Raw genomic sequence first — 144179 nt, 5'->3', positions numbered from 1 at the left:
TATATATATATATATATAGATCATGATCATAGATCATGCAGCTTCCCCCAGGGAAACGTGTCTAGGTTATTACAAGGGGCATCGGTTTTCTTTTAAGCCACGTCAATTCGGGCAGGAGCAAAGTTAAAGAAATCAGCCAAAGTTCTGCTGTCAAGAATTCCGTTTTAAACTACGATCCAATATTCTCCTAACCTTCTCAAGCGATTTCTCAAGTTGACATTAACAAGGTGATGCCATTCCATTCTAAACAATGTTTCGGGAGTCACTTTTAATTTAATCGGCGCGTGAGTACCACTTTAAGGGAGAGTATAACGCGCAGTCTTTATTGCCAAATAGACGTGATGATTTAACTTTGATAAGCCAGATTTAACTTAGATTGATGTCAGTTCCGCTGCTGGACACTACAGCTCTGTCCCGGTCTACTTCTGACACATCATAATATTACGATAAAATCACCCATTCTTTTCAGTATATATTTTAAGACAAAATTCAGCCCCAATGGTTTTCTAATAAGATGTATTTCCAAGTTGCCATGCTTTTCGCTTTTAATCACAATACATCTTAATGCTTCAGAAAGTCTTCCTTAAAATTCGTTCAAACTCCGAGAATGCAAAATTACCTTCAATGAGAGCATGAGGGAAATACGGTTAGCTTCAGCAAGGGTTGGGTTGTTGACCGCTTAGCAGCAGTTGAATTGCAAAGAGACAGCCGATTTCGCATGCGGGTTTTCAGCTCATCTCTTGCAAAACTCTACGACGTATTTAAGTAGCGCATTCGGTATTATATCTCGTTATAATTCATTTCCCCTTGCAGTCTGCAGTTTCCCAGATGACGATTGAGTGTTTTGTATATTTTCAGTGGAATTTTACCGGTTTTTGAATCGGTAACCTCCAGTCTCTAAGTCTCGCACTCACTGGACTGAAAAGCACCGGGCACCTTCACATCGGTTCTAAGTTTCCACAAATCTTGTTAGCTTTGGAGAATGGAAATATTACAAAATATGGCCCTCAAAAAAGTGGTTGAAGTTGCAATATTTTACTTAACAGATAAGACACAGAATGGAGGCAGTGGTCGGCCGCGCTTCGTTGACGGCAGAGATAGGGTAGGCGTTTGAGTGTGTACGTCAAACCACCACCGAGGGTGAGAGTTCACAGCACACTTTAATTCCAAGGAAAAATATGTCACTCTTGAGAATCAAAAGCCACATTTCCACGAAATATCAAAAACTCACACGCACAACCCTGAGCAACGTAAAGGTCCACTTTCATTGCGACAGGTTTTGTTAAGCAACTACCATCAAAGTTATCCTTTTTCTCATTAGCGATTCGTTGATAATTTTCGTTTGACACTCATTTTGACTTTAAATTAAACCACTTGGCTTTTCCACATAAAAAACTTTTATTTACGACCTAGGTTTTGTTATGTTACCATAACAAAACCTAGGTCGTAAATAATAGTTATTTGTTACCATAACAAAACCTAGGTCGTAAATAAAAGTTTTTTATGTTACCATAACAAAACCTAGGTCGTAAATAAAAGTTTTTTACGTGGAAAAGCCAAGTGGTTTAATTTTACGGTCGATATGAAGAACTTCCACCAAGTGACGCCAGAAACTGTTTTATTTGCCACTCATTTATTATTATTTAAATGAAAGGTAAACTTTTACGGAAAAGGAATTGAAATTTAAAACTTTCAATGAATTTCAAACATACATCCACAAAATGTTCATCCTTGCGTTGTATTTTATCTTCCTTTAAGTTAATACGCAAGTTGTCAACCTTTAAAGCCATGGTGAAGTACTTTAATGCTTGCGCCATTGTAATTGAATTTCATACAATCCTATATTTCACCGTGAATATTCGATCAGAATTGGCCATGCTTAATTTAAAGTCAAATTTACTGTAAAGATTAAATAATTTTAAAAATATCATACACTCATTAATCACGAGGAAATAATACCACAATAATAAGGTAGTGAGAAGAGTAACGACGGACAAATCGATAGTAGTTTATTGATACGGGGGATCGCTGTGGTGGGGGGGCTAACATACAGGCTTCCCACCGAGAGGGCCCCCGTACCCGGGCCCCGAGAGGGCCCGGGTTCAAATCCAAGAGACAACAAATATTTTTCAGTGGTATCTCGATCCCTCCTTGAGGTGCTTTGTGGAGGGCACTCTGAGCGAGTACACCGTCCATCGGATGGTACGTTAAATGGCGAACCCCTTGGCGCCTTTAGACAAGAGTAGGCTAATACCGACGCTGGGTTTCTCTCTCCACCCTTACTTTCTCATCCATCCCTAACCGTGCAAATTGACAAATGACCTTAGCTGTCAGTCGCCTCTCATAAAAACTATTACTACTACGTGGCAATATAAGTACAACATGAAAAGTCTGTAAATTTCATTACATAAGCATGAAACTGAGGCCAGAGACTTTTGGGTCGCGAGACGAAAGTTTTCTAAATGGGCACGAAAACCAAAACATCGGAACTGTCGAATACTTTTAGCAAAATACGATCCTTGAATCGAGACATATTTTTGACTCCACAATTAATACGAAAGATCAATATATTTTGTTGGCGAGTGCATTTTTTACACTCACATCATATTTGTCGGTAACCCATAAAACAGAAGACTTTCCTCGCTTTCGATCATATCACCTTCTCCTAGCAGTCATCTATACCTCACGCAAGAAGCTACGACATTCATGCCGGAAACAAATGGACAAATGATGTGATTAAAGTTCAAACTAAAATGCTACTATTAGTTTGCATGTGCTGATGGAGACACATATGCCGTAAAAAATCAGTTACGTCAACGCGAAACGCACACAATTAAGTAAGAATAAAACATCAAAACAGCCAGATGATGGAACACTGTTAAATAACATACCTTGAATCGTGAGAACCTCTCTTGAGCGTGTTTCTTCGATAAGGTACGTCGCTGTGAATCGAATCCTCAAATACAATGTACACGACCGTCCAATCGCTCTCGAGGAGGTTTTTACGGCAGCACTTGTGGATACTTGATAGAAGAGCTCTGTCATATCCTCCTGCCTATTCCATCATCAACTTTTAATCAAAAGAATTTGTACAGTAAACTCTATGACCTTGTTTTAGTAGGCCAAAGGTGAAGAATCTTTTCATTCCAGTTGGCCAACGTTGAAATTGCACGAGATCACAAGGGCCAACATTTTCAAATAACTTAAAAAACAGGGAATCACATTCAATCACGTTGACGAATCGATGGAAAGTCCAGTTGCACAATAAGTTCTACATAACTAGCGTTCCTCTACACCACGCCTTCTGAGATTATCCTGATTCTTCTGGGAAAGAAACGTCACGGGCTTCCCTCGCATTGGAGGCCAACCAACTAGGGTGGGTGGCTCTATTCATGCATACACTCCCAGCACTCTGCACGGTGTCAAGGCCAGCTGCAGTATTTCACGTCAAATTGAGGATTGACTTGTCAAACGCGGTCACTTGCACTCGTCCCAACCAAAATGAGTCACTTCACATGACGTATATAGTTAACCCCTCCCTCTCGCACTCATTTCCCCTCTCGAATCTCGTCATCGGTCAGCTTTTCACGAGCGGACAGAGTACTATCAATGTCTCCGAGCTATAGAATGGACCTTAGAAAAAAAAATAGCCTTAAAGTTCTCACCGTTGCCATTTGAACTCAAAAATATCTTTTCTCAAGTACTCTCACTTTCGAGAAAAGGCGAGAAGTGGTTATTCATTCATGGCTCAGAATGCGGGAGACTGCGATTGGAATCTTATCGGAAGAAATTGATTCTTCTGAAGCATAAACGTATTTCCATGCGTGTAAAAATGTTAACCACTACATTACTTCCTATACGAACTGGATTTTGTTGCTGCATCACTCTAAAATTTTCCACAAGTGACCGTTTTAAATACGCAAAGGCATTACTCTTTTAAGCCAAGGTAGTCTGATGAATGAGGGACCGACCGAATTAATACGAGAAAACGTTGTCCATGAATAGTGGCATCTATTTCATAAGACCGCAATAATAGGTTTTGGCTTAATAATTAAGGGTAGAGCTCACTAAGAATCAAAATCTACGGCATACGAAATTAATGAATTCATTGTTAAGCAGGAAGCCAGTTACTTCCATCTTACTACCAGCTGTTCCCTGTAGTTCCCTTGCTCCCAGAAAATCACACAAATTGAGCTGAAGTTGGGAATACCCATCATCTGAATTTGTACAATGGGTTCATCGACAGGACAACACCCAGTAGACGAGTACCCTTTCTTCATACAATAACTTTATTTATTGATGTCATACAATAATTGAGAAATACTCCTGAAAATATAAAATTAATTCATTATTACCATCAATATAGTATTTCAATCCTAAGATTGAATTACTTCAACCCTCCATTCTTGTCTATTCAGTGTAAATTCCCTCCCCAAATAGCTTCTCTGTTTTAAGCTCTTCTTAATTTGTCCAATTTAACTTTCCTTTGGTCTTCCTCATGGGATCTTCCCTTCAATTTTCACTTCTGATTTCACTAATTAATTGTGCTTCAAGATGTGTCTACTCCATCTAGCTCTTTCTTTCCGTAGAGTTCTCCATATGGTACTTCTCGTATACTACCTCATTCCTCATTTTTCCATCCATTCAATCTTCAACATTCACCTCCAGCACGATTTTCCAAAGGCATCTATTCTTTCCTGGTTTTTTTCCAGTCTTCTATATCCCTGATCCACAGAGCACCATGCTCCTAATGAATGTTTTTATCAACTGCTTCCTTGGATGCAAACTTAGGTTGTTTGAACACATTAGTCACCTCTTCTTCACAAATACTTCCTTAGGTATTAGGCCAAACTAAATACAATGAATGAATTGAAAACATGAGTGGGAAACATTTATTAAGAAAATAATTCCTAGCTATTGAGAAAATACTTTTTTTTAAATTGCTGGCAATATGCCCTGAAGAAAATGCACATCGTAAATTGTTGAATTATTTTTGCCAACAGCTAATCATAAGGTAAAATGAGAAGTCATCAATGTCTGTTGAAGTATAAAAAAAGATTACCATCAATTACCAAAAACAATAACCAAGAGTAGCTTTATGGAAAATCTTTTATAATTTTTATTTCAATGGTCATAGATGTGTTCTTTGCTTACAAAGTTATAGCATCCTAGTCATTGGAACATAATACTATGCATATGCACTAATGGGTAATAATTTTTTGTATTTTACCAGCCATTAGTGTTAAGCCATTACATTATCTTTTCCAGAGCTTAAATGGAGATGGTTTGTGTGGGCTGCTTACACACATTACCAATAATTGGGTCATTGAGGATTGAATTCCTTTGAATTTTTCAATTTCAACATTTTTTCCAGCAAATTCATTGGTACAGTACTGAATTGAGGTAATTATACAGTAATGGGATACAAATAATAGATAAGTAAAGAGGAGAAATTTATGCCTGACAATTTTTGAAGATGTTATTAGTACATGAAGTAAGATAAAAAAAGGCATCTAATGATATGGAAAGTTGATACTTAAATGTTACACAATTGATAAGAAAAGAAGAGGAAACTTCTAGCAAGTTCCTTAACTTTACTTAATTACTCTGATTAACTGAATTTGTTCTCATTTTTTACTGTGGCACATCCCCTGAAACATTCATAAATTAAATAAGCACTGCTACAAATTCCTTCCATTAGTATTGTCATATTAATGGAAACAAGAATATATTTTTGCTCTTCATTTTTGCCAGGGAAAGTTTTAGGGAAATTGTGGGTCAGCTTAATTCTTAGGTTATGGATATTAATTGAAAAGTATTCTTTAAAATATTTTTATTAATTTACTTAAAAGTCAATGAACAATGAATGGTTATTTACAATGATGAGCACATTAAATTAAAATGAATGAATTATGGATATCACAGTGTTGATTCAACACTAAATTATGTACATTAATGACTATTTTCACATCAAATTGCTTCAAGTTCTTATTGATTATAATTATTTATAGGCACTTTTAAGAGTCTCAAGGTTCAAAAACAAGCACCATCCCCTCATTAGGTTCCATTACAACAGCATGAATATCCCTATAAAAAATAGAAAAGTAAAATGAAAATTTTTTCCATTTTCTTACAGCATATTGTTTATGTTACATTAAACGTGAATCATAAAATTTTATGTGCAAGAGGTTTTTAAATCAAGAGCAAAAAAAATTTTTTTAGGCATTTTATTTTATAGCAAATAAGCCTCATATCCAAGTAGATGCCCACCTATTTCAGTAACATATTGACATTTTTTCTTATGTTAGCATTTACTTCACAAAATATAAATATATATTGCACATGATAAAAAATACCATGCTTAGGTAGCAGTATAAAAAAGATTCCCGTGTATAATTCATAAAGAATAATACATATTTAATGCAAGCAAATTTGTTTGTGAGAGATAATTTTCAGCTATAGTGGATGACATACTTTTTTAAATTTGACCTGTTTCTAAAAGATATAATACAGTCCAAAAGTAACAGTGTGCTTTATTCTTTTCCATCTAGTTCCAAATGTTCAATGTTTTGTAATAAAACCATTCAAGAGAACTAAGTGTATACTATGCATTCAATGTAATTTTCCATTTTTTTCATAATACTCTCATTTTCACAAATAAATATTATTTATGCATGAAGTAAGAGTAATTATATTGGGCATAGCTATTCCAACTCCCCCCAGAAAGGAAATTTTTGTAAAAATATTTTAGAAAGAGATTGCGAATACACATTTGTGATTTTAGTATTTCAATCATAAAATGTTGCAACATGAAAATAGTTTGGATCTTAGCATTTAATTTTTTTGAGGTATTCATCATTTCTTAATAGGCTGACTAAGAGATGCCATTATTTTTTATTTTAAATTCACATAAAATCCCATGCATGATTACAAATATTTTACCACTATTCAAATAGAATAAATTCTGATCAATTTTTTCGCTAAACTAAAGATCCTAAAACGGAACTCCAGTGATGTAGATTTATCTCATTGACCCAAACAATCTTGTTTAGTCGATTCCTATGTAAATGACACTAAATTCTATGGTTTTTGGCACAACTTGATGGAACGTCATTTAGAAAAGTGAATAATAACAACTTTGTAAGTTCCACTGATATTTATTTGAAAAAAATTTGAAAAATAAAAATCAGTGGAACTTTAAAAGTTGTTATTATTCACTTTTCTAAATGAAAGAATATTGTGCATTATAAAGTGACAGAACTGCAACCACCACCACTACTATTAACCTGAAGGTTTGTTTGATAGGCGAGGGTAGAGCCCACCCAATACTCAGCCTAACATTGCGTGAAATGCATGCATCAGGATTTGGATGCCAGTTAGCTGTTAGGGGTGCAGCTTGTGTTAAGTCGAGAGGCATCACCTGGAATTGAACCTGGACCTTCCAGTCAGTAGTCCAGTGTTCCACTCACTGGACTACCATGCCCTAATACTGCAACATAAGCAGGTTTATATCCCACCCTTCTGGAGGACTTTAGTCAAACCTCTGACAACTGGGAAAATAAAATGAAAGTATATTTTGGCACTGAAACAACTATGAAAAGCTGATCTAGTGCCAAAGTACAGGCTCCATGTTGCTATCTCATGGCTCCATAAAATCTTATCATCATTGAGCCTTCGACTTTACACTTATAGTATATAACTCAATGTAGTCAGTTTTGAACAACATTTCTAGAATGAATATATCCTATCTCCAGGATAGAAGTGTAAGAATCTGGACTATAACTAATATAAAATGTTTTAATATGTTCTCTTTGGGAAATAAATCCAAGTTCATAGAAATCAAAAGTAAAACTCTTTATATGTTTTCAATGAAATAGGCACTACTTACTTAACATCTGGATCTCTTCTAGGTGATTCAGAACTCTGTACATACACCCTGGCTCTTTCACTAACATCAAATACTCCAAAATCCACCTGCACCTTTTCCTCACTCCAGTTCACAGCTACCAAATACTGAGGGAATCCTGGTTCATACCTATACAGATGGTTTTAGTTGAATGAAAATTTATTTAAGAACATTAATCAATTGATTCATACCATATCATTATCATGTATTAAATGCCAAATTAGATATTAGAGCTTCTCTGGGTATTTTGTGTCCTGTAAAATGATTTGAGATAATACTAAGCAAAACTATAGTATCATAATTGTTTGAGGTTAAATGGGTCAATAAAATAGAGTTGGCTTATTGTTTGATTAATGGTACTGTGCTTAACTAAGGTTTAGAGCAGCGTAAGTAATGGTTCCACTCCAATTTGTTCAATGATTTAAAAAATAAAAGAACATTGATTTAATACAGGAGACGAAACTTGATCCATTTCCAGAGAAATAATTATTGTAATTGAGCTTTTAGTGCATAGGGTAGTTTTGGTGCATGTATTTACATTCTAAACTCTGAATACTCATACATTTTTAGCAGTATCTAGACATTTTCAAGAACATGAGGATGCAATGATTTGATAAAAAATACATTGTGGTTGTTAATCGGTATAAATCACCTTTTCTGTGGCAGTGAAAACCAAACATGCATCTGAACTATTTGAATTGATAATTAATAGATATTTATCAGGGTTTGTTATAAATTATATGACGTTTAACTTATTCAAATATATTTTATTCTGAGTAAAAATATACTAATGGACCGATTGTGATACCTACAGTCCTTGTATGAATGAAAATCAAGTTTTCAGGGACCAAACCACTCAAGTTAATATCTACCATTCCCAAGGGAAATTCAATTTCACTATCTTTGACATATCACACAATTGTAGTCTAATCTGGATACATATAGTATATGCTACACATTGAAATTGATTCTTTACTGCATCATGATTGAAAATTGTTCCCAGAAGTTGAAGGAATAACATTTTATAGCTTACCTTGTAAAAGCAAAGACAGAACCATTGAGTACTTTCGTTTCCAGATTGCCAAATTTTATTGCTGGCTCTTCCCTAGCCTTAGATAATTGCTTGTATACATTCAGATGGCCATCCCCAATTTCTTGAGTTTTGAGAATCTTTGAGGGGTAGTTTTTACTATCTGGAAATTTTGTTGCATCAGAATGATATCCTACAGGGATAATGAAGAGTCAGATAATCTCAATTGGATAATATGCATGTATATGGAGTTATATTTTCAAATAAACAATTTACCATTATGAAATTCCAAGAAAATAAAACCTGCTACTGGAATATTCTTATTTTAAAAATAATATTGCAAACTAAATAAATTTTTCATTCATCGCTATAAAAGGCATCCAATTATTTTTTCTTGATTAAATTTTATCTTTTAAACCTGGTGAATTAACAAAAATCACCAGAAACATGATCTTTTGGTGGTTTACCAACCAGTGTGTTGATGTAAACATCCTGTATTTGTCAGGTTCTCAACTACGTAACTATGAAAAAAAATAATACTGCTACTGAACTAGTTGTATAGATAACATATGCATACCAATATCTTCACCATAATATGTAATAACTGTTCCAGGGAGTAATAGTGCTATCATATTCATTCCATCCACCATATTGGAACCAAGTCTGTCGGCAATTCTCTTCTGACCATAATTTCCAATCTGCAAATGAAGAGGATCAGTAAATGAAATTATATCTCACCTTGTGTGGAGTCATAAAAATCCATTTTCTTTAAATACAAAAAACTAAATTGATGTGTCTAATCATGAAGAATGCCATGTGTCAATATGAAGGTGAGATTCTTACCACCCAGTTGGCTTTTATTCCATGAGGAATGTTGTTTATCCACATGGAGATGGCACTCATTACATCATTTGCAGAAGATGATGAGTTTATACGTGTGATCAGTGGGAAATTATAAAGCAAATCTACCAAAGGCTTGGATCCATTGCTATTGTATTTTGCTGCATATTTCACAGTATCATGGATGCCAGTCATTAGAATCCTGAAAATTACAATACATGTATTCCCATTAGTGTACAGTTCAATTCAGTACACAGCATTTACATAGTCAAAATCAGTGCTAATGCATATTTTTACCAAACCATTTAGCTTAAGCAGATATACACAGATTATTTAGATTAAACATTTTTTTTTAAGGAGAGGATGAATATTCACTAACCTGGGTATTCCATCTGACTTCTTTGAGTAGTCCTCCACATAATTCCTTAAGGCTTGTAAAAGTTTCAAATTTTCTGGCAGTTCATTTGTATTGATATGATTGATCGAATTTTGTGAATCATTAATGGTTTCTAAATGATGGTTAGAACCTATTAATAGCTCATCCCTTAGAGGCAGAACTTCGTGAAGATGTGGAGCTGCATCCAGAGAGAAACCAGCCACGCCAAGGTCTAGCCAAAATGTGAATATATTCTGTAATGGGTATGGGTTGCATTAATTGATGAGCACGTACAAAGAAATTTAAAAATCAACACGATAGATATTAAAATTCTTGGAACTCATTGAATAAACAGATAAAGTTCTTTCCTAAATAATTTTAACAGCATCATGCAAATAATAGATTATCGTGGTAAAGAGAAAACTGGAATGTAGTAAAGAAACTTACAATACGAGTAAAATCAATATATGCTAAGCCATCCCAACATGTCCAATAATAGTAAAAAAAAAATAGTTACACTAAAATAGATATGAAAACTGAGAAAAATTTCTCCCTCGCTATATTTAAAAAATACTCTGCCAAATATCTCTATTTGTTAAATGGGTAACTATATTCTACATTGGAATCCTGACTCCACTGGTTCAAAATTTGTAGAGCTTTAGATTTAGGAATCAATATCACCTTTATTGTGACAAGATTTCTAGGTACTGTTGGATTTTGGGATCCTTCAAATTATACCTTGTCATGGATCAACAGCCTTGAAAATATGCACTCTAATAAAAATAGCTATATTTTCCCACTGAAATGTCCATATGTCCTTAAAGGACATATGGGCATCTCTGGAAGGTTGCATGATTATAACTAATTTATGATCTTTGTAAATCGGTGGCTCCAAATACATATGGAGTGCATCACGTCCTAAACTTTATATAATCAGGGATAAGGCTTCCAACTTTTTACTTATTTAGAAATTTTCAAGTTAAAACTCTAATACACTCCAATATGAAATAGACTTGATTCTAATCAAATACCAATATTAAATTAATAAATGGTAATCAACACTGCTATTTCAACAAATTGTACAAGCTTCAGCTAATTTGATTATAAAGGTAAGGAAAGAGATGTTTCAAATTTTGATCTTTTAGTGTTCCATTTGAAAATTAAAAAAATTCTACATTACAATTGGGGAAATAATATTTCCATTTGATCTGATGTTTCAAGAGTTTCAGTAATAGCTTAGCATAAATTTTCTGCTTTTGACTAAACAAATGCAATTTGTAAGGCTTCTACAAAAAGCGTAACTTACCAGCATTTCCTCAAGAACTTTCTCATTGTGGAAATTTAAATCAGCCTGTCCTTTGGAAAATTGATGCAGGTAAAACTCCTTCCTTTTTTCATTATATTCCCAAGCAGAACCACCAGTTCTGCTTACCTGTTAGAAAAAAATTCAACTCAATTTTAGTGAAGAAATGCATTGATTAATTATGCATGACGTTTTATGATTGGACATCCATATCCACATCTGTTAACTGTCACTCTTAATATGTTAATGCCAATTTTGAATATTTTAATGCAATTTTTCCCTTAAATTCCTACTGGGTGCGAATGTATAGGTAATTTAATTGCATTTGATTATTTTGGTAAGACCATATTCAAGCTCAAGTTTAGCACTGTGCGTGAATTGTGTTAAGCCCATGGCATATTCATCAATCAAACTACTATAGGTAGCCACAATTATGGTTATGATATATACTAATAGAGATACCATCTACCAACAGGAACTTCAACTCAAGGTGAAGGCATGATTCATCAGTAAAAAGCTCTATTGTATGTGAAATTCATATTTTAACAGGATAATGAAGGAGGTCAGTTTCTTCCCCAGAGCTGCCAATGATATCACAGATAAACCCACAGCTTGAATTTACATGGGGGTTCCCAAAAGGATCATCTGGATTTGGCCAATATTAACACAGATTGGGCCAATATTAGCAGACAAAGGTGTTTCATTGTGGATATGGGGAAGAGAATGGCATTATGGGATAACTTTTAACTTATTCAACTAGAGGGAGGAAGACATGTACTCACTTAAGTGAGTAAAATGGTTGCTCATGGTGAAGCTTCAATCTTTTTTAATGAAAGTACTTCAAGAGTTGACTGCATGAAGAATGTGCTGTTATGTGTGTTTATGGGAGGTCGGTTGCTCTTGATAGTAAAAGTAATAATATCTCACCCAATTATTTGGAGGAATTGGATTTCCTTCACCATCAAATTTGTAAGGAGGCTCCCAGATGTAATAATTCGTGTAAGGGTCAATGCGATCAATAGATTTCTGGAACCAGATGTGCTTGCTGCTGGTATGATTAGGCACCAAGTCAATCACCAGTTTCAGGTCTGAAATTAAGTTTTTTAAATACCATCATTATTTTCCGTCATTCACTGAGGTCATTTGATAGCATGCAAGTTATGATCACGTAATTCAAAAAAATTCATAAATAAGATTCAGTTTTAAGGTGCATATATTTCCTTTTTTCATGAAAACATATATTACATTGATGAAAATGAAAATTTTAACATTTAGTTTAATCATAAAGTATTACCTCTCTTCTTCATTTCAGAAACTAATTCCTTGAAAATTTCCAATGTTCCCAAGTCTGGATCCACTGTCTGGAAGTCCTCAACACCAAGTCCAAAATTTTTATTAGGAGATTTGTGTACTGATGACAACCATACAATGTTCACGCCAAGCTCAACAAGGTAGTTAAGTTTCGTAATCAGCCCTGAAAAGAAAACAAAGTGAAGGGATATTTCCTTGGCAGTTGGGCATTTTGATCACTTATTTTTGACTCCTTCAGCAGCCATGACTCAAAATATACATAGACTGAATTCATTATTTTGTTGCTCTATGAAAAATGGAATATTCCTTCATCCAGAGTGAATAGGATGGACCATAAAAAATCCCGTGCTATGATAATTAATTAATCTCACCTTCTCTAAGGTAAAACTTGATTTCACTTAGGATGGGCTAACTTGCCACAGTAATTCTACTTAAAATGTTTTAATGAGCATAGTATGAAACCATTAACGATTAATATATTCCAAATAAAAGTGCTTTTCCAATAAAATGTATCAATTATTCATAGAAAACAATGAAATTTTAGGGTGGTAATTGATTTAGAAGATGGCGTTGAAAGAAATATTTCCAATGTCAAGCATGAATATACATATTTCTCATCAATGGAATATGGCAAAAGTCGATAGTATCAAGTGAATTACTGTAAATTATGCCACCGAATATATTTTCTATCAAATACCTCTTTCTTCTATAATTTAAAGAATTCGGATTACGTGTGCTCTTTGATTAACTTGTTCGGGTGGTGATCTCCTTATTAGATCTCGCTGTGGTCGGTTAAGAGGGAGTCTGCCATTCTAATGTACACCGATTGATTAACTGCATAAAGATACAAAATAACCTCCAAAATCTTGGAAATATACGATATCCCGTCTAACGATAGATGTGAGACACGATCGTGATGAGTCAATCTGGCAATGTCTTACCACTCTAGGTCACGGTCAGTCGAGAAATTTCTTCACGCTTCCTTTTGCGGAAGGTCAAGTTGCACAAACTGGCCGAGTGAGTATAAGAAATCAACTGTATCCAATGTGTCCTTGAGGGTCACATTGTATACAGTTCCAAGGGGAAGGGAAAATCGGGGAAATGAATCGACTGGTGACCTCCGCTGAACTTAGCAAGGGGAGGCGCACCAAACGTTGAGTTCGCGAGGTCGTTAATTCCACGTCTGATGAATGCGAAAACAAAAGGCCTATCGTTGTATGCAAACCAAATGTAAACAAGTCCTGGAGGCGACGCCATTTCACGAATTCAATCTTGAACTAATTTCTGAAATGCCACACGAGAAGAGTGGGATTTGCGTTGCTTTTTCGCTTAAGCAAATTAACCAAGCGGATAAATTGTATTTAAATGATATTTTCTCGATTCGCGAGAGCTCGAAGGACGTTTTATTTACTCCGAAGAAATCGTAGCAATGAAATTTGTATTTCGCAGATGGGATGAATTTGTTTCCACGACTATTTTTGAGTCGTCGCATGTCGAATCCTTCGTAAATATAGCAACATAGTTAGTTAGGGCAAGGTAACTTGTGAATTAGAATTTTGGAAACCACTGCCACGTTTTCCAAATAATTGAATTTAAATTCAAAACATTAGGAATAGGCGCTTAAAATAATTCTTCAATTTTGCATTTCAAGGAAAGAGAATATTTATTTCTAACACAATTTTGTATAGCGTTAACAGATGCCGCAAAATGCGTCTTCAGATTATGCCACTTCCCTCTCATCTATCAAATACTTGAAAGTAGTGAATATAGTACCACCATAAGAAAATAGTCCCATTTTAGTTCTTTGCAACCTGACCCTAACAGCTAACTTCTCTTTTCCCCCACCCATTAAAATCCGAAATTATAATCCTTGTAATGGATGGGGAAAAAAGAGAAGTTATCTTTAGTTTTGACCTCAGTGAAAGAAAATAATATATTTTAGCCGAAAGGTGTTAAAAAAGTCCATTAATATCAATTATGTGAACTCAGAATTAATTCAAAAGGAAATGCTTAAGTCAACATAACAGAAATATTTTAACCCCATGAAAACTCTTAGAAAACACTTGTTCAGTTCCTTAAGGGAAAAAAGAATCATTATAATAGCTAATGAGCAATTAACTTTCTCTAAATGGGATAGAAATTACTAGTTTGAAGCCTTCTTGCTCTCTTTCTCTTTTTGTCTCATAGGTACCAATCAATAATTATTCTTATGAGGACTTTGGTCTGACGGATTGAACTGTTATCATGCCACATTTTTCGTTTATTTCTTTCTAATAAAATAAATGTGTTAGGTTAAAAAAATGACGGGAGAATTATGTAACGAATAAAATTAATAATTAGTCACAACGTTATTACTATTAAATTAACTTCTTTATTTAATGTTTTACCCGTTAATATCCAAGTCTGGTAAAGAAGTACTTATGTACGCTTTACACTTTTAGACTTCACTTCGTGGAATTGTTTGATGTCCATATTAAATAGTTACCAATTCCTTATATAACCCACCCTTATAAAAATGACAATATCTCTTCACTTATTTTTTTTAATGCTTGAAATAATAAAAACCCGTCATAATATGTACAATGTGTATGAAACACATTTGCAGATTACTATCAAATAAAACCCATGAGAAAAGGAAAATATTGGTTGAGGCGATCAGGATTGAGAATATTCGATCAATGCGTACCCACTTCTTTTCCCACCAATAGAATGTCATTGAACCGCAATACTAGCCCGTTGGGCAATTGTGCCCTTTGGCCATTTTTTTCTAGTGAAACGACAGGGCTTAGTCAACAACCGAGGATAGCAGCACCGATGAGAAAATGACGGTTATTTTTGTCTAGGAAAGACTTGAGGAGAAGGGGAAGGATGAATTTCAATTCTAGTCACTCTTAAAGAAGAGTTTGGAAGGTCATTAAACGGCTAAGCTCATTCTGTCAACAGTGTTCTATCCCAAAAACTTTGTTCGGCTACTTGGAATTGCAGGTGTACTAAATAGAGATCGGATAGACACTGTAAAAATTCTGGTATGCCCAAGAATCCAGGGTGTACTTTCAAAGAACTACGAAGTCTTACCCAGCCATTTTCCCTTCATTTCTGTACAGATAAAAGGGTGTCTTGTACCATGAATGATACAATACACATATCTCCATGGTGTAATACACGAATGGTAACATATGTACTTTGGCATTACGCAGGATCGCACATTTAAAGATTGGAGTTTAGGAATCAATGATTCTTGAGCCAACAACAGGGAATTTTCACAGCATAAAAATTACAAAATTAATTAAACATTTATGTAAATGAATGAGAAAACACATTTTTGCTAAGTGCCCCATACATCCACCAGTGTAACTGGTAGGTTTATCTCTTATTTTCCATTTTCCTTTTTTTTTGAGCCATATTAACTGTGCAGATCGTAAGGCATCCGATGAATTGTATGCGTTCTCCATAACTCCTAAGATGAATTTTACCGACACTATAACCTCCACGGAATGTGAATTGTAAACGTCCATGCTAAGGAAGGCGTTTTTTTTTGTCCCGCACCCATTGTGGGTTACCTAAACTAACAAGTTCTCATATCTGGACAGTTTCATAGGTAAGTCTTGCCTCGATTCATCGTAATATTTCTATTGATAAATCTTTTGATGAATCAAATGACAAATAAATCAATTAACTGGTAACCCTCTAAATTAAATGTAGGTTTTAGACGATCCCTGGCAACAAATATATAGGTACTAGTAGCTCGTATTCCTCCAATCGTTTTACCTGCAATATGTCCTCTTTAGTTTAATAACCATCATGAATACGGTTGCATATAAATACTTAGCCATGATTGTCTATACCTTTAATGTAAACTGACTGCCAACGGTCACCACTCCATATCCCCTTTCCTCTCTTCTCCCTCAAATCCGTACCCTCAGTCTCTGACTCTTACTCTGGAGGTGCCATTCAAATATTCAAGATTTCAAAATAGTTTTTGTGGTCATTATTACATTCATCTCCATTACAATTTCTGTAATTGAGTAGTAGTAGTAGTTTTTAGGGGAGCCGACCGACAGCTAAGGTCATTTGCGCCATAGGGGATGGACAGGAAAGGGTGAAGGGTGGAGAGAAACCCGGCGTCGGCATTAGCCTACTCTTTACGAAAGGCGCCAAGGGGTCCGCAGCTTAACGTCCCATCCAACGGACGGCGTACTCACTCTAAGTGCCCTCCACAAAGCACCTCAAGTAGGGATCGAGATACCTCTGAAAAATATTCAACACCGCCGGGATTTGAACCCGCGCCCTCAGGGTGGGAAGCCAGTACAATAGCCCCCGCACCATCTCGATCCCCCATCTGCAATTGAATATGTTATCTTGGATATGATCACAAAGTGGAACGTGAATATGGTCACAGGCGTGAACATGGAACATGACACGATAATAAATCACAGTGAAAGACTAGGTCTATACTTCCAAATGGCAACGATATCCCGATAGAGGCGTATTCTCGATTCGATTTTTTCTCTAAAATATCGTCCACTCGTGCGTACAACATAGGCCACTCACCTCTCAAGTCTCCCTTGCCGGAGTCGCCGCAGCAGAAGGCTCCCGCCTCCACCCTGTAAACCAGCCCGTCGACCCCGGCGCTTCGTCTGGCCCTCATGTAGTTACCGCAGGGCTTCCTGGCAGCCCCCACGGCGGCCACCGCCAGCAGGCTCACCCAGAGTGCGAACAGGGAGAGGAGGATGACAGTCCGGACGCGCTTCCAGAAGGGGTCCGAAGCGTACGCCCTGACGCCCTCCACATTGAGCGGCTGCCGCGAGGGGCACGGGATCAGCGGCGAACCGGCCTCCGCGTCCGTATCGGTCATCTCCAACCAGTGAGGTTAGGGGATCTACGTAGGGTGCGGAGGGCGAGAGAAGCGATAGAAGCTGCGAAGCCTTCGACGGCCTGGTGTGCTTGTGGCGATCTCGATGGGGATCCCGGGTGGCCATTAAAATCCTCTTCTCCCCCTTCCCCCTCCTCTCGTCCCCTCTCCACTTCCGAGCGCCGTCCCCTACGCACACACGCACTCGCGGTCGCTGATAAGGGTGGCCTCGTAAGGATTGAATAGATGGGAGGAAGGCTCCCTCGGCGAGCTCGGAGGGAGGTCGTTTCTCTCCAGGGTTGCCCTGGTCTACGGCAAGGGTGAAGAGGGAAGAGTGGTGGTGCATCTCCCGACACGATATGGGTCAGTTATCTTCTAAAAACAACGGTGAAGAGTTACGGAAATCTACTAGTTTCGAAGGCGAATAGCGCCGGAAGAGGCGGAGCGGGCGAGCGCCAAGGGTTTCGGTAGCATCTCTCTCTTCTCCCCTGCGACTCAAGGAACTGGTCACTTATCCAAACAACGGTGATAAATCCGAATCCAAACCCGTTGGAGCTAGTGAGGGTAGAGATCACCTCGTAACTAAGACCTGCCAAAACAAGTCAGAGCAAACAACCCGAATGCTAGTTTTAATTTTTTATATATACCCAGCAAGCCACTGCCAGGGTGTGTGGCAGAGGCAGGTACGTAATAGGTACGCAGAAGTGTAGTTTGGGCAAGTACAAGTAAACTTCTCCTGGTTTCATCCTTACCTAACCATAGAAATCAGCATTGGGTCACCCAATGCGAACTAAGACCTATTAAACCAATCGGAAGTTTATTTCTTTGTGTCACTATTCGCTTTTCTAGGAAGAACTGGGACCCTACAAAACCACACAGGTTTGGAGAAGCTGGTTTGAGAAGCATCAACCGGAATCGATCCTGCGGCCTCCGTTCAGCGACAGAACATTCCACCCACTGGGTGACCACTCCGAAAGAGGTCGAAAATCTGTAAGTTATCACCAAAAGAAAAAAATTCTACTTGTTAAGTGCGCCATTTTGTTATATTTTCTTAATCAACACTCGAACTTACATGCTTGGAATTGCATGTATAATAGAGTTACAAGAAATGCCACGACCTTGGCAAATCCATTGACTGAAAAATCACTGTCCACTACGCAAAGATCTTATTGGAGACGCTATGACGAATTCCCTCGGGTGGGTATTTCCATCAGTTTGCGCACGTCACGCATCATTTTATTAAAGGAAATTCCCTCGCAACACGAGAGAAAAACACAAAGAAGCGGAGTGGCTTTGCAAAAAAGCTGGATAATGGGATTCCAGTATGATCTTCTTTCTCTTTATTAGTCCCTTTTTACCATCCAAGGTCCAATATTTCGTCAAAAACATTAGCAGTCACCCCAACAGTGGCCGACAATTAATTAGACAGTGTATGTCTCCTTATGTCCGCAACTTTACGTCTTAGCCATAAATTTCGGTAATTAATGTTCTTCGGAATTGATGTGGTAAGTAGTATAAATTGAATTTCGGACATCCCTGCTGAAACATACATTTTAAAAAAAGTTACGCCAGCTTCCAAGCACAAGTTCCATTCATACGCATTCAATAAAGAGGACACGAGCTATAGCAAAAATTCAAAGAGCGTACACACGAAATTAAACAAAATATCTGACCTTGAAGTTTTTAGCTCCTACCAAGTCATCTTGAACTCACATGAGGCCTTCAAATAAATTTATTTTTTGATCTCATGAATAAATATAACTATAAGTGTTTTAATATAATACCAAATTAAAATACGAATAGGCCGAGGGACATTGTTCCATTCATTTTGGTCGGCAAGACAGTCGAAAAATCTGATTTTCGGCGACTCATAGGGTTGACCTATTTCTTTTATAAGCATATTTTCAGTGTAAGTTACGCCGCAAGATATAAATTAATTTATTTCTAAGGTTATAAATCTCAAATATTGTTTCTGGCACAAACTACATATTGATTTTATGGGATTTGTGATTGAGGTTATCCCTTCAATGGCACATATAAACCTGGAATTTGAAGCAGATAGCTAATTGGTCTTTTGACCAAACCGTAGTAATGTTCAAGATTTTAATGCTTAATTTTACTGCAATAATAATTATTATTTAACTCATTGATCGCATTAATCTGAGCAAACTACTTAGTCGTCAACACGACTTAAATAAACAGTTTGGTATCAAATGGTACCATATTAAATATGTAATATATATCTGCTCCTTGGGCCTTTCAATAAATCCTTAGAAAATCCAAAATAAACGTTTAAACGTCGCCGTACATCCTTAAATGATGAACATCGTTCAGGACGTCAAGTTGAAGTGACTTCCTCCGAAATAATTGATAAAATACACGAGATAGTTTCAAGTGATCGACGAATCAAAGTTCGAAAAATAGCTCAGACCACAGGCATAACACAAGGTACAGTGTTTTCAATTTTGCACGAAAAATGGGTGTGAAATATGTCATTATTTAGATATATTATAATTTTCAGTACATAGTGTCAAAGGGGAGAAAATATGAAAAGAGGGAATGTGCAACAGAAAATAAGCTAAATTGTAGTTTAAGAGTAAATAGAAAAAGTAATAAAAATTAATCAAACATAAAAATGCATTACCAAACTATCAAAATCCCCCAGAATGTATAGTTATTCATATTCTGACTCACGGGGAGTCAGAAAGTAAAATGCAATGTCCGCGTGCTGACCCCTTTCATCCTTTGGAATTCGTTTTTCACGCCCGCAGTCACCCTCTTCAGTTCTCCACAAGTTTTTTTCTAAAACTGGAGCCTTCGTGCTTAAACTGTGGCGCCTGCCAAAGTACTTACACTAAGTTACACAATGAACAGAAACGACGGCGTTTGAAATATGGTGGCGTAGAAGAGAGTAAGTTGCTAGGCAAAACCTTAAGAAGGCGAATAAGTGGGCGGACGACATATTGAGATGGAGTAAAATGTTGAAAGCCGCGATCATGTTTAGTAAGAAAGGTAAAGTATGTAAGAGAATAGGCTTTTAAAACATCATGAAGGTAGGTACGCACGTATAGACCGTATAGGGAACGATGCTGGACGAACAATAGAAAGTTCATGCGATCTTAATGTTAGTAAATAATTGTTGCTAGGGACTGTCCAATCTGACTTCACCTTTCATCGATCGATCGATAGTTATAACATCGACAGTAACATTCTATTATTTGTTCCCACATGCGAGTTCAGAAATGTTGACTCGCACCAAGTAGTGATTCCTTTCTTATTAGCTTCTCGTGCGACGTGAAACAATAGGCGTGAGTGTGTGGCGTTGGGTTGAGTAAGAAAGTATTAGTTTTTACGACATTCACGCGGTACGTAAACGACGAGAGAGAGAGAAAGTACCGTATCGTAGATTACCAAATCAGAGACACAGCTAAAAGTCCGCAGGGGAAGCGGAGAGAACCGGAACTCGCCGACTTAACGTACGTCATTTGGGTTGGGCTGCACTGACATCCTCGTCACACTATGCAGCGAAAGGTCCTCTCAACTCACGTCCTCTCTGTTTCTATCTTCGTTCTTTATCTCCTCTTTATTACCAAACTCCTGCGTCTATTTTTCCCTAATTTCTCAAGGAAAGAAAACGAATTGGAAGAAACTTGCGATGGGGGTACCAAAGCGGAGAATTAAAAAAAAAAAAAAAAGTGGAAGGACCAGAGCTAAAAATAAAGTTTTAAATCTTTGGAAGTTTTAAGTAGCTCACTCAGTGTTACCATTTTCAAAGCCTTACATTTAGCAAAAATGAAATGGCCAATATTAATTATTTATCATTATAGTACCATAAATAATTTCACTACTTTTCATTGTAAAAATAGCTTTAAGTCAAATGCAAGACTGGCTAATAATATCATTAAACAGGCTCATATTCCAAAACGATAAAAACGAAACATAATTTTTAAATATTAAGAACTATCAAATGTTATATATTTTGGACAATTAAGATTTTCATATTCTTTATTTTTCGGGGATCGAGACGGTGCGGGGCTAACGTACTGGCTTCCCACCCAGAGGGCCCGGGTTCAAATCCCGGCGTTGTTGAATATTTTTCAGAGGTATCTCGATCCCTACTTGAGGTGCTTCGTGGAGGGCACTTTGAGTGCGTACGCCGTCTGTCGGATGGGACGTTAAGCTGCGGACCCCTTGGCGCCTTTCGTAAAGAGTACCAACGCCGAGTTTCTCTCCACCCTTCACCCTTTCCTGTCCATCCCCTATGGCGCAAATGACCTCAGTTGTCGGTCGCCTTCCCTCAAAACTACTACTACTACTAATCATTATTTTTCGTCCATTAAGTTTTTCATCCATTTCGTCCCTTACATTATTCCTCACGTACCCAGTTCCGTGTGTTTCATTATATTCAAATTTATCATACAAGGGGCTAAATAATATATCAAAATCATTGCCGTGATTAATAGTTTTGATTTTTAGTGACGTATATTTTTTTAAGCTGAGCACCAATATACGGCGAATACACTTGGTTCATCAAACAAATCTCAGAGCAATAAATTCTTTTTGACGAGAGTTCAAAGCAATTTACTCCCGTATCCATCTATTTATTTAACACAACTTGGAGAGCTGCGATACAATGTTGAAATACGTCGCAGTAAACTGGGGCGTCATTATGCTGAACGTAATTTAATCGGGAATGGATTTCACTGAATCTCGCTGGTTATGATTAATTTCAATTAATTCCTCACAAATTTTCAAATATCATGTTTAGAACATGGTTTTTTGATGTCATTTGCAAACATTACAGCATTTTCATTGAAATTTTCATTGTGAGAAAAGTAAATTTCGAAATTTTTATTATATTTTAGGGGTAGATTAGATATTTTCATGAAGATTTTCGTGCTCTCTGGGGTATTTTTCGATTACTTTTGTTGATTGACATGAAACCAGACGTCTTGCGTATTTGAGACGATGAGAAAATATTCCTGAGAATTTCCACAAAGCAAATATGACCAGCATTTGAATTGCGTCGTTCGGATATTACAGCGCCCTACAGAGCAACCTTGGTCCAAACGTTCATTTGCTCCAGTTAAAGCGGAGTTAAATAGCACATTGCCATGTCTGGAAGATAATTATATCGACAAAAAAGTCGTTGGATCTTTGTATTGTTTCATTTAATACATTTATCGAGGAAGTAATGTCCAGCTATTAAAGTGGAATGGAATTAATTAGAGCAGTCAGAACAGCTAAGGTGTTTAGACAATATTTTTGGACGGAAATGGACATTGGAATAAAGAACAAAGAAGTTTATTGCAAAGCTAAAATTACCTACGATAAGGGGAACTAATAAACAACGCTTTGAGGAGTAAAGGGAAGAAAATTTCAAGCAAATATTTAATATAGAAGAGTGAATCTTGGTCGTTGAGGCAAAAGGATGCGAGCAGATTTTGAGACATTATCATTATCACTACCAATGTTACAAGATCGGTTTGTTCCACGAGGTAACATACGTGTTAATTTAACATACCAACGAACAATTTATATACATAGTTCATTTATACATATCGCACTACCAATTTAAAATGAATATATATGAAACAAAAGGAAAAGGTAAACAAAAAAAATATTTTATTGATTTAAATTTGCAAAATATCTTGCGAGAGTGTTTTAAAACTTTTCTCGAAAATATTTAAATAATTTGTAAAGGTTTCAAATAGCTCTGAAGATAGACTGTTCCACTGTACATTGTGGTGTGACAATTTTTCTTATATTATTTCTTCATGACTGGCATTTCTCTTTGTGTTAACGTGACCCGAATTTCGTCTTGTGTTGATGCTCAACACTCCCCGCTGATTGTGGTACTTCCACATCTTCCTTGGAACATCCTGCGCTATTTTCTCCAAGTCAGTAAATATACTCAGCCTATATTACTAGTAACATATCTTATACACTCTAAACCCTCCTATGTCTACCCAATGCATATCTGGCCGCATTTCGTCGTACTTTCTCCTTTATTGTAATATGGCCCTCTCTACGTGAGCGTCTCACGCTATCGGTGAATGCACTTCAATTGCTCTAACCAGAATCAGTCATTTCCTTCGTGGTCACACTGCTCTCCTTCGGGTTTTTTCGCCACCCAATACAGTGTTTCGGAAGCTTTATTAGCCACTTTCACCGCCCACCCTAAATCCTCACCCTAATACTTACAAATTTAGGCATGAGATTACTTGGGAAATTGAATTCCTTTTTAGCCTTTGCCATTGAGGAGGGATAGGCTAAGATGAAAGTAATTACGAGAGGATTAGAAGAGGTGTTTAGTAGCGTTGGGCAGAGTGGACTTGGTGGGGGAAAGAAAGAAGTCAGAAAATGTGGAAAGAAGAGATATTGAGATGACGTGAAGATGCTCTAATATTAGGGGAGATGTTGGGTCATCATAATCTTAGGTTATTAAACCGAAGATCCGTTTTCAGCAGCCCTTCAGAGTGTTTTTTGCAGGAATAGATTGTTGCGCATTGTTGACAACTTCTACCAACCGACTCCCGTGATTAGAATAAGTAATAGATAAGCTAGAGTTTGGTTTCTATACCGTCCAATATCCCCATTTATTATCCCTAAAATCTATGGTGAGGACGAGAATAGGTGTTTTTAGGACATTAATAGTAATTACTATGCATAGTGAGTACATAATAAACAATTTATTTCCTGCGAAATCTTTGTACTAGCATTTGCACTCTAAAGAGACCGGTGTGAGACGATAAGAGTGAGGAAAAATTATAATATTTGCTTGCTTTCATAGTAAAAGTAGATTTTGTACCGTAAAAGGAAATAAACGTGCATCCTTTGGGAATTTGATATGCTTATAAATAATACGAATAACCCTTTCCCAGTAATGCTGTCTTCCTTGTTTCCTCTGAGTTCTGCTCCTGTTCATGCCGACAAAACATTGCCAACCGAAGTGGCCACCCAAACCATGCCATCTAAAATGCTTATTATCTTCCTTACCATCCCAAGTCATATTATTATTCTAACCATCCAAAACGTCTATCATTGCCCTTTCTATCCGAAACGCCTGGGATAGTTTTCGCCATTCTAAGTGTCTACTATTTTTCTAATCATCCGAAATGGACCATACTATTATCTTCACTATCCAAAATGCTCATTATTTTTCTATTTATCCGAAGTTCCTTTTATTGTCGTCGCCATCCGAAATGGCTATTATTATTCTTACCACCCAAAATACCTATCAATATCATTACCATCGTGGCTACTATTTTCCTCACTAACCAAAATACCTTTTATTGTCCTAACTATGTATAATAAGGTCAATACGTCAAATCATTGCCCTTATTACGAACAGGAAGAATTAATTGCCAACCCCGGTGGTGTTGGGGTAACGTCCTCGTCTGCCAACCAACCTAGAGGTCGCGGGTTCGATTCCCGCCTAGGTGGTTTTCCCTCCACCAAGGGCTTGGGTGTATGTAATTGTCAAATTGTTATACCAATGTTTAAATTACCATTTCGAAGCCGAAATGCTGTTTTTGGACTAATGCAAAATAAATAAATAAGCAATAGTAGGCATTTAAGATGGCATGAAGGCTGAACCTTCGGTTTTCATTGGTTTTTCGGCATGAACAGAAGTATTCAAAATACAACCGAGGGATGCAAGAGTATAGGTCAAAGGGTTATTTGAGTTGTAAATAAGCATCTCAAATTCCCGAAGGGTGTACGTTCATTTCCTCACATCGCCCAAAAGCTACTTCTACTTTGAGAACAAACAAAGATGATAATTTTTTCAGTCGCCTATCGCCCCAAGTGGGTCTCTTCGCATTGTACATAGTAGCAGAGAAAGAAAATCTTTGCCTATAAGCTCACGTGAAAATTATCCTCCAAGTGACTTAAGACGAAGACAACAGATAATGCATTTAAATAGTGTGGCATTCCTTCAACCGCTGCCATGAGGCTCACGTAACCTTGCCCCTCCCTCTTCCCCCTTATTTCAACCCGCCGAAGATAAAGTCCACATTTCTGTTGCAACTTAGCAATACTAAACTTAAATCACTGCGGTGAATTGACAGCCAAGGACCTCGAGTAAATGCTGTGAACAGCGACGAACAAAACATTTGTTGGTACTTTGGGTATTTCAATATGACCATGCTCGATAGAATATTATAAAAATATACTTTTTTTAAATAAGAAACATGATTGGATAAGCAAGAGATATCCACGGGATATTATGTAAATCATGTCGACTAGTGTCACAAGAAAAGTGGACCTAGTCCATTCAAAATGAGTTTAAGCAATAAAACATTAACGGTGTCACTGTATTTGTTAAATGCATTTAATTACTCGTAATAGCTGTTCACTCAATTAATTCAATTGAAAATTGTACCCCCCAACAATTTAATAAACTCCTACATGCTTAAAATTTTTAAATTTTACTTCAACAAAATTGAATTGAGCATGCTGGAATCCACTGTTCTTGCGAATCATTTTAATAACACATAGTCGCATGATAATACCTATTTTTGTATCAAACACCGGCTACCATTAAGCAGACAAATGTTATTCCATAATAGAACTATAGAGATATGATACAAAGATAATAGAATGCACGACAAGGATGCCTATTGAATTATGTTAATTCAGGCAGATTGTGAAGATAATTTAGACACAGAGTCATTGGCCCGCACACTCTCCTGGAAGTGAGTCATATCATAACATACTGGATACGATATAAAGCTCGAAAATCAATTTGGTTCATAAAAGGGAAGTAGGACGCGAAAATGGGATGTTTAAGTTTCGATTGCTGAATAAGACAGCAATGTCAAGTATCGCCGAAGAAAATCCTGAAGTAAGTACTGGAGAAAAATTGGCAATAACTAAGAAAATGATACAGAATGAGCAGCATAGGAAATATTTGGGCTTACAAATTCGAAAAGAATCAAACAAGGATTGACGAGGGGGCTAAAGGGGAAGAATCGCGTGAAGCTGGCGGAGGGTGGGATAATGGAGGAACCTGAACGCGGAGTTGTTGAGGAGAGCTTGCAGTTAACGAAAAATTGAGCTAAGGCGAGAAACCAAAAGGGCAAATTAAACGCGACAAAAAGAGGGATGGATGGTGAAATACGATGACATTGAAAGAAGGAAGAATAGGAAGGATTTATGAAAAAAATGAGAAAGAAATGACAGGGAGTTAAAAAGTAAAATTATGCCAACTAAAAGAGATAGGATATACTACCATGTAAAAACCAAACCTAAAATAATTCAAGGAAGTAATAAATCATACGTTGAAGAAGTATTAAGGCATGAGGCTAAGACTTATTTATATATATAGAAATATATATATATATATAGAAATATATATATATATATATATATATACATACATATATGTATAATATAATGTAATGTGAATATATATAATAAATAAATAATATATAAATAAATGTATATAATATAATAATGTAAATTTATATATAATATATATATTTAAAATACTCGAAATACTTATATAGCCAAAAATACTCATTTATATAGACACAGATATCATATCTGTTTCTATATAAATGAGTATACTGTGTTTAAATATATATATATATATTAATTTATATATATATTAATATATATATATATTAATTTACACACATATATATATATATATATATTAATTTATATATATATATATTTATATATATATATATATTAATTTACACACATATATATATATATATATATATATATATATATATATATATATATATATATATATAAATTATATAAACACGTCGACACGACGGCAACATAGAACACAAAATAAAATAGATAACACGTAAACGGACACTCACATTGTAGATTGTTTGAGCTTTCGGCCTTCCACGGCCGGAAGGCCGAAGCCCGAAGGCCGACAGCTCTAACATTCTACAATGTGAGTGTCCTTATACTTGTTATCAATTTTATTTTATGTTCTATTTTGCCGTCCAAATATTATAATATTTATACATATTATTATATTTTATATTAATATAAATTATTAACAAAGTTGTATACATATAATAATTCAAGGTAAAGGAGCTGGCAATAAGACAGTTCCTTCTTTCTCCTGAGAAAGGTGGTTTGCCACCGAAAATTCAGCCTACGAATGAGTTTCATTTGTGTGTGTTTCTCGGTGTTTTTGTTCGCTAGTGCTATCTTGGTGTATATAATATAATATATATATATATATATATATATATATATATATATAATATTTCAATATGGCACGAGTATATACATAGTATATCCTGATATACTATAACGCAAGATAGAGAAACCACAAGATAAAATTAAGTTAACCAATACATGTCCAACATATAACATCATCACAGTGGTTCCCGACAGTTTAAGATTTTTTTAAGAAAATAATTAAGGAAATTCTTTGTGGGAATTTGCATAAAAAGGGAGAAATATCAATGCATCAGAACTAGAATCGGAAATATAAGATTGCGTAATTTAAGAGAAAACTTGAGAGTCTAAATCAAAACATTTCTTATCTTGGACTTAGCCTAACCTATACTGCTAAAGTATGAGCATTAGATGGAGGATCGGGATGGGCAGTGACAGGCAGAATGGAAGTAGGACAGGGTTATCTGCTACTGCTAGCCATTGAATAGTTATACCCTGAGGTAATGTTTAAGCCTATCATCCTTCTCCACACTGCCTCTTGAATTCTCCCAACAATCCCCTCTCCTCCCCCACCATTCCTAGCACTTCGTCGTTTGTTTTCCTTTCTATCCATTTCACAGATAATTTTCACTTGAAAAGCGTCTTGTCTAAGCCTATCATCTAACCTCAATTACCAGTTTTCGGCACTGCACAAACACACACTTCATATTAAAGTTTCAATGATACTTTTCTTAACATTCTAACTCAATATCCCCATCATCAATTCCCTCTTACTTGAAATAGCTTCTTTTTCTAGCGAAATTCTTCTCCTTACGTCCATATTACTTTCTTGGTCATTTGATCCTTTCAAATTTTGTGGTCACCCGCCAATAAAAACACGGACACCATATTATTAACTCATTTTATGTTGAAATAAAAAACCCTTTGTGACAGAGACCTTTTGTGTGTACCCCATCTTCCCTGTGTGAAAGAATACAGCAGAAGTCATCGCTTCTGTTTTTCTCAAGTATTTTCCTGAATCTTGTCTTCCTGACGAGCTTGTGAACCAGGGATCAGGCAAACGCAATATGCGAATTGTGTGAATAGCTGTCATGATTATATTCCGTAAACAATCCTGGCCCGTATGGAGATTTTGCAGATGAAAGCGAGATCGGATATCAAGGAATCGCTACCGTGTTGATGTTCCTCTATGGTTTCCAATTTTGCCAGGCAATATTTATTCCCATCAGGAGTTACATTCTGCCCAAATAGCCCGAGTCCCCTTATCGCGGGATGGGTAAATCAAAGGAAGGCCAAGAAAAACCCCGACTGGTCCCGATATCTCAAACGTGATGAATTGGGTCCACTAAAGCCTTGGTTTCCTTGCCCATGCTCCCGATTGCATCATCCTGTTTACGATGCACTTTGTTGGATTCGCGTAATTTCAAGAACACCATTTTTTTGTATTATGCACTCGCAATGTCGTCGAAGACGATATTCGAGCGGAGCGATTTCAAATTAATATATTTAGCGATGGGTAATGATCGTACAACCCGATCACTACTCCCAGCAAAATGAATCATTGGCAGTATCATATTTTTATCAAAGCGACGACAAATAGGGCGATCCATCACATTCCGCTGCTCTTTATGGTGCCAGCAATGAATTTTATTACGAGAAATAAGGAGGGAAAATTATGTTTAAATATAATATACTGCTTGTTTCCGAACTAATATGTTATATTTATTTATTTAAGACACTGACAGCGATAACCGTGCACATCTCTATAATAGATATTATATATTAATAACAATATTTTTAAATTAATATAATAAATTTCATCATAGCAGTGAAAACATAAAACTTCAGCGTTAAAAATACCCCACCAAATGCTGTTCTGTAGGTCCTACTGAATCCGACAATTAATGAGGAAATTAGAACTTCTTAATGTTCAAGAAACAACCCTCCATTTATTTATAGAATTAATAATCAAAAAGAAATGTAACAATATGTAGCAAAATATTTCGTCAGTTAAAGGTTCAATTCGATTATTTAATGAAAATAAACCTCTTGTACATCCTTAATTAAACACAAAAAATAAACTAACTTATCATCGAATTCTGCAATCATTCTAATCTCTGGCATTCTGTCGTTTTTGGCACGTTACGTCGAAGCAAAGACATCAATCTCTTTCGAGATCGCAACGGCGTTGTTTGTCATTCAAACAGACACCACAAACACACGATGCAACAGTCTCAAGTGGAATTGAATCATCTTCGACGGCGTCCTTGTCAAATGCCGGAGGAATGGCTTACTCAAAATCCCTAGAGAATTTCATCATTGTTATCGAAGAGCGTACTAGAAAATTTACTTGATTGTCAAGAAGAAATACTACGAGATAATGCTTCCACTTGGGCAGGTTCGTTCACATTTTATTCCTCAAATAACCCGGTTCAATGAAAATAAGTGACTTCTTGCAGTAATTCTTACTTGCGTTGCTCCTTTCAAGGAAACCTCCATGTCTTATTCACTCCTTGCCTGTATAACAGACACTCAGGAAATTTAACGCGTGTTTTTTCAATATTCCTCAATTTCATTTGCGAATAGATTAAGAGTCCTTAGGAACTGATACAAATAATTCTTGGAAGAGGCTTAAATTTAGGAGTTAAAATTTCGATTGGTTAGATAACGAAAATAATAGTTTTCTAAATTATTTGGTAGTCCAATGAAAAAATTAAAGTCGGGGAGAATAGATTGGATCAGGTGGAACAGTTAACATATTTTGGTGAATAATATGCACTGGCGTACGGAATGTGTCAGAATTACATCAGCGGAATGAGCATTTGGAAAGAGGGAGGACATGACGAGAGGTACGCTGAGTAAAGATTTTAAGAGAATAGAAGTAATAAACTTAATCTGAAGCATTACGGAAATCATGGTATTTGCAGGAAATGCATGCTGGTGCACTTAATCACCATGCCCGAGACCCCAGGTTAGAATCGAGGGAGCGGGAACCATCTACATCCCTTCAGGTAGAAAATTTCGGTTGACGTCCACGGAGTCGAAGTTCTTCAGAAACGATGGATATGACTTCCATTTTATGGAAAACTAATGCCGAGTCTGAAATGGATCTCGTTGGAGGTAGCTCGGTAGATTATACAGGAATTTTAAAGCCACCTCGGGTATCCCGTCATCATTGGGTGATCTACCCCTCGGGGACAGGTTTTGAACAGTTCTTAACAACTATCACTCATTACGTAAAATTATTCAGATATAATGCCTCTTGTTTCCCTGTATATTACCTCCTCCAAGTTTTCAGAATTTTTAATAGCCTTCATCATGTGCGAGAAAGCCTTTCTCGTCCGTAAAATCAAGAATTCGCGATGATAAATTGATGCATTCATTAAATAGTTGTCTAAAGAGTTATTATTCGGAGTTGATCATTCAACTTTAATTTTCTATACATACTTCCTGGCTTTGATTCCAGATATAAACGCACCAACTATTGCTCTTGCAAGTGCTTTTGTTAAAAACACTTGCCATTCGTATTGGAACCATACGTCTTAATTTTTGAAGTATGTACAGTTCCCTGTTTCAAAGGATCGTCCAAGGTTGTTTTCTCCAGCCAGTTTAAAAGAATGTTACCACAAACATCACCAGAAAAATAATAGAGAAAGCCAGTCTGAGTAAATGTGGATCAGGAGATTAACGGGCTTTCTTGAATTATCTCAGGAAATAATGACATCAGGAGCTCAAGAGAATGTGAAAAGCCTCTAATGAAACTTACAGCTACCAAATTCCCATCCAGCTTAGTTTAATCTCACTATTTGGTTGAAAATGGCCAAACATGACCTCCCTCTTTGAGGCTAGAAAATGTGGTCCACCGTGAGTGAAACTTCACTTTCAATTCTAGCTCTGACCACTAAAGACCTATGGAAATAGTGACTCAACTTGCCAACAATTACCAAGCCGGAGCTTAGTTAGTCACCCCACTCGTGGTTCCTAGATTGGTCAATGGTTACGACCGTCACATCAAAGAGATTTAGTATCTGCGTCAATAGTATGAGGCTTTTGAGTGTCCTTTGGTCCTTAGGTGAGGAGCCTATCAGGGCCCAGGGGCAGATACAGATAGGAGGCCTCTGAAGAAAGGAAGGGAAAATATTTTGGAAAAAGGATACATTTACATTAGGTATAATTTCTTTACTATTTTGAAATTTTCATTTAACTTTTTCGGGAAGACATTTCTTATCTGTTTATTATTTCCGGTAGACCTGCTTTCATAATCTCAAACTGTTATAAAAATAATTTGTTTTGCTTATATACTGTACCTAACGGTGCCTTATCATTATTTCTATTTTACTCACTTGCTAATATTGAGGTTTTATTAAGGTGATATTATTTATTTAGGGAAAATTACTAAGGTAATCAACAGAAAATATTTAGTCAAAATAAAAGATGACAAATTATTATTAAAAGGGTATTTGGGTGTGAGTAAGGATAATCACGTCGCAAAAATCCTGTATCCGCTACTCACAGAATCGCTGATTTCGTCCCATGCATAAGACTTAGGCAGTTAAAAAGTCGTGACGGCAAGTGTTTAAAACGTTTTATCCCCTCTTTTCCACATTTCAATTCGGGACCTTGCCTCGTATAACCTCGACATGCGCTTGCAAATCTAATGATCAGTCTGCAAGGCGCATCATACTGCACATAAACACACACTCCTTCCTTCAAGTGCAGCCGCCGTTGACAATGTCAGTTTCCATACTTCCCATTTTTTAGGAGGAAGTAACATTGGCGGGGGACGAATCCTTGAACCGAGCTACTGGGGCGTGCGAGCCTCAACCTTACTGATTGCGACATTCGCCACAAGTTGGCCTCCGTTCCGTTTATCGTGAAAATTTGCGGTGACGCGAAAAATATGATCAATCTCTGGACCATTTTTTGGGCTATTGCTTGACCCGCTCCTTCTCGCGCGTGCTCACAGGCGCCGTCGCCTCCAGGGGCCGCTCGGCGCCCCTGGGAAACGGGACGGAAGGCCGCGGGGTGTGGTGTCGATTAGATTTGATCCGACACTCTCGCAGATCGATTTCCTTCCCTCGATCTAATATCGATTGACTAAAACATGATCGATCTCTCACGTGAATCGATTCCGATTTCCATGCATCTGAGTTAAAAAAAAGATACTTATATTGAATCTACCTAGGCTCAAATTTCCGTAGACAAACTAGCGGAGGGCTCAAAAATGGACCTAGAACTTTGTATTGGAGATTGAAGAGTAATCTCGTTTTTCGTACTCGCCTATGGAGAAAATTCCAAGGATGTTCATTTACCCACTTCTTTACCCATTGTCTAGTAAAGACAAGTGTTCCTTTCATATCACCCAAATCCTGCTTCTGCTGCGACTTTAAGTTGCGTTTATTTTCCGGACTTTACATTTAAAAAATTGAAACAATGACTCAAAGGAATTAAATAGATTTAAAATCAACGGTTAAAAATTGATTTCTCTTCCGTTTTCACGCATTGTAACATAACAGGATAAATCCTCAGAGGTCTTCAAATTTTAACTAACATTAATGCAGATTATTCTTATATCATAAAGAATATGCGCCATAAATATGCTTCTCCGTACTTAAAATATAATATGCAGTGACAAATGCTTTCCAAATAAAGGTTGTATGAGCAGTGAATATGATACTTTATTTTAGAAAAAAACTATTGCAGGCAGATCAGCAATAGGCAAACTTTTCTCGTGTTCTGGGCAAAACATATTTTCCTAGCAGGTTATTTTAATGTAAAAATATGTAAAGAATATATTTCATCATTAATATCTAGTTTTTAACGTATGCATTTCATTCTTTTATTAAATAAATCGTTCATCTAAGCGGAATCAATTCGTTAAAGACAACATTGGAATTAGTGTAATCACCATTTTGACTTTTACTATACAAGGAAATATGGATTGCATGGCTCGGTTGCAAATAAATATTGATTAGATCAGATTGAAAAATTAACAGACATAAGTATTGATATGTAGAAAAACTTCGCTAAAAATTATAAAATTACGTGGGAAATAAAATCTTAAGAACGGCCCAAAATATTGGAACTGATTGCGTCGAAATTTGAGAATATTATCTACAGACCAAGTAATCTGCAGCTTTATGATTCTGCATTAAGATATATCTCTTTATTTTAATCCGCAGTAAGGTATTCCGCACTAGATAGCATTTACCCCTTTTACACTAATTGCACGCTATTATCTCAAATTGTTGGTGCACAAGGCTCAGAAAAGATATTTCAATATTTCATTTTGTCCCTAAACCTCATTATAAATATTGAAAATATTGCATCACTACTGTCAATAAATAAAAATTGTATTTCACGTTTTCAAATGCAATTTAAATAAATAATTCTTACGTTACCGTTGATTTTTTATAAACCGCTATTAGTATCTATATATTTTTCTTTTAGGAATTCCTCGACTCCTTGGTTGTAGTCAGAGTGACCCTCAGCTTAGCCAGTACTCGGGTTTAACTCAATGGAAAAGCTATCAAAAGGGTAATAAATGAATAATAAATCTATAAATGTGTGCGATAAAAAACATAAGCATGTGGCGTATTCTTAAATAGATGAAAATTATCGCTTAAGCCTTCAATGGAATAAATAATAAGTGGCTCTTATTGGAGTCGCGTAGTCTCTACGTTCCCGCCCACGTTTTTGAAAGAGAGTGAGTAAATTATGGGACAATTACAGTTGGGGGTAGAGGGAATCGCGAAGAGAAATCCGGCGTCAGTATTGGGTAACGAACAAAAGATTATTCAGTTTAACACAGCATCTCACGAAGGTCAATTCATCAACCACTTGAGAACACTCTTGAAAGTGCAAAGTGAAAGGAATATGTCGCGGATTATACTGTGAAGATTGTTCTTTTATTTCCTTAAAGGGTCTGATGGCTTATGTAATTTTTCATTTCGAGGGCAGTTTTTCGTTTCATCATCAAAAGTTAACTTCAAGTCTGTCTATGGCCGGATTCAAGTTCACCGCCGCTAATTTACCCATGAAGTTAGGTTACCCAAGAACTCCGCCCTCAACAAGTACCACGCCAAAACTGCCCGCGCCAAATTCTTAATGCTATATGAATAAAATCAGGATATTGCTTTTTTTGGATAATGCAAGGTGGAAATGGGACTATGGGCAGGATGAAATTGAACAAGTGTCATTTGCGTAAGTTGGATTATCAGTTTTGAAGAATTAGGTAGCATATAAAGAAAGCAATTCTCCATGAAAAGAGGAAAAATTGGTGCTTAGCGTAAGAACTCAAGCTTGTAAGTAGGTAAACTGTGACTGTGATACTCAAGCGTTAAACGTAAATACGTTTAAAAAAGTTACTTAAGTTCAATCGAATAAGTTTACCTCTTTAATTCCGTGTAACTCTTAGTTTTTTAACTTTGTGCGTTCATTTTATCAGAAAAATTATACATTGACTTTAAAAGTTACCTCGTCAAAAATATTGATCCACATAAGATTAACTTTAGGTTGGTACTATTTTAAGAAGAATAAATGAACTTCGAAAATACGCATCTAATATATTTAATTAATTGTAACTGTTGGCCAGCTTATATGACTAATCCTTTTTTCTCCGAGAAAATGACAATTTTTTAAAAGCATGTAATTTGGGAGTACAAATATTTCTGTCAACTTTTCTTGAGGTTGAACTAAAAAGTTATTTCAAATTTAGTTTAAATGGTCTGTAATAATTTTATATGGTTTCAACTTTTAACTTGACTCGTTTAAAAGTATATTACATTTAGCTGAACTGGGCTAACTTTTAAAGTCAATTTCCCAAAGACTGCGATCATCACACATTAACGCTCGTAGTAGTAGTAGTTTTTATGGGAGGCGACCGACATCTAAGGTCATTTGCGCCATTAGGGATGGATGGGAAAGGAAGGGTGGAGAGAAACCCGGCATCGGCATTAGCTTACTCTTGTCGAAAGGCGTCAAGGGGTCCGCAGTTTAACGTCCCATCCGACGGACGATGTACTCGGCACAAAGCACCTCAAGTAGGGATCGGGATACCGCTGAAAAATAATTGTTGTCTCCAGGAACCCAGGCCTTCACAGTGGGAAGCCTGTACGTTAGCCACCGCACCATCTTGATTATTACTTTTCAGCCTACCCTCGTATTTCTGATTTCTACGGCATTTGCACATTTCAAAAGCATCCAAAATACGCCCATCCTCTTCCCTAAAATACCAGAATACGTCTTTGTTCTGGAAAATGTGTGTGAGTACGGTGACACACTCCATTTAAGCCGTTACCTGTTTTAGGGAGGTTGGATCGTGACTGCGCGAGTCAATGAATCACCGCAGTTCGTGTATTAATGACAAACGATGGAGTTATTGTAACGCCTATTCATTCATATTTCTTAAATAAATGTAATGTGAATACGTATACAGTTTTAACGCACCCTTAAAGAGTGTCTTATGGATTCGTTAATTCTATTCTGAATATAATATGAACTAAACGTCAATTTTTTAAACTATGCGATTCAGACTGTCTTTCCTCAAGAATTCATTAATCATCATATAAAAAAGCACAATAGGAGCTGTTGCGTTAATACTATTGAAACTCACATAAGGACGGGCATATTATTAGCTTTTCGTGAGAAAAATATATATTTCCACACCAATAATAATACATAACTCTTTTAGTGAATGCAGAAATTTCAAAGTGTAAAAATCATTCGCCTTGACCGCGAAAACACTCTACTACCAAAAGAGGGTGTGTAAAATCTTGGATTCTCGTTATCAATTCAAATGAAAAGTGGACGTGGTAGTTCAGTGAGGATGGTGTTGGGCTACTGACCGGAGAACCCGGGTTCAGTGCCTGGGCACGCCTCTGGGCACCCTCAGCTTCACTCAAGCTTTGTGATTTTCCCGGGACTAAATCTTCCTTGGAAACCTAAGACGTCACCGGGAATACGGAACTGGCCCTTATGTGTGAATTTTGCGTACCGTTGGGCTCGATTCTAGATGAGATCTACCGTCATCTTCAGGTTGTTAACTGGAGTTATTTTCCATTAAAACTAGTATTGAAAGTCCCTGTCTAATCATCGTCAGTTGATAGAGTGCATGCATTTAGCTACAGATAGGGGAAATTTTATCAAAATGACATACCTGATAGCTCAATGCAACCTCCTCAACGTCTTCACTGAGGGTAACTGTCATCAATTCCCTTATCCTTTCAAATTCTCTATTGGCCGACTCAATTTTTGTCCCGATGTACCTACCACTGTGCCCATTTCCTAAATAATTCAATTGAATTACGTGAGATGCTCCTTTAGATTCTACTTTAATGTTCAAATTTCCTTCCTGCATCTTAAGAATCATACAAATTTCGATTCATTTTGGTTAATCTTAATGCCACACTTTTTGTACCACTCCTACATCAATAACTGCAATACCTTGACTGTCTGAGTAGTTCTTTATTGCTTGGTCAAATGCAATAAAAACTCACACCTACTAAACAAACCACGATGGCCACTTTAAATCTTAGCTCAAACTATTCCCACGCTACCCTTGCACTTAACAGCATATGAATTGAAAAGCACTGGAGATAATGAACCAAGCTTCTATTATTACCCTTACCATTGCTATCCATCCTGAATATCCATCCACTCTCGCCCTTACTCTACTAAGCACACCAAGGAATCCTTATAATACTCTAGAGTGTTCCCGTTAATGTATTCATCGTTGAATGACATCACGTGTTCCTCCTCCCTTTTCAAATCCGAACTATTCTTCTCCCTGGTATTGATTTACGTTATGATTCAACTTCTATTAATGATTCTAAGTGCTAGCTTTGCTGCACTTAAAATTAAACTTGTGAGCCAACACTCCTCACATTCTGCGCTCAACACATTTTCCGAGTAGGACTGAAAATTTATGTAATTAAGTCTTCTGGCCAAATCCTTTTCTCATAAATGCTAGCCGCTCTTTATAAGCCAAAGAAACTCTCCTACTTCCATGTTTCCCTAAACTCGAGTAATTTGTGGAGACGGTATCTATTCCGACTGCTTCGATCGACTCCTCTTAGCATTTCTTCCGTTTCGCTCTTTAGACTCCTGAACCCGAGAAATCCTCGTTTGCATCATTTCATCTTTCTATTTCCAAACTGGCTGGCCTAATCTCTTTTCCATGAAGTTCTAAGTATTCTTTTCCCCTTCCCTAAATCACTTCCGGCTCCAATAATAACTTTCCAGTCTTATCTCACAAATTCGGTATAGTTTTTCTCTTTACTTCTATATCCTCAATATTCTCTTACCTTCTTGTCTAGCACTTCTACACATCCCCTTCCATGGAAATTTTCTATGTTCTCATATTGCTCTTTCCAACACTGGTCATATTGATTGTATTTCTCGATGTCTTGAAGTCTATTCAGTTCTCTGTACGAACAGAGTCTGTCAGTTTGTCTTCTATCAATCTCCGCTCTACCATTTCATTCTCTCTTCCACCCTCCTAATCATATCTCCTGTGATTCATGGCTTCTTAATTATTTTGGATTCATAACCGTTCCTATTCCTCTGTAGCTATCCCATTTTTTACGTCTACCCACTTTTCTCATTCCCTTCCAACAGTTTCCATTCCTTCATCCTCACATATTTAATTATAAAATTTTCTAGGTGTTACCTTTGTTTCCATTTTACCTCGGTTAATGTTTCAAAATTCCAATTCCGCATTCTTCTACCAATCTTAACCCTTTCGATCTCAAATCTCCTTGGTGATTTTACATACTAACTCATTAGCACATATAATCAATAATTATTTTGAAAATTATTAGTGAAATTACAACATACATTTCCCAGAAATAAATATTTATTAAGCCTAGAAGAGAGAATTTTCTTAGGTGGCTTATTTTGTGGAATCTCCACCCTTTAACCAGGGAGTAAACATATGCTTATTTTATGGTATCTCCTAAAAATGTAAAGGCATCAGTGTATGATCTCATATCCGTAGATGGGGCTGCGGTACCACGGCAAAATAATTTGGAGCCAAGTGTAGGAGATTCAACGAAATACTTAACTGCTTAAACAGGGTGCCGATTCATTTTCCGGATTCCCATTCCCAACTTTTCCCCAAATAAAACGTCTTTATCTCGATTTATTTCGCGAGGGTTTGAACAACGATCACGGAGTTATTTTTGATGCAATCCTCCCTCACCGCTGCGCGCGACACTTAGACTTCTAGAAAGGTGTATGAGTAGTGTGTGGGTACCTTTTAACGACACAGAGGCAAACATGTCAGTTTCAGAGTTAACTAGGTGGAATTATTTCACGATGAGGGTAGAGAGGTAGTTATTATGGAGCTAAATTATTCGCACCGTCATAGATAGATTCAAGTGCCAACGCGTTCTTCCCCCACACGATACATAATCATTACAAAATCGAACATGAGCCATCCAAATATATTTCCTTAAATATCAAAATTTTATGATTTTATTCAAACAAACTAATTTTTTGAACATTAAACATATTGGCAATCGTATGTACTCAAGTGTTTTGGATATTAGTTTTCATATATATGATCACCAAGCCCAGCAGCGTGTGAAATTCACACATTTGGGAAGGGGGGCCAGATCCTTTCCCTATGCCGGCTATAGTTTCCCAAGAAGACCTGATATCCCAAAAATCAAGCAACAAGGTGAAGCTGAGGATTCCCGGGGAGGCGTGCCCGAAAATCGAACCCGGACCCTAGGTTCAGTAGTTCAACTTAGTGGTGTACTGACCGGAGGGCCTGGGTTCGATTCCTGGGCATGCCTCTCTGAGCGCCCTCAGCTTCACTCGAGCTGTGATTTTTCGGGTACCAGAACCACCGCGAAAACAGGGAAGAAAGGATCTGGCCCTCCTACCCTGATGCGTGAATTTCACACGCCGCTTGGATTGGTATTGGTTCAACTCAACCATCACCTACCAAAGCGACCTTCGGATTGATTCCTATGTTTACAGTAGATTACGGGGCGAAAAAAGAAATTTGAATACGTGCTCCTAGGCAGGTCATCAAAGTTCGAGGAAGTCGGATGGCAGGATAACATCTGATAAAGAGATGACGGTGCGTGCGCGACGTCACGAATGCCGAAACGCCCTTGCTAAAAACTCTCTCAAACCCCTCACGAAAACTCTTGCAAGTGCAAGAGTGTTTCGTGAATTAGGTAATATATGATCAAATGATTGTATGAACATTTCTTCGTGCATACCAGGTGTCCTAACCCCTACCTTCCCAGTCTTTGCGATGACTTTCAAGGTATTCTGTAGATGTATTTAGCTTCAACTCCCCTGCTAAGCTTAAAAAAATATTTTTTAAGAGTAGACTGTCAAATAATTGCCTTCGGATACATCGTTTCTTTTTTTATGTCCATAAATTATCTTTTCCTCTTTATAGGAATTGTGCGCAAGAGAATTTTTTTCAATCATTATTTTTGCCAAATTACCATTGATATCCGATCACTTCACTTTCCCCCAAGTCTAATTCAAAAATAAATGTTACGGGTAATACTGATTCTCGAGTAGTTTGCCACTATCTGCATCCGCCTCAGCTGGTACAAATGCATGCCACGAAGTCATATCATTTCCTTCACCATTCATATTTGTCACACACTTTTGTAATACTTTTTCCCATTTCATCAGTCCTTCAATGTTTGTATCCTCCTACTTCAATTTCTACATTTGTATAAAGTCCGTTGGTTTCCTCATTACTGTAAAAAACCTACCGAACATATCGTAAGCCGTGCTGCCATAAAAGCGAGGCGTAAAAATAGTAAAGTAAGTTGATTTGAGTGGATAGGGTATTGTATGTGAAGGATTTGGAATAAAGCACGTTGAGAAATAAGCATAAGTTATGTAAACTTCGACGTTCTATGTGCTCATGGAGAAATGTGTGACGTGCATGGATGCCGGGAGGATAAAATGTTCCCTTACATACGAGTGTGTAAGGCTACGATATGCATGTATTTCTGTTGTCTAACAGCCCACAAATTTTACACGGAGCCTGGATGTCAGGTAAGAGTGAATTTTAGGGTAAATACGTCCCAAACAGGAGTTTATAAAAAATATTGACGTTTGCTTGGGGCTGCGAAAATAGCCATGTACTCCTTTCTCCATTATTCTATAGAAGTCAACTTGGGAAGGCTAGGATTAGCATGAATGTCGAATAAATGTGGTAGGTACTTCATGTGTACTTGCAGTCAGCAGAGATTTTGCGAGAAATTCGTCGGCTGAGAAAGAAACGGATTGGAAGTCAGTAATAGACTCAAAGCCGAATAATAGAACTGAAATATAAAAGTGGGTTGAGAGGAGGGGAAGGTCGATTGAGTTAATGGTGAAGGCTATATTAAGATAATATTGAGAGTATCAACTATAAGATTATTTTTAAACCAGGCTCACTTTACTTTGCCAACCCCGAAAGGCAGCGGCGTGAAGAGCATGTACTACCTTGATCAAAAAGTTCCCGGAATAACCACCGTGTGGCGCTCCCATCGTTCCGATTTGAGTTCTGTTTTTTTTGTTAAATTGGTACATCTGTTGTTGATATTCCCTTTAAATCTTAGTGTCATAACTTGACATTTGCAAAAGTTACGGTCGGTTTTCGGTATGTCCATCAGTGCTTCCTGCGATTTTTCCATTACTTCCTCTCGGCTGCTAAAACGCGTTCCCCGTAATGGTTTTTTAACTCGATTGAACAGAAAGAAGTCACAGGGAGCCAAATCAGGTGAATTCGGTGGCTGTTGGATGGTATTTGTTGCATTTTTCGTCAAAAAATTACGAATAATGATAGCACTGTGCGACGGTGCGTTATCATGGTGCAAAATCCACGAGTTTTCTGCCCACATTTCTGGTCTCTTTCGGCGAATTGCTTCACGCAAACGTCTCATAACGCCCAAATAATACTCTTTGTTTACTGTCTGGCCTTCTGGCAAAAATTCATGATGCACTACACCGTTGTAATCCATGAAAACCGTCAGCATTGCCTTCTTTTTTGACTGAAAACGACGTGGTTTTTTTGGTCTCGGCTCATTTGGTGAACGCCATTCACTTGCCTGATGTCTGGATTGCGTGTCGTACTCATAAACCCACGTCTCGTCTCCAGTAATGATCCTTTTGATGAATGTGGGATCGGATTCAGCCTCGCAAATCATGTCTTTTGCGACGTCAACACGGTCTCTTTTTTGCATGAAATTGAGGTCTTTTGGCACCAACTTTGCTGCTACACAACGGAAACCCAAATCATTAACCACAATGTCTTGGGCGGATCCATAGGCAATGTTCAAGTCCTCCGCTATTTCTCTGATGGTTAATTTGCGGTTATTGACCAACATTTCTTTTACCTTATCAATTTTTTCACCGACTTTCGATGTCGATGGTCTGCCACTGCGTTCATCATCTTCGATTGACTCACGACCACTTCTGAATCGCTCGTGCCACTGGTAAACGACCGTTTTTTTTAGAGAATCGTTGCCGAAACACTTTTCCAACATTTCCAACGTCCGTGCGCCACTAAATCCGTTTTTTACGCAAAATTTAATACAAGTTCGTTGTTGCAAATTTAAATTCATTTCTGCAATTGTAAAAAATCGCCAACACACAGAGATAGATGTACTCTTGGCTACGTAACTTTTGCAAATGTCAAGTTATGACACTAAGATTTAAAGGGAATATCAACAACAGATGTACCAATTTAACAAAAAAAACAGAACTCAAATCGGAACGATGGGAGCGCCACACGGTGGTTATTCCGGGAACTTTTTGATCAAGGTAGTATATGCTACCTTCCTCATTTATCCTTTCACGAAAACCAATATCCGGAGTCTTAATTCTCCATGCGATATCAAGTAGCATCCCGACGTTCCAAACGACACTACGTCCTAATCATCAAGACCTGAATCGTGATAACCGATTTCTAATACTGGCACCACATTTAGCGGCTTCGAGTCCTCTAAACACATTTTTGAAGAATCTAAGAAAGGGGATAGAGACGAATACGTAAATCACCCCGGACTGTGTTCGAATGATTTTGTGTCAGCAATTTTCTTTCCCCTTCATTCCGCCTGGCATTCGCCAACATTTACACGACTCTGTTCTTTCACCAAATGGGCATTGGATTGCCGAAATTATGTTTCATTGAATGAACCCTGCGACGTGTTTGCTGTTTCGAGGTTTCTTCAATTTCGAAATTACACCGGAGAATTGATGATATCTAAGTACATGGATTTTGTTAAGCTTTTATTACCCGTACGAGATTTGAGAGAGAATAAGTCAAGTCGTCAGCAACTTCCCAATCGTGTTACCATGTCATTTATCGCAACAGACTTAAAATAGCAACAAAAATATCGCTACAGTCAGTTACCACTTTTGTATTTAAACATCTATTATTATTGATGGCAGAAAAAATCAACTCGTAACACGTGCAAAAAATAAATAACCCCGCGTCGTGACCGAGCTGTGAAAGCGCGCTGGTCAAAGCAAGTGTAAACAGATGAACTGCCTCCAATGAACCTCGACAAGTCTGCCTTCATTGAACCTAGATGAAAGTTCTCCCTATCAACGCCCAAATTCATAACCCTTCTATTCTCTTCCGCCAGCAATGGAGGAACAAACTAGGCAAAGCTCCAAGGACAAGAAATATGTAAAAAAGCATCCAGCTTTGTTAAGTATTCAACTACAGTTTGTATATTCACGTAAAAAAGAACCATACGACCGCAAGTGAGCAGAGTACCATAGGGGTCAGTGAATATAAGAAGGCAGTATTGAATATGACACCACTTATAGCAATGCTCATGGAAGAGAGCCATGCCCTTCACACTAAATAGCAAAGCTTAATCCTTGACCTTCGCTTCCAAGTACTCAGGGATGAGCTTGCACTACTACACACACAGCGGCCAACTTTGAAGCCATCAATGGAGACAGAAATGGGAGCCAAAAATACTTCCCTATGACAGATAGATGAAGGAAGACATGGGTGAACTTGATTCATAGGACTCAATGTGATGAATATTATACTACCTTGATCAAAAATTTCCCGGAATTTATTCAGAAAATTAAAAATACAAGTTTATTCATCTAAATCTATATTGTCCCCTTCAAAGTAATCCCCATCGACTGCAACACACTTATGCCAGCGCTTGATCCAATCCTCGAAACATTTTTTATATTCGGTTTTCGGTATGTCCATCAGTGCTTCCTGCGATTTTTCCATTACTTCCTCTCGGCTCGGTTCCCCGTAATGGTTTTTTAACTCGATTGAACAGAAAGAAGTCACAGGGAGCCAAATCAGGTGAATTCGGTGGCTGTTGGATGGTATTTGTTGCATTTTTCGTCAAAAAATTACGAATAATGATAGCACTGTGCGACGGTGCGTTATCATGGTGCAAAATCCACGAGTTTTCTGCCCACATTTCTGGTCTCTTTCGGCGAATTGCTTCACGCAAACGTCTCATAACGCCCAAATAATACTCTTTGTTTACTGTCTGGCCTTCTGGCAAAAATTCATGATGCACTACACCGTTGTAATCCATGAAAACCGTCAGCATTGCCTTCTTTTTTGACTGAAAACGACGTGGTTTTTTTGGTCTCGGCTCATTTGGTGAACGCCATTCACTTGCCTGATGTCTGGATTGCGTGTCGTACTCATAAACCCACGTCTCGTCTCCAGTAATGATCCTTTTGATGAATGTGGGATCGGATTCAGCCTCGCAAATCATGTCTTTTGCGACGTCAACACGGTCTCTTTTTTGCATGAAATTGAGGTCTTTTGGCACCAACTTTGCTGCTACACGACGGAAACCCAAATCATTAACCACAATGTCTTCGGCGGATCCATAGGCAATGTTCAAGTCCTCCGCTATTTCTCTGATGGTTAATTTGCGGTTATTGACCAACATTTCTTTTACCTTATCAATTTTTTCACCGACTTTCGATGTCGATGGTCTGCCACTGCGTTCATCATCTTCGATTGACTCACGACCACTTCTGAATCGCTCGTGCCACTGGTAAACGACCGTTTTTTTTAGAGAATCGTTGCCGAAACACTTTTCCAACATTTCCAACGTCCGTGCGCCACTAAATCCGTTTTTTACGCAAAATTTAATACAAGTTCGTTGTTGCAAATTTAAATCCATTTCTGAAATTGTAAAAAATCGCCAACACACACAGAGATAGATGTACTCTTGGCTACGTAACTTTTGCAAATGTCAAGTTATGACACTAAGATTTAAAAGGAATATCAACAACAGATGTACCAATTTAACAAAAAAATCAGAACTCAAATCGGAACGATGGGAGCGCCACACGGTGGTTATTCCGGGAACTTTTTGATCAAGGTAGTAAGTCTGAATTTATGTAAGTCTCAGAAGCAGAAGAGCATGTAGGCAAGTGACTTGAGGCATGACAGAGGCAGAGGAAGTATGTATGTACGTACTGATGAAATTAGTACTAGAGAGATGGTTACCACACCACATTCCTTCGAAAGGATCCATGCTGCATTGTATTCACACCCTTATAGTGTGCAACATTAAAACCACCAATCACAAAGGGCATAAACAGGAACCATAGATTTAAGCAACACAAATCTGCTTTGAAAAACAAAACAAAAAAACGAATCCAAATGAATTTGCAAAACAAATTCAAAAACTACTTCACTGCTGATCAATCATAGTTTGAGAAGTGACCGAAGGCCAACTAAAAAAACATTTTCAATTAAGGAGAGAAGGGAGATGAGGTGGTGGGGAGGGCGGTGTTGGTCAAAATTATGTCGTTTCCTTTCCAGGAAAATGCACCTAGCTGATACATTTCAATGCTCCCAAAACATTTCTTTCTTCCTTCCTTTTGAAAGGTTACATCATCTACACGTACAAATTTTTTATCTAATTTCATTAAAAAATTAGTGTGCTGGATTAATTAACATTTTTCTGTATTCATCTTGCTTCATTAGTTTAACTACTCTTCCAATAACAAAGAAGTGTTGGCAAGATTTGATTCAAACACCTGCTGGTAACCTGATCCTGTGACATGTGAGCCTGTTAATAGTCCTGACCCTGGAATAATGGCCTAGGTTAATTATTTACAATACCAAATCAAGTGTTCTTTCATAGATGATTCATCAAATGGGGATAGTTACACATTGGTACTGTGGTGAGGGCTCTGTTCTCGCCGTTGTAAGCTTTTGGGGCATGACCAGACAATGCCTGTGATAGGCGACGGACTCTTTGACGTCACGGGAAAGAACCCTAGCGGTTTCTTGGGCACCGCCAAAGGGCCTCGGGGGCAATGATCCTTCCTACGCCTCCAGGGAGGGAATCCCAGGTGGGAGGAGGGGCTACCGGGCCAGTGACCAACGTCACGGGGAAGGCCCTAGGGAGGGGTGCCGCCGCGCGCGGACCAGCTTGGGTCGGAGTGTGGTGCGGGGTCGGAGAAAGAGAGGACCAGGGAGGCGATCCGGACCGACGCGATAGAGGGTCAGTCTACTGATAAAACCTGCTGCCGAGACCCTGTGTTCGCCCGTTGGTCGCCGCCGCATCGGAGTATCCGAGGGACTCCCCGCTAGACCACCGACATCGGACTCCCCGCTAGGCCACCGCCATCGACGAAGCCCCGCGTTCATCAGTCGGCTGCCAGCACGTCTGCGGATGATTCCCGCCCGAATACTTCCTTTCCCCTGTAAGTTCCCTGCCTTACCCGTTCCGGTGCTTGATCGAGTCAACATTACCAATCTGACCCCTCTAATAAACGGCTGAGGATCGCAGAGTGTCTTGCTGGCTTCACTCTTACCCAAAGTCGGGTCGTCCTTCCCATGTCTTTACGACAGTACCATATGTATCAACTAAGCAAATTTACTTATTTACTGCCATTCCTAACGCAAGTCCTGAAATCTTAACTCTTAATAACATTTAAAGTTTAAAATTTAAGACAATATTCATATAGAGACCTACCTGGACTACCAGTGAAGGTTTCTGGCCTAAAATGTAGGTTCATCATAGTTTATTCAGCCTGGAAATGGAGAGAACACTGAAAACGAGTCTAAATATGGTTCTGAAGATGAATTTAGCAATACCCTACACACTGAGCCAAACCTACTTCATTATTTCAAATTCGTTCATATCTGAAAATACAGTTACCTTAACCCAGAATTATACACAAGGATAAACATTTATATACTGGTGCCACCATATGAAATGCAAAAATTTTAGGAACAGCAAAACGAATCTAATTCTTGCAATCAGTCAGTTTTTAGTAAAGCTCCCAATAAACTATGAACTTCCCGATTTTGGAATTTGCTACAGTATTTATTTATTAAAGACTTTAATGGGGCGAGATTGAGACTTGATAATTCCTTCTTCCACCTAACCCTTGTACATTACATTGAAGACAACTAAAAACACTCAAAACCCTTGGTGCTGGAAAACCCACCCAAGTGGGAATCTAACGCCAGACCTCAAGGTTAGCAGGCGAGGACGTTACCCTGCCACCACCTGGGCCAGCAAATATTTTATGTAGATGTAGAAAAACACATCATGCGTTGTTTACTTCAAGAATGTTCTATTAGCTATGTCTTAGCTATGAATGTCTATTAGCTATGAATTATCTAAAAGAAATGATTAAATGGAGGCACGATGTTATTTGCCAAATATTGAACCCTGAATGCTCTCAAAATGTTTTGAAACAGAATTAAGATAAGCAGTGCAGTATAATTTAGTTACATATTTATAATCAGCTACTCGTGTATGCACCTGGTCATAGCATCATCCAGGGTGACATGGGAAGAATCATTGTCTCTCACACAGCCAACCATCAGAACACCCTCACGATGGAATTGTGTATTGCAAATACTGATAAAACCGACAGAATAGTTCACAAAAGGTATTAGCACCATCATAGCACAAGGTACTGAACAGTAAATATTCTAGATTTTTTAAAATATTAAATTGACATGTACAAACGAAATTTTAAATAGCGTGGTACCAATTTAAGACTTGGGGAACCTAAAAAAATTAACGCTAAATTTAATTACACAAGCAAACCATACCATTCTGAAAACAAAATCTGCAAACCACAATTTATTGCACAGTTAACCATACATATTTAAACACACTGTTGATTATTTACAGCTAATTGTGGAAATGTTGGTTACAAAACAATGCACCAGATGACTGACCATGTAATAAGTTACATGAAGCAACCTTTTGTTTAAACATTAGCAAGACAGCCGGCTGAATTTAAATTTTCGAAAGATAAAACAATATTGGCCAATTCTTAGGGATATGTATTCAGCAATCAAAGTCCTAATGAAAATTGAACCCAACCCAAAATTTTCTTCATTATAGCTGTCAGGCCACGATCGTGTATCTATTTAACTAATACACAATTACCTCAATGGGTATGAAGTATTTATCATTACAATACTCTTTCACAAAACAAAGAGACCTGGCAATGTTTATCTCTATGCACTATGGCCTGGCACCAATTGGATATTTACAATATCAGGCATCACCATGCATAGACAAATATTCCCTTCCTGCCCCTTCCACTATTACTCAGCCTCATGCATACAGAAATAATTATTATAAAAAAAGTTTTAGTAACGCTAAGTAATAAGTGGATAAATACTTACAAAAATAGTTTTCACAAACCTTGGTATTAATCCTTAATATATAATGTACTTATTTGTATTTTCAAATCCCTAAAAAACCAAAACTATTTCAAATACCATTATGTGATGTCAATATTTGGAGAGGTTCCTTGGAGAGACTCAAAAATTGTTTTTAAGTAGCCATTGGCATTAAATTATGGTCAGAATCCCAAAAAGACTAGTGCTAGAGGTGGAATGAATCTTCCAAGAGGAAAATTCAAGAACACACTCTTGAATGTACATCAGCAGTGACATGACCTTCATTTATTAATTAAGATTTGTATCCTTCATTCTATTAAATACCATGCACACAAAAACACCCATTCCTAAGACCTCTCTCCAATGTATTCACAGTTACACACATCCCAAATGATCATTTTGTCACCTTAAATTGCACACAAAGAGCACACTAGCATAAAATGCCTTTAAAAAAAATCCTTTAAATACCTGCCTCACAGACTATCTACACGTAAAACAGTTCACTCCCCATTTGCACAGCATAGTTTCACACAATCATGCCCGAAGGCTTCTGTTGGCTGTCTCAGTTTTATTATATACATTTTACAACCAAATTTGAAAGCTAAACCATTCATATTTTTCACACAGGGGAAACAAACAACTTCAATTCTGCAATAATTCAACCCCACCTTTTCATTGTACCATTTAAAAAATTGATTGCAATTGGGTGCTTATTCTACAAGGAATAATAAATACAAAATTATTGCAAAAATGACTAACAGACAGTTAATCCCAAAGTGTGCGGAACTAATTTTTTTTCCAAATCTCCTATCACTAATAACAAATAGTCCCATATGTCAGTGTAAGACTGAGGCTAAATACTTTAGACATACCTCAAAAATGCTGCTTTCAAATGTAAAACTTCAAAGTAGCACAGTAAATACAAGTACTAGATTATCAAAATATCAACTGCAGAGCACAGCATGCCAACAACATCCAAGAATTGCTTGCCAGTATCGGAACATTTTCAATTATTCTTTCGCAGGCCATCTTCTCTTCTCCTAAATTTCAACTCCCAAATACAACAGTCAATCATTTGTTCACATTGACCAAAGAAAGGCGAAAACATAAATATGACCAAAATTACTCAGGATGCAACTAATCATGAGTCAGACGAGCATGTAAAATCACCCTACAACACATGCCATAACACATTTCCATACTCTTCATCCCTGGAGAGGATTCCCAAGCACAACATAAAACAGTAGGCATGAATAATTGCTTTACAGATGAATCAATTGTAAGAGGGAGAGAACCACAGCTGCTGAGGACACAGTGCCGCCACTTGAGTCCCTTGGCACAGTCTTTATAATATAATCTCGCACATTTTCAATTCTCTCGACCCCAGTTCGCTCCCCTGCCCTTTCCCCACAACGTTGCCTCCTTTGCCTCAATCTTCCCCACCTGAGGATTCTCCCCCAATCATGAGGCATACATCCTGTTGATTTCTGTCTGATATCTCTCTTGGATGTCCTTCCTCTTCAGCTTAAAAGCTGCCGTCACCAAGCCCATGTCTGGCGACCATACCTCCGTGCAAAGCTTTACGGCAGCAGGAATTTCAAACTTTTCCAATTTACCTAGAAGTAGGAATGTAAAAGATTTTAGTCAATTAACTCACACCCGTTTGTTATGCGAGATACCAATGCCTCAACATTCTGCAATCAAACTCGTTCATATGACTTTAATCATTTCAACCCCAACTGAAAATTTCCAGTGGAACAGAATGATTACTTTTTGAAATTCCCAACTCTACCTGACAATATAACATCCTTATCTGTATACAACACTTTCAATCTTTGACACTGCTCTATCAAACAACTCATATTGTCTAATGCTACATGTCTGCTAGCTGCTTACACTGGTACTAATGACATTTCAATGATGATATCTATATAGTTGTACATTTCATAATAAATTCATGGTTTTACATATTTTATTTAAACCAAAATATTTTACACTATTGGCTGCACTATTGACTTTTTCTTTGTTGAGTCTTACTAAAAAAAATCACTTGATATGCTTGCAAGATATAATTAATGGAATCCAGCACTTGTCTAGGTTTGCAGCCTCTCAAAGAAATTCTGATATTTGATCTTCGATGTTGAGAGGGTATTATTGCTTCAAAATTAAACTTCCTTAGAGAATGATTTTCTCATTTGTGACTTCTTGCAGATACAAGCAATACCATGCTCAAAAAACTGAAGGGCATATACCAGAAGAACCAGCATTCTCAATTAGTACTAGTCTGATTTTAGTCTCCATTCTTAGAACCAACAACATACACAAAGCTAGGAAACTGTGCAATCTGCTGAATGTGACAACTAAGATTATGGGTTTATGACCTTAAATGGTGCACTTGATAGTTCAAAACAAACAAATAAAAATAATCAACAGAAAATTGAAGAGAAACATTCTTATATTTTAGCAAAGTGTGGCAATTTTGATTCATCAGCAGTCCCAGACAGCATCTATTATTCTTCAGCAGTAACAAAGTATTTTCACTTCTTTGTGACCCTACAGGACATAACCAAAGGTGGCATATGATCAGAATTAAGGATTTCGCCCAAAAGATCTCTTTATCTTCCAGTTTTCTAAATAAAACAGTTTCTGGTGTCACTTGGTGGAAGTTCTTCATATTGAAATTAAATTTGAAACACTTCGCTTTTCCAGATAAAAAACTTTTATTTACAACCTGGTTTTCGTTATGGTATAACATCATCAGGTCAGGACATTATGATATAACATCATCAGACCTGATGATGTTATGCCATAACGAAACCTAGGTCATAAATAACAGTTTTTTATGTAGAAAAGCGAAGTGTTTTAAATTTAATTTCAATTCCAGTTTTCTGATTAAAATTCAAGGGTTAAGAGTTTCTTTTTAACAGTAACATGACTGTTTGACAAACTGAAGTTTTACATTGAAGTTTCTATGATTAATGAACTTTTTGAACACCAGATTGACTATCTTTAAATTCAGTCTTCAGAATCTTTACAAGCAAAGTCACGTGCTTTCACTTGAATAACCTCAGGACTACCTTTTAGATTCCGCAAAAATTCTCTCCTTGTTTCAGAGCAGAAACCTCATTTGATTCATGTTTCCAGCATTTTTCAATACATTTGAAAATCCCTTACACCCTTCAAACCTGAGAATTTACACAAATTTTTACAAATAATATCACTGCTGTATCCTCTGCTGTGGCAATAATATCAAGTATTTGTTTTGGTCTGAATTTACTTTAACTTCACACAAGAAAATATGGAAGCTTTGTTGTTGCCTTGAATCTGATGACACACAACGTTCAATGTAAGCTACTCCAACAGTGCCGATCCATCATTTTATATCAAAATTAGGTAGATTGTAATAGATCAGGCTTGTCACAAGCAATGGCAAGGTTGCAGAAACTAACGCAAGTGTATGTTCTCCATCTAGCAGTGAGCCAAGTCCAAGTGATGCACAGGCGCACATTGCTGTGATCTGAATCAAATCTCTCATAGCTAATTAAATTTACAAATCCACCTAAGTCTTCAATTTACTATACTTCAGTTTGAATACTGCTTAACATGGGCATGTAATAACTACTCCACCTTCTATTACTGTTGGCAGACTGCATGTGTGTATGAAATACAAGCACTTGTAAAGGGACTTAATTAGGAGAAATTAGCCCCTGTATGTTCAATTCCCAGGCACAATCTGATAAAAATTGTACGTGTTTAGACAATTTGAATTACTTAAGCTCATATGGCCTCTCTCACCAGAAAGACATGCATCTATACTGGGACACATTTGTAACATATTTCAGAAAGAAGAGATGAAAGTTCAATTTAGAAGGTTATCCTATACACTTATGATACATAAACTGCAACCTAAGTTATACATAAGTTAACCACTGTGACAATTCTCATAAGGTTTCATTCAACAGTTTTCCATTTAAGAATTGTATACTACCTTGATCAAAAATTTCCCGGAATTTATTCAGAAAATTAAAAATACAAGTTTATTCATCTAAATCTATATTGTCCCCTTCAAAGTAATCCCCATCGACTGCAACACACTTATGCCAGCGCTTGATCCAATCCTCGAAACATTTTTTATATTCGGTTTTCGGTATGTCCATCAGTGCTTCCTGCGATTTTTCCATTACTTCCTCTCGGCTGCTAAAACGCCTTCCCCGTAATGGTTTTTTAACTCGATTGAACAGAAAGAAGTCACAGGGAGCCAAATCAGGTGAATTCGGTGGCTGTTGGATGGTATTTGTTGCATTTTTCGTCAAAAAATTACGAATAATGATAGCACTGTGCGACGGTGCGTTATCATGGTGCAAAATCCACGAGTTTTCTGCCCACATTTCTGGTCTCTTTCGGCGAATTGCTTCACGCAAACGTCTCATAACGCCCAAATAATACTCTTTGTTTACTGTCTGGCCTTCTGGCAAAAATTCATGATGCACTACACCGTTGTAATCCATGAAAACCGTCAGCATTGCCTTCTTTTTTGACTGAAAACGACGTGGTTTTTTTGGTCTCGGCTCATTTGGTGAACGCCATTCACTTGCCTGATGTCTGGATTGCGTGTCGTACTCATAAACCCACGTCTCGTCTCCAGTAATGATCCTTTTGATGAATGTGGGATCGGATTCAGCCTCGCAAATCATGTCTTTTGCGACGTCAACACGGTCTCTTTTTTGCATGAAATTGAGGTCTTTTGGAACCAACTTTGCTGCTACACGACGGAAACCCAAATCATTAACCACAATGTCTTCGGCGGATCCATAGGCAATGTTCAAGTCCTCCGCTATTTCTCTGATGGTTAATTTGCGGTTATTGACCAACATTTCTTTTACCTTATCAATTTTTTCACCGACTTTCGATGTCGATGGTCTGCCACTGCGTTCATCATCTTCGATTGACTCACGACCACTTCTGAATCGCTCGTGCCACTGGTAAACGACCGTTTTTTTTAGAGAATCGTTGCCGAAACACTTTTCCAACATTTCCAACATCCGTGCGCCACTAAATCCGTTTTTTACGCAAAATTTAATACAAGTTCGTTGTTGCAAATTTAAATCCATTTCTGAAATTGTAAAAAATCGCCAACACACACAGAGATAGATGTACTCTTGGCTACGTAACTTTTGCAAATGTCAAGTTATGACACTAAGATTTAAAAGGAATATCAACAACAGATGTACCAATTTAACAAAAAAATCAGAACTCAAATCGGAACGATGGGAGCGCCACACGGTGGTTATTCCGAGAACTTTTTGATCAAGGTAGTATTTTGACCACAGCAAAAATTGGCAGCGAACTTTTCATGTATAGTCCCACCATTTAACACACATGAAGTTCTCAATTTTAAATCTACATATAACACTGCACGTATATTAAGCACAGAAGAAACTTTTATGCTGTATTTTTATTTTTTCTCCAAAATGGATAAGAAGTCACCTTAGATTAATCTAAAAATGGTAGTCCTCTTACATTTTTTCGGAAAATATTAATGGAATAGGCTGGGGATCCATTTTTGCAATCAAAGTTGACACAAAAAAATTTGTCATCAGAAAGAGATAGATACTCAGGGGAAGGATTACAAGGGACCTAATAAAATAATATTAAAATCTAATGAAATCAAGTTTAATTCTGATCTGAGCAAACTTACATTTCTTTCCGTGGGCTTCCAATTCTTTCTGGACAGCACGCTCAACTTCTATCTTCTCACACAGCTGCTCGAAGGATAGATGACCCAGACCAAGGCGCTGGCTGAGCTGAGTAAGGTGTGGTTGGGACGGAACCACTAGGGCCACCGTGTAATGTTTAGATGGGTCTCCATAGATGCACACATTCTCAACCAGTGGACATGTTTTCAATTCAGCTTCAACTTTTCCAAGTGACACGTATTCACCCAACTGTAGCTTCACAAGATCTTTCTTGCGATCTGAAATAATCGATTTCATTCAATACCATACCGACATATTAGGCCTACATTACCCAGTTTTTCATGCTGCTTTATATATTAGCATTAATAAAATTTTGAAGATACATCTCATACCCAAATTACATTCCTAGGTGGTAACTATCAAGTTTTTACTGGGTAAAAATGCTATAGGCGAGACCTATCACTTAAAAAGTAAAAGTGATTTCAAAACTAAGATTTTTTGCATACTTTCCACATGAAAACTATGAAAACATATAATTAAATTTAATATTCCACATCTCATAATAGTTTTAAGGAATACACAGTAACTGTCCTCACTAAGTATCAATAGTTTCACGTTATATGGTTAAATTTTAAGCAGTGAAAGGGAAACATTAAATGCCTAAATGAAAAAATTTTCTAGTGTTTGTATTATGAGGGTGAAAAAGAAACTTTAAACTTCTACAATAAAGATTTAATATAATAATGACCATGGTTTCAATGCTGCACAACATCATCAGGTAATTTTCATCAACTTTTGTTCAACTTGTATGGACTGGCTCCAAGAGAGGAGTAGGGTGGGGGGAATAAGGGAGAGGGGGAAAGTTGAGAGCAAGTGTAGCAACTTATTAGTGGGCTAGGGGAGGGGTAGGGTATGTATTGGAAGGTTACTGGCTCAAATTTGTGAAAGTTTGCGTAAATTAAACGACCATTAAATGAAGAACACAAGGTAACACTCCACCGTTCTTAGAAATTGCAACGGAAAAAAACATTAAGCTCTACATTTAATTAGGAGGGTTTGTATTAACTTAATTTAAATACAAATTCTTAAGATTAAAAACCTGGAGCTCAGTTGCAATAATTACAGCAGAAACAACCAGATGAACTAGCTACTATAAAATAAACTTCTCAGATAAGCCCTCTTTGCATCCTTATACCAATAAGTGTTGATATAAGGATAACAGCGTCAATTTACAAGGGGAATACTGACTTACATCGTCTCTTGCTGTTGTAATTCATATTGTCACAAAATGAAGTATAAAAATTTAAATGAAAACAAATTTAGCTAAACTGATAATTTATATCAAAATATTTATCCATGTAAACCAATCTCACTGCTGGTAGGTAAATTACTAGAACAACTATTATGCCTTATGGCAAACAGGTGATCCCAAAATGTCCCTTTCCAGGTCTGCAACCAGGCTGACTCATTGCATGCTCTTTGCCCATTCTTCATTTCCAGAGTCCCTAAACCAGAGTTGCCTACTTGGACTGTCATGTGGAGTAGGGTCACTTCCTCTCTTTGCTATCCCCTACCCTCACTACCTCCCCTCGCACTCTCCTCCACTGATTGCTGTACGAAAAAAGTCTCTGTCCTTTTGGTTGCCTCTTTGAGTACTTTCCTGATGATTTCTATCTTCTGTTGAATGCTAAAGCAATATGCCACTTGTAGTTTAATAAATTATTTTTGTCAGCAGATTCAGTCAGTCTTTTCCAGGCATTCCAGCTCATCATATTAAAAAAAAATTACTCTAGAATGCTGAACATTGCTATGCTTCTCAAGTGCATCCAATATTTCCATCGGATAAAAATATTTTATGGTGCAATCAGAGCAGAATGCTGGTAGGTCTTCCTATCAATTTAGAAATAGGAGCAACCATTTCAATCTTCAGCGTAAAAAGCAGCCTTCAATGATAACCTTTGTTTCTAGGTAATTATTTTGCCTCTTACAACATAACTCAAAATTTTACCAACCATTTACTCATGTGTAAAAAGCAGAGTGAAACAAGGTGAGAGCCCTCCGTAATAATTTATACACCATTATTGTGTCATTGAAGGCAGTATAGGGTATTAATAGTTGATATTCTTCCCTAACCTTAATTGTTACTATTGCTAATTTATTCTCTGTCCAAGAAACAAATTATCTTCATTTAAAAAATTTAATGCCAAGCAATGTATTAAGATGCTAATTTCTAAGTTTAAAAAAAAGGTGGTGAAATATAATTTTCCGTGAATAATAACTTGGACAATTTTTATGGAAAATAAAAAAATTCCTAGTTAATCCCCTCACAATTAACTGGAAGTTGACGACCATAACATGTCATTAGAAATTAAAAACATATCCACGGACATCATCATATAGTTTAAATCCACTATTATGAAATTTGGATTTTTCCAATGATGAGCATCACAATAAGTTTTCAACTATTAAAACTTGGGAAACTTATGAGTGGAGGAAGAACATTAATGATATTTATCTTACCAATTATCTTAATTACTCCATCGGCATGGGCTTCTCCAATGTCCCCAGTTCTGAACCAACGCCGCCCATCAGCTTCGAAGAAGTCCTCCTTGGTTTTACTTGGGTTCTTGTAGTAACCAGATGACACTGTTTCTCCACCAATAATAATCTCACCCCTAGGATGTGGCTTATCAGTCACCCTATAGTTGCCTTCTTCCCAATCCACTAGCCTTATGTCACAAACTGTAGTCGGCCCACCTACACGCCCTGTGCTCATGTCATTCCCTAGAAAAAAATCAAATAGTAATATTAGCAGGGCCTTGAATTACACACTTCATAAGCAAACTAATAACTTAATGGATGCAAATGAAATGACTAAACATTACTGGCCCAAAAACTGCTCCAATTATTGATGAGCATTTCATAACATGAGGGAGGTAAAACAATAGGATTCTTGCATGCAAAAAATGAGGTTTCGGAAAAATAACATTTGCAAACGTGGAAATACTTTTACAGATTGCATTAACTTAAAAAATTAAATGTTGAGTGATAATGGCCACATCATAAATAATGTTAACTTCATCAACTATTGACTAAGTTGCAACTATCACCTGTTGATTTAGATTCAAACATCAGTTACAGCGTTGAGATCATATTTTTCACAGTTTCTGGTCCTAAGATAAAACCACAGGAATGGAGTAAGTCAAACGAATCCAATAATTAAATTTAAAGACTGCATTACTATTGGTAATCTACTGATTAAGGTATATTTCAGATGGACACAAGCTATCAAATGTTATAGCAACAATTTCCTCGTCTCTCCCAACAAAACATGACATTCAGTATCACAATACGCCACACTTCAATTCTGAATACTTACTCCCTTTTTGCCCAACATTACTTAATATCTCTCCTATCCCACCATCCCTAGCACTTCCTTATTTGTTTCCATTTTGGTCTATTTCACAATTTCAATCCTACTGTACTAACATTTCATAAACCTTCAATCTATGCCCATCATTCTGCTTCAATGACCCATGTTTCAGCACCATACCAAACCATGCCCATGTCAAAGTATTGACGAGTATTTTCACAACACCCTTACTTAGCATCCCTATTACCAATTCCCACCTCCTTGTAAAAGTTTCTTCGCCTAATGCAATTAATCTTATATCCTTAAAGCTTGGACCATTTTGTTCCTGTACGCTTCCAAGATAGGTTAACTATTGTATCTATCCAATTTTATCAACTATTTTTTTTATTTATTATTATAGCTTTCCATTTCTCGTAAACTGCATAAACTTTTGTTTTATTCATACTTATTGTCATTCCATACAGTGACTTTCCAACGTAGTCAGCAATGCTTGGAACCCCTTTGCTGACTGACAAACTAAAGCATGGTCATTAGCAAACATAAAATTTTATGAATTCCCCGCCGACTTTCATTCCTACCTCTTTAATCAATTCTTCCACACACAAATTGAACAGCCCTGGTGATAATGGACAACCCTGCTTTACACTTCTTCCTAGCACTGCCCATTCGGGCTCTCCGTTCCCCACTCACACCTGGGCAGTCACATGCACAGGTAGCGTATTAGCCTCCTGTCTTTCCAGCCTATTACTATTTTCTGCAATATTATCAGTTTCCCAATTCACTCTATCGAGCGCCTATTCAAAATCTATATATTAAGCAAATACATCACCAATGTATTTTCTATTCCTCTCAATTAGTGATCTCATTACTACGATGGCATTGCACATTGCCTCTCCCCTTCCTAAACACAAACTGATCATCCCTTAAGTAATCATTTGCCTTGCTCTCCATTCTCTTGTTAATGATCCTGAGAACCACCTGAGCTGCATGTGAAATAACATTGTTCGGTAGTCCTCGCATGATGTAGCCTTTACCTTTTTCAGAATTAGAACACTGATCTCAATAAGTCTTCAGACCAGATTCCTTCCTCATAAATGCTCAAAATTAATCCATAAAAACTCTTCCTCTCACCTATTCTTAAATCTTTGATCAGTGTTGCGGGAATATTTTCTACCGTCATGGCCTTATTTGAATTCATCTCCTTTAATGCCCTTTCTATCTCACCATCAAGTATGTCTGGATCCGAGCTATCTACATCCAAGTCATATTGCTTTCAAGTACTTTACCATATATATTCTTACCATGCATGAGTTCTACAAAACTTCCACCTTTTGAATTTTCAATGACTGTTTGATGGCATGTATTCATGAAAATTGACTAAGTTTGTTAATTTTGCATTTACGTCGACTAATATCATCCTATCAATCACATTTGCTCTATGTTTACTAAGCTGCTTCTTACCTTTTTATTTAACATCATGACACTATCCCTCACTGGCTTTCGTCCCATCTGCTATAGAATATACTTCTCTAACTATCACCCAGGTAATCCACATTGTCCATATATATCACCTCAACAGCTGTAATACATGCATTTCTCTTCTCTCTCTTGCTTCATATTCATTAATTTTCCTGCCCTTAACATTGTCCTAAAATTCCAAGTCCTGATTCTAACTATTTCGGTCCTCTCCCGTGCTGCTACTCACTTTTGCTTAGCAAGATTTCATGTAGATGACGACCGTAGAAGCCTTGCCTTCACCGCTGACAAGCATGCTACACATCAGGTGAGAACTACAGAACAATAAGTTTGATTTCGCATGTAGCTTAAGTGGTTCTCAGGATCATCAATTATCACTGCCCCTGCCAGCATAGCTCTAGGGGTCATCAGAACATACAAGCCCTTCTATAGCATCAAGGCTTCAGTCCATGGGGAGGAAAACATTGCATTTTGGCAAAAATAGTTGGATAAAAAAGTTCACTTTAGTGTAACCATATATAGCTAAAATCTCCAATGCATTCCATTTTTATCTCACTTTCACAAATATATTGTTCACAAGGCAATAGAATCCTTGTTTATCAACAGCCATTTAATGTGTGAGCAAGTGCAAACTATTAGACAACAGCAAGTATTTCCATTAATGGACGAATGCATTTTCAAATGACCATTAGAAACGATACTCACTGTCCATGACCGTAGCACAGGAACATGTTTCAGTCAAGCCATAGCCTTGGATAACCTGGACACAGAGGCACACCTTGATGAGCTCATGTGTGTCAGGAGACAGTGGTGCACCACCAGACAACACAAGTCGCAATCGCCCACCCATCAGTTGCCTTGTTGCTCCAAAAATAACCCTAGAAAAATGATAAACAATGAAATTAATAAAAAAATCCCTCTTTTTTGTGGAAACAATTAACTACCATTGAAACTTTCCTGCAAATTTAATATAACCTGAGTTTCAATTCTCAAGCTCCTCATTAAATGAATAATGCAGGTGAGTTTGAATCCCTGCACAACTTTAAGAAATAGATAGGATAATTTTTGGCAGAGCAAGTATGAATAGACATGATTCAACATAGATAATACTCCCCATCAAAAGTTTCCTTATCTGATATAATTAGTGGAACACTGCTAGTATAATTAATATGAATACATATTTTATTGAGTTAAAATTGGAGACGCAGTATGCAATTTAAGTAATCTCATCTTAACTATAAATAAGTTTCACATTATCAAGTGCTACTTGATATTCTATAATGTACTTTGAATTATATTTTGTGCACTTTTGATGGTCCCATTTCCCCTATCTCTGCCGGAGATTTTTCCATTCAAGTGTAGTTTTGTCACCTTTACAAAGCAATTACTTGCAAAAATGCTGAACAATGATTATCAGTAAATACAAACTTAAGCCACTGAAAAATTGAAAAGATAATCTTAAGTTTAGTATGAATTTCTTATGCAAAGTGATTTAGGTTCAAAAAATCCCCTCCATTTCTCTTTAAATAACTCCCAAAAGTTTCAGAATGTACCCTGCTGCTCATGAGCCACAGCCATTTGTAGATTTATATAAATTTACAGGCACATTACCTGTTGAGAAGCGGAGTATCAAATCCTCTTTTGCTCCATTTGTGTTTGTAGGCATATGCAAAGTCAAACAGGGCTCTTTTAAGGGCACCACCATTGGCAACTTTGTCGTTAACACCCTTGTAAATACGGTCCAAAATTAAGGGTACAGCAGTCATGCAGGTAGGACGAAGCACTGATGCATCTCCTTTGGTCCCACGCTTAATCTTACTTGAAGAGTCGATCATGGTCAATGGTGTTGAGTATCCGATCTGCACTCCCAGCAGCAGGCACACGGATTCTGCAGAAATATTTAGTATTAATAATAGATATATACCCAAGAGTAAGATATTACTGCATAAACATGTAATCCTAAACATGATGTAGAGAAAATTAAAGAGCTGATGAGAAAAGAGCGGTATGTCTATAGAATCAAGTTGCCTCTTACTGTATGCCAATGAAATTAAAGTTATCAGCATTTATTTACAGCTTGCCTTTGCATGAGAATTAACACTAGAAATGCAGTAATCATTCTCTTCAGCTATTAGATATAATATAATCCAAAACAAACTAACTAAACTAGTCTAGGTGCATAAAACCAAGACATACGAAAAATATCCATTTAAGAGACTTTTTAAAAATATAATAACTTAGTATCCTTAAATGTTGGACATTGGCATGACGCTTGGATTTTTCATGGTTAATTGCTAGGACTACTAGTTTTTGCTTTCAGAATTATTTTTCATTTGTGTAGACCAAATCTCTGTCTGCTGTTTAAAAATATTTTTATGCTAGAGAAAAATATATTACCTGCAAGCAGCTCAAATACATGAGCCAGAGGTAGATATCCAAGAAAAACATCATCATCGACTATTTGAACGGCATCTGAGAAAGCTTTAATTGTTCCCAAAATATTTCTATGACTGAGCAGCACACCCTTAGGAACACCAGTGGACCCACTGGTGTACATTATGATTGCAGTATCATCAGGGGTTGGCGGCGTATTTGCTGTGAAAGGAGAATAATGAATACAGACTATAAGAAAGCAGTTGGGTCCCAAAAGAGGAACTTAATAAATTTACCTGATAGACAGTGGTCAATTACAAATTAGGACTAATTAAGAAGTTAAAATAAATGATTACATGATGCACGAGGTTCCTGGAATGGGACCATGTTCATTTCAGCCAAAACCCAACAAAAACTCAGTATCACCTCCCATTAAATACCCAGAGGTTTTTTACAATCCATCTTATGTCTAAGTTTCCATTGATCATTAACTTAGCAAGACACTAATATTACTAATGCCATTTATAATCCTGACAACACAAAATCCAATAGTCACGACAAAATAAGAGTTAACTTTAACTAATCTGGACTGCTGGGCCCGGAATAGCCAAGATTAGGTGAAACTGTGACTATCCACGGAATTAATCACAGAGCCTCCCGGGAAACTTTAACCCTAATATGCTTGTGAGCCGTTGATGACATTTCTAATGACTCCAGATGACATATTAGAGCCCTAAAAAGTACGAAGATCCCATAGTAATGTAATAAGATTTTCAGTTTATACGTACACACAACAAAGCACTTGTATTCCAAAACAGATGACAATTACTGGAATTTTGGGATTAGTTGAGTACAAATTACTATGGTTTTACTGCAATGATCTGAAGTTCAACTAACCAAACGTGATCATAAAATTTTATACGAAATTTATAATGACTTTAATATTTATCAGATTGTAATGACATGAAATTAAAATGGATGAACCAAAACATAATTAAGAACAAAATTCTAAATTGAATCAAAAACTCACGAATTTCAGAAGCAACAGCACCATCCTTCACAACCTTCGAGAATGGTACGAGTTTCACTTTCTTCTCTAAACCTTCAGTCTCAGTTTCCTTCAGTTGGTCCTCCATGTAAATGATGAGATTCACCCTTGGAGTCTTTTCCAGAACGTTATGGAATTTGGGCAGGAGATCATGGGTTGTGATCACAGTGGTAACCTCTGTTTCGTTTATGCCATGGGCAATGGCATCATCACCAAGTGTTGCATATATGGTCACCACTAAAGATTACAAGAAAAACAATGGGTGAAAACATTGAAACATCCAAGTCACCATTAACCCTGTTGAGTGCCCACCATAACTGCTTTCTTTTGTGCAAAAATTGCCAGGCCATTTCAAAGGTAAATAGTTGAAATTTATGAAAAATGTCTAAAAACATTACTTTTAATAATTTTTAAAAACTAATCAAACTCTTATAACGAGGTACATTAAAAAAGAGTATAAAAAGGAATTATTCAAATATTATTTTCCTCATCAAGAAAAGAGTCACCAAGAGCAACAGTGCCATTTTTTTTTTGAAAATTCATCAAGAGTCATTCACAGTGACTTGAGCAGTTAAAAAGGGGTAAATCACAGAAAAATAATAGTGCAGAACATTATTCCAATATGATATCACCTTGCTCACGTTCATGGTTTCTTAACTATTCCAAACGTTTCACATGTTTGAATGCAGATGGGAGGGTTTTTCCCCTCTTCATGAAAAATAAGTATGTACATTTTATGTACATCAAACAACAAATGATGTCCATTACCAATGGCATGGCACTTGGATGAGAGTATTATCACACTTTCCTGAACACAGGTATGCTTCGAGTTGCTAGTATTCTTGCTTCCAAGAGCCGCTTTTGTAAAAGAAATATTTCCCATGCTACCTTCTTCATCCATATTTCAAAAAACAATTTTAGACAGACTCTACTTGAAGTTATAAATCAAAAGTCTATAAAAGATTACAATATTTTTGCTGAAAGTAAACTTTGTAGTCAATTGTTCAGTCAGTACTTGCAATTTCTACTGAGCCAAATTTTAAGAATATGTGCATGAAGTACATTGATTCAACAATTAATGATGAGATTATGTAACAGCATATACTTGACAGCCTAGTTTTACTTAGGAGGTTAGGTCCTAAATGTTGAACCAGTGCAAAACAAACATCAGTGTCATTCATTTTCCAATGACCACATCTATTATTCTTGGCTAGCGACAAAAACATTTCTGACTGACTTTTCTTTAGGTCTCTAAAATCATTCCCTGGCTCTTTAGATTGTTAATACTTTGCCCAAGAAAAAAAATGTCTTGCATATTCATAATTACACACATGTACATGTATCCATACAATTAAAAAGGAATTTTTACCTGGAAGTGACTGCTTAAAGCATCCATGGGCTGCTATCAACCACTCTGCTCTCGTCTCGGCAAATATGACTACATTCTGTTGTGACTTTAAACCCAGGGTTATTAAACCTCTGCCAAAACTGGCAGCTATCCTATCAACTTCACTGAAGGTCTTCCACTGGTAATCCCCCATTACATACTGTGGAGAGAGAAATTGGCATATGAATTATACACAATACAAGACTCTTAAAAGAGTCAGCATGTCCCTTAACTGGACACCCAATTCCACTTTAACTCCTAACTAAATGTAAAATGCTAGGGATCAAAGCTCATGTCAACTATCATTAACGAATGCCAAGTGAGACATTCATTGAAGTCTGCTCAATTAGCCAAGATTTACACAATTGGTACCAAAAAAAAGGAGACTGGACTTTGTAGATACGAATCCAGGGTGATGAAGTTAGGCAGGTCAATTATAGTAAATTTTAGATCATGATAGCTGGAAGTCCGAGGGAAATTTGGAGCCCCTAATATTAGAAATATAATGAAATTCGTCATTTTCTTGTACGAATTGACACTTTATACATCAGACTGCCATCAGGACTTCAGTGTAAATCTTATTGATAATCGGAGATTGGGTCTTGTTTCGAAACCGTCATGGGTAAGTTCGAAACATTGACAACATATTGGACTCTAAATCTTCCATGCCAATGCAATTCCTGATACAATAGTAGCGCGGCACATCATGGGAATTGAACAATACCTTTTTGAAGACGCGGCCATTGGGCTGCATCTCGTCCTCCTCCGCCAGTATCTGTCGCGTGCCCAGGCACGGGCGAGAACCGTAGTTCTCCACCGTGAAACGCATCACCTTCTCCATGGTGTCCACGCGATCCCTCAGGAGTCTGACGTGCAGCGGGCCCGGGTCATCCACGGAGCGGAATGTCACGGAGGTTCGGTCATCGCCATACGCCACAGGCTTCGCCTAGAATGGATAGAGAGAGAGGAGACCATTGAATAAGCGATTCTTAGGCTCCTAAGATTGATGTTAGATGAAATGCAATCCTCAAAAACGGCGTGAGCCCACGATTGGAAACTTACGAAAATGCGAGACCCATGCGTCAAATCAGAAAAGTTTGACGATGTCACTGTCTCCCCGTGGAACTCAATTTCTGGTGACTGCTTGAGCAAATTCACCGTGTACTTCCAGGCACAAGTTAAATCACGACACGCTTGAGACGCATAGTGGAACAGTTTGCAAAAGACAACTGTCAATAAGATTCCGCCGTCCAATAATTTTAGGATGATTCCACGGTATAAAACTGACAGCGATTCCATTTTGGGAAAGGAAAGAAAAATAAACTATTAATTGAAAAAAATGCGTAACTAGTGGAAACAGGCGAGTAGCCCTATTGTTGTGCCCGGCGCCTGGCAACGGCCTGATGCCTCGCCGCTTCCCGGTGAACAGCAGGATTGGACTGAGTGCTCGTATCAACGTGGTACTTCGATAATCGCGTTGCTTGACTGAGTGAAACGGACGGGGTGGGTCCCAGAGCAAGGGTGAGAATGTGAAGGGGACTGGTTAGGAGACGGGTTTGAGATAAAAAGCCCCGGCTTTGGGAAATGAGAAGGGGAGGGGGGTGGGAGATAAATGGAAACGAGTGAAAATAAAATCAAGCTGAGACCACTTGAGATATGCCTTAGAGAAAGAAATGCGCCCTTCGAAAAGGGCCATCTTTAATGGAAATGGTGGAATATGCCCCCGTCCGAGCTAGGTCAAATGTGAAGCCCCATAAAGAAAGGGGAGAGTACATGAGGCCGGAGAGGAAGGAGAACGGATGGTTGGGACGAAAAAAAATAAAGAGAGGTAGCCACCGACGCCATTCAACACCCACATCTCCACGTAAAACCGGACAAGAGCTCTTCTTCAAGAAGCACCCAAGGTCGTCTCGGTTTTCCTAATCGCCCCGTTCCCACGAAGACGCTGGAGGTTAGATCAACAAGGGTGAATTAGTGTCGCCACAGCTAACCTATTTACGAATGAGGTGCAACGCGAACGGATTGCAGATATTGGAAGTTCGGCGCTTACCGGGATAAAATTAACACTATACACACTGGACAATGCTCCGAGCGAAAAAAAATATATTACTTTTACATACCTAGTAGGCTTCAGAAAGCCTTATCTCTTCGAAAGGAGATCAGTTACACAATTCACGCGAAAGAATATACACTTATCTAAGACGGGAGGACGTAATTCGAGAACGAGACGAGAGCGCCTTGCACAACGACATAGGAACTTTGGTCGCCACGCGACAAGAGGACCTGCCATCACTGTTTATATCACTATTGCGTTGAAGCACCAGATTTATGAGCGCTCACGAAACTACAATTCTTCAGAATTCCGAATGGTACAGTCGTCGCAGCGGACAGTAAGAAAGGGAATGTTTTGACATACCGTTTCAGGAACTTTCTCTAAACTTCGGTCGTAACACGAAAAGGCTTAGAAGGAGATAAAGACAAATTAAAATGGCAACTTTGCAACAATTATGAACGAATATTCATCTAAGGAGGACAGAAAGATGAATTAATATTCTAAAATCAATCAATAAACGAAAATTAACTTTCAGTAACAATTAATTTTTTTTATTATCCAGGGAAAATCTGAGTCCAGCGTTGTGATACGTGGGTCATTGAGAACAAAAACGAAGTTTATAGTACTGGCGCGAGGTCCGTGACTAATGCTTCATTTGGTTGCCCACAAAGGAGTATTATATTAGTAGCAGTATTCTACCGGGTTAGGCTAGGTTTTTCGATGGGCCTTGACAGTACACACTACTACTGTTCTCCCCCAATCCCAATTTAGAGGGCGCAATATACCCGCGTAACTTGATATACTTTCTTTCTCCCTTAACTTGATCCAAAATGCGTACCTTTTCATCCTCCTACCTAGCTTTCGCAGCGTACCACAAAATATCACAGTGTTCACCACCTCATTGCCTCCCGGTTTCTCCCGAATCCACTATTCCTACCTCCATCGAAATTTCCCAAAAAAAACATTCTTACTTCCCATAATTTGCCCAGGCCTTCCAACGCTTGTTTCCCTTTCCGTGCATTTATTTTCTCCATTCTTTCCCCCACCCACATCTGTAAAGCCTACCCAAATCTACGCTTATCCTCCTGCCTCAATGACCAAGTTTCCGAGCCATAAAAAAACGTTCCATATATAAGTTTTATTTCTCTATGGAGCGTAGTCTTCTTTTCTTTTAATCTTTACTGAAGGCCCACGCCATCAAAACCTGCATCTTTTTAAACGCTTCTTTATCTAAATCAATTCTTTCTTATGTCCTCACTATTCTGATAACTTCCATCCACAATTTCCAAATAGGTCAACAGCAGTTATCTGTTCTAGCAAGTGCCCCCCAACTTTAATGTTTAAACTAGCCTGCTTATTTCTTGAGAATCTCATTACCTTCGTTTTCTTATGATTAACTTAGCTAGATTACATGTGTGCATATCACAAACTTAAGCTCGGTTAAACACCTGTCACGATTACTCTGCAAGGTGACATGTAAAGATAGTAGCCCGTTCGCTGACTGGCTAACCAACTCCTAATGATCCACATATTTACTGATTAGAAGAATTCCACAGCTACATTCACTCCAGCCTCCATTATCTCCCATGCTTCCCTTCCTATTTCTTCCGTATAAATGTATACTGAAAATGAGTAATGGATATCCCTGTATTAACTCCCGGCCCATTCCCAATATCTATTTCCTATCCTCAACTGTGCAGTCCGAGGTATGCGCAGGTTCTGGATAAGTCATATCTCTCCAAACTAATCCCTAACTTCTACGAAACACTGATTGATTTTGCCCAGTTTACTTCGTAGAACGCCATCTCGAAGTCCATGAGGCATACAGATATATCCAGGTTGTACCCCATGCTCCATGATACTATCATTAAAAAAAAATTCCTCTCGTCATTTAGCCTAGAGATTCAAACTATCGTCTGAAAATTACTTATGGTGATGAACGGATAATTTTTTAAAGTTCAATTTTCTTATTTTCGTGGGCCTTTTGAAATTATCTATTAATAAGATTCCGTAAAACTCGCCAATCTGAAAAAATATTCCATTTACGACTCTCATACCTGAGAGCCAGGCGAAATTACATCAACCGGGCAATGGCGAGCTATATTGGAAGAGGCGGCTGCAAAAAACTTTTGAAATTGGTCAGCGACTGTGTCCCTCCAGAGAGTCCCCCCACACGAGAATAATTAATTCTCTTTCAATGAGACTCGCCTATTCTTCGTAAATTACATGGAATAAACTACGGACCAATTTTTTTAATATAAAAGATCTTATAGTCCTGTCTCAGATCAGCAAAGCGTTCCCACAGGGTGAGGAAGGAAGAATCTGTGAGGCGAGTGGGAGGATCCTGCCAAACTTTGAGTCTAACGGGATAGACTCATTACTATGGATGAAATTTTTGGCAGCTGCGGCTAACTGCCCTAACCGAGGATGGCGACGACTAAATACGCGATTCCGCTTCCTACGCTTTCATTTTTCGGTATCGTCTGCCAATTATATCCCAGGGTTTTACTACATGGACGATGAATAATCAACAAGAATAATAATAAAAAAATCCACGAAAGATCGTCTCACAAGGAAAAAACTTTCGTCGTCGTTAAATTGAAGGATTACGTACCGGCAGAGGCGACAAAAAACAGTTGGAAAAAAAGCACCGATACCTAATTTAGTGAATATAATATTGAAATGAATAAACTATCCCGAACGAGAACAGCAGCTTGGATGATAAATCAGAACGGAATTCTGGACAATGTGCATACCACGCCCAAAGCATTCAAAATTTCACTCTCACCTTTATCCTCTTAGACAGGGATTTCTTCTCCCACGGCTTCTGCAGCACTAAGTACACAGGGTAGGTTATTATGTCGCACACGAAAGCTATTGCTTTAATGGTGCCGATGGCACCATTCACCCAGATATTGTCCATGGCCGGTGATCTGAAAAGGACACAAGTCGAAGAAATACATTGAGAAAACTACACAAAACAAGCTCCTAGGTTAAAACTCTCGACCATTACAATTCGCTATCACCAAAATTGGATGCAGTGGTCTAATAAATGCAAGGTAACTTTTATAAGTACTAATCTCCATAAGACAGTCTCCTCTCAACCTTTTACGTACATCAACTGAATTTTCATCATTTATCCCTCGACTGCACTTCAATCTCAAGGATTATCACTTTTGCCGTCACCCAAAAACGAGACTATTCCAAATTTTTCAACAACGATCATTTTTGGCGGAAAATGAACTGGTGTTAAGGAACCAAGGAGTTAAATGCACTCATTAGAGACGTGCATAATACCAAAGCGTACCGCATTTTTCTTTGATTGATGACTTATTCTAAGAAATTAATTCGTCCACCACCGCATTATTTTCAATCATTAGACTCTAATACCCATTTTGCCGATACAACTTGCAATTACTCCAAAAGCCAAATACTTTAATTTATCTACTTTCACCTTTCGGTCCCATTAACTTTTTTATGAATTTTTCATCCGTTCGAATCCTTCAATTTCATTTATATTCCATCCTTAATTCGATAATTCCGATTAACTATTGTTTTTATATATTTTTAAACTCTTCAAAATGAATTTGCGAATATTAGTTATGATGAAGCATCCTGACACACTAAGGTGGAAAGTTAACCCTTTTTGGAATGCTTCAAATCAGTAAATGAAATATCTATGTACAGCAACCGTCAGGCAGAAATGTATGCATTTCCAAGATGACGCTAGGTCATCCCTGGATAAGAAATTTTCGATTCCTGGAGATTAAAGGCAGTCATCAGGAAAAGGGCTCCTTTGGGCCCGAGGGAAGTTCTGCAGGTCACCATAAATTTTCTTCAGTTCCAAATACCATATATGTACAGAAACTACAGCCAAAGACTTAACCACCAAACACTAACTACCACATTGAACTACAATACTACAAATTTCGAAGGGCAGAATACTTTCGTCCCGTGGAAAAAACCAGAGAGGAGACTGGCGCCAGCAGCTGACCCCAAGGTCTCTAACCGGAATTCTCCGCAGAGAGAGGAAGCATTTATTCTTTATTATACTTTCCCCGAAGCATTAATGCAAAATATTATAAACCCCCATGCTTTCACAAATAGTTCAGAGAGACTGCCTCACGACAGATAGCATGCCGATCTGGATACGGGAGGCAAGATGCAATCATGAAACGCACAAGTAGGAGCAAAAAAAAGATGGCAGTTAAAGATAAAAGAGGCGATCAAATAGCAATCTTAATTTGAGAAAATGTCATTAATTAATGGAAATTATTATTACTGGTATTCTGTCGGTTAAGGTGGGTTTTGGATGGGCACAGACCATAACATGGTATAACGAGACATTTCCTTCTCTCTCCTCACAAAACAACCTGATATCTTCACTTCAATGGGCACTTCTTCATTTCCGCATACTTCCTCCGTCTTAATTCCATCTAACACTCATCCTATCCATGCCAGTTCTACGCTTGCCTGACGTTCACACCCCACTAACACGGTCTTCAACATCCAATTGCCAAACATCTCAGGGTTTCTTCCCTCAACGCTCTGCATCCATTTTTCCTGCCTCCTCTTTTGTTTCTCCCAACAACCATCCATCCTCCTCACAATGTATATGGATCTGGATACGGGAGGCAAGATGCAATCATGAAACGCACAAGTAGGAGCAAAAAAAAGATGGCAGTTAAAGATAAAAGAGGCGATCAAATAGCAATCTTAATTTGAGAAAATGTCATTAATTAATGGAAATTATTATTACTGGTATTCTGTCGGTTAAGGTGGGTTTTGGATGGGCACAGACCATAACATGGTATAACGAGACATTTCCTTCTCTCTCCTCACAAAACAACCTGATATCTTCACTTCAATGGGCACTTCTTCATTTCCGCATACTTCCTCCGTCTTAATTCCATCTAACACTCATCCTATCCATGCCAGTTCTACGCTTGCCTGACGTTCACACCCCACTAACACGGTCTTCAACATCCAATTGCCAAACATCTCAGGGTTTCTTCCCTCAACGCTCTGCATCCATTTTTCCTGCCTCCTCTTTTGTTTCTCCCAACAACCATCCATCCTCCTCACAATGTACTAATACATTGTACTAGTACTTGCTGATTTGTTTTCCTTTAAGTCCTTTTTCACCTCTCTCGTCCTTCGCTACACTGACATCTCAAAAGACTACAATTTAAGTCGATCACATTGCTTCAACGACAATCTTTCCGCGTCTCACAAAACCATGCTCCGCATCCAAGTTTTAACGAGCCATTTCTAATACTTACAGAAAGTTCCTGTTATCAATTCCCTCCTCCTGAAAGCTCATTTGTCCGACAAAATCATCCTCATTATATCCCTACTACTTGGATAATTTCTGTCCAAATCACTTCCGCGATATGTGCTAACTTTTCCGCCCACACTGTTTTATCAACTCCAATTTAAATATCTCACTTAGCCTCCCCCCTTCCTTGAAACCCTCACAATCTTTGTTTATTTAACTGATTCTCATCCCATACTGATCGCACCGTCTTTCTAATAAGCTCAGCAATGCTTGCAATCCCTTGGCTGATTGGCCAACTAAAGCTACATCATCCGCAAATCCAAATAATTTAATAAATTCTCTGAGTTTCATTCCCTTCTCAGTTCTTCCCGTACCTTTTGAACCATGTCCTCCACGTATAGATTCAAAAGAACAGGTAAAAATGAACTCTCGGGCCTTACCCCTCTTCCTCACACTGACCAGTTAGAAACCAGTCAATCGTATACGCACAGTTTGCGGTCGCCTATCTCTCCAATCAACTCCTATTTTCTGCAAAACATTCATCAATTCTACCCTATATTTTCTGCCTCTCCACTTCTGAAACCAAACTGATCATCCCCTAAGTAACCATTTGCCCTACTCGCCATCCACTAATTGATGACCCTGAGTACCACTTCAGCGGTGTGAAAAATCAAACTTATTGTTCTGCAGTCCTTACATATGACTGACTTTCCCTTTTATGAAACAGGAACTGATATTATTCTGAAAAAATCTCCCTCAAATGCTACGAATTAGTCCATTAAAACTTTCACTTCCACCTTTTCTTTAACTTTTAAATAATGTCATTGCGATGGAATTTTGTGCATTTCCAAGGCCTCATTCGATTTCATTTCCGTCAACGCCCTTTTTCTACCTCACTATCAAGTATGTCTGCACCTAAGCTAACCTCATCTACGTCATATTCTCTTTCTACGTCTAAGCTTCCTAGCCTAAGGTCTTTACCAAATAATTCCTCCACATATTCCTTAAAACTCTCTTGATTAATGGAAATGGCATTAGGAAATTCAGGCGAAAACTTAACTCCCCCCCCCCGGCCCCCATGCGGGTAAGAAATGGCACTGAAAAACAGGAGAGAATGCGCCAAGATATGCATTAACATAACAGAATAATAAGAATGAGCAATCCACATGCAAGAAGATTCATTTTTTACATCTTACATCAGGCGGAATGAGAAATACAAAATAGCTCTAATCCACCCCAAAAGCATGGCTCGAAACGAGGAACTTTGAAACTGAAAAAAAAGATTCACATAAGAAAAATTACCGACTGAATGCGATAAAGTCTATGTACGCACACACAACTCAATTGTAGACATAAATAAATGAACATGTGGATGCAACACTGAAAAAAAATATTAGATTGAAAAACAGCAAAGCTAGAGTGAAAAGAAAAGATGGAAGAAGAAAGAGTAAGAGAGAAAATTTGAAGGAAAACTGCATGCACAATCGCCGTTGTCATAGCAACTTCAAGCTCCACCTCGCAAAACTGCATAAGCAACCCCGGCCTATCGAAAGAAAATATCAATGCAAGTTACTCACGGCTTTGAGTCCGACGAGTTGAGCGGCATCTGAAACCAAAGCAGAAAATGTGTACAACTTATTTCACAAAGAAAATACGATGAAAATTGCAAAAAAAAACATATGTTCGTCTTTTTAAAGCCTCTCACTTGTGGCTAGCCCCGAACGGGACGAATAATCCCGCGTACTACTTGGAACGTCAACTCATCACAATCCTAGAGAAAGTCAACGCAACGCTATTGAGCAACATAAAGCAAAAGGTTACGGCGATCTTACCGACAAGAAAAACGAAAAGTCATTTAGCCCAAGGATGATAAGCGAATGTTTTGCATTGCAAGGGAGCAGTTTATCTCAACAGGTTTAACGCTGAAAAAAACGAACCCCACAGAGCGCCTCCCTCCTGCCGACATTTTGGGTCTAACGCACCGCAATTTTTCTCTATGTCGACGGCGGTGTGCTTAGGTTGCCCGGTGGGCGGACCGGAAGACGCACGCAGCTTCCATTCCGGGTGACGCCTATGACCTCAAACTCGCATTCACCAAGTCGAGTGATTTTCACGGGTACCAGATCATCGAGAAACTGCAGTTGTCTCAGAAAACTAACTGCCACCATTTCTTTTACCCATTGTGGGAATTTCACACGACGAATGGCGCTTGGTACGAGGCGCGCCGGCCTCACCTACAAAATCAACCTTCCGGTTCATCACTGTATTTTTTTTATTTTCTCTACGGGGCGTGAATACGTATTAAAAAAGCCTCCGATGCACAACTAGGCTTGCTTGAAGGGGCGGCGGGTGAGCCAACGCAAAAATAAGAAGCTTCGGGTGTTATTGAATTTATTCGCAATCTGTTAGAATGACGCCTTGCGCGCCACACGGGAGAGAATGGGTATACCCAGAGGCATGGGAAGGATGGCGGAAAGAATGGGGGAAATCGGGAGGAGGAGTGGAATGGTAGGGAGAGTTAGGAGCGGGGGACATGTGTTCTCTCTCTCACTCACTACCACCGCCCTCTCTCCCTCACGCCGCGGAGCGCACATGATGGGGGCGGGGCGGAAGAAGGGAGGGTAGAGGGGGCACGGGCAAGGGAGAAAGGGACTGGAGGAGGAGGTCACGTGGTCTAAAGCGGCATCACGCCACACACTACGTGGAATGAGGTTTTATCTACATATACCTGACAGGATGGGCGCGGGAAGGATCGCGGGTAATCTTCGGACGTCGGGGCGGAGACGTCAATGAGTTAGGGGGAGGGGAGCCCGTCCGATAGTAGCGTGGAATTGCCTGACGGAGCGCATGGCGATAAAGACGGCCGGCGATGCGCATAAAACTGAGCGATTCTCACCCGCACGTCAGACTACACTTAAGACCCACGCGCACCCAAATCTCACCCATCCCGTGAGACGGGTCCCACACACAGACCTGACTACTCCACTCGACATTATCAGATGAATATGGAACCGCCAACGACTTCGGACGATGGCAGGCTTCCATAACACCTCAACATTTACTCCCGCCCGTTTTGAGTCGTAAAGCACCCACTGTCCATTTTCTCACCTCGTGCTCTACTGCAGAACAAATACAACAATGGGCGCCATTTCACTCCATACCAGTGCGACGAAGATTTCCGCGATTGGGCGATTGAACACGTCAACCGACTCATTTGACGACATTCTCCTTTTCAAGCGCTCGTATCATTACAGCTATTCCCGTCGAAAGTACGACCTGGTTCGATATCCGCGTGGAGTATTCACTGATCTAATCGTAATCCTCTGAAGGACTTCGATTATTTTGGTCCAATCGAAGGGATCGACAGACGAGCGTAAATAGCTCTCGTTGTTTGTTTCGAAAGTTAAATAATTTATTTCAATTACACAGCTGGTTTCAGATTTTCTATCACACTTTCACACTGATGGTAGTTTTAATCGTAGAGACAATGTCTTCCAAGCATGAGACGAGGTGGTATTGGACTCTATGAACATCGATCAGTCACGACTCATTTCCGACGTGTGTCAGGGGTCGGTCAGACACCCAGGACCACTCTCCTCAGAGCAAAACTCGTCGGCAAGTTGTTCATTTCCTTTTAGTGCCTTCGGATTACCAAATTATCCCGAAACAATTACGCCCAAAATTTATGCATTTAGGATAGTTACTGAGGGACTCATAATTTGACATTTCAGAAACGCCCCTGGCTGCCAGAAACCACGTCGAGTCAAGTACAGCACAGATTATATATATATATATATATATATATATATATATATATATATATATATATATATATATATATATATATATATACCCCTTACCGCGACCTTTATATATATATATATATAAAGATCGCGTATATATACCGCGACCCTTATATATATATATATATATATAAGGGTCGCGGTAGTCCAGTGGGTGGAGCGTTGGACTGCTGACTGGAGGGTCCCGGGTTCGATTCCTGGGCAAGTCTCTGGGCACCAGCAGCTCCACCCAAGCTATGTGATTTTTCGGGTACCAGATCTTCCTGGGAAACCATAACCGGCACAGGGAAAGGAACTGGCCCCCCTACCCTGATGTGTGAATTTTCATATATATATATATATATATATATATATATATATATATATATATATATATATGGGTAGGGGGGCCAGTTCCTTTCCCTGTAGAATATATATATATATATATATATTTTTTTTTTTTTAAGGTAATCTACCGGTTAAGGTAGGTTTTTCGATGGACACAACTACCAAACAAATATTTTGTGACTACTAACAAAACACAACCCTAAATTCTACTCTACACCAGGTCCCTCTTCATCTCTGAGTACTTTCTTCCGCCCTTCATCCCGTCCAACATCCCTATCCTGTTCCTTCCCTTTCCTCTTTTGCCCAACATTCTACCCTCTATCACAGTCTTCAACATCCCACTGCCGGTCAACACCCCCTTCATCCACTTTTCCTGCCTCCATAGGATTGCTCCCAACAAACTCCTCTCTTCGCCCACCATACCAAGTACTTCCTCATTTGTTTTCTTCTCTGTCCATTTCACCTTCTCCATTCTTCTCCACACCCACATTTCAAAAGCCTCCAGTCTACGTCTATCCTCCTGCTTCAATGACCACGTTTCCGCGCCGTACATAGCTACGCTCCATATCAAAGTTTTTACGAGTCTTTTCTTAACATCCTTACTCAAAGTCCCCGTCATCAACTCCCTCCTCCTCGTGAAAGCCTCTTTGCCTAGCGCAATTCTTCTCCTTACGTCCCTACTACTTTGACCGTGTTGGTCCAAAACACTACCGAGATACGTAAACTGTTCTACCTGCTCTAGTTTTTGCCCTCCTATTTTAATGTTAAGCTTGCCCTTTTTCTTTCTAGAAAATCGCATAAATATATATATATTTGTCAATCAACAAATTTTTTTCACTTAAATTAGAAATCACAGAACTGGTGAATCGAAAACAAAATAAAATCATCAGAGGGAAATAGGAATCAATTTCATTCCTCTTAAATACAATTACAAAACTAATTTCTTTCCTCAATGAAACTGAGAAAACTAACGGAAAACTCTTGAGTCATTCGGCATAATGAGGCATTTACGTCGGCTGTCATGTGCAAAATGAGTCAAGCTTGAGGCAATAAGTTTCCTCTTTCCCTTAATCGTCACTAGAGGAAACGCAGACAACCCGTTTCGAAAACTTTTTAAAAAGATGGATTTTCGTTTCGGTTGATAAAAGTCTCTCCAATTCCATTTCCGTATCCTGATACTGTAATAAACGCTTCGTATCGAGAAGGTACATGGGCGAAATTTAAAACAAACTTATCTAGTTCAAGGCGAAAAACAATGAACGAGCAAGTATTTGGAGAAGACGCTCGGTCGGTAGCTGTCAATGGAATGGTTTAAGACTAACGTATAGCATATGTCCATATATTGTTTCTTCTTTTTGCAGTAATTTATCTCGTCACGAAAGGACAAAGGCAAAAAAATTATCACTGAATTGAATTATGGTGGTCCAACAGAATTCATTTCCAAGTACCTTAACGCCAAATACATTTCATCACTAACCAGAGTGTAAAGACGGTGGAACGAGTAGGTACACAAACTCAAGGCGTTGTCACCCAACTGCCTTTTTTTTCCTCCTCTTCGTGGCCATTATCCTCTGGGTGTTTCCTCTTAAAAGAGAGGAGAGCATCGTATTTCCTGAACATTTTCTGCGAGCTCTCGCTCCTTGGGACATGTATTCAAGCGATATTTCAACCTTCAAGGTTTTCATTAATTAGTAATGTAAAGTAAGTTATCCCCAATACCTGACGCAGCCGAACTCTTCAAGCGGGTACAGCCATCAGGGTGGAGTAGCCCACAAAGGACAATTCGCGGCGGGAGGACTGCCACGAAAGATCGTAACATCCATCAGAAAGTGTTCCAATCAGAGAAAGATATTGTGTGAAGATATTTTTGGTATATTAAATTACGCGACCGTAAAAAATTCTAGGGCAAAGACTTCTATGATGAGAAATACTAAAATAAATTAATGAAAGTTCGTCAATGTTATTCCATCCTCGGCGAGATTATAACAAAGGTTGTTCCCGAGGATCAAGCGGCTTGAAGATGAGTTTCGATAACTGCGTTACATAAGCGTATATCCCAAATGCTTTACTACAAATTTACGGACATTTGAACCTCAATTTTTAAACCACAGCATTTTGTTGACAAAATTCTAATAATCTGTCCCTTGACGACCACACAATTGTTCTCTCATGAACACACTCGGCGGGTCAACTATGAAATAGTGGAGAATGAACATCAGATGCCATTCAATGTTTGGCCAAGTTTCCCACAGGTGATAGGAGTTGAATCAAGTTCCACCGCGGATCAAGAATCCGAGAATACATGTCAAACCGCAAAATGAAACGCTGGAACGCACTGCCACAGAAAACGATACAACTTTACTTGAGCTAGTATACGAAGACTGGGGGATATACTATATACACAAAGGTAACAACTCGTTTCGCCGAACCTAATCAAACAACTTTCCCATCGGGGACTTCTTCGAGGAAAGGTCTCTAAGCCTAGGGCTGGCGACATCCACGTCCCGTGCGGCGATACGAGCCGCACTCCGCCTCCGCTACTCCCCCAACACCTGTGATACAAAACTACACCCTCGAATAAAACTTGAAAGGCGATTGCAGTTGAAACTACGTAACCGCTGTAATTATGTCTCATCCTCTGTCCCTAGAACATGAAACTACACTCATCATTTTATTCTGCCGCACTGAAATTAAGGAAGCAAAGCAGGACTTACGACTTACCATAAAAAAAAGCCAGCAATCAACCAGACGGATTGTGCTGAAAGGTGAAGTCGAGATCACTCTATACTCAAGTCTCACGACGAAAGTAAATCACACAATAGCAGGCCGATAAGCGAAGGACTAATTACCTCCCTTACTCCGGTTACTCGCGAAGATCCGATATCCGAAAAAAGCACACAGCTCTGGAGACACTGGAGCTCCGGAGGGTGCGATAAATCGTCACCAGGGATTTGAACCCGAGCCCTCCGGTCAATAAACCCAGCTCTTTACATAACGGGCTACCACCCGTTTTTCTTGCCTTCGGAAATATCGGAGTAGCCTATTAGGAGTGAAGTCTAAGAAAAACTTCATAAAGTACGCCAAAATTCTAGCTACCTATTTAAAAGTTCACGCGTCAGTTCGCTGACTCCTGCGGCTTGGCGATCTTCGCGATGCGGCTTCTGACGTCATGCGGGTAACTCGCTCGATTCACGTCACAAGTGCTGTCGCTGAAGTACATTTTGGCACATTTCAAAACTGATTTTTAGCAGCGAATGTTAAAAACGAATCCGACGTTCCGCAGAAACTTAATATAAAACAATTCAACGCATTTCGATAAGCTATTTACGACGAAACGTTTCCTTATAATTAGCACCTCCCACATGCCTCGTAAGGCAACACACTCGCAGAATATATTATACGGGAAATAATATGCTGGATGTCATTTCCACGGATTCAAATTTACGAAGAAATTCATCACCACAATATGTTCTATCTAATCGCTTCAAGTAGGGTCGGAAATGACACTAATAGGAAGTTGTAATATCTTTCTCCGTAGGCAGAGACTTGCATCTGCAAGACAAAATAACAAGGAGTATTACCGACCAGATTACAATACATAAGACCAGGATTTGGTGGCTTATCATGACGGTAATAATGAATGCAACAATTTTACAATTCCATTTAGTAGCCTTTAAAGATGAAAGCTCTTATTGATGCTCAAATTCAGGACAACTACACCTTAAACCGGCAGGCAAGAAAAGGTTCGATGTAAAGGTCTGTAACATCACCGATCTGGTGAGGAAAGTAGAGTTCCTTGGGGGGGGGGGGGGGAGAATCTGTAGAGACGCATTCAAATAACCAGCACAGATGTACCCTCGGAAAGAGCTCTTAAAATATGGAGGCGGACCGTGAGTTCGACGATTGACTGGACGTAACTAACGATACAAGCGAAAGTGAAATCAAAATTATTCATCGGGGGAATAAAATTGCTGTTTGGGCAGAAATATGGAAACATGCGATGAAAGAAGCAAGCGGGAAATAGAAATAGGGGTAGGAATGGTGAATAAGGCCTGAACATCGGAAGAATCAAATACTGCCAAAATGTATTTATCCTAGGCATTAAAGATGCGGCCCTTCAGAACTAATATTTACAAAACTTATGCTGTAGACTTTACTTTTATTAGGCTGTAAAACAAGAGCTATGAAAACAGAAGTAAACAAGAATATTCCAATAGAAAATAAGTTCCAAAGCGATGGAAATGCGGTGCTATATTTATGTCAATGGATGGATAGACGAACCAAGACATGTTCACATCGAAGAGCGGACCAAGAGAGAAGAAAACGTTAGGACTTCCACTAAAAGAGGTGAAACTAAATTGGGCAGTAAAAGCCCAAAGAAGCAAGAAGGAACGTTAAGAACGCCGAACCAGTCCTTAAATGTCTATAAGAACTCCTTTTTTAATTATAAGATAGTCTCTTCTATTCGTTCTCTTGAAGTAATTCGTTTTTTTTATAAAACACAATTGTTTAGCAAATACTATCATTCCCTTTCATAAACAAGATATACGTGTACATATCTAGCTAGAAATGAAGTTACGAGTGTTTTGATATTGACGTAACCGTCGATCCATCCAAATCAAAAGCTACGACTAGGCAAATTAATAGGGAACAGGATGTAGCTTGGTGAGCTACTACACCCAACCCTTGGATTGATAACCCATTACGACGATGATGAAGCACAGGCGGGAACGGACTGCCAATTCTGACGCAAATGCGCACTCCGTTCTCCCGCACCAACGTTCGCTGTCGCATCCACTGCACTCCCTCTCTCCATTTCGCTTTCTCTTGAGCACCCACGGTGCTTCTCGTACCCCTCTGCGGGAAATTCATGATCGAAGTTGTCCTCGCACTTTATCTCGTTGGAAGGAAAACCACGAATATCGCCGTAAAAATCCATTACGTCACTCCAGACTTGAAAGAGTATTGGGAGGGGAAGAGGAAAGAAAAAACGATCTCCAGAAAGTTGCGAGAGAATTTCGCGCCTGAAACGGCTTGGCAAGAGAGAAATTAAAAAGTAATAATCAAACTCCTCTTGTGTAAAAACGCATGATCAACCGTACATTAAATTTATTGATTAAGCTTTGAGAAACTTTAGAATGGGAAATCATGACGGGCGTGACGTAATGTTGTGTGCGAGTGAATGATTGGGTACTTTTTTTAATACCATGAAATGGGAGAAAGGGTCAGCAGACCAAAAAAAATGACGATTGCGTGTAAAGCCACCAACAAAAAGCATTTCGGGTACATCAAGAGGCCATTACCCACAACTGTAAGGAGCACATATTGAGAACTTCTATTACGTCAGTTTTTTTAGCAATATGATCGCAAAAAAGTGCTACCTAATCTCTTTATTCTGCAAAAACAGTTTTAACGACATTATCTTAACATAATTAAATGAAGAATACAATGTATCTTTCCACTGTCCTTAAAATAATAAATATAATAAAGGACAGTAGAAAGATACATTGTATTATTAATTTAATTAACATGAATTTCCACAAAGTTGAGCCGGGAACAATTGATTATCTTAACATATTCGCAGCGCAACATGGTACGGCTGCACATGTTAGACAGCATCGTGGCACCGTCAAAATATTCAGCGAACACCATATTAATTTAATTCAATAATGATAACTGCATATCACATGATATATTCACAAGTTATTCCACATGCCCAAGTACTACATGAATAAAACTCCATATGAACTCAAATCTTACCACGAAGGAGACGAACTGCGCATATTCGTATTTCTGGTTTGAAGCCAGAACTATTTCAAGAATGAATTCTGACCATTAAAAAAAATATCAAAGCAGACTCTAAAGAGACATCACTATAAAATCTCACACATCGGAAGGACGAGGTCGGGGTCCCCCAAGGCCATTCTAGCATCAAGGGAGGCTGATCGACAGTCTTTCTCCAAGAGAAGAGACTGAACTCGTGGGCCCCACCGCCATGCGTAAAAAGATCCTCGCGACATACGCGGAATCCAGAGGGTCAAAAACAAACAATAGGAATACGCAGTTGCACCAGTTGAATTTCCTTCCACCGCCTTGTGTATTTATTACCACTGAAATTCTCAATTTGAACCTATCTGCAATTTTATCTTAATCACTAATATGTAATATAACATCCATACATAAAGATTCTGGAGGAGTCACGATAAACAAGCCAGACCAATGCTTCAGAAAAAAACAGGCGAATCAGAAAGCAGCTTTTTTGTTTCCGAGAGCACACATTTGATAACGATCATTTCAAATGAGTGCAGTTTTTCTTACTTGGCGCCTGATAACGTGAGAAGCAAACGGCAGACTAATCATAAATAAGTGATCATGGTTATTGCCTCCTGTTGACGAAATCCATGGACCTCACACGCCTCCGCCATTTATTTCATTGTTTGAGGAACACTCTATCCAAGTCCCTGAATGCATTTCAAACAATTACAAACGGGTAGAGGTAACAAACGGTTCTTAAACATTATAATCTTGGGTAAAAGGCTGAGCAAATCTTTCTCAAAATGTCAAACAAAAATGAAGGAAACTGGTATACAAAATTATTAAGCCACTATTCAATGGGGGGGGGGAATTAGGATGGTGAGGTGGCGAATGCCCTGGCTTCCCATCCAGAGGGCCCGGGTTCGAATCCTGGAGGGCGGCATATCTTTTACAGGAGTATCCCGATTCCTACTTATAGGTGCTTTGTGGAGAGCACTTTCAGGAAGTATGCCGTCCGTCGGATGAGACAGTTAATGACCCCAGCTGTCGGTCGCCTCCCCTACAGCTACAACTATTACTATCCGAGGGCATTTAATATTCCTCTTAAGTTTCACCACATATTCGTTATAACTATTCTCCAATCCCATAAATCGGGGACTAATGGGGCTTAACTTCTTAACTATGGACCACATTTTACAAATGGAAAACTTCCAACGGCCTTATAAATCGATAGCTTCAGTACACTGATGACACTGATCTGGTCGAGTTTTTCAGTGTCATTTAACGTGCATGTTGCACTACCTACCCTGACCTCCCTCCACATTTTTTTGCCTGCGCGGGTGGTGCAATCATACTTGTATTGTTGTCAACGGGAGGATGAAAGAATAGAGATAATCGTCACATACAGATGCATAAGCCGCCTCTCTCCACTGCAGCGTGAACTTGTGCAGCGCGTAGACGGACGCCGCACACAGCTCTGCAAATAACGAGTTTCAGAGGACACGGAAGGCGAACGGCCGCGATAAGTGGGTCAGTCGGAAGGTGGGTTGGGGGCGGGGCCCCTTTCTTTCTTTCCCCTTTGCAAGATCTAGCTGCTTCCTCGTTCAGTCCTGCATTCCATCGCATCCTATCGCAGAGGCCAGCCGAACAGTGAACAACTTCACCCCCTTCCCTCTCGCCCAAACCCGATTGGCATTCGCTACGGATCACCTTAATGAGGCAATGCCACAACATAAATTGACAGAGGGGGGGGGAGTACAGTCGAGGGCACCGATGTAAGGCCTGAACGAATGCTCAAAATAGTTTCGTTGCTCGAAAGAACTTATCACACAGATCCACGGAGTAAACTGAAAGATGAGGCTGGACCAAACAGTGCCGGGTTTATTTATTTATTTATTTATTTATTCAGTATAAATCCGAAAACAGCACATTTTGGCCTTTACATCGAACTATTAACAACGATAACAATGGTCACATTTACAAACACCCAAGCCCTAGATGGAGCGAAACTCACCCAGGCGGGAATCGAACCCGCGACCCTTGGAATGGCAGACGAGGACGTTACCCCGCCGCCACCGGAGCCGATTTTTTTCGCAGTTTTGCACGAGTTTTTAAGCTATTAATAAATACCGGAAGGGTGTAGACCACAAACGTCCTCAAAAGCTAGTCAGGTTTACGAGTTAAATATAAATTTTCTTGGCGGTGTTTCCCAGCGGGGGAGCACATGACGAAAAGAGATTCAATTTTAATACTTGGGGGGGGGGGGCAATCAGAAAATGGCAGCTTTCTTCACCTTAATCACTGATTAAATACAAATAATCATGGTAGGTAATATTTATATTCTACGAAGAAAGTGGAAGTAAAAACTTTTGCACATATTTTCCTTTTTTATTAAATTTCCGTTTATACTATACCAAAACTTGGTTGCGGGCGAAATCTGGCATCAGTACCTTGGACAAGGAGCATGATACAAAAAGTTGGGGAAAACATTTACCTTTTCACGCAGTTGTTCCCCCTTATTATCAATCTATATCCGCGGGAAAGTTCAAACAGAAATATTCAACGCACAAAAAATTATCCTCCCCGTACGACCCACACACCTTATGCTTTAAGCTAGCCATTTGCCACGATATAATCAGCAAGAAATAATATAACAACCCCGCAATAAAACGTCCCATTTACGGCCATTCGCGGACGTAGTTATTTCCCTTCCGGACATCCGCAACTGGAAATCAGCAGAATGAATAACTAGATGAAAGCATTACTGGAGGTTAACAAGAGAATCGATTCAAAAATTGGATTTGCCCAATTTGTCACGATATTAATCTAGAAATATTATCATATCCCCAGCAAGTAAAATAAATAAAAACGCTTAATTTTGCGAACACAGTTGCCGGTATTTTGGGAGTTGGAAAATGTCTTCTGCGAGCTTTTACGTCGGGACAGGGTACTATTTTCCTCTTAGGTCCGTTGTTCATGATCATCGGGCGGACAACTCTCCAAGTCATTATATTAATCCTCTGCGAACAGTAGATACAAAGCAGTAATTTGAACATAAAACCTGATTCATTACATCCTGCAAAATATAGGCGCTTAATTTTGCGAACACATTTGCCGGTATTTCGAGGTTAGATAGGTAGTTTTAGAATAATATTGATGTTTTTATGCCTTCATTGTGGAATCTACAGCATAAATAAGGGTGGAAAACTTCAAAATGTAGGTACTTTCATTACAAATTGCGAAACAGGATTTTTCAAATTTAAGAACCGGATGGCCACGCCACAAACGAAAGATGTTGCATATGAACTAATATTGTAGTGAAGTGTCACTAATATTATTTCTTGCAATGATGTGGAGTGTTATGACGCTACGAAATAAGACTAGTTCTCTAATACCTGTGATTTGAAGGTGAGAAGTCCAGAAGATTCTGATCGAGACCTTAGCGGAAGTGGTGTGTATGCATAGGCCAAGGCACGGCTAAGAGCCTCTAAACCCCACTTTTAACTCAATTTCCCTCTAACTATCAGTGTTACCGTAAAAGGGGTCAAAGGCGACCAGTGAAGAGCGAAGGTAAAAAAAAATCATACTCGTATGGTCGTCCTCGCTAACTTTTCAACTTGTTCGCCTCCTATCGCGGAGTCCGCTGAACTGCCGAGCTTCATTATCACACAGCCGTGAATTGGCTGGGCAGTCAGAACCAATGGCATCCTTGGTCGACGCCATAAAACAGTAATGCAATAAAAAACCGCGATGGTAGTAATAAGCGGAATAAACCTCCCAATACTCATACTAATTATTTCCCTAAACACCTACGAAAAAGATTTAGAAGACGTTTTACGGCATAGAGATAACTACGCGGAAATTTTACCTCGTGAACATCTCCAATCAGTTTTTAAAACATTTATTTCGGTAAAGTTTGAACACATATCTAACGATTTACAGCAAAATAACTCCGTGCGAAAGTCACCGTTGACGAAACGAAAGAAGGAATGGAGATAACCCCCTCTCATTTTATTTCACACTAAGAACTTTGTTTTAATTCAATACAATTTATACCTCACCGTACTCCTGGGATAGCAAATAATTCTTGGCGACGGACAAATTTGACTAGAATGTGCTCTCTATGAAGTGCTGACAATATGCAGCTAGTCCATTCTCGATGGTTTGCGAATCCCAAGGAAGTAATAACAATCGGGCAAAAAAAACAAAGAACACCCTGTCACTAACAAAGGAAAGATACATGAAATTTGTGTCGCCTCCGAGCATCGAAAAATGAACTCGAGAATTCTTGCAGAGAGTGCTAACTTTTTGCCAGTTGAATTCCTCACGAATCATGTTTCAAATTGCACCAATGAGATTTTATCTGCATACTTACCACCTCAAAGTTTCCATTTTTGCGACAACGTGAGGAACGATGTTGAGTTGATTCGTTTCAACGTCTTTACACACAAAATAACTAAGGTTTTCCGCTTTTTAGTTAGTTAAGGACGTTACATTCACGCAAAAACGTTTCCGTTTCATGAGTTTCATAATTCGAATCATTTACGATAATTGTCAGAAGTTAAATCAATCATCCGCCTGCACCTCACTATGGGCATGTCAAGGCTTTTTTTATTCCGAATAATGATAACCTCCGGATACGACTTGCACTCTTGCTCGAAACAGTTCAATTCCTGGTTCACAACGCTGAACTATGATCGACGCGAGGCCTAGCGTATTCCGACTCAATGTTAGGTCAAGGAGCACGGTCACGTAAGCGCCGCGTGATACGCCGGAGCAAATAATCAAGTGCAGTGCACGAAGGCCAAAAAAAAGAAAATCCAGGCGTACGGTGGATGGAGAGCGAATACCGCATCCGAAACCCTCTCACCCCGCCTCTCAGATTTATCTCGCTTCCCAACCGGCCTCCTTTCGAAACGACCCTCCACCCAGTCGACCCTCCGACCAAGGTGACCGCAACACCAGAGACGCACGCTCCGAAGGAGCGTCCGTACAACACCCCCGAACGAACGGCTGTCTTCTGCGAGCTTATACGTCGGGACGGGGTACTCTCGACCTCTTGGGTCCGTTGCCGATGGCCATCGGGCGGACAACTCTCTAAGTCAAAGACAATATAATAATCCTCTGCGAACAGTAGATACAAAGAATTAATTTTAACATAAAACCGGATTCATCACATTCTGCGAAACATAGACGAGGGAGAAGTGCCACTAGATTTTTTGTAATCGCACAGTTGAGTGGGCGAACTAAAATGACAATCTTTGAGTCGAAGATCACGCCTTCAGTGTTTCGCCTAAAATTTGGCCTGGCGAAATTATAACCGTTACCCGTGTAGAACTAAGCACGCAGCACTCAACTCGGCAAATATTAATATCAGACTGAAATAAGACAATGGGCAAACTAACTTCAAGGACAAGGTTACCGAATCGGGATATAGATATTCTGAATGATAGCGGTTATATCTAAACAATATCAATTAAGATAAAATATTCCATCAACATCCTTCAGTACCAAAATTAACTTAAACGGCACTTATTAGGGCACCCTGTACCAACACCCAATTGTGGCCATCGGTCACCGTGAATAAACATGATTACTGAACCGATCCACTTCACAACTTCGTGCATCACCAAAGAATAATTCTAGCGCCTTATTCACCAATGGTGAAAGGAACGTTTCGCGCCAATGAGCACCATCTCCGTCTGCTCATTCTTCAGTGGCACAATCAAATTCGCACGGATCGGTACGGGGAATTCCGCGGCAACCCTTCTGACACACGGGAAGTTATCGGAGCGGTTTTGGAACGAGAGGCATTTCATCGCGATAAAGCACTCTCACAGCGCACCACCGTTATGAAACTGAAGAGATCTTTGATCCAAGAGATGATTTGATTGCGGAACGTATCGCGCTGACGCAAGATAATAAACCAAAATAAGCAACGAACGTACCGTGGAAAGAGTCCCACAGCCCACAACGCGGTCAATTTATATAGTAAGTGCGTGTGTCAGGGGTCTCTCGAGTATTCTTGATAAAATGAAATGTTGATTTCAATCTTTTCTATCAATACGCGAGAGATACAGGAGGAGGCAGGAATGATGGATGCAGAGCATTTTGATTGGCAATGGGATGTTGAGGACTACGGGGGAGGGGGGATGTTAGGCAAGAGAGGAAGGGATACGAAGTGGATAGTCATGCTGGACGGAATGAAGGGATGTAATTCTTGTATATGATGCCAGGTTGATGTTGGGAGGCGCCAGAAAATGCATTGTTGTTCAGTTTTAGCCAATTCACAACCTACCTCAAACGATAAAATATGAATAATAATAAATATCAATAGGCGGTCATTTTTCTAGCATTGCGAGGGCTTTTAATTTCAAGGTTATATTAAAAATTCAACAGACTCGCGACTTAGGAAATTTTGCACCGTTCAAAATTGCTATATTAAAATATAGGGAGCCACTCAGCAAGGATTTTGGCCGTGCGTTGGCGTTCACTGCAAGAAAGATCAATTGACGCACCACTCATTCTTTTTAATTAAAAGAGGAAGAGTTCGCCACTGCAGTAAATTCAATTATTCGAAGCCTATCTTCGTGATCCATTAATTTGCCCTTATACATACATGGGAATAAGATTGTCGAACGAAGTAATGAAAAAAATAGATAAAAAATAAAAAAGTTGCGAGAGAAGTTCCGCTTGGCTTAAAAATTACTACAAACCGACTAAATACCACGCCACTAAGTAATCCACCCTCTCTCACACAGTTGCCTGAATGCTCGTACCCTCAGTCTAACACCGTTTGATGGATCGTATGGATGCATATGTAATACATACGGAAGAACGGAATCAAAGTCTTTAAGTCCCAATTCTTGAACTTAGAAATGGAAAACTACCCTTCCTCCCTGAGAAGTGTTAGCAAAAGACAGTTTCGATCAACATTTTAGACTTGCAGGGCATTGGTTTCGTTTCGATCGGAAATCTTGAATAACGAGCAGTTAAACTATCGAAACCTGCTCCATGTGTTTTTTCTTAGAAATGTATGTACTCCGTAGTGACTAGATATTGAGGGAGGACGATGAGGGTTATCTTGATAGAATTAGAGACTCGGCAACTCACCGATACCCGAGTACCGGTTTGTAATGGTACCTGCCGATGTCTAGGTAAACCTGCAACTGATAACGGTAAAGAAAACTAAATGCCGTCTCTCATGCTTGCAACAGCTTGTTTGGGGTCACGTACGTCCACTCTCCCGTCTACTTGCGTGACCATATATTTCAGTTATTATCCATTCAAGTTTAGAATCGTTAGATTTCGGAGTAACGACGACGTATTCCCACGAATCGACCAACATGACAACTCAGGGATTCAGTAGATCCTTTCAGGAACGCGCCCTGCCGCAAGTGATGTATGGAACTACATGTTGCAAAAAATACCGTTTGAATTTAGTCAGTCTAACATTTCTAGCAACAACACCCCAGCACACTAGAAAGGGTGCATTTTCACACCTAAAAATCTTGAAAAACAAATAATGATTACATTTTCCTCAGAAAAAATATAAGTATTTATATATATCGCTGTGCACAGATTTTCTCCAGGCCCAACTGGTAGGTACTCTCTAGGGAGGGTTCAATCCCTTATTTTATAATAGAGGGGAAGAGAGTTCTAACAGTCAGCAACACCAGATACCTTCGTGAATGGATGGATTTCCACCCTAGTTTCTGCAATAACTAGTCACACTTTCTACCTCTTAAATTCTCTCGAAAACAGCCAACTGGGGCGAAGATTCTTCGACATATTTTAGCTCACTCAAAATTTTCTTATATGAGGCCCATTGACTTCCTGCATCCACTAAACATAGCCCAATTAAGATGATAGATTTCCTTTTCTGTAAATTTCTTCATGATTGCCTAATGCCCTTCTAATGAAGCTGAGTTAATTCGAGACGCCAAGCAAATAAACTCGATGGATGCGTCATACGAAATGTTTTGGGTAAGAGTATCTTCTCAAGACAAATAGTTCTTCAACTGATCGTAGTAGTAGTAGTAGTTTTGAGGGGAGGCGACCGACAGCTGAGGTCATTTGCGCCATAGGGGATGGACAGGAAAGGATGAAGGGTGGAGAGAAACCCGGCGTCGGCATTAGCCTACTCTTTACGAAAGGCGCCAAGGGGTCCGCAGTTTAACGTCCCATCCGACGGACGGCGTACTCACTCAAAGTGCCCTCCACAAAGCACCTCAAGTAGGGATCGAGATACCTCTGAAAAATATTCAACACCGCCGGGATTTGAACCCGCGCCCTCACGGTGGGAAGCCAGTACGTTAGCCCCCGCACCATCTCGATCCCCTTCAACTGATCGTGAATTATATAATTTTTAATTCACGTCTGGTATTTTTTGTCATCTTATGGCTGCTCTTGACTCTTCCGTTGTAAAATTTAATTTATTAACCTCTCGATTATACCAAGCAAGATTAGATGATACAATTTTTGTTATCTTTGTTTCGGATTTTTGGGTTTGCAAAACAAATCTAATTCATTTTTTTTCATTTTATGCAAACAATTCATTTAAAGAAAATAGGTACTCGCCGCATTACTTCGGCCTCTCTCGTTTTATTCCCACAAAATTAGATCAACGAAGCAAGAAGTACATACAAATCAGTAGCGACCACGAATGTACTGCTACGAGTTAAGACATGACAGTTTTGCGGTAAAAGAGAAGGCTGGGAGTCAGCAAAACGAATAATAGTTTAATGATGGACACATAAGATTAACTAAAGGAGTGCGCTTTCTCGATTTTACATAAGATATACGTACTCTACACGCCATCCTCACAGCCCAACCCTTCCGTTCTCTTATGTCATCCTTCCAATCCTTATTCTCTCCCTCCCATTCGGAAAGATATGAACAAAATCTTTCACTAAACAACACACATTCCCAGAATGATCAATGGATTCATGAAGTAATAACAGAAAAGGTATAAGGCAAGGGTGTACACAAAGGTACTGATAGGATCGTACAAAATGGAGAGAGCTGCAAACACGAAATAGAAAAAAGCTCGGGGATAGTATGACGGATTACGGAGGAAAACAATGGAGCTTGACATTGGGAGGGGGGGGGGGTCTGATGATGGTGTGCTTCTTCCTGTTTAAGGTAAGACAAAAGTGGGCGATTGACCAATTCCGATTCGGGAATTTATGTTGAGATCCAGGAGAACTCATTCGTTCCACACGAGGAGATTCTAATTACTTTGGAATACAAGAAAAATCAATCGGAAGCCATTTCGCAATCGGTAATACGGGTGATTATTTTATAGAAACGACCGAGAGAATACTGTTATTCTTCCTCCTACAACACATACCGTTTCCCGTTTGTTTTTTGCCTCTCAATCAAAATATTTTGTCATCCAAGGCAACGTGGTAAAAATAAGCCACCCACTAGCGGGCCAGACACAACCGGTTTTCTGGCTTAAGATAATTGATAAGAAACCGCTTCCATTAACGATACGTCTTAACGTATCGTTAATCGTATCGTGTAAGTCCAAACATGTTAGAAAACACAAATGGGGAGGCATGTGTTAAAAGCACAGATAAAAGAGGTTATCCAGTCACTGTATTAAAAAAGTCTTACTTTATCGGCTAAGGAAATTAAAGCCCTAGACATCTGAAGCACTTAATTCCTCACGACCGGAATTGAACTAGTTTCGATTAGGCTCCTGCGTTCATTTCACGACAGGTTTCTGAACTTATTTATGAAGGAAGTGACCGATATCATAATCATTTAATGACACCACCCTTAAAATGCAAAACTCTGCTCGAAATAGAAGCACACCGCAGCTCACACACGTCACTTGCACCTAATGCGCAGTCCGACGAAGAAGAGACGTTAAAAATCGCACACCCGGAGCGTGCGGACCATTCGGTCAGAAAAACCCTCCTGCATACACGGCACTTCGAAAATCGACCCTTTCCCCGACTGATTCAATCTTTTGGCAGCGTTATAAAATAGAAGGTATCGTCCGCTCCTCGCTTCTACGGGTCGCAGAACTCGCGCCGAGTTTAATGGACCATCCGAATCAGGATAGGCATATTGAAGAGGGGGCAAAGCACAAAATAGGACAGCCGAAGGACCAGGATTACGCAATGGGATGCGCAAGGGTGGGAGGGAGAGGGGTTGTTGGGGGGGGGGGGAAGTCGAGGGCCACGCGTTAGGTAAGAAGGAAGTGGGTGTGGGGGAGGGATGGGGGTGCGATGAATAAAACCGCGAGAGCGACAGCGAGAGCCAATTAACTAGCCACAAGCCCTAAGTTCATTGCACTAGGACAGAGGGGTCAAAGTACTTCTGTCCACTCCCCCATCGATACCCTCCGAACCTAATGGCGACAATAATTATGTAACCGGTAGTGACCGGAAGGTGTTTCCATCGTGAAAATTACACGGAAACACCTGAATTACCCCGATGAGCCCACAGAAACATCAATAAAATTATGTGAATCCTTCGCCATCGCGATTCGCACGACATTTCTTGATAAACAAGTTGCATTTATTCATAATTCACAATAACCATATAAGTGCAGATAATTGAAGAAAATTTAGACAAGCAGACGTTCGTAAGGGTAAGGATTAAAATATGCTTGTGGTACCCTGCTCGACAATAGTCGCCTCAATATTGGGAGGAATGGGACCAGAATCCTCCGGTAAAAATAGATAGTGAAATTTCTACGTCTACGAATTTGATATTGAAACTATTTCCATTATCAAAGACTAAAACGGTTCTGCGCGCAACCAAGAAGTAAAACCACCATAGCTGTCGTCGCACCCTTGAGGACTAAGAACAAACCAACCACGAATGTGATGGCAACCAAGACACTCCTCACATATTCACGTAGAATAGACCGCACCAAATAAGCATGTCGAGACGACAATCATTTGGAGAAATATCTATTACGATGCATTCAGTCAAAATGTACCACCTACTTTTAAAGCATAAAAAATTAAGTGCCTCGAAGATGTAAACTTAAGTTTAAGTTTTTAAGTTAACTTCAAGCTTTCTAACTAAACTTGTTAACAGAGAACCCTTCGGTTCCAAATGTCAGCAACAATGAATAACATTTCTCTCGATAATGTGGCGACTAGGATTACAGGCATGTGGTTCCTTTAATGAGAAGGTTAACCATTGCACATCGGGAAACTTTTTCCGCCCATTTCGGTTTATTCCGAGGGTAATTTTAAGGCCTTAGGACAATGGCAAATGAAATCTAGCTCCTAAATCAAACACGAGGTAGACTAGTACGACAAAACGGGACGACAATGACATAAAAAGGAAGAGATTGGCAAAATGAATCTAGAGTCCTCCGCCGATGAACCTTGAAGAGAAAACTGAAGAAACGGTACACACGCCACGGGAAAACGAATAAACAACTTAAAAAGAGTGATGAGAATGAAACGACTGAGAATTGAGTTGACGTCCCGCGGGGTAACTCACATTTCACAACACAAGTCCAATATTAAACGTAAGCCGTCCGGGGAAGACTGACTGGCCGCTGGGGCCAATTCCCTCCGACACAGATATCTTCGCTCCGGTCATAGCCGTAATTGTAACTCATCAAATAAATCAGTGAGCTACCATGCGATGAGAAGGGCACGGCTAAATGAGACTCTACCACGCGGCTCAAATATTTTGACACGTCAGTTCATGAAGCTTCACAGAATTCCCTCGACCAGCAACGGAAAATATTCTTTCACCGAGGGACATTTACTATTATCGTGAAGAGAAACCATTCCCGATCTCAGAGCGTAAAATATTTCGAGTCCGGCATGCAGGCTCTCCAACATCATCCCGTTCCATCGCGGATCTTTGAGCCTTTCCCCATTCCCCTCACTAACAGAATAATTTCACTGTATGTGTGTCACGCCGGGCGTAAGTGAGCTCATTAAACCCCGTTCACATAAGTAGCAGGGGGTTGGAGAGTGATGACGCGATCTTGGTCGAGCGTTTTCTAACGCACAAAGGTGGGTAAATCCCGGCCTGAGTTTATCGAGCTTTAAAGTCTCCGGGTAGCCATGAAAACAAACCAGTCTTCGCGTACCGTTCTGTCAAGTTTGGTTAGAATTGGTACATCCGGGCGGGAGGAAAGGCACGAATAAGGCGGGAAGTGGGAGACTGGGAATAGAGGAGGACCGAAGTCCGTCACGCGAATTAATTACTTCGTCAGCGCCTTACGGTGACTGGTCACGCTTTCTTCATTCCGCCAGAGTAATATGGCGAATGACCAAGTTCCCGAGATTCTTAAAACATCGAAATGAACAATCATATTTATTTCTATCAATATTAATTAATATATATTTTATTATTTTGACCCAAAAGAGAATAGGTCAGAAGCACATGAGCAATGTGTCCAACAACTTCAGGAAACTTTTTAAGTAACCATCTTCATGTTTTCCGACTACAAATTTAATGAAATGACCACCGAGACATTATCAAACATTATGTAGGAAACATAAGTGCAGCGGTTTGTACTTCAGCTACTAAAGACTCATCAGCGTATTTATAATGTTTCCGTGTTCGAGGACTAACATGAATACTAAATAAAAAACGTTGCTCTACTTAGGCTTGCGGGCATCAATATATTTAAAATCGGCCCACGGCAAATAACCCGCAAAATGATGCAGAATGGACTCCCTTGTAAAAAGTTATATGCCATTAGAATACCTTAGGCATAATTGAATAGTTGAAGAGCAACCATATTCATGAGAAATAACTTTCTGCGAAACCATAATCCAGATAGTGGATTGATGTATCTATCAATTCATCACCCGAGCCACCATACATCACCACAATAGGGTCATCGAACAGCTCAACGAAGGTAATTCGATTGACTACAACTAATTGGAAAAACCTCTGAAATGAAACCACATTACGTGGTCTGCCGATGAAACTTTTTTTCCTGACACCTTGATAAATCAATCCACGCCGCTCTTACGCGCGAGGAATCATTTTTAAAGTCGATTCTAATTACGAACGGTGCAGGGCGCTGCACAAACCGAGACCTACTTTCTGCGGCTTCGCCGACCACCCACGATTGTGCAACGAGCAACGACGCTCAAAGAGCACGTGCACCTGCTCACACGAGGGAAGCGCGGCCTGCATGAGGCACGAATTTCCGCGATGCGGATGGCTCGTACGGGAGACGGTGGCCGCGAACAGACGACGAGCGTCACTTACCAGAGTCCTTCCCCTATCGCATCTGACAGTATCGCCTTGCTTGCCCGATCATTAGGTTCGAAGGTTGACATCCGAGAACTTTGGATACGCTTTGTTCCTTGCAACACACAATTATCAAAGTTCATTAATACTCTTACGAAACATCATGACCTAAAGAAAAGATTCCAACAGTTAAACTGAAACATTTCCCTTCGGGAAACCCCGTGCGGTAAAAAAAGTGCCCATACACCGACCGGAAATTGAATAAAAGAACCGTCAACAGTGGACACGATGTACATTTCCATTAGTGACACTTGAGGGCTATTTTAGATTTTTCAAATCACTGCGCGCTAATGAGCGTTTCCGCATACAAGTAATGCCGCGAAACATCGTTTCAAATGAAACATTCCTCCATAAAAACCGACCGACCGCCTCATCCTTGACCTACTGGTCTCCACATCTCGAGGCCAAAGCTTCCTGACACTCACCCAACGAAAGGAAACGAGATCAAAACAGATGCCTCCGAAAGTACTACGCTAAAGATAGGAAAACCTACAGTCCAACATGCTGCGCAGAAAACTAAAAAGGGTGAACACGGCAGGTGACGTTCCGGTCCTAACCGCGACGTTACGAATCACCTCGTACCAACCGAAACCATCAAATTTCGCGAGGTCAAGGCATTTCGACCGTATTAAGGACATTCCTTCGGACGCAAATCAACTATGAAATGGGTGAAGAAAGGCAGGAGCAATGCACCAATGCATGGAGATATTTGAGGACAAAATTCTTTAAAATTATAATGGCTACCCAATCTCCGTCAAAAAACTCCTCCCGTCATGAGTATTTATTTCATTCCAAAGACAATTTGACCACGACCTTTCATTCCTCTGTCGCCCTTGTAGCGCTTCTAACCCTTCCTCTTTACCTGGCCTACTAATATGCATTAAAGGAACCCAATCCTGATCATTCCCCGAACACTAAATGGTCGCCCAAAGTTTGGCGAAGAGACAATTCTCAAGAGTCTCTCTCGTAAACGCAGAAATGAACTCCGGGAATTGGCGTCAGGGAAGCGGTCGTTATTGTTCGATTTCTGTTCTTCCGTGACCTTCGATCAACCAAATCCTTTCCCTCCAAGATTGGGAAACACCGCTCCGTCCACCTGTTTTGTAACCTTCAAGGTGAAGACGCTAAGCAGTCGACCCAAAAGGGCGTATTGCACAAAAATATCTGTGCTCTTCCGTAAAAAGTGCCAGTTTATCAGCTACTCGAGGAGGGGCACTTGAGGTAGCTTATCCGGTGGAGATGGAGAGAGGGGGCGGGTAACAACAACCCACCGACGTCAGCGACTAATAGTCCGACAAGAAGAATACGAAGTCGGCGCGACACGGTAATCTCCTCAAAATTGAGAAAATATTAATACTTGAGCAAAAAATGGCATTTCCGACCGCGAAAAGTTAACATGAAATATATTCCCCCATACATTTTGGGTACGTGGGCCGAAATGAAAAATCACACCACCTCCCTATAGTTTTTATGGAGCTTAGCTTATAAGGGGGGTAAAAATACGGGAAGAGGTATAAATTCTCTTATTTTTCCAAAAAAAAATATTTTAATGCTTTAAAAAGGGCACGGTGATTCGTAACGAGAACGTTTTCAGTCCATGTCATGGTAATGGTAAAAATTTGAATCGCCCGACACAATTCATCGCGAGTGATACTTAACCATCAAAATGCTCTCTCGCCCTTAAAATTTTATCAGAAACATTAACCCATTTGGTTCGCTACGCAACGCTTAATACTCCTGTGTGGAAGCCAATAACCATGACTGATAATGTCACTGAACAAATCTAATCTTTACCACCACTCCATGTCATAGTACAGCCATGGCGAAACGAGGTTCTTAATCTATCAATCCAAACGGGTGGTTCACAACTCAAAAGAAAACTACCCTTGGACCGACAATACCACGTATTTATCTTAGGAATGATTATTTCTTAATGTAACGGATCTATTAAAAGCTCAGCCTGCTCTTTTTTAAATTCCGATACCTCACACCTAAATTGAACTTGGAACTAACTTTTATTCACCGAACAAATGACCGATGGGCCTGCGAAAGCAGAGTATGGGAAATGTATGTCCTTCATTAATTTCATACTGCCTGTCGTTATGTCGCCTGTGTCCCGAAGAATACTAATCGTAACAATTTGAGAAGTCTGGTAGGGAAAATTTTTATCCGTAAATGGACAAGATTGACGCAACTACTTCGAGCAGGATGGTATCGCAAAGAAATCTCTAGTGCATGTTAATAACACCAGAAATAGACGCAGCCTTTTTGCTTTTAATGATAACACGACCCTCCTGCTAATCTACATACCTGGTAATCGCCATGAGTTAAAACCTGAACTTCCCATACTTAAAACCTTACTACTTTTCTTCCTAATGGTACAAAACTTTTTAAAAAATAAGCAAATAAAATGTATCTTACACCTTCTTTGGATGAACTTCGCGTCACCTTAATCGTCTGGGACATCAGATTCATTACTAGTTAAAGTCAATCGATTCACGAGATTAAGACGGCTTTTTACATGTGGTTCGCAAAGAAATCTGTGGAGACAGCGTCAGCCTAATAAGCGCCCCCACGTTTAAATTTTCATCTCTGTAATGAACTTTATCCAAATCCACAGAGCGTGATGATTTGGAATATTTCAAACGCTGTGAAAAGGCAATTTGTTTTCCAGAAATCAATTCAAATATAATTATTGAACGAATAGGATAGAGAAACTAAAAGAAACTCCAACGCCAAAATAATCCTCTGAAGAGACAACCTTAGAATCCCGACTTTTCTAATCCCCTCTGAATATACGATCTAGTGAATTTTGAAAACAAAAAAGAACCAAGGTTTACCACAATTAGCTATCCCAGGGAAAACAAGTGAGAACTTTAAATCCATGAGTATCTTTTTATATAATTAACTACAGAATAGAAATTAACGTGTGAGCAAACGATACCTCAACTTGTGTATGCTACATGAAAAATTATGTACACAACATGAGCCTCGATTTTAAGTAAATGTAAGTTTAAAATGCAAATTTGAACGCGAAATGTAGCTTTTCAACCCCCCCAATGACGTGCATCCCTTCTGAACTAGTCCAACCCAAGCATCCCAGGAAGCTTTTTAATCATAGCAAATACAGCTATAATGATAAAATTGTCGAGAGGACACCCAACTATAGTAACCAGCCTATAGTCATCTAACGATTAAAGTGTACACAATCAAAAATGACGAGAAAACAGGCTCCCCGCACTCATTTGAAACTCTTTTCGAGGGGACGATAATCCCCCCCTGATCCCTTAGTTACCATTAGTTTAAGAACATCATACACACGGGTTGAATATTTAGTCATGGAAGACATGGTACCGTTTATTTCGTGAATGAGGGCATCAAAATTAAAAGAACTGAGGGAGATTCCGCGAAATTTACTTTAACGGAGTCATTAATGTGCACCGAAAAGCAAGACTTTTACAGAATAGCAATCTTTCACCTTGACCGGAATCCCAAGATTCTTGTTTTCAGTCAAGGGAAATGATTTTGACGCCGCCAAACTCGTGCGTTTTAGGGCATCAACACACTTAAAGAGAGTCATATGGACGTCAATTATCGAATTCTCTTTAGCTGATGGAACCATTCGCTTATCAAAACCTGACCTACATTCGTTCCCATAGCGTATGATTCTACGCAATATGAAACAAATTAATACGTAAATCGCAGCAAAAATCCCCTATCGATACCGCCCCACCAGTAGACTATCCACACTTCGGGATTGAGGGCGTACTTGGAACTTTGTACTTTGCATAAAGAGGATGAACTATGCGAATTAACTGCTGGGTGATGGCATTTATTGAAAATGTTTCCGACAGGCGAGATTTAGATGTGCAAGTGCCTTCATCAGTTGAATCGAATTCAATCAACGCCATCCATAGGACTAAGAATTTGATGCACCCAATTTCGTACATGAAATAAAAGAGGCATCTCCCTTCACCCCTAGGGTATTCACAACTTGTGCGTGTGACGATGTCTTCTTAAGCTAATTTTGATTCGCAAATCGCCGATGGCGCAAAATCGGGTCTCACAGCTCTCCGGGGCGCATCTCATTTCGGCTGGGAGAGGAAGGAGACAGGAGACAACGTGCAGGGGCGGGCGACGCCGACCTCCGCCCCCTCTTTTGGCAGAGAGCACGCATACCCCGATCGCCAAGCGTGAGATGACGGCCGACACGAGAAACAAAAAAAAAGATTCCAGATGGAGAGAGAGAGGGAGAGCCATTTACGAGGGCTGAAAGGAGAGAAGCCACAGGCGAGGCATCGGTCACTTGCGGGTTTCCCGTTCACCCACGGCCGGCGGATCATTAAAGCCACGATGCCACGGGCGATTCAAGGGATTAAAGACGTCGCGTCCCCCCCCCAAGAAACTGGAGGCCTCCGAACAGGGCGACTGCCGTCCCCCTTCCCGCCTTTAACCGGACCCCTACACTACCCCACTCCCGACTAGTGCAGAAACACAAGAAAAAGATCCGTTATTTGAAAATAGGGCGAGTACGCCGCCAAGATTACGTTGTTTCGCGAAAATGGTCCGTGCATTTACGTGGAAATCGCTCGCGAAAATTGGTCATCAATACGCGAACGACACCGTAAAATCCACATTTATCATTACTAGGGCACGAGACACTTTCACGGAAGCTGCGCGACGCTGTATGAAAGAAGTTCAACGATCATCGAGGACAGTGGCATCTAAAGCCACGAAGGCGTACATAATGAGAAGACAACTGGGCTCATTGAAGACACGATTACAAACAAGTAGTAGTACGTGGAAATATTCGCGTGGGACTATGAATCAGAGACATGAACATTTTGAAAGACTTAGCAGGGAATGGAAACCTTGGGAGAATGGATTCTGAAATAAAAAATATATGTATCAAATGGAAAATGGGAAACTTTATATGAAAGTAACAAGTGTGTCACATTCGAGTAATCTATTCAGATAAGATGAGGTTCAGGTTTTTATCAAGACTTGAGAAGCAGTGATTGTTAGCAAGGGGCGGTTCCAGCAAGAACAAATTACTTATGCATGATCTTAAAACAGAGGATGTGAGACTAAAGCTTATCAGAGAGCGCAAGAAAACTAGTGTTGATGGCAAAAAAGACTACAGGACTTCTGCCAACCAACCATTGAATTCCAGAACTAATGAATTGAACATAGACACTTCACTTAAAAAGAAACGACAGAATTCTTACAATTTTATTAATACTTCTATGTGAACCAGATCACAATATGGACTCACAATTAAGCTCTGTGACCCGGTATTTAAGAACGAAACACACATAAACGCCTATAATAGGTAATCAACATCAGTATTTCAATCCTAAGATCAGTTCACTGCATCCCTAAATTCTACGGTATTATTCCCTCACCACCTGATAGATTTCAGTTCAACGTTTTCTTAATTTGTCCAATGTACTTATCCCGATATCCCTAGCGAGATTTTCCCTTCTATTATGTTTCTAACTAATCGATTGTCTCTCGAGGAGTGTCCAATCCATCTAGTTGTTCTTTGACATGGAGTTCTCAATGTGGTCCTCTCCTCTTCCGCTTTTATACACACTTCCTCGTCATAATATACAATGTTAAAAAAAATATAAGAGGCGAAGCCAAGGCTTAACATCCACCATTTGAAAACGAAACCACCAACACCAAAATGAAATGAACCACAAACAGGGAGGAGGACGTGGTGACGTTGAGAGACTTGCCGACTCATACGGGCACGCACACCAGCAGCCAAATTTGCATTCCCAATGTGCTTTAGCGACGGAAACCACGAGGCACGGATGCCAGTAGATTTACAGGTGAAAATAAAAACGAAAGGGAGATGCAACCGAAACTCGCGAAACCGAAAGCACGTCGTCGGAGGGTTGTCACTGGCGCACCGACACCTCAAGACGGACACTGCACATAGGGTCCTTCGCATTAGTTGGGCACGAGGCGAGCGAACTGCGACTTCACACAACACTTCAATATAAGAGCACCACCGAACAGAACAACACACCAAGACATGGAGTTTTGAAACGAGGGGCCTTTACTCACGCAGTAATACTGGCACCAGGATCCCCGGTAGATCAACGGCGATCGGGTAAGCACTCGAGTCCTGTACAGTTTATTCACTGGGAATGGATATCAAAGCGGTGTCGACGGGTTTATGAACGGGACGGTTGCTCGGCAGGGGTGTGAGGAGATGACGAGATGAGTTTGGAGTGGGGGAGGGGAGAGGGGGAGAAAGAAACTGTGCGTGCAAGGAGACAGAAGGAGGTTTGCGCAGACTTGTGAGGAAAATGAATCGGGCAGGGAGGAAAAGACCGAGATTGGTGGGGAAGCGAGATAGGATGGGACGTAAGATAAGGGGGTCGAGAATCTCTTATGGGGACTTTTCTTCTACCTGACAGGTGAGGGGGAGGTGCCAAAGGGGAGGGCAAGGGCGATGGGACGCGAGTTATGTCGAGGTAGGCAAACCACCGTTCCAATTCGGAAGAATGTGACGGAAAAAAATCTCCACCATTGTTCGCTTAACAACCATGCCGGTGAGAATATGCACCCAAGGTGAATTTTGACGTAATCGCGTGTTTTTTGCTCAGGAAAACAAGATTACCATACTGCGTTACGCAATGTGATATAGGAGAAAAGATATTTTTTCTTGCAACTCCCTACAGAGGGAAATCGCTGGAATAGTTGATTGATAAAATTACGAAATCAAGTTTTCTGCATATCAATGGAAAATGCGGGGACGGAACAGTCACGACATTGTGGCAAGGAACATTACGACTAGGAATTACTGTTTTCCGATGAAGGACTAAAAATTGCAAACGCGGAATTACCTGGATTCGACGGGAAAAATAAACTGCCTGTTAACTAGTAAAAAGCGCCAGAAAATTAAACATCTGACAAAGAATCAGAAACTAAGAACCTCTACCACTATGGAGACATGACATCGGCGGAAAATCACATTCACTACCTTCTTTCGCTCAAACGTACGAGGGTCATCCGGAAAGTAGTACCCGTTCGTGCCGCATGAAGTGCTGACGACGCGAGTAGCCGCTGGACGAGGTCAGATAGCTTCAGTGGCTTGTCTGCCTTCTCTGAGCCAAGTTGCGTGACGCTAGCATTGCCTGTGTTGTTTCTGTGATTGTTTACAATGTTTAAAAAAATTGAGAACGCCGCCAGTTGTGAAGTGAGGGCAGTGATTAAATTCCTCAATGCAAGAAACGTTCGCCCATGTGATATTCATCGCCAATTAAAGGAGGTGTATGGAGACAATGTAATGGACGAGTCGTCTGTTCGGCGGTGGTGTCGCAACTTCAACATGGGGAGGGGGAACACACACGACGATGAGCGTTCGGAGAGACCGTCTGTCATTACAGACCAACTGGTGAGCTCAGTTGACGAATTCGTGAGGAACGATCGGCGCGTCACAATTGATGACATCTGTGAGCATTTTCCCAATGTTTCTCGAACAATTGTTCATGAAATTGTTAAACACCATCTGCATTATGCAAAAATTTGTGCAAGATGGGTCCCTCGCGTATCTCAATGAGCTGGCGGCGAAGGACTATGCAGCAGGAATACAGAAACTTGTCACACGTTATGACAAATGCCTTAATTTGCTTGGAGATTATGTTGAGAAGTAGTTTAAAGTATCCTCTTTCAAATAAAATTTTTTATGTTTGTTAATATTTACTTTTGTGTCTTTATTTCACGAACGGGTACTACTTTCCGGATGACCCTCGTACATCGAAGATAACTAAGCTGCTGGCAGGGGAACAAAGGAGGATATCTTGCATTAACAAAATGTTCCCAGCTAACGTCGTGAGACAGAAAAACCCACAACTTTGAGGCATGGATTACCGTATCACATATCCGAAATAGGGACAATTCACCAGTGAAAGTTATTCAGATACATGAAAATAACACCCGTGAAAAATGTCAGATAATTTCGGTCGTGAATAGGAACCTTTGGGAAGATATTTTAGACTCGAAGTAATGGAGTGAATAAAGTTTATTATTGCACTGCAGGAGTAAACTTGAGAGATAACAGTTCATTCGATAGCACTTTTAAAGTCTTACGAAAGAATTTAAGGCAGTAAGTGAATCAGTATTGACAATGACAGGCAAAGGAGTAACAACAGAAGGTTAGCCGTAGGCACTCGTAGTTTTTCATTTTCAAATTTGAGAACCGGCGAGAAAGAAGGGCTAGAAAGGGCGGGGAGCTGGATAAACATTATTCGTGGATCAAACTGCGAAATACCGATAGCCATAGTTGAGCTGAACAAATATCAGTGTGAGACGTACGGGAAAAATATAAATCGCAAGGAACCAATGAGATCCCAAGAAAATATAAAGTCAAAAGTGAGGGGGACCTACATTAGAGAGAACAGCTGGGACATCGTTTGACCTAGGTCAGTGAGAACTTAATGACAAATACTGAGTAACGAAGCAAAGAAAATAGTTGTGGAACGTAGTGTAATAAGATTCAGACACTTTTCTACGTGATAACCAAACCATTATGAATACTAGTGAGACAAATTGAATTTGATTAAACCATATTTGTTATCATTTATCAATATTATCAATCAGTTATAATCATACAGTTAGACTTCCAGTTCTCTCCGTAAGTTCTCAAGGAGGATAGATAATGAAATCTATCCTCTCCTTAGGAACAAGCGAAGGTTTCGCCAGACATGAAAAGTATCTACAGACGCATTTAGGCCAATAATTCACAATAGGCAGATAAGAGTGCATCATCTAATCAGTGCTCATAAGTCCAAAATAAAAACGTCAAAGAGTAATCAAGAAACCATTGCCAGTCTCGCCAGAGAGTGCATAGGATGTAACAGGATTTAAGACTTCTAAGTCACCTTGCACTTTGAAGACATTTAACTAAAGAACAACACACAAACGCAACTAAGGTGGCATTTCAAAATTTTCACCCTCGAAAGTAAATGGCTTACTATCCCCGCTCCAGTCGTACGGATTTTTTTTTCAAGAAAAAGGAAACCTATTAATAATACCACCTCGCCAGCAACTTTATTATTGATTCATCGAATAAAAGAGTCCTTAAAACAGAACTAGCGTGCCCAGCTCCTTCCACAGACGTGCATTGGGTGGTTCAAAGATCAGAGAGAGAGCGACAAAAAACGCAGAAGTCATCCGAGGCGAAAGCCTCTGCCCCATCCTACGAGAACCACGAGCACAACATATGAGTATGATCCGCTCTCATTTCCCGGGAGGGCATTCCGGCAAATTTTCGCCGGCAACGTAACCGAGAAGGGCAAACCGTCAGGAGCACACGGCAAGACAGGGTGACTTGCTTCAAACCGGAAATGCGCAGCGATCCCGAGACCATAAACGACTAGAGAAATGCATTAAACAAATCACGAATCACTCCAGATATAGTCATTTCAGAACTGGAAAGAGCGGACGTCAAGGTAGTTTAACGGAGCCTGCCCTGACCTATTTAAAGGTAATCGTCTTCTGCCTTTTTCTACGCTCTGCTCTCCAATTGCCGACCGGGAGGAAAGAGGCTGGCGGGGAACAATGGCCTCCGCCACCACCATTCTCCGCGTAGGTCAAGGTTACATTGCCATTGAATGCACTCCGCGACACCATGCGCCGCGCGGTTCGTCCCCCGTGTTTTCACTTTTAATAGGCATGCCACCACACTGCCAGATAGGTACATCGAATCAGGGGATTGTTGGTAATATACATATACAAGACCCGCGAATAATCTTGAGTATGCTCCTCCCATTGGAGACGTACCAACCCCTTAAGTACGCTGCACAAAACCCAGTCCATTTATGCATCAACATTGAAATTAAAAATATATTTATGATTCTTGCACAATAAAGACGAACATGCTATACACACTACGTCCCCAATTTGAGTTCTCCAGCTCGGAACGTTTGACTGATATCACTGTGGCCAACAACGTATAAATGCAGAGAAATTTAACATACATGCAGGAGTTATGAATGGAATTAAATAGAAAATAATATATTTCATCAACAAAGAATACACAAATAATATTCCGAAACTATTAAGAGGGCCACGCATAATAGGCGTTGAGTCTTCACGTCATCATATCGTCAAGCCGTCATTCGTGTTCGAGCTCCACTTAAATAACTACATTCGTCGGAACGACCAAGCCAAGACGAGTTTTCCTAAGGTTGGCGGAAGATTTTATCTCCACCGCGTTGCCCTATATTCCAGGAGGTGGCTGGCTAGGTCAATAGTTACACGGAAAGAGAAAACAAAATCTTTCACATGGTTAAGCTGTCAATATTTGACAATATTTCTGCAAGTAAAATAATGCCGGGGAAACAATCTATTTACTCATACAGGGACGTTAAGGCTTGTCAGCAGTCGTTGCCAATATTCAAATAGCGCGGATTCCATCGACTTAATGCGGTTTGAAGTAGATTACCCCAGGACGTTACGAGTACTACGCGATTGGTGCGTTGCCGTAAAGCGGTCAAGAATTTTAAACACGTGACCGTTATAAACAACGCCTTAAGCTTATCACCAGGTAATGCCAACGGGAAGAGTGAAATAGATTTTTCCCACAGTTAAAACGAAAGTGGGGAAATAAAATTGGCGAAAGAGCACACTCGTCACATAAAATCTCTCCTGAATTCCTGAAAGAAAATGAATGCAATTTGAATTAACGAAATCAAATTATTTAAAAATTGTTCATCGCATCCCATATTAGACGCTAACCATAAGAAGACCTAATCGGCAGTAAGGAAAAACCTACGTGTTTCACAAAATGAACCCTGAAACACGAAACTTCATCACTAGGCGCCGTAAACATATTATAACAAACATATTCCCCAGTGGGCTTTTGAAATATGGAGTAGATTCACGTTTCGTACAACGGTTTCCCTAACTTAGATAACCATAGATGAAATTCAATAGTAAATAACTACACATGAATTAGACAAGGTATGAACGTCCAACGAATTACGATTTGAAATTCGCCCCACCCGGATCACAATAAATAAATTGTCCTGGAATAAGTCAGTATGCATGCACACTGTGTTGAGGTACGCCATTGAAAAATCTTAATTACGTGAACACCATATGCTGAATCAGACAATGAGCGCTTGCCATATCGTATCAACAAAAAAGACAAAACCACGCGCTATATCACGATAATAAGCAACCAAAAAATGCAAATTTCCAAGGCAGTTTTTTTGTTTACCCAAGTTTGTTTGTTTCCGCCGCATTACGTGTTTCAGTAAAATTTCAATGCCAACATATTCGGCCATTATTTTCTCACTTGGTTGATTCACGTCAATTGCCTTAGGAAAAATAACACCACTATCGCCAAAACCCTCGTTCCGCCAAGATCACCACTAATAGACCACCACATATTCGCCAATCTTCAACCGCCCTGCAAGCAATTTTTCATCCAGAATGGTACTATCACTGCAGAGTGAGACAAAAAAGCATCTAACAGGGCCGCCTCTATTTACAAATACCCGTGGAATGAAATCGATGGAGCCCAAACTAAGAAGGAGACGAAAAATAAAAATTGACGGTCACCGACTGAATCCATTTAGCGACGTGTCTCGGGGAGGAAGAGCGGGGGGGGAGGAATATCGTTGCACTTGTTGCACCGCTGAACCAAAGGTCAGTGTAGACGGTTCTTCGCTCAGCTCAAAATAATAAGTTGGCAGCGTGTCAGCGACATTCCCGGGGAAGAGCTCTTCCAGAGTCCAGCCCCACGTTGCGATTTTCACGTGAATTTGCGAAAGACAACACTAAGGAGCACATAAGAGAGCAACATTTCACCCTAAAAGAGACTCCCAAAGGCGGGGAGAAACGTCGAGCTTGGAAAAAAAGCCGTAAAAAAAACCAAAAATGGCCCTTCGGGTTCATCGGTTGAGAAAAGCTTTGAGGCATCATAAAAATTGCTTTTGAGTTCGAACACAAGGATTTCAGAATGCAAAAATTGTTCGCCATGATCGGGACAAGGCGAATGACTTACGCATTGTGTTTTGCCCATAATTGGTTTCGATTTGCTTTGAAGTTCATTCAATACGAATTCAAACAGGATATACTTTAAGAGTATTTTCTCTTAATAAATGAAAAAGAAAAACTTTGTTCCAATCCACCACTTTATTTCAGGTACGACTAATTTCGACGCTACGGCGTCGAAACTAGTCGTACCTGAAACGGCGTCATCCTCAGGTACCTGAAATATAGTAGGTACCTGAGGATGACGCCGTAGCGTCGAAATTAGTCGTACCTGAAATACAGTGGTGGATTGGAACAAAATTTTTCTTTTTCATTTATTAAAATGAACTTCCACAAAGTTGAGGCTGAAACTATTAAGTATTTTCTCTTCTTCGGGAATATGTACTATCAGTGGACCAGTAAAAAAAAAACTAACAGCAAACAACCTAACTAGCCAGTTAAGTAATCACGATTGGAAAACTTGATGATGATGCTCATGTGATCTTCAATCCACAGACGAGATAAGTATTCAATCCTGGGGCTGGTAAAAAATAAACCGCAAAGATACGAATACGCATGGATTTCATATTTAGCGAAAATTACCGGCCGACTACTTAAGCATCATACGACGCCATTGAATGCACTCGAGTTGCCTTGCATGATGCACTGTGAGAAATAAAAACACTAAGTTGCTCTAAGGTAGAGCAAATTGCCGAATGATAACATCTTCGAGGTAACCTCATTTATAAAAATGATTCAACACAAAGAGCGACGTTTCCAAACAGGAAGTCATTCTTTGGCGTTATTTTCTTTCGAATTGCGGATAAATTCCTTGAGGAGAGGAATAAGAATAAACGCTGGCATTAAACTCCAAGCAGACAATAGGACGAAGATGATACTTCATAAACAAAATTTGAACCACGCCATTCCAACAAAAAACATTGCGCCACATAGCGAGGAAACGGAGAGGAAATCGAAGAAGGGTGGGCGAGTGAGAGCAAAACGGTTTGCATTCCGCAGAATAAAAATTATACCCCCGTGAGACAGATGCGATTGGAAAACTCGCGTGCCAATGGACGGTGGAGAGCAGGAGATCCCATGTCATAATCCCCCACGATTAGGAGAGATCACATGACCACTCTCATCATATCTCCACCACGCATTGATTGAGTGGCTCGAGGCAAAGGTGCGACAGAAATAAAAACACTGAAACGACACTCAAAACAATGATAATAAACTCGTTGAGGAGTGAGTGACAGAGGCGTAGGGTAAAAAAGAATGCTTCTCCAGGAATCTACAGTTTTCGTGGGAGCAAGAGATGACAAAGAGCAAGTGCTTAAAGTTAATTGAGTTTACACTAATAGTCGGATGCGACGGCTAAATTTAAACGAGGCGCACGTAAATAAAACCATTTCACACGTTTTCACACCACAAAACATTTACTGAATCGTACAGGCGTAGGCGAGTAATCATTAAAGAGGAGAGAATAGAAAGATAGAGAGAGCTACAATCAACTGATTTCCTAGCTGAACGACGAATCACAAATACGTACACGTATTTCTACCGCTGACGAAGAGGCCGCCCTTACTCCTCGACTTGCCCAAAGTGTTTTCCTCTGCGTAAAAAATTCAAAATAGTATAAGACCTTAATTGTCGTAATCAGTCGTGGCCTAAGTTAATAACGACAACATAATCGCACACCGAAAGCGAGATTGGCAACAGGAGCAAATGAAAGCGGTACACTTTCACCTTTTATATTCCGCCTTCACCCGATACAGTATCTACATGGCGATAACCACTGTAATTTCATACGGAGAAAGAGAGCGCATATCTTTCGCATCGTCCACCCTGAAAACATCGACAAAATCATGGTGCACTTGGGTGTAAAAGACTTTAGTTACATCTTCGCACTTTAAACTCATTGGGTCCGAATTGGAAAATTCGTGTGCCGACGATACCATCGACTCACCAAGTGCTTGGCCCTTCATGTCGCACATGTAACCTTTCGCCAGTGACGGCAGCAGACGGTCGCTTCCGTAACGGATCTGTACTTGGCGCGACGGGGAGTCTGGTTAGCGGGCGAGATGCACAAGAATGCATCGGGAATAAATAATGCAGGAGTCGCGGGAGGCAATCGGCAACTGCCATTTCTTCCACTCACGTTTACGAAGTCTTTCAAACCGAAGAATTTATAAACCAAGACCATGGAGATAATACACGAACTGGCACGATGACTGGGATTCTCCAAGGAAGTATTCATTAGAAATGGCACGATCAAAATAGTTAACGCTACGCAAATACACGATGATAATTTAGAGCAAGTACTAAGACAATGACTCGTATATTATAAATATATTTAAATGAGAACTATAAAGTACAGTTTCGGTAACATCGGGGTACAAACGAAAAGAGAAAAAATTTATTTTGCAATATACGTTCATAAATTGAGAAAAGATACCTTAAATATACAAGGTAAAGGCATATCATTACCTCACAGTTAATAAAATATCTATTTCAAACAAAGACAATACTGGGAAAAATCTGGTCAAAGCTGTTTGGAATCCACGGTAGTAGCACCGTGAAGTCCTCGCCTGCCAACCCAGAAACCGAGGGGTTCGATTCGCACCGCAGTGAGTTTTCCTCCACTGATTGCCTTGGATGGTCGTATTTGTCTGTCATATTATATTCTCGTATATAATTCGATTTAATTGCAAACAAATAAGGGTTTTTCTTAATTAGCGCTATATAAAAAAAAGAAATATTTTTTTAAACCTTCATGAACCGGCTTGCAAACCAGTTCCATTAACGTTCGGGCAAAAAGAAATTTCAGCGAGTAAGATCTGAAACTTTTCCGGAGATTTGAGAGTAGAATTCCTCGACTCTTCCACCAAGAGAGAGTCTACATTCTGGCCGACGTTTCGATACTCGACTTTCGATTTTAATAGATTATTTCCGCACGTCAAGGTACAATGAAATAACTTCAAAGGAGATTATAAATTTTGAAGACATTAACAAAACATAAGAGAAACTCCGTTTTAGGAGAAGCTCCTCTAAGGGGCAGGCAAACAACAAAGGAAAGGCGCTACTAAATAGCAGCGTCGGTGGAAAACACCAAAAGCCTCTGGAAACAACATAAGCGACATTTGCGGTTGGGACAGAAATAAAAATCAACCGCTGCTGAATCTTCGAACACCAGCAACGACTATTCCATCCGGTTTGACGATACCAGAATACTTTCCTGTCCCCTAGGCTATTGGGATCGCCTAGTAAAAGAATAACTTTAAATTCGATTAGAGAAGAGAAATTCCTAATCGGGATTCTGGGTATTTGGAGCTGAGCATCGAAAGGTGAGCCAGACTAGAGACTTACCACGTTGAAGACGAGAGGAATTTCTACAGAAACTTCACAAAGTTTATGAAAATTGGCTGGGCCAGGACGGAATTTAGTTTCTTTAACTATGAGAATTTTAGTTTAAGAAATGAATATATGAACTAATGCGTATAGGGTATCTCATACTCATTCCTGAATAATAAATATACTATGCATCACAAATGCAAAAACAGTCAACAGAAGTCATTTCTCACTAGGATACGAGTAATCAACGTGAAACAAACACCAACAAATGAACTTCTAAAGTACGAGTACAACGATCCGGCACCGAGATAGCTCAGGACAGTCCAATTAGTCGTAAACCTATTCAATCAGTTGGGCCGTCCCCACTTTCGAGAAAATAACTATAATTTTCAAATGGAAAAAAGACAAAATTGAATGAAAAATCATTACTTAAATCGCCTCTCAACTCAGTAAATGTGGGGAATTCGTAAAAAAAATTAATCAAGAGCAACTGAAACGTTATGTGATAATCATTGTTGACGGCGTATAGGTACGGTAACCCGATCTCTTCGACAAGATATAATAGTTAATCCTCCTATTTATACATTTAATTTCCATTTAGTGAATTTTGATAACGGAGTGGGAAAAAACGCTGGCAGATATACTTTCCATTCACGTAAACAAAACAAGCGATAAAAATTAAGTTTCAGGGGACAAATGCACCAAGAGGGAGATGTTGACTTCTACTCGGATACAGAGTTACCTACAAAATAAAGCTCTGCGGAGGGAGGAAGAACCACTCAAAAAGTTGCCAGGTCTTTTTCCCCCACCACTTTTAGCACGCAACCTAATCAATTAAAAATGAATACGTCACCATGTTTCATAAAATGTACGACCAAATTATTAAGCTTAAATTAATTCACAAAAATAAACTACTCATTATTTATATTTTAAATGGGGATCGAGATGGTGCGGGGGCTAACGTACTGGCTTCCCACCCTGAGGGCGCGGGTTCAAATCCCGGCGGTGTTGAATATTTTTCAGAGGTATCTCGATCCCTACTTGAGGTGCTTTGTGGAGGGCACTTTGAGTGAGTACGCCGTCCGTCGGATGGGACGTTAAACTGCGGACCCCTTGGCGCCTTTCGTAAAGAGTAGGCTAATGCCGACGCCGGGTTTCTCTCCACCCTTCATCCTTTCCTGTCCATCCCCTATGGCGCAAATGACCTTAGCTGTCGGTCGCCTCCCCTAAAAACTACTACTACTACTACTCAAATTTTAAATTTCGAAAACAATATTCAGATTAAGGGAATCAAATTAGGAAAATGACGCGAAACATTATGAAAAGGATATTGGCGAACCTAATGTATGTAGAAATATTTATACGTTGACAGTACGTAACTCAATCAAAAAAAGGGCGAGCCATATAACAGTGAAGCGCGTTTGTAATGCCGGACAAATACAAACGCCTTGTCACCGCAGTTTAAAAAAAATCCCAGGATATTTTCGCAATTTCCAGGGTTTTCAGACACTTTCAAAATCCAAGAATTGTATAGATTTAACCGGTGGCCAACCTAGACACGAAGCCAAGCGGCCTTTCCAGCGGAATGTCTCCCGCGGCATCACAATGTCGCCCAACGACCTATGCCGACTGACCGGGAGCCCCCAAGAGTTACCAACTCGCTAGGAAGAGCAGCCGACAAAAGAATACAGACTGGTAAGAATAAAACCTACGCAAACCCATTAATCTTCATGCAGCCAACAAATTTCCTTCGCCGGATTAATCCCACCATAACTGTATGGTTAAAAACGAGAGCGGCATGAGATGATAAGACCTCGACATTGACGGCCACATAAGTCTGCGCGTGACCAAAATTTGTACTTAGGAATATTAACATTACAGCATTGTCTTATGAGTCACCTGATTAAAATTATGCAAAGCACTCTGGAATGAGATTTTGTTAAACACGGACAAAGTATTTGATGAGCCTCTCATGAATGTCACGATTTTACACAATCGGTTACTCAGGAAAAGGGCTAATGCGGAGCTTTGCAGTAAGCGTTGCCCAATCCGAAACTTTCAAAACACGAAATTATATAAAATCATGGATTAATTTGATACATTTCCCCTGAGAACCTAAAACTATTAGGATCCCAAGCGCATAATATGAATTACATACAAATAATATATGTTTCAACCAGTACCTTAGAAGGATTACACATACGCGTCACCTTCGATAACTTAGTATTAAATACCGTTTAAGTCAGGCTCCAAATTTACAACAAGTCATTAAACATATATAATGTGACCCCAAGTCATTAATGAAGAGTTAATTTTCATATTTCACGTAATCAAACGTAGAATTTCAGAATCAGTAATAACTTTAATTTGTAACAGCATGTACAGTTCAGCTAAATTTATTACTGGAAAATCAAAAAGACAGCAGAGCGTAACAATATATTAATGCCACTAAAGGAACGAAACTAAAAGTTTTTTAAAACATTCTTTCTAGGTTTCGTTATGGTATAACATCTTCAGGTGAACCTGAAGATGTTATACCATAACGTAACCTAGATCGTAAATAAAATTTGGAAACATGGGAAAACCAAGTTAGTTATTTTTCAATTTCGACTTTAATATTTTCCAATCCTTCACGCCAGAAACAGTTTTAGTTTAGGGTAAATTCTTATAAAGTTTAAATACATCCATGCCACTTTTTATTCAGCTGTGGAAAGGTATTCCCAACCCGAAATTTAGCGTGCATGACCCTTTATTTATCGCCCTTGATTTTGAAATTCACTTACAGTTGATTTCAAATGTCGATAATAAGAACATTTTATCCTTTCATCTGAGGGATTTATCTCAATTTTATCTCCTTAGATTAATTAGTCTAGCCCAGTACAAACGATTTAACATTTTTTTAAACCACTATATACGATTAAATCACATATACGATTGCAACGAATGACGTATCAACCAAGGTATGGACATGACAATTCTGACTAACCAAAAATTAGGTATTTTAATAGTCTCCGGCAATGCTATATTTCCTAGAAGCAACAGTTGACAACCTGCTCCATATTCCTATGTCTCGCTTCGCCCATCGACAATTCTCCAAAGCCAATTACCAAAAGTTCGAAATTAGATTTTTCACGCGTGCGCGATAAGCGATATTATCAGATGCACATACTCCCCTCCTCTTTCACTATCATGTGGGCCGATTATAGCATTTCTAGAGGTGCGCTAAGCAGATGTAGGAAAGTAGACGTGTCCATGATAAACTAATAATATCCATGTGTCGAATATTGATTTCCCCCGGTTTCACTCACCAAAATGCCCTCCTTTCTTCGGTCGCAGATTCTCAAACCCTTCTCCGGCTGTTTTCCAAGATGTCGGAATGTCAAATTCATTTTAATTCATGTAAAATTATTCGGTTAATTGAATCAATGCGAAGGAGAAAAACAAACGTAGACGTAATGCAAAGGTTTTAATAGGCACATTACAGCCAATAATATGCAGTAGAATCTTAAAATTCAAAGAAACGAGTTCGAACAGAACTCTCTATTTTTTTGAAAATTCTCAAAGCATCACCAACAGCGCAAACATTTTCTTGAGGATACATTTTCCTAACCCGAATACAGTTGTATAAGAGCTGTAACAAATTCTTCCTGACGATTATCAGTTTCTATGATTTCCAAACGTTTAGCCAAGTCAATATTTAGACCAGGGCGAGATATACCAAGCCTAAACGATTGAATACAAGAGAGACACCTAATGATCGGATTACACTTAAGGGAGAACACGAATAAAAAAATTAAGTGAAAATACGATGAATAATGACGCCCCTTTTGAAGTCTTTATGATGCCAATTTTTTTAGGTGAAAAAACAAAAAAACTTAACAGCAAATCTGTTGACATCATTCACTGATTATTTTAATTAAACTCAATGAACTATTGATTCGATTCTAGGAGCACAAGGCGTCCTACTCCGCCCATTTCTCAAGCAATTCGCCAAAGATTGTAAGGCACGCAAGAGAGGCTCTCTCTCCTATTCCCCCTCTCGAACAAAAACACTGACTCCGGCGAGAGACGGGAAAAACCCAAAGAATACACTAATGGGGAGGCAAGGCTATCAACCCATCGGTTCAGACGATTAAATACGACCTCGGCGGTTGTCCCAGGGGGGAGAATAATTCCACAAGAAGTAATACTTGTTGAGCAATGTCGAATCCTTTTGAATTACTTTCCGTCGCGAGCGCGGTTGGTAATATTCTACCATATTTAACCAAAAGAGGTATCGACGCGCGATACGTCATCACCCTTACGCCAATACTTGGCGTGAATGTTGCCATAATGCCCCTAATTATGCACATTTTTCAAGCAAACAACGCACAAGCGACCGGGTAAAATAATATATAATCATTAAAAACAACTTTGAAAAAAATAAGTTGAAAATGCAACGAAACTTGGAAAAAGAACATGGATTTTCCGATATTCCATACGTAGGCACATTAATTAAAGTAGGGAAACCAGTGCAATGACTAATCGCATTCCTTGAAAAAAAGCACGAGACATTATAGAATTAACTTTCTAGAATCTTATGTACGAACAACACGAATGGTATTCGACAATTCGACCAATAATAAAAGTCATAATCGGATACCAATTTTGGACATCATGAAATAGAAAACCGCCAAATAAAAGATTAGATTCATCTTTCAAACGTAAAACATACATATGGAAGTGCATTAAGTCTGCTGCATGATTTTATTCTACCAAATAATTCACTTTGGTATTGAATTTCTCCGTCATCAGAAACCAGGAATACAATGTAATCCATTAAATATAAAATGAGACAAATTGGAACGTACTCCATATTCAACCTCCAGCACCTGAGTACAGACCGATTATTACGTAACGGCGACCTTCAATACATCAACTGTTAAGTGAACGGAAAATTATATCCATTACAGCAAAAACGCCCCGACATACCCTTGGTCCCTTTCCGCGGAGAACTTCCTGAACGGGCTATTCCATTCACAGGTTGCTCACGCAGTCAGCTGAACATAGCTGCAGTACAATGTACAAGTTCCAAAAATGGATTGATGGTGCAAGTGCCAAGACATTAATAACAACCGAGGCACACTTCCTCAAAATGCAAAGTTCAACCCCTTACAACTAGTCTTATGAAATACTCGAAAGCTCCCTTTCAACAGAAAAATGAAATAGATTGACAGTCCAGACAGGGTCCAACATCCAAAATGATTTTAGTCCCGCGGCGTGAATTGATAAATAAATATGTCACCGACTCCAGGGGACGTGGAATTGGTGACTCAGCGTGAGGAAGATGGGCACAGACAACTCGTCATGTTGCAATGTGGAGGCATGACAAAAACTACGAAGGGCACGAGACGGTGGTGGCGTGCGATAGTGGTGCCCTAGTACTTTGTCCCCAATCGCCCCATCCCCTACCCGCTCAACTTGCACTTTCCCCTCGGGACATTGATACGCGTAACACTTGGGGACGGATATTGAACACGCGTCGGGCATTCAATGTCCCTCACTCCATACCTCGTCCCACACCACATTATGAAACGGGAGTACGCACTGAGTGTCTCTTATCAGACCGGGAGGGGCAGACTCCAGACGATCTCCGAGAAAAAAAATCAACCTCACCCTTTGGTAACCAAGGGCCAAAGGAAATTAAGCGCCGACGGACAATGTGGATGGAAAACCAAAAGTCCATTAAGCACTCGCGTAAATTATGAACATTTATTCAATGAGGCAGATTCATGGTCACGATCATTCGCGAAAGTAAATTCGCTTTTTCAATTCGATACCGGACAGTGATACGAATAATACGAAACCAGGGCATCCGTATAAAATCCGCAACATTCCGCGAAATATTAATGCAGCAGACAAAAATTTACACCTTTCTAGCATTAAATTTCTCGTGATTTTAGATAGATCAATGGCGCTTCATGAAAACCATTTTTTTAGTCGAACCAGCACTTAAATAACTCGTGTCTCACATATTGGAGAGATACGCGAACGTTAATCTAAATAAATTTAACCGCATTTCGAGGAGAATACCAAGAATCGGCGCAATAGGCAGCGAGAAAGGTCTTAGGGGTACGACGGAAGGGGTATTTACTGCAAACGGGCCAACTAAAGATATCGGTAATTTCGACGCTACACCCCGAAAGAAATAACCTCTTAGCCTAAAAGAGGAGATTTTATATTTTAAATGACATGGTACGTATGCAATTAGAAATACCAATCAATCATTGCTTTAAATTTGAAAAGCATTTCGACCGTTGCGCTCTTCAGACGGACGACGATAAGCATCGATTCCTTCCGTTCCCAAAGACAGGTAAACGTTTCTTAATCATGTAATCGCCCTTAATTAAGCTGCCCTCCAAGCTGATTCTAGACGCAAAAGATCTGCCGCTGTCTCCGATGGAACAGGTTCCACGATTTTGGTTTCCCGCTCCCTTGAGCGTCATCGGAGAGGGATCTCTCGCGGGGATACTGCGAAACTGAACCGCTTTGCTTGGAAAACCTTGGGACGCGTCGAATTCCTTTCCGCTTCATTAAAAACCGGTCATCCGGGATCAGAGGGCATCGCCGGCAAGGAGTGCAATCAAAAAGTACTCGAGCGTAGTTCCTCGTATTTCAAAAGAAATACTCCCAAAGAGTTTGAACGAATTTCGCGACGGAATAATCTTGCAAAACCACGCTGGCGAAAGTGCGAAAGACTGGCTGGGCCATCAACCGTATTAAAAATACACCGCGTCAAAAAATACCCGGAGGTAATAAAATGCGTAATTATAAATACGCCGACCTAATTCTTCTCTCGCAACCATTACTTGAGTCGACTCAACAGCTATAGGAAGAAGGATGCATATTATACCTAAAATAATACACCAAACCACGAGAAAAATGTCCATCGTAAATGATATCAGTAAAAAGACAGTGGAAATGAGTCCGTCGCCAATGCAGCCACAAATAAAATGTATAATATTCAATACAGACATTATAGAAATGGGCTCCAACCAATGCACTGGGAAACTTACGACTTACTACCCCTGCCTCTTAAGATCTAGAACATTTTAAAATTTAGAATAAACATCCTAATTAGGTATTCGTCTCCTCCGGAGATATTAGTACATACACTAAATTTCCCGAATGAGGCCGTCAGATCCCATTTACTACAGATATACTATATATTCTAAATGGAGTCTAGCGAGAGCATGATGTAGCAACGTTCATTGGCCTAAGATTCATTTCTGCCGACAATGCGTCCAAAGAATCCCATTTTTTATATCGACGTGAGGAAAATGGGTTCGTAATTACCGTGATCCTCCCTGTCATCACCCTTGAAAATATTCGTCACGTGTGCGGTCTTCCAAAACCTAGTGACATGGTATTCAGCGAATGATTTATTGAATATTACTTCAAGATACGGCGAAATATCACAGCTAATAGTTTTAACAACCTTATATTTTCGGGACTTTGGGATTGCATCTTTATTTTTAGTAATACGATACTTTCTGCAGCTGAAAAACCAGCACGGTTTCCGAAATGGCAAACCCTGCGAGACAACTTTGTCGTGTAGACAAATATGCCATGTATATGCTGTAGAGGATGGATAGAAGTAGACTGACTGGTGACCTAACACCCACAACCATCCTTCGTCCTTGCGACACCTCGCCTTTTTTTAAATTTATATTAATACTAGAGCTATAACGATTCGAATGAAATTAACACTAACGCCCTGTACTCAAACATGGAATCGACTTCGCCACTATGGTGATATCTCCACAGTAACTTATGACAGCTGCAATAATGAGAAAGACAAGACGTTTCGACAACGTAACTTCTTCATCAGAGTGGTTTCTGAATTGGATTATGGCGAGTCCCTAGTTTCGGAGCGGGTCAATAATTAATGAATTCAACTAAAACTAACCCAACGCCGGTTCTCCAGTAACTATGACTAAAATCAACTTTCACCATTTCAATTGCCACCCAAAAATAAATTGCATCCTGTTTTTAAAGTTTCGTGATCGTCAAAACGCTGTCGTGCCCACTAATACGTTGGTACTACCACACACTACTCCAGCGTCCAAAAAAACCAGGGTGACGACCACAATATAGAACACAAAAAGTTGAAATAAGTCATCCCCATAGTCTAAAATAAGGATGTCCCAGCGATCCCTTGCTTCCAATTATACCGGCGTGCGTAGAATACAAATCCCTCGAGGAGCAATTTTCACAAACCTCGTGACGTGGGAAAGGGTCTTATAAAAAAAACATGAAATTAGGAAGACCTCAGCCGAGCCGCGAAGGAAAAAAATGGAAAAGGAACGCGTGATTCGCACACGTGGAGCTGAACCAATAGAGACAGCCGACGTGTTCCGGGGCGGGGAGGGAGTAGCGGAAGGAAGGGCATTGGGAGGGGGGGGAGATTACGGGGCAGAGGAAGGAGGACGACCCTGCACGCAGGCCGAGACCGCGCCCACTCTCACCGTGACTCGGAAGAAGGGAAACCCGCGCGCCAAATGAACCCAGTGGCATTCCTCCTTCAGTCACTTGCACCCCGGTTGGAGGGGCGACGCCACGCATGCATCGGTTCTGGAACCCTACCTTCCACCCCTGGGTCGTTCGAGTGAAAGGGACAGTGAGGAAGACCGGAACAGAACTTTTCGTAATCGTGGAAACGGAATGTAAATTGTAACAATAAGTGGTCTTCGACCAACTACTCCAGATGCGCCACGTGACTGGAAAAGTTAGTTGAACTCGTGGATAGATAAGTGACAATCGTGAGTAAACCGATCCGTCCACTCCGTTGAGGCCATATCAGGATTTCCCACTTACGCACGTGTTAGATAATGGTATGTGCGCACAAGAAAATCGGCAATCCTTGGCGCTCGGCTCCTGATCAACTCTTCCTTTACACAAGCCTTCCGTTGCGGTGAACAGGGAATCAACCGTCACAAACTCAAATAAATCGAGCACTCAAGTTTAACTAACGAATGGAAGAAGTCTAAGAAAAATGAATGGAAAAATTTTCACTGTCTCAAGCAAGTTTTATCCATTCCAAAAAACGACATCTTATGCTTACCTTTTCAATTCTTATTCGAGGATATAGAAACATTTTCATTTTAAAACCTTTCCCTTATTGTTGAAGGCGGACATGGGAATCGGCGATATTCCATAACTAATATAATCCGTATTTGTGCGAATACTCTTAAGAACAAAGCCGTTAAGTGGACTTCAAATCACCTGAGAGAACATTTTGTAAAGAAACCAGTTTAAATTTTCATGTCAGGAAACATTAACTGCCGCTGTTAATTGACCCCGCAGCTCTCCCTCCTTAAGGGTGTGCTTCACCATTATCTACCACATAAACATCAACGCTAACCGGTAAATTCTAATCGGCGATGGACTGGATGAAATTACTGCACTAAGACCAAAAAACAGGAAACATTTACTGCCGTTGTCAATTGGCCCCGCAATTCTCCCTACTTTTAAAGGCGTTTTTCACCATTATCTACCACCTAAAAACATCAACGCTAACTGGTAAATTCTAATCGGCGATCGACTGGATGAAATTAATGCATTAAGACAGAAAACAGAGCTAAAAAGTGCATGTCCAAGGCGTAAGGAAAAAACCACGATCAAATGACGAAACTTCTTATTATTATTAAAGTATATTATGAAACTAATGTCAATCCACTTTCTGAAAAAAATTACACCCTAAATATTGCAAAACATCCGGAGGTCATACGCCGAGTTCTTGGGAGAGAGAACGACTGCCCTAGAGACGTGTCTATAAATACACAAAAGGTATTCTTGACAACACTCCAACGATGCATAGAGCGTTCCGAAAAAACCTGAGGGTATGACGCCAGTAATGTATACTGGAAGAGTGCCAACGGTTCGATGTCTTTTATCTGGGTTTTAAATAATTATATCAACTAAAATATTCAATAAAAACAATATTTATTATGGGGTCAGTTCCAAAGAGATAGATGAATGAAATCCTCCATTCTTGCCCAATCATCTGACAATCAATTGAATCAGGATGAATAAAACTGAAGTTTACTACAAATCATACCATAATTTTCTGGGCATATCAGATGTTCACTGATAATTAGTGGCCTCATAGACTACAAAACTATTGAATAAATGAATTATAGGCCTATCAATGGCATTCACGTTTCAAAATTCAAGCGCCGTTTGGGAGACTTGTTATGGGATATCATTTAAAAATAAACTGCCGTAAATATTGCGTCTTCGGTGAGACGCGCGCCTTAGCGTTCTTTAGGCAAGGAATACGCGCTCGCGAATTCCCCGCTAGGTTCGCACGTGAAGACGTCACGTGAAATATAAATGCGAAAATTACGGCGACGGAACAAAAAATGATCTGGGAAATGTCACATTATATTATTCTGAAAATGTTCGAGCGAGATATTTTTAACCAGGGGCAAACATTCACCTTAATGGCACGTTGTTGCAGCAGGTTTCATCAGCAAGCGCCAAGAACGTCGCAATATGAACACGGCGTAGGTAAATAGTGGAAGAAAAAGTTTCCACGAACTCTGCTTCAGGAAACGATCGATTATTATTAATCAGGATTCGACCCATCCGTAGTAGTCGCGCATCTTCCATCCCTAAACATGTATTAAAACCACCAAATTTTACCCAAAAAAATACCAAAGGGGTAGACTCGGAAGGTAATCTCGGTAATGGAGGCTAATACTACCCCCAGAATGATTAAGCCTAACCGCAAAAGGAATAGAGCAAAGAACCCTTATAAAAGTATACACGTATGAACGTTCGAAAATATAAATAGCAACAATCTCTCGAGAAGAAAAACGCCCAAATATTGAACAAAAAAACTAAAACGGAATCCACGACCAGTACGCTGGTCGAGGTGGTTACAAAAGGGACTGCGACGGTCTCCTGGCAAGACTGCAAGCACGTTGGGCAAATGCGAACCTGTGGTGACCTATGCGGAGAGCCAGAAGGCAATCTTACAGGGCGACTTGCCCGTGTAATTATATATCTGCGAAAAGATGTGCAATAGGACATTGGACAGATCTTTCTTCTGCCAAATATAACTCTTACTGCAGATACGTAACGATCAATAACATTATTAAGGGATAAAGTACAAACAAACCCCGTTAACAGGAAAACATGTTATTATCAGAGAACTGCCAGCAGTTAGCCGTTAATAAGCAGGCATTCGTATCGATTGAAACCCATAAATCACGGTGGAACTCACCCTTGCATGACAAGTGATATTCAGACATCAGGGTGTAGGGGCAGCAGCCTCCCCCTTTTATGCTGCCTGCTTTTTCCCAAAAATCAGTTTGGGTGAAGTTCTGTTCAGGGGCGTAACTCGGAGAGGTAAGAGTGGTTATCTTTCACCAGAAATGCGCGCATTAGATTTGCCATATGAATAATACATGGTCGAATGAAGAGATGATTGACTAGGAAACAGGAGTCTGGAGAGCTAGTCCAAACCAATCCGCGGATAGATGTCCCGTGATGATGATATAAATTATCCCGTCCATGAGAATGTACGGCCTTTAATACAGGAAACATTTCGCTTTTTATCATGCACGTGACATAAATAACGAAATGCTCAGTAATCTCTAAAAAAGAACTAGTACGCCAAGATCATTATTTTCACCATTTCAGTGTAATTACAGTTGATGGCGACAAAAATAAGTTTCCTAGCAGTCCACAAGTATACATTTGTAAGCGTATATTAAAATATTTATTAACACGCACTTTTGATCGTGCTGAGACTGCGAGGACGAGTACTGATTATTAAGATATTGATTAGAAATCGCCCCTAGCAGGTAAAAGGATGAAACTCAGAAATCATAGTCTCGTTTGGTTCAAATTATTTATTTACTACAATTAATCAATTTTATATATTAATAATGAGCTCTAACTTGGACCAAAATGCTAGAACGGCGTAGTTTATAAATCGCGGGATGTAATTGGATCCCAAAAGGCGGGCAAAGCAAGAAATTCCGGCTACACGTCACACACTCGCGAGCTCTCATTTCTCACCCTTTATGATAACAACTCGAGTGTAAAGAGTTCACAGCACTACGACTGCTGCTGCATGCGTGGCTTTTTCTAATACGGTATTTCATTACGTGATCGGCAAAAGACGTGCGAACGCCCAAGTGGACAACAACCTCGCACTCGGTTAACGGAGAGGCGATGGCGCGTGGGACCGCATCCCGGATGAGACGGAGGGAGGAAGTGAGGCAACAGGGGTGAATCGCTGCACCAAGTTCAAAACTCCCGCCCAGGGCGCCAACAGACGCCGCCTTCCACCAATGATACGCGTGCGCGAACATCACGCGATTCCCTTCCCGCAGGTCCCATTGGGTGGGGGAAGGGGGCGAAAGAGGTGACTTACCGTGGCAGGGGGGGGGGGAATCCGGAGAGACCCTTGGACGCAAAAACCTCCATCCATGACGCATCCGGGTTCAGCCTTCCTTGGGAGGAGTGGGCGGGAGCAAGACAGTAGCAGAAGGGGGAGGGGGCGACGATCCACTGCAGACGAGTTGGGGATTCTTCCCAGAGCATTAAGACTGCCGCTCCGAAATAGGGACGTTGACAATTTCGAAGTACCTTATCTCGACTTCACCCCGGACCCTCACCCACGCCAAATTTCGATTTTTCCAGAGCTCCGATAATAATTATCACTTACGTCAACGAAACGCTACCCACCACTTCCAGTGCGGCGCTATCGAATTTTGACCATTACCTCCTTTGACTGAGTTTCGCTTGAGAACGAGGTAATGCAATATGTCAAGATGCAGATTTCACAAAAAAAATATGCCGTCACCTTGCGCACGGCGGCATTATTAACCGGTAGAAACATATGAAAAAGAGCGACGGCGACAACTTCAAAACGCGTTCCAAGTGTCCCAATTTTCCCGGCGGTACCATAAATGTTTTCTCGAGGACCACATCAAGAGTTCGTCTCCACTCACGCCGCCCAAAGTTTTCAACAACTCCCGTGACGCTTGGAATGCAAATAAATTAAAAACCCAAGTCTGCGTCGAGGGCATGCCAAAGCAAATAACTCACGAAAATTTGAGTGGGAGTTCCCATTCATCGGAGATGGGCCCAACAAAATGTTGGGTCGGCAACTATATGATCCTTTAAAGTCTCTCCACCTTTATCTCTATACGAAAATAAAAAAAATCCAACAACGAATACACGAGATATTTTCAGATAATGGGTAAAATGTAAATGAATGAATTTTTCGCCGGCCCAGAAGGGTCATTGTAAATAATTGCATTCATTAAAAATTGTCATGCCACACAATATTATGACAGAAGCCACAGCAGGAAAATGTTATGAAAAACTCATAAATCCCAATTTCCCGTGTCAATCTCACACTGGCTTCATCGTAAAAAAAACACTTGGTCGGGAATATAAATAGAGCATTACATGCATCAATTATTACTTTAAATAAATGGTGGCCTCAACTTCCTCTTAAATACCACGGGGGTAAATACAACTTGCAGAAATTATAACAAAAAGCCACAAAGCTTCCTGACACGCGTAGTGTTGAGTATCTACGATGTTAAATGCATCAATACTTCAATAAGAAAACAATCAACTAGATCTGCACACCGGACGCACAGGCTACGGGGCAACCAATACTCATCAGGCTAGAATTCGAAATCGTCGACACATGTAACGACGCAGACGTGCGCAGAGAGAATTCAATACTGGCGAAATTTTAGTTACTAAAATTGGACATTCAAATGTATAAATGTTGTCAACACACTGAAAAATTAAACAAACTGCAAATCGTTTGAACTAGATAACAGTTTTACAATAGTGAACGTGAAACGGGCTTTTCCTCATCTCATCCCAAAAACACGATAGAATATGATAATTTCACACCCGCACGAACTTAATATTTTCATGCACATAAATATTTAGCACATTATGGAACGTTTATTTACTGGCAGTTCCTCTGAACATGAGTGGAATTGGGCATAGGTGGACTGTGGAAAAGCACAATCGATACCAAGGCCTGCGTGTTTCGTTAAGCTCCCGAGTGTACAGTTCGAAATTAACAACAAATACCAATGGAATTCTACAATGACACAAGTAAATTATTAATAAATAACGACTGGCAATATAAAATTCACAACTTTAACAAAACACTCCCTCCCTCAGATGTTCCAGTCAAACATGGGCGGATGATTAACACAAGATTTTTGGCAAAATAATTCAGAATTATAATAGAGTGACTCCAAACAGTGGACAGCAAACCAAATGTATTCCATAAATAGTGAACGTCCTGATACTATTTCAACTCCTTAAAAACAAGTTTATTCACACACTTCAACTATTTAAGAGGAATAATGCTATCACAAATAAACCGGCATGTGCAATTTGACAATAAAAAGGCAAGTATTCATTCATAAATTAGAGTAAACGCATCAAGAAAAGACAAGTTATAGTAAAGGTCCAACACAGGTATACGAGGTAAGGTAAATAATGCAAGAGAGCAACAGAAAATGTGAACTAATGACACTTACCGCTGTGCTTATGTAATCGTACACGTTCACCAGCCTACAAAATAACACCTAACAATTGCACACACACAGAGTGCAGATTCAAACCTCTTCTCAACCGAACCAACACACGATAAAACACCGCAAACCCTGCAGACTGATCAAGCTCGTGTCTTGAACGGGTGTTGGATCATCACTGCCTCGACCAATCACGTTGCGAGTTTTGGTGGGAGGGTAGTGGCGTGATTGCCGACGTAATCAAATGGGTGAACAATCGACAAGCGTTAACCGTGTAAAAATAACGAATGTTGGCGCAAGAGGACGCCACCTTCGGCCAGCGGGCATTCATGTGCCGTTCAATGTAATTTTCATTATTTTAGAATAATATATTCGTGAAGGAAATGGTGGTTTTAACAAATTTTGTACCACCCACTGAGGGAATCAAATTACAACTTCCCAGCACCTCCGTCATGATAAATAATCGTGAAATCGGAAGTGGAATAATCTTCATAACAGAGAGGTTGGTTGTTTTCACTATTAATTTGCGTTTTGGGAGATTTAGCATGCATCTAACTCATTTTTATGATCTCCAGTACATTGTCTTGGGTGAATGACGACTCGGGTGAAGGATTTGCCCTCGAGTATCCCCACATATCCTTACACGCAGTGTCGAGAGACCGGTCTTCATGCCCTCATGAAAACCTTTATGTGATGTTGGATATACCATGGGATGATCCAGGTAACTGTATTAATTAGATGAACTTAATTATTTTTATCTGAGCGTAATATAATGGCCACAAGACGGTCAAAATAATAGTAATGTTAAACATTACCTAGTGAAGTGCAATTCATAATATTTCATGATTTTGAGGATGATTTATGGTTATGATTAAAATTTTTTGACCACAATTTACTTCAAAGTATAAACAAAGATCTGCCCTGCTTTTGCTGCATAAAATCGTAAATTATAATTGAGAATAAATACCTCCGGCGAAGTAGATAGTTATTTCATCCTTTAAGTAAAGTCTTTCTCGTTGGTAACTGAAGGTTTTGAAATATTCATAATGTTGACAATAATTCCTAATGATTTACTCCATAGAACTGGGGATTGAACGCTCATTATTTCATTTTTTGCAGAAAATGAAGTTCAAGAAGTGAATAGTGATGATGAAGATGAAGATTCTGTCGACATGACTGAACTTCGATTCATCCCAAATGACAAGGGCATGTTAGATGCAATGTTCCATGCAATTTGTGAATGCCAAGCACTTCATCCTGATCCACAAGATTCGTTCTCAGAAGGTAAGTGCTCATTTCACTTTCCTCCGGAAATTTACCTGTGTGAAGGAAAATCAGTAAGTTCTATTACAACTAATTCTAACAAACTGCGGGAGACGCGGCGACAGTAACTTTTAACGGAGTCATCCGCAAAATGGACATTATTATTCAACAATTTAAATACCCTGATATTTTTGAAAACAACTATTATAATATCTATTGCCCGGAGGTCATTGGCAAAGGTATAGAATTCATCACAAACAGAAAGCCAAAAACAAAGGATGTACGGCAACAATGAAAGACCTAATCCACTGAGTAGTTGTAGCTATGGCAAAAGTGGTTTACTTCTCATTTTTCAAAGATAAATACTCGTTTACACGCTCTTCAGGCAGTTTCAATCTTTTTAAATTGGCAAAATCCCAAATTTCTTGATCTTTGAGGGACTGGATTTGTCCTGGGATAATTATAATGTATGAAATGTTGTTCAACACAGTATTCTGATGAAACCTAGAATAGTTAAAGCACACCAAAGAAAATGTCTATAACTATATTGACACAGTGCTCCATGTGCTGCCTCAGGGGAATGAGACTGAAGGTGTTAGGGTACCAGCCATGAAATTGTAAAGGGGAGATAAGCATTGTGATGATCATATCAGTCTGTCTGGAGTTCATGACTTTCTCAAAGGCGAAATGAATTCCTGAGTCTATTTGTTACTGTAACTTCCTAATTCTGTTATTAGCTTCCAACATGCTAATGCAGTGTTGTATTTGTATCACTTCTTCAATTCCACAAGGAAAATAGTACAACTGATAGAGGGATACATTAAGTCTCCATGGTTTCTGTTCCGTTTTTGGAACTCATTGTTCCAAGATGTTTTCAAATGTATAAATATGGTATGGAAGATTAATATATTTTTTATTTTGAATAACATGGTGTATCTTAAGATGCAAAGTGTTTAGTTGAGTGTTGTGAATTCAGCTGGCTGGTAAATAAATTAGCTGGCATTACTAATACTGCCTGAACTATGAACCATTCATAGTTGTTTTGTGGTATAATTTATATTCAAATTGAGTAAATTCTTCTGTGGTGCACGTAATTTATTTTTACATGTTTTTAAAATAAAATGATGCATTAGGTTTTAGACTTAATGCAATTGCATCATGAATATACCAATATAAATGTATTAAACAAGTTCGTTTGTCATAAATTTTTAGTGCTCACCTTATTTTTTAAATGTTGTAGTTCCTAAAGCATATTGTCTTGTAAATATACTTTCGATATAAAAAGTTAAAAATATATTCACTGATTATGAGTGGTACATGTATTGGAAAATCAAATTATCTCTGTTTCGAATATGTATTTCCCAATTGCCTGTGGTATCTCTCAATTTAGAGATGAATGTAACAGCATGTTGTAATGGCCCCCTAGGGCCTAACTTACCCAATTTATGGCAAATAGCAATGGGTTAAAAAATTAAAGTTGTGAAAATCCTGGGGTTACTTAATCTGAGCTCTGTACTTTTCATTGGTGACAGCTACTGAAAAGGTTAAAGAAAACAATTCATCTTCACAGAAACTTCAAGTCCTTACTTGGACGTGAATAGTATGATCCCATTTGATAGTTTGTGTTTCGAGTCTAGGTTCAATTGGGCTCAATGCTCAGAGCTTGGTAAAACCCATACAATAATTACTACTAATCTTCAGGCTTCTGTGATGTCTTTCTAATGAAGGTTCCATGCTGCTACTAGGAACAACCATCCTGGTGGCGTCTTCAGAAGACACCTCCAGGACTGGGGGTGAAACTGTTGTCCAATAAGCTAACCTATGAGATGGTAATTCCCAGAAGCAGCATGGAACCTTCAAGAACTATTACTGGTATCATACCTGTGATGCATAGAAATAATCATCTTTGAATTTCTTTAAATTGCAATTAAAGAACTTTTGACCAGTCAAAACTCTAATGTGTAACTTAAAGTGTACAGTACTTTTTGAAGACATTCTCCTTGGATCTCAAATTTCAATACTAAACCTAATACTCAGATATGTAATGTAGTTCTACTGCAAAGTTAACGTATTCGTTTTGTTCGCATAAACCATATTATATACCAAGGAAAGGAGTTTTCTTTTGACATGAGTTTTATTGTTTGAAAATAAATATGCTTTTCAATTAATGTTATGACAAGGATCAAAGTGAGTTACAGTTTTAGACATCCATTTTGGAAGACTGAATGACGATTTTTCTTTGCATGTAAGGAAGTTTACTGATTATCGTGTTCACTCTGGTATGCTCATGACCCTTTTAGGAAATAAATGTATGATTTTCTCATGTTATCCTATTGAAAACAGTTCCTCTTGGTAAATTTTATTTTATATGCTTTCATGCAGATGACGAGGAAGGAATATTTGAGGATGAGGATGAAGAAGGAGAATATGAATTAGGAGGCAGCGATCAAATTGCCAGAGGTAAGTCTTGTGAACATTTCTTCAAGTTCATTAAGTAAAATAAAAGCACAAAGTGACAATGGAGTATAATATTTGTAATAGCATTTGAAACCAAAAGTGGGAGCACTGCATAGTGACATACATGGGAACCAGAGAAAGCAACTATGCACACACATCCTTTGATTGTTTACAAGAGAGTTTTTTAAGTAAAGTAAATGGCGAAGTTTATTTGAAAATTAACTCCTTGTTGGGAAATCTCACATAGCACATTACCAATTACTGGTGCCCTAGTAGTGTTTTTGAGAATGAGCCAGAGACATACTGAGTAGTTTGCAAGGAAATTTAACTGCAACTCACCAGTCTCGGACAGTTATCACGAAGTGGCTTTCATGGATGTTAAATCCATGTGTTCATCTACATAATACCCTGCAAGCCGCCGCAAGGGCGTGTGGCGGGGGGTGTTAGGTCACCAACCATAAAAAGGAACAATACCACATGCAAGACAACAACATGGAAAATTACACCCACAGCAGCGCACACACTCATGCAAAAATCCCTTCATCCAATACTCATGCAAACATATATACCGCAAACCAACAAAAAACTGCACCCCAGGATGCAGCATGAAAGCCATCCAACAACACGCAAGCCAGGACACAACAAGCAAGAATGCGAAACCAATACAACATGATCATGCACCACAAAACACTAGCCCCCGAGGAGACTGTAAAAGGCAGGGAATGCGACCCAACGTTGCAGGTAGCAGGAATTTCCCCCCGCGGAGAGGGACGAGGGATTGAAAGGGAGACTTACAAACAGATGAACAGAGCACTAATGAGATCATTCGGAAAGAATGGGTTATGATAGCAAAACACACGAGGTTAGTGAAAGAGCATTCAATTGAGTAGGACTAATTATTCCCTCGACGCTGAGGGTGGCAAGTGGAATTTTTGCTATCTATAACCCTGCAGTTGCTATCCCGTATTGTCCGTGGGAAAAAGCAGTCCTTGAGCGTGTTAGGGTCATGCTTTAGGTTATTAATTAATTTTCACATAAACTTCCTCAGAATGAGTGTTTGTGGTGTGCCTGTGGCACACAATTGAAGTTTCATTCATTGGGTTCCCAAAAAAATATCTGAAAAGTTACATCGCCGGCCTCTGTGGCAGCGGGGTAACGTCCTCGTCTGCCAATCCATGGGTTGCGGGTTCGATTCCCGCCTAGGTGGGTTTTCCTCCACCTAGGGCTTGGGTGTTTGTAATCGGCTCCATTGTTATCACTGTTAATATTCCAATGTAAAGGCCAAAGAGTGCTGTTTTTGGACCAAGGCTAAATAAATAAATTTTACACTATTTTTTCTCTGAGTACATCTTTTGAGATTTTCTTTGGCGTTGAGTTAACTTTCCCATGAATAACAAAACAGTGTATTTATTGTTGATTTCATATTTGCATATCACTAAGTAGAGTTCCCACATTTTCCCTTTTTTATGACCAGAAGAATATTTTCCCATTTATTTTCCACTTATCAAGAGCATTTGAGTTCAATAACCCTCAACATTCCTTGTGTTAAAAGTTACAGGTGAGTATGAGAGTACAGTGATCGCTGCTGGCATGTGTATAGGAACCAGATTAAAATGACCATAATGACCGTGATGCATACAGCTCTGTATTTTATTTTCATCGTTATATGATTCCAAGATAAAATACTTGGATGATTCATAAACTGTGTGTTTTGTTGGAAGATGAAAAAATAATAGGTGGCAAGCATCTGCTTTACTTTGCTGCCAAAAACATTGTTTAGGAAGAGAGGTAGGCTACTCTTGCATTGCTGCAATGTGCAGCATCGATACAACTGAATTATTTGCACACATCTCTTAAAGGAAAAAACTAGTGAGACAGTTGAGGGAATGAAATGAAGAAGCACTAATCAGAGCGTAAAAGAAGAAGTTCCTGTAGGCTGTAGAGAAAATCATGATTAAGGAAAGAGAGCTGGGTACTAAACAGGAGGGGATCAGGATTGGTGCGGTGGCTATTGTACTGGCTACCCACCCAGAGGGCTCAGGTTCAAATCCCAGCGGTGTTGAATATTTTTCAGTGGTATCTTGATCCCAACTTGAGGTGCTTTGTGGAGGGCACTTTGAGGGAATGCGCCGTCCGTCGGATGGGACGTTAAGCTGCGGACCTCTTGGTGCCGTTCGTAAAGAGTAGGCTAATGCCAACGCCGGGTTTCTCTCCACCCTTCATCCTTTCCTGTCCATACCTAATGGCGCGAATGATCTTAGATGGTGGTCGCTTCCCATAAAAACTACTACTACTACGAGCATTAATGTGTCTTAGGTTTGGTTAGGCAAATGACCTCAGCAGTCAGTGGCCTCCCCTAAATACTACTACTACTACAAAACAGGAAAGCTCTAAACATATGAAAGATTGGATATCACGGGCCATAAATGAAAGGATAGGAAAAGGTCAAGGAATGCTTGGGTTATGGACAAGGTGATTAAAAAAATGGACAAGGAAATGGAAGAATATAAGCAGAGAGGTAGGTGGAAGGAAGTTTATAGACTTTAACAATAAACTGAGGCAGATAAAAAATACAGCAAAAGAAGTGTTGTGGGAAAAGCAGTGCAAGGATATGGAAAGTTGGAAGAGGGAAATCTGTGTGCTATACAGGAAGGTAAAAAGCTTCTCAGGAAGTAAGAAGGGAAAATTGTCGCAAACAATCAAAGATAACTTAGGAAAACTATTAGTTGAACCAGAAAAGATCTAAGAGAGGTGGAAGGAATATAGATAGAAACTGTATGATAAAGAACTTACACATACACAGGGAATGTGACTTAGATGAGGATGGCTTAGGTCGGAGCTGAGATAGAAAGGGCATTCAGGGAAGCGCAGGTGCAGCTATAATTATGAGAACAGAAAATTAGCTATCCACTGATATCGCCGACGGTGAAGTTTTCCAAAAAGTCTTTCAGTTTACCGAAAAGACAGAGCAAAATTTGGGGGCAGTCTTTATTGCAGTTAAAAATTCTTGCATCAGCAGGCCTGAGGTAATTCCAGGTAACGGTTTGGAAATCATATAGTGCTAAATTTTAATTCATAACTCCAAAAGAGTTTATGTATGGGCATTTTACAGATTGCTGGATGACAAAGATAGAAATACTAGAATTAAATCAGATAATCCAAGGTTTCTTATCCCAATACGATTGTGACATTATAATCGGTGGAGATTTCAATGTCCCACCTATTGATTGGAGCATGCTTAGTTTTAAAATGGGGAGTAAAGACAAAGATTTGTGCGACTCCCTATTAAATTCCTTTACATTGAACTCCTTGTAGCAATTTGTCACTTCACCAACTAGGAGCAATAATATTCTTGATTTGTTAGCAACGAACATCCCTGAAAAAGTCTATACTAGAGAAACTATAAAAGGTGATCAAAGGACATTAAATGCTAAATTTTGCTTATATGGGTTCAGAAATAAGAAGCCTAAAAAAATTTACTTTTTTAAAGAAGGAGACTATAATGACCTAAAATCCATGCTACAGATTCAATTTGCAAATTTTAAGGAAGATAATAATCACTGAAATACTGAGGGTACGTGGAATCACTTCAGGTTCATTCCCAGTAAATTAATAAAAGATAACACGGAACCTTGATGGTACAACATTGATGTTAGAAATGCAATGCAGCATCAAAGGCTATGTCACGCCAACATGAAATATATTAGGGATGATATCTCTAGTGACCAAAGAATTGAGATCACTAATGATTTCAAGATATCTAGGGAGAATTCCAAGAAGTAATTTCAGAAAGCCATAAGCGAATGCAAAGGGAAAGATAAGTGGAGAATTTGAAAGAGAGTCCCCAAGTATTTTGGTTGTATGTCAGATAAGTTCAGGGAGAAAGAAGTGTACAGTTAATTCACTCAAAAATGATAAAGGCGGAAGAGGAACCAGCAGTTTGGAATAGACTAACTCATTAAATTCCTTCTTTCGAAGCATTTTCACCAGTGCCTCCCTGAATGTCTCCAATAGCTTACCAAATTGTGCAGGCTAATTGATGCCCAAAATTTAAATCTCATATAAGGTAAAGAACAGTGGTATTAATTCAACATTTAAAAAAAATATTATTCTTCTCAGCATTGAAGGTGATTACTCTTTGTCTGCGGACATCACAACCCAGCTCACATGATTTCTTCTTATTTAATGAAACCTTTGTTAAAAATATGCTTTCATTGAAATAACCACCTGTGTTATCCCAAATCATAATAAATTGAGCATGAAATATAGGTCATTCTAATTTAATCAGTTGCATCAAGGGTAAATTGTGAATTTGTCACATACATGTATTTCCATCTTGTGAAAGCTTCCCAATGACACCTGTGTAATGCGTTGCACATAGTTAACTGATATAGCTGAATTAAATAACCACAATATAAGGGATGGGATTGAGAAGAATCACAGAGGCTGAAGGTAGAGGATACGTTTCAAAATAAAAAATGTTTGATATGCAAAATAGATGGAAACAGCCACTTTAAATGCATATTATAATATGAAACTTTCTTCCTCGCACACTTTGCATTCCTCACTCTAGCAGCTACAGATCCAGTGGAATCAACAAATGGTGACCTATCATCTAGTGAGCCAATGGAAATGGATGCTGGGCAGTTTGAAGATGCTGACTGTGACCCAGAGAATTAAATGTGTGCAAGTGGACTAGTTTTGTGTGAGGAATTGTGTTATCTCATATTCAACAAATGAATTATTACTGAATTGAGGATTCTTGGTGTTTATTCTTTTCACCAATAACCATCCTTCTTGATTTTGGAGATTTTTTTACAGTTTACATTTTGTATGAATTTCTGTGATTAAATTGATGGTGAAGAACTGTTTTCTCATTTCTCGTCTGATTTTCTGATCGTACTTATCCAAATAATTGCATCTACCCTGTATATAAAAATTAGAGCTGAAAATTTGGACCTATCACTAGGAAAAGGAATTTCTAACCAAGACCAACAAATCTGGTGAAAGGAAGATTCTTAAGCTGCCATTTTAATCCTGTGTGCTGTTCATTAGTTTTCAAGTGCCCTTTAATACCTACATCTAACTGGTAAGCTGTGATTGATAATAACGCAACAATGCTAGAGTTCAGCTCCTCCATCATGAACATGTCTCTGTTGAAATATATTCTATCTAGTACCATTTTGGTGAATTTCTATTGCACCAACATTAAGCCTGCACGACCTACTCATATCAATATTGTTCAGACTTATGATAATGATGAGAAAACTAGCCACATCTACATCATCCAACCCTGCTAAAAATTCTTCCAATCCAATAAGATCCAAATGGAATTCAAAATTCCATTTGGATCTTATCACGTTAATTCTGGTAGTTAAAAGTTATTATGATATAATCAAACTAATTCTACATACTGTCAAGAATACTGATATCACCTCAAAGTTGTCACCCCAGAGCTATAGCCAATGAGACTACTGCATATTTGCTTTTGTATGTTGATTGAAAATTGATTCATAGAGCTTTTCATTCGAGTTCACATATCAATCTGCATCAGTGTACTTCTACAAAGGTGCTCGGATATTCTAAATAGGTTATCTTACAGGTACATGGCTTCACCTGTGACAGTTTATCTAAAATTCAGCTACATAATCTAAACATAAAAATCCTATTATGTTGACATAAACAAAAAGAAGGTGTTTATATGCAGTTATGACAGCCTTCAGGTTTAAACACTTAAGATTTACAATCAGTGTACGTGACCTCTTCGGACACCCTGAAAGGAGGATAGATAGGTGGGTGAAGATTACAGAGGAAAACCTTTTTTTGAGAGTAGCACCCATGAACCTGGGTGAATGGAACCAAAGTATTTTTTTAATATTTTCATCCAAATTGTTAAGAGCCCACAACACTAACCTAAGATTAATTGCTTACATGAAATACTCACTTCTTTGAAATATTCAGGCAAAAAAAATATTAAATGAAACTGCCTTTATGTTAATGATGAAATGTGATAATTGACCTACATGAATTGATGCTAATAATTTAAATTACCTAATACAGGTATATTATATTTCTGCACCTTCTCGATTCCATATTCCCAGGTTCAATAAATGCCTGTGTATAGAGCCAAAATTAAATTGTAAATCTAATTTCAATGAATACATACTAGCTGGCCATGGAATATTTATTTTAAAATTCCATACTTTAAAAGAAAAGGACAGCTGAAATATAATTCCAGGCTCACTTTCAGGTATTTCATGATACCCCAAACGTTTGACTATCTTTTACTCCATAATACCCAATTCCGTCAGTATTTCGTGGCCCATCCGTAGCCCTCCCTTTCATTTATTGTCTTCACAGGCATAATGAGTTCTTCCATGTGCTATTCTACAACTAGACATCCTAATCTTCTTTTCCTGAATAGATGTAAGCCTTTTGCACTGATTAGTCTTAACTTCATGATACTTGGTCTTTCTGTTCTTGAGTAATGAAAGGGGCTGAGCATAGCTTCAACAAATGCACTTTAATTTTTTCGGCCTGGTAGCATTTTTGCTTTTGCAAGATCTCTACAGAGGACATAATAAGGGATGAGAACGCTGCGAAAGAGGGTTTGCTTAAAGGAGGTTGGGGGGAGGGGGGGTGAAGAAGAAAGCCCAATTCCATGCAACCATGGAATGGGGCTTTCTTCTTCATTAGTTTAAACTGGTTTCAAATTAACTTTCCATCAAAGACATTTTGGCTTACTTTTATTATAAGTAAAGAAAATGTTTAAGAAAAAGACAGTATAGAAAACATTGCCCTAATAACAAAACTCATTGAAGTGAGTGAAGTGGCTTGCGCACTGCTCTGCTGTTACTGAAGAAAGGTAATAACCAATTGCTGAGATTTTCTCTTTCTTGAATGGGATAAGTACCCTGGCATGTCATATTCCTATCACATCCTGCATGCCTATGAAATCTGCTGGAAATTTTTTATTGTAGAACTGGGGGTCATTTAAGTCATGAAATTAAGTTCTTATAAGCTCTTACTACCCGATTTGTTCCATATCTACTGAAAGATTATTCCCAAAAAGGGAGCAAAACTTGAAAGTCAAGAATGAGTACTCATCAAATTTTTGTAGAAATTGTTACGTAGGCTTATGAAGGGAGAGGATTATAACTTCTCATTGGGGAATTAAGGACCATTTCTTCACATTTGAGGAGAATTTTAATAATGAACATTATTTTATTTATAATAGTGCAATTCCATGCTTTGAGAATTAGAGTCATAGGTTACTGAAACCTCTGGATTTACCACCTATGTTTAGCCCACAGAGGTCAGTCAGGGAAGAACCAATGAAATAATAAATTATGGATCACCTTGACCAGCAAAGAATTCTGAGAAGAAAGTACAGACACCCAAGGACTTCCAGGTTCTATGTTTCACATTTCCATCCATTTGCAAAGGGAAGTATTCTAAACTGTTTACTTAATTAAATTTTACTCAAATGAGTTGGAATAATCAAGAGAATGAAAATGAAGGGTTTCTGGCGGCACATTAACAACATTCAATAAATATTTCGCTTGATGAATTACTCAATTAATACAACTTTAAATCGTACCATCCATTTTCAAAATGAAATTTCAACAGAAAATGCGATCCCATACTATTCTTACTACTACGATAGAGTATGAGTGAAAATTCAGAGAACGTTTCCACATTTGAGGCCTCCTGAACGTTAACATAAGAACTGGATGAAAAATTTTAAAAACTAGAATATCTTAAGATTGATTTCACCCACTTAAACGACACGTTTTAATTCAGGAAATAAAAATACATGCTGAATATAATTAGGGTGAAATTTATTGAATCAGCTGTCCGTGATTTCTTCCATTGCTACTCCAAAAACTTTTAAATCGCAAGGATAAAGAACAAGGTGTAGAATGACGAATGGCATTATAGCTATTTTTCATTTTTAAAACATATCATCTACCCTGGTGAAAAAAATATTCTACAGCTTTAAATCGTACTCAAACAAAATTGCTATTAGTGCTTGGTAACACAAAGAGCATGTAGAGAGAGTAAACATGGTTGTGTGAAATCTAGTAGTCTAAAAACGGAAGGAGTGCATACCTGGGGATATTAAATTGTGAGAACTCGCTTAAATCACCTCATTATGAACACTAATTTCACTAAGGTATGGTAAAATATTTACTTTCTTCAAATATGTCCAAGAGATAGTTTGTGTGTGGCCACAGACACAAAAATACTCATAATGCAGGTGATTTATTCCTTATGTTTACCCTTATGCCCGAGACCTGCATCAGTTTTGCATCATAAACTGTCTTGAGCGCCAACGTACTATCAGACATTTCCTGTTTGGGTAATCCTTCCAATAAACAACAATCCATTTCTTGAACTTTTCTCCGTTTGCGAATGACTTCATCAACGGCTTTCACTAAATCGCTTGAAGAAGGGCCGGCCCAAGCAGAATCGACACATCTTGATCGGCACTCCTGAGCTTTTCTGGCCTCCTTCAAAGATTCCGTAAGTTTCATTTTCATATATTTTAACTGCAAGGGGAACGTATATCATAAATATTCATTAGGTATCATGTAAAGACATGGTCAAAGAAATACATTTGTCATTGAACAATATATTTTCGTGTATCATATCATACCCCAATTATTTTCTTTTCCATATCTCTGATCTCGCGATCAACTTCTTCTACTTCATCTCTCGAGTACTGTACTTCTTGAGGTTTGTCTTCATGTAGTAACACATTACTTGGAATATTTAAAAAAAGATCGTCCAGCTTTTCCTGTAATAATATTCAAATATTAGTGAATTCATAAATCTCTTCTAATGTTACCTGCAAAAATGAAAAGTGCAATTTTACCGTAAACGAAGGGTCCCAATCTTCTACAGCTGTAGAGTATGCTTCAATCAATTTCCGAGTTGCCATGTTAACTTCTTCACGATCGACTGTCTGGTATTTATCTATTAAACTTCTTTCGAATGCATTCGCGGCTTCTTCGATAACAGACATTAATTCCTCTTTGGCTGAAAATAAATTTCTATATAATATAGCATATATGTAATGATTGTGGGAGATTTGTATTCATTAGCATTACCTTCGTGGGCATACTGTGATGCGCTAAATTCAAAATGTTGAATCTGATACTCTTCTTTTCTCTTTCCAAGTAAAAAGCTATTCAGCGAATCCATAATTTCGGAGATGGAGAACCTATTACGAGGGAAAACTCTCTGAAAACCCGATTGTTTACCTTCCGTTCGATGTACCTTACTGTAATCCCAGACAGTTTCAGTTGAATTGAATCAATTTGAACGAAAAGTGCGGAAGAGATTGAATAACGATGCGTAAAACCGAAAACAAATGATGCATGCGTCCTACATTGGTGGCGCGAATTGCGCGGCTGGCGTAATGGCTAATAAATGAATACAGAAATCATATTTTGATATTAGCTCAAATTGAGGTTAATATTATGTAACATATAAGTTCGAACAGTGGGCATACTAAATAATTGAGGAACAATATTTACACCAGATGCATCCCGTGAATATTTTTCGACAGAATAATTTCTTGAATCATGAAAAACCTTAAATGCACTTTGCATGTGTCAATTTTTAAGTTTAACGACAAAATTTCCGAGGAATTTGACCGATATATCCATGTCTGTTCGCGAGAATTGTTTAGCTCAATTACTATTCTGCAGAAATAGTTGGCATCCGAGCGATAATTGCCAACGGGTCTCTCTTCTCTCTCTCTCTCAACGGGTCAACGAGCGACCTTCGCGGTCTCGTTGTGAACTTTTGATTCTTTTCAATTCTTTTTATCTGATTGAGTTGCACTGGTTGATTCAGCTTACTTAATTTGCTTTGATTCCTAAATTGGTTATATACATTTGTGTATTGTATGTAATGTTGCTTACGCTAAGTTTAAATGGCAACATGTTCTATGAGTTAGTCTTTGTGTTAATGTATATTTTATATGTACCGTTAAGTGTTGCCGATCAATTAACCAACGATCCTAATAAAATGTTGAACTCATGCTTGGATGGCATGCATCACAAAACGGAACCGGGACCTGAAGGAGATTTATACAAGCAGGTAATATACATGCTTAATTCTATTGTGAATGTGAATAAAAATTGTAAAATTTATTTAAACAGTAATTGTTCATGTTATTAAATTTGGTGTATTTATAACCTCATTGAAACTCACATTAACTTCGCTAATTCCCCATCCGCCTGAGGTGGGTGATTTTGAAGTGTTTCATTGCAACTAACATTTTACTAGAATTGGTGAAAAGGAAAAAAGGCAAATTAATCATGTAATGGAACTAAATTGCTATTATTTTAGCTATTGATGGCTTGTTACTGAATACTGCCCATTTACAATGACGGTGTAAATACCTTGATAATATATTCAACAGGTCCAGGCGAGATGTGGTGGAAGTTCGTCATTAAGAGAAACAAATTTGCACTTTTCCACAGATTTATTGTAACGTACCACGCGTTTCAGTTCATCGAACCATCTTCAGGTACACGAACTTCCGGCACTTCATCTTGTACCTGAAGATGGTTTGATGAACTGAAACGCGTGGTACATTACAACAATTCTGTGGAAAAGTGCAAATTTGTTTCTCTTACCTGGTTAATAATGTAAAATATCCCTTTGGAAACATCATCGATTATTGATGTTACAAGGACCTCTTATTTTAACTAAATGAGAATATTATTTCTACGATTGATGGCCGATGATAGCGTCCCTCCCCACTTCACAATCATTGGCCATTGCAAACCCTTCCAAGAGATAATATTATCCATTATGTTTTGAGTCCCTGCCCTCATGAAAATGATCATGTTGCCAGTTGCATCCCTAAGTGAGAACTAAATTATTTAACAGGTAGTTTTCCAGCACGAAGATGGAAATATTTTCCCCTTATATGTATTAGTATGTTGTGTACAAATGTGGGTGTTATTATAGTACAAAACAATAAAAATTGATTTGTCTATTTAAAAGTATGATCATGTACTGTGAAGATATTCTATTTCAATAAGGGCGCTTTAGTGCATTAGTAGTTCAATTATAACACTCACTTTATGGTATCTACCCTGTTTTACCTGAAGCTCTACCTGAAGTTAATATTTTAACGCGAGGCTTGTAAATAGAAATCATTCACATATATTACCACAATAGTAAAATTAAGAAAGGTAAATTGTGGATATGCATTTCTTTAAAAAAATAAAACCAAAATGCTATCATTACAGTGTGGTGGGAGGACTGAAAGACAGCCTAGCCTTAAATTGGTTAAAATATTACACTGAAAATTTCAAGTTTCTGTTGTTAATACAGTACATATAGTGATCCCTTTTCCTAGATCATTCACCTGTACCTCATTCCCATCTTCCCCATTACTCTCTTGTCCTCATTACATTAGCTATTTTCTCCCTAGAGTTTTTTTAAAATTTTTTCCTGAAAATAATGATGTGATGTATCATTTCATGCTGTTGTGGCTACATATATCCAAGGATAAATCTGTCATTGGTTATATTCTTCCTTAGTAATATATTATCACTCTGATACTCATTGTTTAATATCACCTCCCGACCTTTCCCCCCATATTTATACTCACCAAGACTTTTATTTCCTTATCTTAATATTTCTTTGTTCATTGGCCATATCTCTGGTCTAGTTTCAGAGAACCATAAGCTATATTTTAAACATTATTTACTTAATAAATTAGGAAAAAATACTAATGGGATAAATGTGTTCAATAATACCACAAATGTGCAAATATGTTTCAGTTAATTCAAGTTTTCCAATCCTGGAATGCCTTATTCAAATAAATAATGTTTTTTTACTTTTTCTGCCTCCAAAGTACTTATCAGATGTTTGCCTGTCCATGAAAGATCTCAAAATGTCAATGTATTTTAATTAAAGCTAATTGCTCCTTCTGCCTTTCAAACATTTAGTGCTATCCTTGGAGAGATAGGTCATGCTGCAAGTACAACACCACTGAGGCTGCCCATCATGCTGGTTTGTATGGCTTCAAGCTTGACCACTGCACTGATTCAGCGAAGATGTCAACAGACTGTAGGAGACATTTTGTTCAAGATCTTTGTTTTTATGAGTGTTCTCCAAATATAGGGCCATGGATTGTGAAGGTATGTTTGACAATTGAAAAATTGAAACTCATCAGTTATATAGGAATGAAAGAATTTCTATAAAATGTGCTTCCATTAATCATGTTTGTTTAAGGATAGTGGTATGAAAATAAGAAAAGAGCGATACTTTGAAGTTCCTCTGTGTCAGAGTGATTGTGAAGCATGGTTCGAATCCTGTTATGATGACTACACGTGTACAGACAACTGGTCAAGAAATTTTAATTGGAGTAATGGTCGCAACCACTGCCCAGCAATGTCTAAATGCCGCACATTTGGAAGTATATATGGCAATGCAGGAAACTTCTGTAGTAAGGTAAGGTAATGTGATGATTTTATATTTTGATCAAAGGAGATAGTGTTTCAAGCAAGGATGCATATGTAATTATAGTAATCTTTTCTCATAGTTAACTCTTTTCCCATATTAATGATGATTTTTGGCTTCTCATACTTCCCATCTTAATTATTTATGTTAAAATAATTTTTGCAATGAGGTTTTTACAACTTGTGGGAGTGGAGCAAATTCTGCAAAACATAATAAGAAGTTGCATTTGTCCCAAATGAGATAGATTTAGTAGTTAAATAATGACTGCAGTACTCTGCTATTAACAGAAAGTAATGATTTTTAAACAGTTGTGGTTAAAGTTTAGGACCTTGAAGTATTTGGGTCGTTCAATAAGTCCTTGGAAATAAAAAGGAAAATGAATTATTTTGAGTAGATTTATTTTTCAATGTAATATCCTTTTAGCTCGGTGCACTTTTCTCAGTGTTTCTCCAACTTTTTTTAAGCTGCAAAAAAGTTAAATATTGGAAAGCCTTCAAAATAACCATCTCTGTTGGTGATCATTCTCCTTGTTTAGCATGAATTGTTTTCCACCATTTTTTCAAGTTCAGCAAATAAAGCAAAATCACTAGAGGCCAAATCTGGTGATTATGGTGGATGTTGTAATAATTTGAACTTTAATTCCATAACTTTTGCCTTAATTGTCCTGTTTTCTAGTAATCTAATAGTAGATGATTGTGCATTCCAAAAAACCACTGCAATCACCTTGTTGGCCAATTTCACCATCTTTGCTTTCTTTGGAGATCGCCTTTGGAAACTCACTGTTTGTTTTTCTCTGAGGTGTTTTAGTGTATCCAAATTTCATAAAGTTATGTATTAATACAGAAACTATCAGGATTGCCATTAAACCAGCCTCCGAATTGACCACATGATTACATTTTTTTTCTTTCGAGAGCAAATGTGGCACCCATCATACCAAGATTTTTTTCACGCACAATTTTTTGCACAAAATTGAAAACACTGTACCTTGTGATATGCCTTTAGCCTCAACTATCTCATGAACTTTGATTCATTGATCACTCAAAACCATATCATGAATTTTTTCAATCATTTAGGATGAAGTCACTTCAATTGGACATCCCCAACAATTTTCATTATTTGGGGATGTATGATCATGTTTAAACTCGATTGTAAACATTCACAAACACAGGAGCATGTGTGCCATGAACTTCATCCCACTCATCTATGATCTAATTTTGGTGTTAAGTCTTTGAAAGATTAGTTCTTAATCACTGCATGAAACTATTTTTTTTTCATTTTTCTACATAAACAAAAGTTTCCTGCTTCAATTGACTGAAAATGATGCCATGTGATAGATTTAGCTGAAACATTAACAGCAGTCTAATGAGACATGAGGCTTAAAAGTAAACCTTTTCCAATACTACGAGTGCCATCACTTGGATTTTTCAAGGACTTATTGAATGGCCCACATACAAGGTCTGTCCCTAAAATAAGTAGTCTCTTTCTACAGACAATGAACAATAATTTTTATATGGAAGTTCTAGAAAGGTTCTGAAAGAGAGTGCGATGCATCAGGAAGGAGATCTTTCCCAACTGAAGGCAGCACCACAACAACACACCATCCTACACTGCCTTCTTCGTAATCGTTTACCTGGTCAAGCGCAAGGTGGCAACAGCTGTCCCGGCTACCATACAGTCCCGATGTAGCACTTCCAGACTTCTCTTTGTTCCTAAGAATAAAAAGGAGATTGAAAGGCAACCATTTTGGAAAGATGGATAACTTCAAAGAGGCCATGACAAGCTGCTTCAAGGTGCTTCTTGCTTGTTCAAGGTTTCCATTGACACCTTCCAGGAAGTGTGATGCAAATGGCAGGGAGGATGACATCAGTGAGTCAATGCGCAAGGTTACTATTTTGAAGAATTTTAGAAATTGCACTTTGATATCCAATAAATTTTTTTATGGGATTTATTCTACTTATTTTTGGGACGGACCATGTGCAACATTATAGAGGATTTAAAGTTGTTATATACACTGTCTGGCTGTTACAACTAAAGTAAGGTGGAAAATTCAAGGTGAAATAGTATTATAATAGATCTCCATTTAGGTAGGGTAACATCACAAACATACATGGACCTGAAATATGAAAAAGAGAATGAAGCACCAATTAAAATGGAATGGAAAAGTATCAGAATAGATCAAACCCTTCAGTAAAAAACTGGATAGAGGAAAACAGGCTGATAATGACAAAAGGATAGTTGAATGATTTGAAGAAAGCAATGGGAGTGAAACCAGACAAAATGGAATGAACTCTTTTAGTGATATCCTGACCCATTTACAATGCGTTTTCCGTTACCTGAGACCTAACTATCTTTTGCACCCAAAAATGGCAGATTTCCCCCATGCTCACCAAAATCCACGGGCCCATTTTCAAGACAAAATTCAATAGAATTGTTCAATTTATAGTGTATAATATACATGTTTCATGGGTTTCCAACCTCTTAAATACCAGTTAGGTCACATATCAACTTTGATTTTACATATCAGTGGTTTATGAAAGAAGTACCCTTAGCAGTTACTTTAATACTTACTTCTATATACTGGGACCCATTTATCAAAGCTACTAGTCAGTTTATGAAGCCTTGTTTATGTGTACAGAATATGCTGATGGTGCACTTGTTACTTCATTAAATTACTCTATTATATATTACATTTAAAATGTTTCCAGAGGACTTGTAAGTCAAATCTTAGCTTTGAAATGTGGTCCTTGTGGTTGGTGGTGGAAATGATTGGGAGGCCTTGCTATATCCTATGTAGCGTAATTATTTCCCATTATAATAAAATAATTTGCATTTCTTTGTCTATATTAACTTAATAAAATTTCAGGTTTGGGACCATTCTTGGAAGCCAGTGCCTGATGAGGAACCATGTATGAGACTGTGGTTTAATCCTGATGGTGGAAATCCTAATGAAAGGGTTGCTCAGATATATGCTGTTAGGATGGCAAACATGGGATTGCGTGTAGCTTTTATTTGCTCAAAGATGTACTTACTGACTTTAGTCCTAATATTTCTTCCTGCAATGTTTAAAATTCTATAAAAACTTGCATTCCTTAGGTTTGAAATATGCCATGCAATAATAGTGCCTCCTCTAGAACAAATAGTGTTAAGAATTAGTATCTCAGTCTTTCATCCTTATCCAGACATGAAGTCACCAGTGTGCAGCAGAGAGTACACCTGCCTACTTAAGCAATCCATCTATTATGGACAAGTGATAGAAATCAATTCCATGCTGTACTTGTTAGTAATTTTGGCCTGATATTGGGCAATATACACATTAAAAGACAATAAAGAGTGACAGACTCATTGTGTGATCGGTTACTCCATGTTATGTAAGATCAAATTGAAATTATTTTTTTGATCTGATATTTTTATCAGCCTTTTTGTATAGTTGATTTAGAATGAATTACATTCATATTTTGATATGCTTTTATTTCATTTCAACAATTCACTTATTCTCTAGACTTATAATGAATGTGGAACTGAAGGATAAAAGATGAAACTACGCTGTAACATTTCCTCGCATGCCTGTAATTTGACTTTCCGGTTATGAGCCCAAAGAGTATTTAAGTTTGAATGTCTTCATTTTAGTAGATACGTTAGTTATAAATTGGAAATTCGAGAGATAGTTGAGGCCGATTCTTTGTGGAATTCCATTTTAATGCACAAGGGAGAATAAAATTTGCCAACAGTGTCAGTGGGGTAATGTCCTCACCTACCTATCCAGAGGTCGCAGGTTCAATTCCCGCCTAGGTGGTTTTACCTCCATCTAGG

General features: G+C 38.9%; 5 protein-coding genes across 12 annotated transcripts; 2 read left to right on the top strand and 3 right to left on the bottom strand.

Moving 5' to 3' along the window:
* Positions 1–5881: 5881 nt before the first annotated feature.
* LOC139698912 (maltase 1-like) lies at positions 5882–17681 on the bottom strand. The gene is made up of 10 exons (XM_071597867.1): positions 17318–17681; positions 12750–12929; positions 12383–12543; positions 11459–11584; positions 10156–10406; positions 9780–9978; positions 9514–9634; positions 8940–9129; positions 7889–8035; positions 5882–6087 (listed from the first exon to the last, which is right to left on the bottom strand). The coding sequence occupies exons 1-10, from the start codon at positions 17619–17621 to the stop codon at positions 6027–6029; spliced, it is 1740 nt and encodes a 579-aa protein (XP_071453968.1). The 5' UTR covers positions 17622–17681; the 3' UTR covers positions 5882–6026.
* A 30150-nt stretch (positions 17682–47831) lies between these two features.
* On the bottom strand, positions 47832–124322 carry Acsl (Acyl-CoA synthetase long-chain). Of its 4 annotated transcripts, none has more exons than XM_071598106.1 (12): positions 124164–124322; positions 72673–72701; positions 68606–68750; positions 64489–64710; positions 63747–63924; positions 62360–62614; positions 61354–61551; positions 60568–60844; positions 59662–59834; positions 56628–56891; positions 54110–54385; positions 47832–50027 (listed from the first exon to the last, which is right to left on the bottom strand). In XM_071598106.1, the coding sequence occupies exons 2-12, from the start codon at positions 72699–72701 to the stop codon at positions 49873–49875; spliced, it is 2172 nt and encodes a 723-aa protein (XP_071454207.1). In that variant the 5' UTR covers positions 124164–124322; the 3' UTR covers positions 47832–49872. The 4 variants fall into 4 exon arrangements, with proteins under 4 accessions (XP_071454207.1, XP_071454206.1, XP_071454208.1 ...); XM_071598105.1 differs by lacking the exon at positions 72673–72701 and adding an exon at positions 72292–72365; XM_071598107.1 differs by lacking the exon at positions 72673–72701.
* A 112-nt stretch (positions 124323–124434) lies between these two features.
* icln (chloride nucleotide-sensitive channel icln) lies at positions 124435–132743 on the top strand. Of its 2 annotated transcripts, none has more exons than XM_071597781.1 (5): positions 124435–124659; positions 124733–124878; positions 125277–125441; positions 127803–127880; positions 132454–132743. In XM_071597781.1, exons 1-5 carry the CDS (start codon positions 124541–124543, stop codon positions 132555–132557), a joined length of 612 nt encoding a protein of 203 aa, XP_071453882.1. In that variant the 5' UTR covers positions 124435–124540; the 3' UTR covers positions 132558–132743. The 2 variants fall into 2 exon arrangements, with proteins under 2 accessions (XP_071453882.1, XP_071453881.1); XM_071597780.1 differs by having other exon boundaries at positions 132451–132743.
* A 1863-nt stretch (positions 132744–134606) lies between these two features.
* LOC139698804 (protein MIS12 homolog) lies at positions 134607–138392 on the bottom strand. 2 transcript variants are annotated; one of them, XM_071597723.1, is made up of 6 exons: positions 138293–138392; positions 138102–138172; positions 136991–137103; positions 136756–136919; positions 136537–136677; positions 134607–136429 (listed from the first exon to the last, which is right to left on the bottom strand). In XM_071597723.1, coding segments are annotated over exons 2-6 (723 nt in total). In that variant the 5' UTR covers positions 138104–138172; positions 138293–138392; the 3' UTR covers positions 134607–136126. The 2 variants fall into 2 exon arrangements, with proteins under 2 accessions (XP_071453824.1, XP_071453825.1); XM_071597724.1 differs by lacking the exons at positions 138102–138172; positions 138293–138392 and having other exon boundaries at positions 136991–137205.
* LOC139698803 (folate receptor alpha-like) lies at positions 137393–143820 on the top strand. Of its 3 annotated transcripts, XR_011703013.1 has the most exons (5): positions 137413–137987; positions 139856–140047; positions 140142–140360; positions 141887–142252; positions 143233–143329. XR_011703013.1 is itself a non-coding variant. In XM_071597721.1 (4 exons), the coding sequence occupies exons 1-4, from the start codon at positions 137799–137801 to the stop codon at positions 143279–143281; spliced, it is 654 nt and encodes a 217-aa protein (XP_071453822.1). In that variant the 5' UTR covers positions 137393–137798; the 3' UTR covers positions 143282–143343. The 3 variants fall into 3 exon arrangements, 2 of the variants coding, with proteins under 2 accessions (XP_071453822.1, XP_071453821.1); XM_071597721.1 differs by lacking the exon at positions 141887–142252 and having other exon boundaries at positions 137393–137987; positions 140142–140365; positions 143233–143343; XM_071597720.1 differs by lacking the exon at positions 141887–142252 and having other exon boundaries at positions 137424–137987; positions 143233–143820.
* The last annotated feature ends 359 nt before the right edge of the window (positions 143821–144179 follow it).

Source organism: Hetaerina americana, unplaced genomic scaffold, assembly GCF_022747635.1.
Source record: "Hetaerina americana unplaced genomic scaffold, ioHetAmer1.1.p SCAF_9, whole genome shotgun sequence".
Classification (NCBI taxonomy): Eukaryota; Metazoa; Arthropoda; class Insecta; order Odonata; family Calopterygidae; genus Hetaerina; species Hetaerina americana.
This window is presented reverse-complemented; position numbering and strand designations above follow the sequence as displayed.

What these genes read in the sequence shown, in the direction of transcription:
- LOC139698912 (XM_071597867.1), bottom strand. Translation starts at nt 17,621, where the DNA reads ATGACCGATACGGACGCGGAGGCCGGTTCGCCGCTGATCCCGTGCCCC. An exon ending in TTCTGAAATGAAGAAGAGAG is followed by an intron (nt 12,544 to 12,749) that starts GTAATACTTTAT and finishes ACTTAATTTCAG; the next exon opens with ACCTGAAACTGGTGATTGAC. An exon ending in TCTGTCTTTGCTTTTACAAG is followed by an intron (nt 8,036 to 8,939) that starts GTAAGCTATAAA and finishes CCATCTGTATAG; the next exon opens with GTATGAACCAGGATTCCCTC.
- Acsl (XM_071598105.1), bottom strand. Translation starts at nt 72,341, where the DNA reads ATGCTTTTGGGGTGGATTAGAGCTATTTTGTATTTCTCATTCCGCCTG. An exon ending in CCCTGTCTAAGAGGATAAAG is followed by an intron (nt 64,711 to 68,605) that starts GTGAGAGTGAAA and finishes TATCCATTCTAG; the next exon opens with GCGAAGCCTGTGGCGTATGG. An exon ending in ATGGCCGCGTCTTCAAAAAG is followed by an intron (nt 63,925 to 64,488) that starts GTATTGTTCAAT and finishes CTCTCTCCACAG; the next exon opens with TATGTAATGGGGGATTACCA.
- icln (XM_071597780.1), top strand. Translation starts at nt 124,541, where the DNA reads ATGGTGGTTTTAACAAATTTTGTACCACCCACTGAGGGAATCAAATTA. An exon ending in ATAATCTTCATAACAGAGAG is followed by an intron (nt 124,660 to 124,732) that starts GTTGGTTGTTTT and finishes TATGATCTCCAG; the next exon opens with TACATTGTCTTGGGTGAATG. An exon ending in CAGCGATCAAATTGCCAGAG is followed by an intron (nt 127,881 to 132,450) that starts GTAAGTCTTGTG and finishes TCCTCACTCTAG; the next exon opens with CAGCTACAGATCCAGTGGAA.
- LOC139698803 (XM_071597720.1), top strand. Translation starts at nt 137,799, where the DNA reads ATGTTGCTTACGCTAAGTTTAAATGGCAACATGTTCTATGAGTTAGTC. An exon ending in TAGGGCCATGGATTGTGAAG is followed by an intron (nt 140,048 to 140,141) that starts GTATGTTTGACA and finishes TGTTTGTTTAAG; the next exon opens with GATAGTGGTATGAAAATAAG. An exon ending in CAGGAAACTTCTGTAGTAAG is followed by an intron (nt 140,361 to 143,232) that starts GTAAGGTAATGT and finishes ATAAAATTTCAG; the next exon opens with GTTTGGGACCATTCTTGGAA.
- LOC139698804 (XM_071597723.1), bottom strand. An exon ending in ATCACAGTATGCCCACGAAG is followed by an intron (nt 136,920 to 136,990) that starts GTAATGCTAATG and finishes ATTTATTTTCAG; the next exon opens with CCAAAGAGGAATTAATGTCT. An exon ending in TGGAAAAGAAAATAATTGGG is followed by an intron (nt 136,430 to 136,536) that starts GTATGATATGAT and finishes TTCCCCTTGCAG; the next exon opens with TTAAAATATATGAAAATGAA.